The sequence below is a fragment of the Thunnus albacares genome, chromosome 19, assembly GCF_914725855.1.
Source record: "Thunnus albacares chromosome 19, fThuAlb1.1, whole genome shotgun sequence".
Taxonomy (NCBI): Eukaryota; Metazoa; Chordata; class Actinopteri; order Scombriformes; family Scombridae; genus Thunnus; species Thunnus albacares.
Genome location: NC_058124.1, coordinates 6,408,181 through 6,531,770, shown reverse-complemented (window position 1 = coordinate 6,531,770; position 123,590 = coordinate 6,408,181). Strand labels below are relative to the sequence as shown.

The 123,590-nt window shown below is 39.9% G+C and overlaps 5 protein-coding genes across 15 annotated transcripts; 3 read left to right on the top strand and 2 right to left on the bottom strand.

Annotated features, from left to right (window-relative positions):
* Positions 1-20,968: 20,968 nt before the first annotated feature.
* Positions 20,969-38,379, bottom strand: zgc:91944 (uncharacterized protein LOC436941 homolog). 7 transcript variants are annotated; one of them, XM_044335682.1, is made up of 12 exons: positions 38,152-38,379; positions 36,546-36,725; positions 34,783-35,212; positions 34,414-34,499; positions 31,051-31,161; positions 30,498-30,557; positions 29,476-29,700; positions 28,304-28,460; positions 25,733-25,815; positions 24,387-24,482; positions 24,139-24,257; positions 20,969-22,928 (listed from the first exon to the last, which is right to left on the bottom strand). In XM_044335682.1, the coding sequence occupies exons 2-12, from the start codon at positions 36,625-36,627 to the stop codon at positions 22,782-22,784; spliced, it is 1,596 nt and encodes a 531-aa protein (XP_044191617.1). In that variant the 5' UTR covers positions 36,628-36,725; positions 38,152-38,379; the 3' UTR covers positions 20,969-22,781. The 7 variants fall into 7 exon arrangements, with proteins under 7 accessions (XP_044191617.1, XP_044191616.1, XP_044191619.1 ...); XM_044335681.1 differs by having other exon boundaries at positions 36,546-36,657; XM_044335684.1 differs by lacking the exon at positions 38,152-38,379 and adding an exon at positions 35,943-36,460 and having other exon boundaries at positions 36,546-36,636.
* Positions 38,380-38,598: 219 nt separating this feature from the next.
* LOC122969737 (gap junction beta-4 protein-like) lies at positions 38,599-42,289 on the top strand. The gene is made up of 2 exons (XM_044335688.1): positions 38,599-41,374; positions 41,583-42,289. Exons 1-2 carry the CDS (start codon positions 40,836-40,838, stop codon positions 41,875-41,877), a joined length of 834 nt encoding a protein of 277 aa, XP_044191623.1. The 5' UTR covers positions 38,599-40,835; the 3' UTR covers positions 41,878-42,289.
* A 1,133-nt stretch (positions 42,290-43,422) lies between these two features.
* Positions 43,423-45,221, top strand: LOC122969897 (gap junction beta-3 protein-like). The gene is made up of 2 exons (XM_044335920.1): positions 43,423-43,541; positions 44,084-45,221. Exon 2 carries the CDS (start codon positions 44,173-44,175, stop codon positions 44,893-44,895), a length of 723 nt encoding a protein of 240 aa, XP_044191855.1. The 5' UTR covers positions 43,423-43,541; positions 44,084-44,172; the 3' UTR covers positions 44,896-45,221.
* Positions 45,222-46,115: 894 nt separating this feature from the next.
* On the top strand, positions 46,116-54,847 carry tmem54b (transmembrane protein 54b). 2 transcript variants are annotated; one of them, XM_044335710.1, is made up of 6 exons: positions 46,121-46,253; positions 47,590-47,786; positions 48,772-48,831; positions 51,166-51,357; positions 53,467-53,613; positions 53,769-54,847. In XM_044335710.1, exons 1-6 carry the CDS (start codon positions 46,241-46,243, stop codon positions 54,117-54,119), a joined length of 960 nt encoding a protein of 319 aa, XP_044191645.1. In that variant the 5' UTR covers positions 46,121-46,240; the 3' UTR covers positions 54,120-54,847. The 2 variants fall into 2 exon arrangements, with proteins under 2 accessions (XP_044191646.1, XP_044191645.1); XM_044335711.1 differs by lacking the exons at positions 53,467-53,613; positions 53,769-54,847 and adding an exon at positions 51,541-53,460 and having other exon boundaries at positions 46,116-46,253.
* A 335-nt stretch (positions 54,848-55,182) lies between these two features.
* On the bottom strand, positions 55,183-100,616 carry LOC122969750 (hippocalcin-like protein 1). 4 transcript variants are annotated; one of them, XM_044335712.1, is made up of 5 exons: positions 100,163-100,616; positions 67,437-67,605; positions 63,733-64,014; positions 59,975-60,080; positions 55,183-58,725 (listed from the first exon to the last, which is right to left on the bottom strand). In XM_044335712.1, the coding sequence occupies exons 2-5, from the start codon at positions 67,530-67,532 to the stop codon at positions 58,628-58,630; spliced, it is 582 nt and encodes a 193-aa protein (XP_044191647.1). In that variant the 5' UTR covers positions 67,533-67,605; positions 100,163-100,616; the 3' UTR covers positions 55,183-58,627. The 4 variants fall into 4 exon arrangements, with proteins under 4 accessions (XP_044191647.1, XP_044191649.1, XP_044191648.1 ...); XM_044335714.1 differs by lacking the exon at positions 100,163-100,616 and adding an exon at positions 75,888-75,930; XM_044335713.1 differs by lacking the exon at positions 100,163-100,616 and adding an exon at positions 67,981-69,569.
* Positions 100,617-123,590: the final 22,974 nt, after the last annotated feature.

Below are 123,590 nucleotides of genomic sequence, written 5' to 3'. Positions count from 1 at the left end.
AAACCTAAAAGCCAGCAAGCGAACGTAAAAAATATAGTGTTTACAATAGAGCATTGCATTATTCTTCTGGAACATAGAGACTTTTATGTGTATTGCAAGAGTTTTGTTCTACTTGGAGACAGGAGTTCTAGGAAAAGCCATTAGTGAGGGAAGGGAACTTACATATTCTGCTGGTACTGAAAAAAACTGGCAGAGACCCAGCAGCCAAAAACTTTAATTTACCCTCTTAACAAACCAGAGGGTGAAAAAACATGGCAGGTGAAATCACAACGTCTTTTGCTTCAATAAATAAGTAATGTGACATTTCAGGTTGTGTTATTTCTGACAGAGCTGAGAGGGATTGGGGAAATTACTCCAATTTTTCCATTTAAAAGTAATGCCTGATTTTAGTGTAACAAAATGGTTGAATATTTTATGCCCCAATAACTCTACTCTGGTTATAGTAAGGCTTGCTGAAATGTAGAAACCATAATTCCAGCCCTCTGTGAATACTCTTTTGAAATATAGAACAAAGTATTGTACGACCAGTATAAATATACACTTGGAACTGACAAAATCCAATAACCTTGTAAGTCAGAGGAATATAGACACCTGAATTATCTTATCTTTTCTATTTGCTCATGTTCCCCATGCAAACACTTAAACCATAGTAAAAGAATAGCATTATTCTGTAATATGAAATATATCTTTCATTAATATGTCTTTAAAATGGCATTATGCTTGGTGAAGAAAGTCTCTGTTAGCATTCTGGCAAGCTTCAAGTCGGCAGAATAAACCAGAACTATTGACTTACATTTGTCATGAAGCCAGGAAACAAAGGGGTGATAATGTTGCTCTGTGTCTGCTAGATGTGTAACTAGGAAATCTGTCTCTTGCCAACCTAATACTTTTGTTTTATTTGTTCTGGTATTGAGATACTCTTCTAGGGACTATTTATTTGATAGGAAAGAGGTACACAGAAAAACAATTCATAGTGGATTTGGATTAATTTGAGTACCCAGAACATTGCTTCTGGAAATACACGTTGCTGTTGAATCTTTTAGATGTAATTTATCAGTGTTGCGAGAACTACGAAGAAATTTTCTTTCACTTTCATTTCATTGGGGTAAATAAAAACAATACTATCATTTTGTGTGTGTGTGTGTGTGTGTGTGTGTATGTGTGTGTGTGCTTTAGGTGAACTGAGTCTTTAACACTGAATCAAACAAGAATTGCAGTGACAGAAACATCTCTGCAGCTCCATTGAGCTTATCAGATGCTTTTTGCCCATTGTTTTGGCCTTATGTCCTATAATGTTACTGCACTGTTCAATCTCACTGCTCTTATTAACACTGTTTCCAGCAGCAGGCAGTTTCCAGCAAAAATCTCTCAAACCCCATTGCACATATGGTACCTGCGCAGCACGAAACGGCAGTCAAAGTTAGCGAGCTATCTAGCTGGTGAAGAAAATCTACGTTAGCATCTAGCAAATTAGAGATATCCAGATATTTTTCTCAGAAGTTGATATTAGATCAAACCAGACTTAAAAGACTTTACTTGGACTTAAATTTGTTAGGTGAAAATACAACTCCAACTAGATATTAATGTTGCTCTGTGTGTGTGTCTGTGTTTATGCTATCATTTGCTAACATATTAGCCGTACAAACTTCATCTTACTTTACGTCAGGCTGTGTCTGGTGTTTTGACGCTCTTATGCCTCCTACAGTAGCCAACAATTAATACAGCTTTAAGTAATACAAGTTTTTAGTGGTTTTATCATATTTTCTGTCAGTTATTGGTATAAAATATAATATCAATAAAGAAATATCACTGACACAGCCAGGAACTACCACAGCTGAGCATCATACTCATCTGTTGCACCATGGATTTTCAGTCCTTGCCAACAACAACAGTCAGTGCATGCGCATGAAAGCCAGTGATCTGCCACATCTCTTGGTGTTTACTGTGTGTTACATCTAATGGCTGACCACCTGGAGTCTCCCAAACACTTACTTTCTACCTTGAATTATATCATCCGATATGACTGAGTGTGATTTGTGCTGAGAGTAAGTAGGCCACTTCTGAGCCCAGGGGGCAGAGGTACGGTCGGGTCTTACTCACTGAAGGATTTCATTTGATATTTTCATTGATGTTCCGATTTCTCTGTGATTGCTGTTATTATTGTTTTGCCTGTCTGTGTGTGTGTGTGATTTATGTAGAACATGTTTTAAACTAAGGGGCTTTTTCTCTCTCCTTCACATTTTGATGTAAATGCTCTTCACTTGAATGATATACCTTCAGAATTGATTGATGATACCCAGCCACATTCATTGGACCCAAATGAAAAGCCAATAAGGTGTTTATGGACACATATATATCTTCACATAATGCCTATTTGCTCGTTAAGTTTTTATATCCAGTGTTACCTCTGGGAGATCGCTAAGGTAACAGTTTGCATTCAACCCTGGTTGTGTGTCATCAGTAAGCAAATAGTAAAGTGGCAGTGGGGGATATTTAAGCTTTCCGGCAGGGCTGTTGTCCCATAAATAGTGTCACTGTATTGAAGACTAATTTTAATGTGAAGCATGGTTGACTCATCTCCATCTCCTTGTGTTTCTTCCATTAATTATGGCATTAATAATGGAGGATCATTGCAGAACTTAAAGCAGCTATAATCAATATTTCTAAAATAACAATGGGTCAAATGACTATCTGTAATGTGATAGGTGTCGGTTGTAGTGACACAAACCCAACTAACACTCGACTTTGCTGTTCCCCTCAGCTCTATTGAGTTTTATAGCTTCTTTCATCTCATTGTTTTGGTTTTCTAGCCTGCCCAGCACCAGTTCATTAATTGGCCAGGAACACATGTAAATGCTAATGTTGCTCCGTATCAGCTGGATGTGTAAATAGGAAACTGTTTGCTAACAAGTACGCCATAACAAACAAAAAGGTGATGATATATCAATGTCGTGTTCCCATCTTATTTCTGCTCCCCCAAGTGGCTAAAAAGTAGGTTACTGCAGGTTTAAAGCCCTTATGTGAAGATTTGTTTATGCAATTGTATTGGTGACTGTCCTCTTTGATGCGACCACTAGGAGTTGCCAAAGTCTGACATTTTTAAACCCTACATGGGGGCTTTAACAGAACTGATGTGGAGGGTACATGACAGTAGAGCCCAACCAATAGTTGTTTTTTTTTAAATAATGGTATTGAGAGTTTTTAAAATGCCATAATATTAATTATTTTACATAAACATTAATTTGGAAGTTGATGAAACTAGCTAGTCTGTGTGCGGTCCTACTCTTTTCTTTACTGAATTGTTACATATTGGCCAACATACTGTATATGTAAACACATTACATGTGCAATGAGCAAATATTGGCCCTGAAATATGGTCCCGATGATGTATTTTAAGGGTTAATTTTCAAAATGAAAATGAAAAACAGAAAAATAAGTATGTTTCATGCTATTTTTATGTGTCCAACACAGGTGCACTGTCACAGCTAAAACTCAGAACCTGCGCTGGTGGTTCAGTGACACAGCAACATCAAAGAGGGCTCACAGCCCATTTGATATGTCAGACCATGGTCTCATACCTCCCTCTGCTAAATAGTGTCTACAAAGCACAGATACTAAAAATAATCTCTGAAACCAATAGAGGATTTAGCACTTGGTTTTTGCCTCTAGTAATTAGAAATGCATTTAGGCCTTCAAAGGCTGGCTGCAGATGGAGATCAGAGGCCTTTCTTAGGCGTTAAACCTCTGTAAAGACGTCATGAGTGGTGAGATTTTCCCTCTCCCTTCACCTGCTTTCTACCTTCAGGACATTTATAAAAAAAAATACAGCCGTAACTCATCCCACATACAGTTTTTAATGACTGTAAATGGTATACCTCTCTTTATAGTGCTTCTTCAAAGCTGCTATTCTTTTAAGGTAAAAAGAAGGGTAATGGAGAGGAGAGAAATCCTGCCTTTGAGCTTCTTTTCAGGCTTCCCTTTGATCGAGCTCCATGTGCGTGTGTGGCTGTGTGCATGCAGACGCGTACACGGGTGTGTGTACGAGAGCATGTGTTCATGTAAACAGTAAACAAAAACACCATGTTCCCATGAGTCAAAGATGTGTGATCAAATACAACCCTCTGAGGTATATGAGAGAGTGTGTGTGTGTGTGTGTGCGTGCATGTGTGGAAATGAGAGGGTTTGGCTCCTCATTGCTAATGACAGACGCCCCAGACGGAACTTTGAATGCAAACAAGAAAAAGGAAAGTGCCACCGCCGCAGAAGTCACGCAACTTTCCCTGCATCATTACCCCTTGCTTTGAATGCTTCATGCACGCAACAAATGCAGAGAAATGCAATTTATCATCTCTTCGCTCCACATATCACTAAAAATTATTCATGGGAATTCATAATTATGCGGGGGAGACCTTTTATTGTTCATTCCCCAAGAACAATATCCTTGATCTGACTCAGCTTTCTGCAGCTGTCTACAGTAAAGAAGCACATCCGTGACATTTGGCTCATTCTGTAGACATTAGCATTTCGCATTGTCCTTGCTCCACAGCTATGTAATGTTCTGTTTATCTTTACACTGCTGCGTGGTAAGGGTAAAGCTGTGCAACTGTATGTTAGCTGTATGTCTAATATGTACATGCTGTTTTGCATTCAGCCCACCATCCGATCAGTCTTACGGTGGAAAATCTTGTCACACCTGCTAATTTAAAACGCAATGTTTTGTTTCTCACCCCGGTGCTCGGCTCAGTAGGCATGCATAAACAAAACATACACCGTATGAATTTTTTTTTGGATGGGAATAGCTTACAGTCTGGTCAGCAGAGAAGAAAGACGCTATCAATCAAAGCCTCTGGGAAGTTTTTTGTCTTCTCACATATAAGGAAATCCACCTCTTTCCTGTCGTTTTGGGTAATCCGATTGGTTGTCAGGTGTAACCCCTCTCCTCATGTCGAGGTTACGGGGTTCTTTTTGAGTGTCGAGTCAGATTTGTCTGGTTTGGCCTTTAAGTAAAAGCATGCACACACACACAAACAATGCACACACATGCTCAGGAAAGAAATACAGCCACGGGCAAAGCGCAGGGTGAGGCCTCTCGACTCAGACAACACCTGGATCCAGACAGCTGCCCTGATGAGGTCTGATGTGGCCTCAGGCATCTGAAACTCTACATTCTTAATAGACCCGCTCAACTACCTGCAGTGTTTCCTATAGTACCGGGGTCAGGCAGACCATCCAACTTCAGCTGCCAAGGGCGTACCTTAGATGAATTTTAAAGAAACCTTTTTTGCTCTCACAATGTTCTGTGCATTAAATACCCTCACCTCCATCCAGGAATGGCAGTTCAGTAAAGCTTACATCACTGGCAAAGTCTCAAATAAAAAGAAAAATTTCCACACCTAAACTTTCTTCATTCTTGTTGAGAAATGGGAACAATAACAGATGACTGACACAATAGTTTTACTTGGTCAGTATAATAAATGAATAGATATATTCCGCATCACCAAATCATCAGTTGAGAGAGAACATTGGTCCCAGATGCTCCTTTGATGTGATTCAGCTACGTCAAGTGACATTTCAAATGCTTTCATCTTTCAGTCTTCAACTGATGCTCCGGCACTTTCAGTTTCTATATTTCAACAAAACATTTAACTCCCTTCAGCACTTGCATACCGAGTGATTCTTCAGTTCCCTTCAGCAACTCGTCAGCTGACATTTCAACTGCTTTCAACTGTTATACCTCAATTGAAAGTTTAGCCTATTATGTTGACTGACCCTATGACCGCTGTCATTGCTTACACTTCACCTGGCATGACGATGGCTTTCAGTGCTTACTCCTCAACTGACATTAGCTGCTTTCAGAGCTTATGCTTCACCTAACACTTTAACTGCTTTCATTGTTTTTACTTCATCTGAAACTTCAGCTCATATAAATGCTTACACCTGAACACTTCAACGTCTTTCAGCATTTACATACCAACTGAAACTTTAAGTGCTTACACTTCAAATGACGGTTCCGCTGCTTTCAATGATTATACTTCAACTACTCAGCACTTTAACTGATACCTTAACTCTCCCTAATGCTTACACTTCAACTGGCACTTTTAATCCTTTCAGTGAGTCAACTTCTACTGACACTTCAGCCCCTTTGTTTCAACTACAACTTCAATTCCCAAACACTTCACATGCAAAGAATAGTCACACTGAGCCTGATAGCATCCTGCTACACAATACAAGAACCACAGACTCTCAACAACAATCCACATTAGCTTCCCTGCTAGAATCTATTTCTTATCTAACTTAACTAACATCAGTTATCAGGATAGTTCAACTCAGCTGTAGCACATTAAAAATGTCACTTCAGTCCTATTAGATGCTGGTTTGGTCATTGCTCTTCATAATCCCTGCTAGCAACACATCGTCTGTCCATAACTTGTAGCCACAGCAATTTGTTTACTTTGTCTCCGTTCCTGCATGCTAATGTCACTCAATGAAGCCTCAAACATGCTCCTCGTAATGCTGAGACAAAAGGGAACATGTCTAATATTAGAATAGGCATGGAATATTACAACTACAAATGGCTATATTTTCCTTATATGATTTGGGCTGCAAAATTTTCTGGACATTTTCTGCTCTATCTTCACTCTCATATAAACTACAAGATCTAGTTTGGCCTCACTTATAGTTTAAGATATGGCAACTGCACACACTTCGCCATACCCAATTGACCTCCATGCATATACCTGTCAGAAACACAGCACACTCAATCAAACGATTCAGTGATTCAGTCACCTCTAAACTTAAAGTACTTTTTTCCCCTCTACTATCAGGCTCAACCCTGCAAGTCAAAGCTGTGTGAATTCCATTAAGATATTCCACCCCCACCACTCTCTTCTCGTGGTTTTGATTATGATATGAGCTGAGGAGTTAATAAGCGTATTAATTACCTGTGTAGGAGACAAACCAGCTCCCAGAGCGAGCCCACAAACCCCCTCCCCTCCTCCCACACACCAACCAAGGACCATCACTGTTGTGTTTAAATGAGCCATCATCGCCTGACTGTCTCCAAGGTCAGCCAAGGCTCTGCTGTTAGCGCACTACCTGCTGTAAATCTCTAAAGTCACACAGTAATGAGAAGAATTAGAATAATACAAGGTCAAGCAGGACGACAGAGAAAACGACAGAGGGATATGGAAAGAGAGGGGGAATGGAGAACAGAATAAAGTAGAGAATGAGGAAATTGTAATCCTCCTGGAGACTGGATGAAATCACAGCTAGATACTTAAGTTTCTAATTATCACTCTTTGTCAGAACATAAAGTTTTCTGTTAGGCATAAGCCCACATCCACACACACATTAACAGACGGCACACACAGCATGACAAGTCCGGACGTTTCTGAAAAAAAAGAGTCAAATCTCATAGATTCGCTTGATATGACTGTACAGTATGTCCGTCGCTCTCACCCACATCATCGAACACACTCCACAATAACGCGATATCTTCTGCGAATTTCAATGTGGATGCGTCTGGCGCTTTGGGCATGCCAGGGCATAGGTGCCTTTTCACAGTAAGCTCCAGTGGAAAGAGCCAAAAGCAGAGCCAGAGAAGAAGAGCATCAGCTCAGCGTGTACAGCATGTACAGCCAGAGGTCAGTACAGGTCAGCACACTGGAGTTGCCCACAGCCCAAATAACAAGCAGAACAAACAGCAGGATTTCATTTCTCAGCTGCAGAGTTTCTCCTCTGAATGCTTATAGGATTTGGTATACACCAGTGCTGTCGGGATAGCAGAATTGTAACTTTCATAAGTTGCAACAGTCAATGTTTAACCTTTTTTGTCTATAAAAAGAGAAGTACATCCATTATATTGTGGTTAAATTAACCTACAACACACAGTAGATTCCCTTCACTTCTCAGTCTGTGCTGAGACAGTTGGTCGACAGAAAAATGTCAGTTTTGATACATGATTAATCATTTAAGTCATTTAGCGAGCAACAATGCCAAATATTCTATGTTTACAGCTCTCAAAAGCTGAAAAGATTTGCTGCTTTTTATTTGCTTTTGACCATTATAAACTGAAAATCTTTAAGATTTGTACTGTTGGTCAGATAAAACAAGCAACTTGGAGAGGCCTTTTCTATTTGTTGATTAGTCAATTATGAAAATGATCATTAGATGCGTCCAGTTGTCGCAGTTTAAACATAAGAATGTAATCTTTTCATGTCTGACCAGACTGAAAATATGTTTTCTTGTGATTTGAATTTATATCTGTCTTGGGTAGAAAGACTGGACATCATTTGCATTTCTTGCCAGCACATCTGCGCGTCTTATTGGATGACTGGATTTTTCAACAAGGTGAACTTTCTGAACAGTCGCAGGTGATGGTACAAACAGCCAATGTCATCTCTGAATCCCTCAACCTCTACTTTACATTTCATTCACCTTCCATCCACATCCATATTCACATATCCGGTGTATTTTTCTCTAAAAGTTGGGTGGTGAAGAGCTTAAATGTTTTTAATTTTATAAAAACTTGTAGGCCCCAGATGCAATCAGATTACAGGGTTAGGGTTAGCTCATGTTTACATTTCTAATGCTCCTCATCTTTTTTAATAGCTGTTGCATTCACTCTCTTTCAGCTGTAGAAAAGAGCTGTAGGTAATCTCCATCTGACTCTTCAGAGGAGAATCTGTATCATCAATAACATGGTGCTTTGGCTCTGAAACATCATCCATCTACATTGTTGTAATACAGAATTAAACACAATGTTTACTGCCTGATGTCTCCTTTTCCCCAAATGCTTCATACAGACTCCTGTGGACCACTGCAGGGACAACTACACCTGCATCTCAATCTTCACAGATTTTTTTTTTTTTTTTTTCACATACAGAGAATCACACGTCTGCCAACAGGTACAGACATCTCCCAAGAGGTAATGTCAGTCTGAGTTGTCATACACCCACTTAGATGAGAATTTAACCTGATTCTGACCCACTATTTACACTTCACTTTCACCTGACACCTGGTGTATACTCACAGGCATTCAATATGTATAAAACCAATCAATACAAGTCTACAGGTCAAAATGACCCTTAACAGCATCTAAACATGCACAATCTGCACTGTGTCAAAAGGTTACTTATAAGTACAGGGCACCAAACAAGGAAAAGTCATTACATTTCAAGACGTAAAGATGAAGGTAAAAATGTGTTTGTTCAACTCAAAAAGCTCAAATAGGTCAAACTAACCTTCAAAACAATAGGTTTGTTAAAGGAATGGTTAGAAATTTGGGGAAATACACTTATTCACTTTCTTGCCGCGAGTTACATGAAAAGATTGATACCGCTATCATTTCTGTGCACTGAATATAAAGCTACAATCAGTCGCCGGGTAGCTTAGCTTAGCATAAAACAGCTAAATTAAAAAAAACAACATATAATGTATCAGTCAGTGAGCTTTAGAGGTTCTGATAGGCAGTTTCTTGAATCCTTTGAACATAGTGAGGCTAGCTATTTCCCCCTGCTTCTAGTCTTTAATGCTAAGCTAAGCTAACCGGCTGCTGCCTATAGCTTTGTACTTATATGAGATACTTATCTTCATACAGATATGAGAGCAGTATCAATTTTCTTGTCTAAGTCTTGGCAAGGAAGCTAATAAGCATAAATACACTTATCTTGTAAACCTAAATCACACAGTGAATTAATTTCTGGTGGTCACTGGGTGGGTGCTGCCAAGCTGGATTGTGGCTAAGACGAGTGTGAAGTGTTCTGATAAATACTTTCAAGTAATTACCGGGAAACTAAGTTTTTCAACCCTTTGAAAACACAGATTGCCCAAAACTAGTTATCACTCAAGTGCAAATTTGCCAAAAACTCTATAAGATAAACATCGTTTTGCACAGGGAATTTGATGTCAGTTGGGTTTTAATATTCCTCACCCCTGTGAGCAAAATACCTCCAGATTCCAGCCTCCTCTCCAGTTTAGTCCATCAGTTTTATTTGGACTGGGATTCAGCTGAGGACATGCTGGACTGTTTGGTGCTGAGTTTATGTTTTCAGTTGTTTGACCCTGACTGCTGCAGTCCTCTGTCAACATCCAGAATGCAGCTCTGTGTATTCCAATCCTCTTCCTCTTCTTTTCCAATTGATCCGTTTATGGCCTCCTGTGACGATGTGGAATTTGCTGCTTGCAGAAAACATTCAGTGCAAACACAGAGAAGCCGATTCAATCCCTTACAACAGCCCAGAACTGCTGAACTACTGTTTTATTTCAACTTCATCAAGCAAACAATAATGTAAGTGTGGAATTAGCGGCGGAAATAAGAATCAGCTCATGTACACCGGCTTTAGCACAGACAGCTACGAGCTCTTATCCTCAGGTTGTTGGTTTTTCGTGCGTCTGCTGTGTGTCTGGATGCTCTCAGTCTCATTTGCATTCATATGACAGAGCAGCGGCCATAAAAGTGACATAGGCGGGAGCGTAATGTAATGGCCTTTTTTAAAGTAATAATGTACTGAGTGGGTATATTTATATGAATGTCACACAAGTGTGTGATGGTAAAAGGGCAGGAATTACAGTGCAAGTGGTGTGTGTGTGTGTGTGTGTGTGTGTATGTGAGGGGAGGTTTACTTTCCTGCTTCATGTGGTTGCTGCACATCATCAGTGAAGTGAAAGACAGCATTCTGGCATCTTTTACACTCCAATACACAAGAGAATAAATTCCCTCACAAGACCACCCTTCCCTTCTCACACACAGACGCACACACACACACACACACACACACGCACGCACACACACACAGGCATCGCATCCTTCTAAAAAAAGCATAAACATTAGGCACGAGGAAGTTGCTGAGAAGTGAAAAGCCTTCTAAGCTGTTGATCCTGTTTGCTGCTTTGAAATTTTCCAGGAAATCTTCCTTTTCAATCTTTTTCACTGAGGGATGAGCGCATGGCGTAGGAGGCTGGCGGAGACGGAGTCTTATCTATCGCGGGGCAGAGCAGCACTCTCTGAAGCTCAGCACACTCAGGTGCTTCATCTCGTGTGTCCTCTGCCAGTAAGCCTAAACCCTTATGAAACAGCGGGACGGCTTGAACAGGAGATCATATGGGGAAGTGGTGTCTGGTAAGCCAGTATCCATGGGCAACACACTAACACAATATAAAGTGTCTAAATGGTAAGAGATGTCCAGCGAGTCCTCCAAACCTAAAGGACAAAATAGTAGACAAAATGACCCATGACTGTTACAAAAATTATGAGTGATCATATGAGTGTTTTCTGATCTGGTTTGGCAACTTAAACTACTTGGTCAGGTTTAGGGAAGACTGCTGACTGCAGGTAGGAGACGAAATATGAAAAGCGACCTCCAGTGTCAGAGTCAGTCAAGCAGAAACCATCGTGTTATATTGTGTTATTTTCCTTTATTTCACTGCTAGTGTGTTTTCACAAAGAATCATGTTACCAGAGTGCTAAATGGATTTGCCTTAATACATACTAGAGAAAACACAGTAATTGCTGAGTGGATTATGTCCACTGGCACAATTTTCCAGTCCTACTCCTTCTGTACAATCGCTGAAAATAGTCCCCAACAAATACACTATTTACTCCTGTTTGAGTAATGTTTGCTAAAAACTACAGTGCTCAGCTGTTTTAGGACATTGTTTAGCCTTGTATATTGCATGAGCCATTTTTGAAGATTCACTGCTTCAGTAGGAATTGCTTACAATAACCAAATTAAAGGATTTTTCCAGCCTTTTCCTTTAACCAAGTGATTTGCCTAAACATAAACATAAAAATGTTAATCATGCGTTAGTTGCCATAAGCAGATATTGTAGTAAAACAAATGGAATACATTATCAGTGAATGTTTTGCTGAGAATGGACGTTCAGTATTAACATTTTATGACTTTACCCCTTCGTTAATTTAAAATATAATCCAGGCTGCTGCAAATTTTAGGAAACAGGGTTTGGTTTTTCTGTCCGACTTTATTTGATGCAAACAGTTCTGTTACTTTCCTTTCCTTTTCCCTTTTGTCTTTGTAATTTTATAAAGTCATACAGCCTCCGGATAAAAGCAGATTTTTAGTGCAAACACATTTTTGCCTCCGTTCATGATGTCTTTGTAGAGATTTTGCATGTAATTACACTGACTCTAAAATTCACTTCATTGTCAGTCTGAACACACCTTAAGAGATTTTTGCAGCGTAAGAATGTTGCACCTTCACCACTTTTCACCTTTTGTTTCTCAAAGACAGCAGTAATTCCGCACAGCCGCAGGAAAACGCTTGTCATCACAACTTAAAACTACTGTACATTACATGTTTGAACAGATGACGGCCCGGTCCCAGGTCCCCTTAGTCCCTGACTGAATTAGAACATTTGGTTTAGGAAAGTGAATGAATAAAAAAAGTCCTGAGGCAAGGTATACCCTGCAGTGGATCTGTTCAGCGGCCAGCAGCTAGTGAAATGAGGATCCCGCTGTGAATATGTGTGACTTTGTGAAAATGAAACAGGGAATTGTTCGCAAAGAGCACACACGCTCAGCAAAAACCCCTTCCCTTGATAAAATAAAGAAGGTTAAAAATATATGTGCAACCGTCGCTTGTGTCTTATGAACATTTGATGGCTGATGGTTCGGTATTTCAGTAACCAGAGGTTGGGTTTCTTTCAACATGAAAAGCTTTTTTTTTTTTTTTTGCAGTCTGCAGCCCTTCTGAGCGGGGATGACGATGGGAAAAGCAAAGTAAAGAGAAAAAGTTAAGGAGGCCAGAGAGAAGAGAGAGGGGGGTAGAGAGAATGAGAAAGAAAACACATATCTAGCTCAGAGGAGAAGCCTCTGAGGAGAGACGAGTTTTGCTCATTTTATTTGAACTTGTTCGTGTTCATTTGAGAAGTTGCTGCTGCTGAGAGATGCTCTGAATTAAGGGAAGAATAAGTTGGCAAGGGGTAAAAAAAAAAAAAAAAAAAAAAAGCATGGTGAGATTGCGACAAGTCCTTTGTGGAAATGCTTATCTGACTAAAGGAAGGGGGACGAAGGCCCTGACAGATTCAGGGCAAAGCCTGTATGTGTGTGTGTGTGCGTGTGTGTGTGTGTGTGTGTGTGTGTGTGTGTGTGTGTTTCTTCCTCTTATTTGTCCTGCGAAATAGGACATGGTAAAAAGGTTCCTGCTCATCTACTCTCGTGTCATTCTTTCAAGGGCAAACAACCTATGTGGCTGGTTCTGATGTCTTATTAAAACACAAATAAAAACACACACACACACACACACTGACAGTGTACGTACACATTCTGTAAGAGGAATCAGAGCAAGGGAATAGATGGAATTTTCTCTCGCGCTCGCAGAAAATCCCCAGTATGCTGCCAGTCTGAAGGTAACCTTTCCCTTCCTCCCTTTATCTTCGTCTGTGTAACACCCTCTCCTCACTTCGTTTCTCACCTCCTTTCTCTCATCGCACAAAAGGACACCTCGCTTAAAGGTGAGCCTGCGATGAGATGAAATTTAATCAGACAAGAGGGCACATTCAATAGATCGCCAAAGGGGAGAAATAAACACTTTCTCTGCTTTTAAAAAACAGTCCAAGAGACAGCCAGCTCGACAGAAAATGCCCGTAATCAAAACATAACTGTAACTGCCCTCGCTACAAAGTAATAACCACTGACAAATTGAATTGCATACTTTTCATGCCACTTGTGTCATCAAGTGTTTTGTGAGGCAACGAAAATAGCTGGGAAATCGTTTACCAAGGCAGCGGATGGCCTGTGCAGTCAGCAAAAAAGGTGACGGGTCATGAATTCTGTTTTCCACAGGGAAAAAGAGGATGAAAAACACTTCTGAGGGAATGAATGATAGAAGAGCCACGTTGGTCTCAAAGCCTGACGCTGCCAAAACACACCGCTGCGTGCTTGTGTGCAGGTGTGTGTGTGCGCGAGCAAAGTGCACAGCGCTGCCTCTATGTGTATGTAGGTGTTTGAGTCTGTATGTTTGCGTGCCTGAAAAGGGACTGAATTCATGTTTGTGTGTGTGAACATGTTAAGGTTTGAATGTCAGTTTGTGGGTACTGTGTGTGTGTGTGTGTGTGTGTGTGTGTGTGTGTTTGAAAGGTCATGGAGCCATTAAATAAAAGAAATATATTCAAAAGTCATACCTTAAAAGAATAGTTAAGCTTTTGTTTCTCAAGAGTTAAAAGAGAAGATTAATAGAGTTGAACAGTGTGAAGGGCCGCTGGTTCCAGATGTGTTTTTTGTGGGTCTGTATCCCATTTCAAAATGTTCCTAGATGTTTCTTAACATAGAAGCTCAGAACTCTCCCAGATAAAAAATGATCCTATAGGATTATGTTATGACCACCGGTTTCAATGAGAAATCATGTTTTGTCTGTCATTTTGGCATGTCGGACGGCTAAAAATATTATAAATCCCCTGGTCACTCAGCCACCGTTGCTATGGAGAAGAAACCAGTCAGGCACGAATCAGAGCGGTAATGAATTCAAAACGCTTCGACGTTGCAGCTGTAAACAAAACGCGGCGCCATAGTTACTGAAATTACTCAGAGGTGACCCAGAAATAAAAAGGGAACTGATTTGCACTGGGGATTGTAAAAAAATGTTTTCTCACCACTGTGATCTTTAGCTTCCACTCACAGTTAGCAGTGTATGTCACAGAAATTTTAAGCTTGGCAATTGGCTGTTTACACTTTGGGAGTTATAGTTAACTTCTACCCTGAAATTGTTATGTACAGTCTTTAGAGTCTTGCAAATTAAAAGGGATGATTACTTCTGGAACCAGGGGTACCCAGAATAGTTCCTCTCACTTCCCAACTCTGTTCCCCTCTCACATGTTTCTGTGCAGAGCTGGAGCAGGGTGGTAATAATAATAACTTTATTTGTATAGCACATAAATGAAAATACAATACATAGAATGCATACTTCAGTGGTGGTAATTTGAGACTTAATCAGCAAAAAACTCTAAGCCACTATCATCCCTGTACCTAAAAAGTCTGCGTCTGTGTCTAGTCTAAACGACTACCGCCCTGTGGCACTCACTCCCATTCTGATGAAGTGCTTTGAAAAACTAGTTCTCAAGCACATCAAAGACAACATCCCAGACAGGCTGGACCCTCACCAGTTTGCATACAGAACCAACAGATCAACAGACGATGCCATCTCCACTGTCTTCCACTCAGTCTTCACACAGATTGAAAATAATGACATCTATATCAGAATGCTGTTTGTTGATTTCAGCTCAGCATTCAATACAGTCTCCCCCATGAAACTTTGTACTCTGGGCTTGAGTACCACACTCTGCAACTGGATATTGGACTTCCTCACAAACAGACCCCAGACAGTTCGGATTGGTGGTCACACTTCCTCCACTCTAGTGTTAAACACTGGAGCCCCCCAGGGTTGTGTGCTCAGCCCCCTCCTATTCACGCTGTACACCCATGACTGCAACCCCCGACATGGAGAAGACTCTGTTGTGAAGTTTGTGGACAACGCCCTCATCATCGTCTGGATTTCAAACAACGAGAGTTCATATCGGGAGGAAATCAACAATCTTGCAGAATGGAGTACAGAGAACAACCTACTGCTCAATGTCAACAAAACCAAGGAGCTGATTGTTGATTTTAGAAAAAAGGAGGTTAAGACACACACCCTTGTACACATCAGTGGAGCTGAGGTGGAGCAGGTGACCAGTTTTAAGTTCCTGGGTATCAGCATCACAGAGAACCTGTCATGGACATCACACATCTCCACCCTAGTAAAAAAAAAAAAAAAAAAGCTCAGAAACGACTGTACTTCTTAAGGATACTTAAAAAGGAAAAATTCCCATCCCAACTTCTTGTTAACTTTTACAGAGGAGCAATAGAAAGCATTCTGACTGGAAAACATCACAAATTGGCATGAGATGTGCACGGCCCAAGACAGGAAGGCCCTGCAGCCGGTAATTAAAACCGCCCAGAACATCATCAGTACCCATTTACCAAGCATCAGTGATATCGGTGAGGTGAGGTGTCTGCAACAACACAACACCTACCCCAGCCACAGCCTGTTCACCCTGCTGCCGTCTGGCAAGAGATACAGAAGTATCTGCTGTTGTACCACCAGACTACAGAGCAGCTTCTCTCTTCAGGCTGTGAGACTCCTCAATTCATCCTCTGCACTCCAATCTAAAAAATAGTTTTATTTTTATGACTTATTATTTATTAATCCATTTATATAATTTCTGGGTCAACAAACTACATTTCATTATACAATCTTGTGTTGTAGAATAATAATAAATCAATCTTGAATCTGTAAATCGGCACCTAGGTCTCTGAAGCCATAAGCAAACAGAACCTTCCTTTTCTCAACAGACAGACTCACCACCGGCCTTGAAAAACCAAAATAAGCCTCTTTCAGCTTACCCCAGAACATCTTCCCACAGGTTGAACCTCACTGTGGGTCTTATCTGTGTCAGGCACAACCTAAAGCTGCCCCGGAAAGAAACCAACCTCAGTGATGCTTTGGGAGTTAAAAATACACATCACAGTCTTTTCTCAAACTTACCAACCACTGACCTCAGCACCTATGTAACATAAGATGTAAAATGAAACCCACTTGGTAATAATAATAAAAATAAAATAAAATAAAGTGAAAATACAATACATAGAATGTGTACTTCAGTGGTGGTAGTTTGAAACTCAAAGTATTTCGCCACGTGTACACAATCTGTAAATCGGCGCCTAGGTCTCTGAAGCCATAAGCATAACAGAACCTCCCTTTTCCCAACAGACACACACTCACCACTGGTCCTGACTGGTAGTTAGCCCAGCTCGGCTAGCTAGCATAAGACTGGAGGTAGGAGGAAACAGCTAGCCCTCGACATCTCCAAAGTTCAAAAATACACCTGCCAGCACCTTTAAAGCCGTTAATTAGCAACCCACTGTGACCCACTGCTTTTGTTTGTGTGCAAATTGTTTCAGCACGTTAACTCCACTTAAAACCCCAAATTGTTGTTGTACATTTCTATTTGTGTACAGACATACAATGTGTTTGTAACTTTATGATGGTAAGTTACATTTCTCACTTTTTCCATAACCAGGCTCATTGTTTTCCCATTTCCATGCTACGCTAGGCTAATTGCCTCTTGGCTCCAGCTCTGTCCTTAAACGCACAGACATGTTCTCCCCTAACTCTAAGAAATAAAGTGAATGAGAGTAGTTCCATAAATGTTAAAACTATTAATTTTAACAAAATCAGTTAGTTGACTTCTGTCATAAATTGAGAATTAGACTGATTTCATTTGCTTTCAGTTATTACACTTCTCAGTTCTAACATTACAATTGATACCTCAACTACCTTCAACTGCTGTAACTGTTTCAGTTTGAATTGCAACTCCCATACAATATTTCCCAAGGAAAAATACCAACATTTGAGGATATCTTAACTTCTTCCGAGTTTCAAATAAACTCTGGAATCAGAACTTATCAAGCCCCACATAGATCTTTACACAAGGCATGACAAGGCAGATCACAACTAATGACAGCTTTAAACCCTCTTGGCCCAACAACAATCAAATTCAAATAAACTTGAGAATCTGGATTTATAGTATGCAGGATGTACTCCCTTTTATCATCAAACTACGCTGTTAAAATTTGGATTCATCTCCCTGCACTGATAAACCGGCTTTCTAATTTAAATGAGATCTTACACAATAATGACACCAAAAAACAAGCTGACATCAACATTTTTACACTACAGAAATTAGCAACCAAAAGCACATTCAAATGCAGTTGGTCTTTAGGATACCAAGTTTGCTTTAGGCTATTAAATGTACCAGATGGTTGGGGTTTTACTGCAACACAGTGATTCATGGAATGCCAGACAACAAGACAAACACAGTGCTGTCCTAATTTGACTTGCAAATATGTGATTGCTGACACCCATCATATTGTCTTATCCAGTAAAGCAGTCCATGTAGAAAAGAAATGAGGACTTCTCTGTAAAAACATTGTCATTGTAGTTTTGTCTTCCTGTGTCAGTTTAAGACATTTGAGAACATAAGCGATGTCAGGTTTTCTTTACAAAATGTGTCTAACAAAGTGAGATTAAAATTAGGAGCATCAGTTCAACACTTTATTTCCAACTAGACACAGCAGGAAGGACTCCACCTGATTCCAATGCTTAACAGTAAACAATGACTCCCTCTTGTGGTTTAGGGAAGGACTAACAAGTGAAGAGAAATACTATATTTCACCCATGTATTTTGCATTCCATAGGGATTCAACCTGTAAAGGGCATGATTAAGCCTGCAAGCATGCACACATATGAACACACACCCATCTCTGCTTAGACACACGCAGACAATCTCACACACTGATAAACTCATTTAATTAATGGATTAAAAACATTTGGAGTAGCTCAAGACTTCAGCCTCAAGGCCAAACTTTCATCACATAACAGCTTTCTGAGGGATTTGGGGCAAATTGTTATCCTGTTGATATTACATTACATCAGTCAATGTGTCTATGGGCAATAAAGCACCAATGTTTTTCTAAATGCCAATTTCCAGACAAGTTAATTTCACCATTTTACATTCTGCCAAGTCCTTTGCTCCATGCACACAGCTCAAATGGAAATCAATTAACAAGTTGGAAAACATGAATATAAGAGTATATAATCATTTTCTGAGTCCATTTCAGTGAATCTTCTCTGTGGGTGTGAGAAATGCTTATGTTACACACTGCATGTATAATACATTAACAAAGGTTATGAAAATTTCACTGTTCAAGCCGTGATCAGAATGTTGTAAAGCTCCTTTTTAAAAATCTGGCATCACACAGATATGAAGTCTAAATTGCCAAACTCCATTAAAATGAATCTCGCTATCTTCTATCACTGTAAGAAATTTACTTTAAAAATTGTCTTAGATAAACATCATTCAGGTTTCATTTTGCAGGAACATCTCTCTAATGGCTTCAGTCTTGATTGATGGGGACAACTTCCTTTATTTCATCTGATGGCTAATGGTTATACAACATAGCCTGGCGGAGAGTCAGCTCTTAACATGTCCTTACTTAACCTGCAGACTACACTTTTAGAGCACGAGGCAAACAATTTAGTGGCTGACATGCCCGTGAATAGCCCACAAACATCTCACAGGAGGAAATGTGGAGAAGAGCCTAAGACACATAAATCAACATACAGTATTATGTTGAAACATTCTGGTTTGTGATGTGGGGGGAGGGGAGGGGGTGGGGGAAAGTTTCTTCCAGAGAAACAATTCTGATATATATTAATCTTTATTTTCTCATGTTCACATGAAACATATTGAAATAAGCTGAAATGACACAAAAGCTTTATTTGATAGAGTGACATGCCCCTTGACTATCCTGCATTTTGTGGTGTTGCACCCTAAATTAACGTTGAAGTAATTCAGGATACTGTATCTAAATGAAAACATATTAATTCCTTTAAATGACTTCAACTTGTCAAATTAGTCATCCACATGACAGCGTGTGTCAGAAGAGAAACTCTACCATGAAGTCCAGGGAACTGTATAATGAATTCAGTGACAGTTGTGAGGGTCCGGGAATATTTATAACAGTTTCTATAGTCATCAGTCACTGGGAAACAAAATGTCTACCAGCTGTGCCTACAGTGTTAAACCACGCTGGATGCCTGTAAGAAAAACCTTAGTCAGAGAGACACCTGGAACCAAACAAACACTGGCACAACTATAGAGGTCATTGGATATACAGCGTGGTGGTGGAAACCGGGAACAGTTTAGCACTCATCTTACACCACATCACTCAATAAGAGGGGTCAAGCGTCATGTTGGGAGTTACTTTTTGGCAGTAGAAAATGTAAAAAGTGAATACATTTTGAATTCAGGCAGCAACACCAAAGAGGTCAAGGGCTGAATAGTTCCCAGAAGGTACTATTCTTTTCAGGAACATTTCAATTATTTCTATACTTGGTAGTTTTTTAAAGAATATATATATACATTTCTGCCTTCAGCAAAGCATCTTTTTAAAATTCAGCCTGGAACACTGCAGGCCTGAATATTACAGTACCTTCTATACACTCGTAGTCAAACAAGCTGAATTCACAGCCTCCATTATAACTTCAGATTTTCAGACTGCATTACCTTATCCTTGCCTTAGCAACCGCATTACTTTGATTTATAGACGAGCAACAATGGTGCCATCTTGTGGTGAGAAGTAGGATACTACCACTTAGTGAAAATACAGAACTTTAGTTTCAATATGGCCAAAAATCAATTTTATCCCCTGATTTATGCAATTTTACATATCTTTGATGTTCAAAGACAATTTGCTACAAGTGTAAATGAGTAGAAGCTATGATAGAAAAAAGTAATAGAAAGAGCATATACAGTATAATAAAATAAGACATGACAACATATATATCACATCAGGTAGAAATTAATTACAATGTTCCCTATAAACTGATGGTATTGTGATTAATATCCAATATAACACACACCAATATTGTATTAGTCACTTCACTTTTTATACAGTCTTTTAGTCTTTAAAAACAGTTTCAATATGTCAAATTGATTTTAGCTGGAGAAATGTTCCCATACTTCAAAGTTACTGATCTGTTCACTCTGTTGTTTATTTACCTCACAGTTTGCTGCCAGTACCATCATCAGTGACCCTGAGCTTCAGCTCTACCAGATATGATCACAACACACTGGCACTATTCCCAAGATCAGAAGTGAATGCATTAGTAAACACAAAATTTTTCACTACTAAATAATTATGACAAGGTAATTTAGTATAGCATTAAAATAAATAGGTTCTGATTAATCTTTCAGAAATAATGAAATAACTGAATAATTTAAGTAGTTCTTATTAACATTTGCTGAAAGGGCAAGGCACTGACTTTCATCTTTCAAGCAAGTTTCTTCTTGATACTAGATGAGTGTTCCTATCCCAAACCTTAAAAACACAATAAATGGAGACATATCACAGTCATTGTTAACAATTTTATTGTTATTGTTTTCTCGTTGTCAGATAAAAGCAGATAGGGAGGAGCATAATAATCAGAAACAGCGTGCAGCTTTGGGGTTCCTGTCCAAAGCCGGACGAGAGAACTGTCTGAGGTGAGTATACATTAACAACACAGGGCAAACCCCACTGTCATAAATGCTACATAACACTGTCCGCATCATTAACAGTCACAACAACGGCTGCTGTCAGTTTATATGACAGTTAGCTTGTGACACATTGATGACACAGAGTTATTCTGAGGTAAGCTAGAGTTGGCTAGTGTTGTACTGAGCAAATAAAACATCTATACATACTGTATATCTATAGTGTTGTGACTGAGTCATGTCCTGTCCTGTAAGCACAGTTTAGTCTGTAGCTCATCTCTACCTTGGCATAGCTTTGGCATTAGGAGGTAACATGGTAGCGCCCTGTTAGGGGCCATTTGAAAACAAGCGTCGTTGTTCATTTTATGAACATTTAGGGAGTATTTCCCGAGGCCTTGGGCCAGTGAATATAGGGGACTAACTAATACAGAGTTTAAGTCAGCTATTCATATTTCAAGTTTGACAAATAACAGTTTTTTTATATACTGCTAGTGTAATTTGAAGAAAAGCACCCATAGATGTGTATATTTTCTGGGTTATGTACATGTCTAGGCCCAAACGCAGGTACGCTCCCCTCTTTCAATTATAGTGAGATCCACTTTGAAGTGCAGCTTTGCAGTCGTACAAACTTACATGAGCTAAAGCTTTAGCTTATTCCAATACGAGAGAAGGTGCTTGTAGCATGTAGGCCGACGCATTATGGTTTTTCCATCACATTTTGTTTTAGCGTTTTTTCAAACGTTAAAAAAAAAAAAAAAAGAAAACTGAGTAGACTTATTCACTAGTCTAGCTTCACAGGCTGAGTTCAGGTTTGAGACAGACTTTGAAATGAGGGTAGACTACAAAAATGACCAAACAGCAGCATTCAGTTTAACAAAGAAGACGAATGACAAAGATAATTATGATATATTGTCCTAGGCTTGTTCTGCTAATATAAAAAGGTATAAATAACACGTCCTGTTTTGGTTAAACACAGTTAAGATGAAGAAAGTCATTTGAAGATAAAGCAAAAAAAATATATATCAATTCTTCACCGTCTTTATCCACCATTTTTGGGATTACCTGAGATTCCAGTTGTCCCTCAGGGCTTTACGGATTTAATAGCAACAGCACTCGTTGATTGATCGACTGATTTGATCAATCGACTGATTGAGGTTAGAGTCTTACAAACCAGATTGGGTCAAAGACATTCAAGCAAGCAGAGGGCACTCGTATCACCACAAACTAGACCCTTGATACCACACTTTATCCCCACACCAAACTCTCGTTACCCAAAACACACCTGACCTGCAGGCTCAGCACATTCATGTCACCAAGGTCCGTCAAATGACCACTCTGAGAAAGCTAAAAGGCGGCATGTAGCGAAGAAAAGAAGGCTTAGCTTAAAATGGGTGAGGTATCCTTTACATAATTCTCCCTCTAAGGAATTTAGGCTTTTTAATACCATCTTGGAATGCACTATATATTTATATATATTCATATATATACTGTATATTGCCGTTAATATAAGCAGGATAACTTTCGATAAATACAGTTGCCTCCTTACCATCAGAGGCACCTCAGCGAGCTTCAGCACCCTTTCTCCCTTTGATTTATGGGTGTCTTAGGCCCTACATGGGTGCAGGAGACACTTCTTGTTTTTCCTATTTCATCTGATTCAAATATGATATTCCGAACTCCACCGGCTTTGGTCACTCTTCATCCACAGTCTCCGTTTTTGAATCCTCCTCTTTCTGTTCTAGGACCTGCGGGGTGGGACTCGGCAGGGCCGTGACCTCAGAAGCAGCCAATGCAGAGGGGTCTTGTTGGTCAACAATCCTCTGGGTAGATGACTCTTCCTGTGGAAAAGCGTGGATGTGTGAACACAACATTTGGATTAGCATTTAGATGCACTTGATTAGATGCACCTTTTTTGGTATCCACCTTATTCCTGCTCCATGAATTCATGCAAAAATCGACCTGTCCAACCCTGGTCATAAAGAGAGTTGGCTGACACGGATTGGCCCATACAGATAGACCTCCGCGTCACTGTGTCAGTCTAAATGGGGTATAAGTGATGTGGTTCTATGTCTGCTTTGAGATGACAAGTTTCTCTTCCACCTCTTTAAACAAAACAGACCCGACTTTATTACTACGGAAGTACTGATGAGCCTCAGAGCTTTTCAGATTGTTTACTGCTGCAGGCTACTGGTCGCATCAGAATCAATAACTGGTTGTTATACATGGCCACTCCTTCACGTCCTCCTATCGCTCAATAGTAGAAGGTGGGGGTATGATCATATTATTCCGTTTAAGGCTGTGTTCCCACATGATGCATTTTCCTCAGAAAGAAAATAAAAGACATCTGTAGCATACTGCTAACTCTCAGACACAGCTTCAATGAAAGGAATAACCGGAAGTCACACCCATTATTTTACGCAAGGTATCATGGGACTAGTAGTAAGGTGAATAAAGTTGGCCCCTTCTTGGATGCTTTGAGGTCTCAGAGGGCTCCCTTCAGTCTTTGTAGTCCACACGAGCAGTTTCTGGCCAGTTCTGCTTGTTTAAGTTTAATCTGCTGTGACCAAATATTGACCATCCCTGTAATATCTCAAAATGTACTCTGGCTCTTACAACCACCTACCTCTGACTTGACTGCAACATAATGTGTGTAGAGAGGCTATGATGCCAGTAACATGTTTGGCAAACAGTTTTCAGTTTTCAGTGTTGCTGCTAACAGAGCTTTCCCATGGTAGACATTCCCACCTATTGAACACAAGCCTAATTAAATTCGTCATGGCTGTGTTCCACTTAGGTTTGCCAGTACTGTGCATGCTGTGTGCATGGCACAGCTACATGGAATTGAGCCATCGTTATTATACCTGTGCTTTTCCTGCAATGACAAATCAAAATTATATTTATGTTTGAATTCTAGACACTGGACAAATTGCAGGAGAAGAGTGGTTTCTGAGATGCCAAAGCCATCTAAAAGTATATAAACTGAATTAGCTACAACCATCATGAGCCATGAGTCTTATTGATAGTGGTCTGTTTAGAATACTGACTTACTTGCTCTGAGAATCGATGATTCACCTGATCAGCAAACTCTTGCATCTCTCCCTCCTCACCATTTGAATGGCAGCTTGGACTTGGCACCTCAATACCATGGCTTTCCAAAATGGCAGCTTCTGGTTGTGTCAGACATGAAAGCGGAGGTTGTAGAGATATAAATGTGCATGTACTGCACACAGAGACAAAAGCCTCCTCCTGTAATTTCTATAATTACAGATATGAAAAGTTACGCATCATGTTCTTACCTATATTTGCTCTTCTCTTCATCTCCTTCCGACGGTTGGCGAACCAGTTGTACACCTTCAATGCCGTCACACGCTCAAACTCAGACAGCTTACAACCTGAGTGGTGAAACAACAAAACCTTGTGTTTGTCATTAAGCCGAAAAAACTAATTAAATTTTACATGGACCTCTGTTAGAAATTTTGCATTATGATTTACACACATTTTACTGCTGCCTGTCACAGTGTCTTTGTGATACGACCACTGGAAACACTGAATATTTCAGATTCTACACATGGTGACTTTAAGATAAGACAATTCAGATAAAATCAAAACAGGACACACAGTACATACACCACTCACTCTACTTAACAAGAATTATGGCTCATGAGCTCCTCTGTAGTGCTTACATTTTTTAATTAATGCAATTCCAAAAAAAAAAAAAACAATCATTCAACAATCAATCATTTTTATGTTTTTGTGTTAAACCTGCTGCACTGGAAATCTGTGACCCCTAAACTACAGTAGTGTACTACTGAGATATATATATATGTGTGTGTTTGTGTGTGTGTGTATATTCAATTGTGATCACACTAAATCTCAATAATATTTATATATTAGGGCTTCTAAAACAGCCTGTTTCAGACAGAGGCCAATTAAAGAGCCAGTATAAGATGTACATACATATATACAGTACCAGTCAAAAGTTTCCCATTCACTTGAATCAGACAGTGTGTCCAAACTTTTGCCTGGTACTGTATATTCATTTTGACATGTAAATCACACAAAGATATTCCAGCAGAGCCCCAGAATAAAAAAAAAAATATAGACCTGGAAATGTGCATGATATGTCCTCTTTAAACTTCTCTGTGTTCTACATGATAGTAAACTGTATATCTTTGGATTTTGGACTGTTGATCAGATAAAAGTAGACTTTTGAATATATTTCATTGGGTCGTGGGGAATCATGACAGCCATTTTTTTTTAAACAATTATCTGACATTTCATACACTAAACAATTAATCAAGAAAATAATTAGCAGATTAATCCATAATGAAAATAATCGTTAGTTGTCGCCCTAAAGTAAAGAAAAGCAGTGAAAAATGTAATTTATATGCTGGAAACGGCAAATGTTTTGTATTATCACTTGATAAATGACTGAAATTATTCATCAATTATCAAAACAGTTATACATTAATCATCAATTAATCAAAGTATTTCTCACTGAGCTCATTTTGATCGAGCACGCAGAATGCCTCTTTCATTTAAAGAGGGATGACAGGCTTTATCTGAGCTATTCTGAACAGTTGCCTGAGGACAGTTTTAACAAGAACAGGCCTCAGTTCAGTTGGTAACTGTCTGGTAGTACCTGGTTTCTGGATAACTGAGTTGCAGGTGTTGGCAATCTCCTCCCGCTTTGCCTCATCTGGGTACTGGTTCTCCATGAAGAAACTGTGAGAGATAAAAAAAAAAAAACATCCACAGTGTTTGAAAACAGTTAAATTATATTGCTCTGCATTCTTCAGGAGGATGGCAGCGGTCTGAGCAGCGCTGGTTACGCCCTCATTTTACACCTCATCGGCTTTTAGTCTCAGGAAAATATTTATACAGTTAAAGAGCATCTTGACGGCTCCTCGCTGTAAAAGAACAGATTAATGGATGCATTAAGTGGATTCATTTCTGCAATTAAAAGCTTAAATCTCTTCCTAGGCATAGAAAACATTCTTGAGTAAAAGGGAAAAATATGTCCAGGTAAAGATCAACCATTTTTCTCTCCTTACTTTCCCAGTTTTCCTTACTCATGTCTTGGCTTTTTTATATCCTAAGGCTGGAAAAGAATCTCACATTTCAAAACACGTAGGGATCAATTTCTTCTAGCCCTCTCATCCTCTCACCCTCCCGGTTTGCCCTATCCTGTCCACTCTGTCACACACACACACACACACACACACACACACACACTCCACATCATCTTAACCTCTACTGTATCGTCCTTGGGTCTAAACTAGCTCATAAGGATCAGCACTGCGGTAGTATTGCGTAATCCGGGGCCCACTGCTGGTGAGTGTTGTCTGAGGGCCTGTGTGGTCTTATTACTGTGAGTGCCCTGACTGCACCCTATACTTACAGCAAGCGTGTAAAGAGAGAAATCAATGGCACACAGTGGGTTGGGACTGTAGAGGGATGCCTACTCTTCTTTCTCAGCATCCTTCTGAGAAAGACTGTCTGGGACAAATGTGTTACAGAGAAGCAGAGACACAATACCCCTAATAAAAAAACTGCTTAATACACTGAATGGTAATGCCAAGAGCCAAAAGCAGGATGTCAACGGTGAGCCAGTAAAGGACATTCACCCTGGGAAGGTTATTAAATTCCACATTTATCTCGAGCAATGCTGCATTCACATCATGTGGGAATAACGGTACATGACTTGATTGCTGAACTTGCGAGTACTGATCTGAAGCCATCAAATACAAAGAGATGTCTTCTGCAGACTTAAGTTGTTCATGATTAGCTTTTCATCAGTAAACCAAACACAGAGATGCAAAATTAAAAACAAATAAAATCTTGTAATTACAATTTTATCACAAAACGACTCTTTATTTAACATAAAATCTTCACTTGATGTTTAATTAATGATGATGCTTGAATAAAGAAAGGCAAACCTTGAGTTCCTGAGTAGTGTTTATTACCCCTTCAAATTCGAGTGAGATGGTATTTTCAAGGAAACTCCCATCATTCCTACATGAGATGAACGCAGCTCATACTCCTTTTACATCACGTAAGACCGGTCTAGCACAGAGGGAGTCTTCCTTTCTACTAATCGTGCTTCATCCCGTCCTCGCTCCTACGTCCTCTAGCCCATGACCCGGAAGACTGCTGTCATCCAGGATGCCTAAATCCCTTAAATGTGTCTTGGAAGTGACGAGGAAGGAGGAGGCTGATTAACTGATCTAATGGGTCACTGTGGCTCAGCAGGTGGAGCGGTTCGTGCGCTAATCGGAAGATCGGTGGTTCGGTCCCCGGCTCCTCCAGTCCTCGTGTCAAAGTGTCCTTGGGCAAGATACTGAACCCCGAATTGCTCGTGAAGGCTGTACCATCAGTGTGTGAGTGTGTGAATATCCTGATGAGGAGGTTGGCAGCTTGCATGGCAGCTTCTGCCATCAGTATATGAATGTGTGAGTGTTGACATGCAGTGTAAAGCCATATGAGTGATTGGGAGACTAGGAAGGCGCTATATAAATGCAGTCCATTTACTATAAATGAAATTGACATAAATGAAACGGACGGGCTGCTGTGGAATTATTGCATGAATGTAATCCTGTAAATTAAGCAAATGACCCATGGAAACAGCAACAGCAGCTTTAATGTTATTTATGTTTATTCATAAAGTAAACATTTGTAGATGTGTGTATAATCTGAGTCACAATATTTTCTTCCTTCAGTCCAAATGCTTTTCTTTTTCTTATGATGTGCATCTTAACTCAACAGAAAAAAGGAGGTCCGAATATTATTCCTATACAGCTGCACAATAGTGATTATCACTAGTCCTATGATATCCAGTCTGAGTCTGAACAGCCTTCAGCCTTTGATAAACAACTTACAGACTGTATTTTGAGCGTTTATATCAGATTTTATTGCTCCTGCATGTCCACTCTGTTCTTTCAGTAATAAATTTATTTATTTTTTAGTGTTACTATCAGTGTTCACACACAGTTATTACTATGAGGCCCTGGTGCTACAGATCAGTATTAGTATTAATAGTTAAAACTGCTACTTGATTTGTTGAGATGCTGCGCTTTATGAGTAATTACCATCATCTCTAAATGATGCAGGAATGAGTTTCCCATGAGGTACATACAATCCCACCATCTTTGCATCTTTATTCTCGCATCTCTCTAGCTCGTCCCTGTTGGGAGGAGCTGAGACGTTCACTCACCTCTCCATGATTGATTGGCACTCCTTCCTCCAGGTGAACCTGCTTCCTCTACGCAACCTCAGAGGCCCGCTCACTATCCCCGCCCTGTCGCCAGCCATGATCCCCGTCCTCCAGTCAGGTTCCTCCTTCACCAAAGAACGCATTGATAAGGTGGCACCTGAGGAAGAGAGCACATGTGACGATTTAACTGTGGAGAAGTTACATGAAAAGAGAGGACTCCAGCTGCCTGTTGCACCACCTGTATGGAAGTTTGATTAGGATAGCTGAATCACATATAAACATGGTCGTTAATAATAAAACATTAACGAAAGTCTCTGAAAAACTCCCTTCTTGGCAAAAAGTCTACTAAAGTAAACACATCAACGGTTGTAATCCCCATCTCCAGTGAACAGTAACTGTACAACACAATACAGAGTGTTAATGTGTGTACATTTTAAGTTATATCTCAAAGGGAAACTTCTGTATTTTTCAACCTGGACCCTATTTCCCAAATTGGTCCAGTAATAAGAGAGCACTTCAACCGGCGACCGCTAAATGGTCTGCAGTGTAATCTGACGGAGCAACAGCACCCCGTCAATGTATGTCCACTAAAAGTACTTGTTTGCCACTGACAGGCTCAGATTATTATTATTATTATTATTATTATTATAGGTGTCTGACAACATTATGGACAGGACCATACAGAGAAATAAAATGTTTTCTTTTACCTTTCGCTTGATCCGGTCTGATGCCAGCTGAAGCGCTCTCGCTCAATACTGGACCAGTTAAAAAACTGTTGTCCCCATTAATCACTTAGACGCAAAAAGATGGGAAAGTAGGGTCCAGGTTGAAAAATACTGAAGTTTCCCTTTAATTATACGTAGAACTAACTTGACTTACAACGAAGACTTAACTCCATGGCAACGCCAAGTAGCTCAGTTACTAGTTTCAACACATAGGTAGTGCAACAGCCTGCTGGTAGTTTGGCAAAGTCAAGAGAATTTCAATAGTATGGAGCTGCTGCATTATTAGCATTAGGGGTACAATCTGATCATTTATCTCTGCCAAGCAAAGAAAAGCGATTTGAGACAGCTGAAACGCTTCCCCAGACAGCAGAGTGGCTAAGGGGTGAGTGGCATGCAGGCGTCTCCTGTGGCGAGCTGCTGAGGCCAGGGCAGGGAGGACGTGGTTACCTGGCTGGGCTTGGGCGGCTGTGGCGGCAGCAGTGTACCACGGCAGCAAATGCATCAGCAGCTCTCTCTGCCTGCTCCACACTGGGTTGGGGTTGAGGTTGGTGTTGGGGTTGGGGAGGATGTTGGGGAGGCTGCCACTTGCCCCTGCTAGCGTGCCGTCTCTGTCCCCTCCCCTGGCCCTGGGCATGGGACTCACGCTGTGCTGGCTTTCACTCCACCTCAGCCCTTCAGTCGGGACAAAACCAATGGTCAGGCAGGCCGAGGCCTTAGATTAAGATTAGAGACACCAGTTTGGGCAAACGTAATTGGAGAGTGAGAGTTTCAGTATTGATTATGACACTCGTGTGGACCTGCCTGGCAGTTTTCAGTCGTTGTCAATTGAAAAATAAATATCTGCCAATTAGAAGTCAATGTGACTGATGACATCGCTTCTTTTGCGACTCAAGATTGGCAGGTCAATAGAAGCCTAAATCAGAAGCAAAGCATTGTGGCCACTTTGGATTGGAACCATTGCAGAGAGAAGTAGTTCTTGTTAGTTTGTTAGCCATGTAGGAATGAAAACCAGCACCAGAGTACCTCCAGCATCAGGGCTGAGAACTACACAGGAGCTACGGCAAAGCTTGGGTGGGTGGGGGGGAGTAGAAATAAAAAATTCAAAAAAACAGAAAGATTAAGATGAAGGGGGGCAGCAGATGGTCCGTCAGAGGCTTTGTTCATAACATAGAACTGTTCATGTAAAAAATGTGACTTTTTGACATGATGTATTGCATGCTACCTGAAACAAACCAATAAAAAGCCGTGAGCATCTTTAGCCGTACGTATGCTGTCGCCGTTTAAAAATCATACGGATTTTTTTTTCCCCCAAGTAGCCCCCATTCCTGTATCCTAGGACATGGAGAGGTCAGCGCCGACCCAAGCTGTTACTCTACCCTGTACAGACAAACCACATTCACCCACTACTGTTTCATTTCCAAACCAGAAGCCTTAACAGTATTGATTAGCATCTCTTGTGACAGGACTACCTTTATCATTTGTCTTTCCTCTGAAATTATAGATTTGTCTCGTGTCCTTCCGGGGCCTCGCTGCCCTCGAGGACCAGGATGGAGTTAGTGATGTGGGGGTTTACCATGCAGGAGGATAAGGGGAGGGGTGGGGTGGGGTTGGGGTGGAGGTAGATGGAAGGGGAGGGTTAGCAGGCAGCAGCTCACACAACACAAAAAATAAGATCCCTTTTTCATAGAAGCCTTAATTCCATCCATAAGTAACACAATGACAGAATGTTTTGGTCATGGGTTTCATGCACTTTCTGTAATAAAACATCTAAAAGCAAAAATATTATCAGATGGGGGAACCTGGGACAAAATCTATTCAAATGAGGGTCTAATTTGTGTCAGTTTAGGGGTCCTTGATGTGAAAAAGTTGAAGAACAACTGATCTAATCTATTATCATTAACGTTCAGCCGTAGGACCACGATCTGCGCTCAATCTCATAATTAGCCTTTGTGTGCCTGACATCCATCATCCCTGTGATGATCTATAATCCCGTCCTCTGCTCCGTAACAGTCCAACCCTCACCTGGGTTATTCCTCTCCAGCAGGTACCAGCGGTAGAAAGCTCTGCGCTTAGAGTCGCTCATCTCCAGGCCTTGCTGCAGCAACCACTGGGAGATGTAACTCTGGCTGATGCCTGTGTGAGAGAAGTAATGTAATGTTGTCTTAACACATAAAAAGACATTTGTTTTATCTCGCGGTGTGCCCGTAGCATCTGTAGTATCTAGAGCTCTGAAATGCTCCTGTTATGAAGCCGTCCTAATATCAATACTTTCATTAAGAACTTGTGATTGGTGCAATACTTTTCCAGAGGAGGATGGGAAACTTATGTGAACATGCTGCAGCTTGTGATTGCAGCATTAACCTACTGCATTATTCTCAATCTATTAACATACTAAGTAACCCATTTTCAAAAGTCCATTAAAGGCTGTACTACGACTGTAGTCAGCGAAATTCACGTCATTTTTGTTGAAAATATTCAACTTGAGCGAAAAATGTGTGTATGGCGGAGCTGGACCAGGGGATTCAGCTGCGGCTTGCTGACAGACAGCTGTTGAGGGCCGGCCAGCTCTGGAGGAAAGAACCGGGGAGCACGTTGGTGCTGCTGATGATTTCAGGAGGAATAAACACACACCAGACCACCACACCAGTCACACTGGATTCTGCTCTAATCTGGAGGCATTTAGCAGCAGCAGGAGTTTATTTTTTAAACTTTTGGGATAAAAAAAAATTGATTTATCTTCACTTTCACTTCTAACTTAGTCAGAACTAACACCAGAGTCACACCCCCCCCCTCTCAGCTGCTGTCATCAGTTTATGTTTTAAAGTGATGCTGTATTTAGATATCAACATGTATTAACATGTCGCTGGCGTATTCATGCTGTTATGTTGAGTGTAGACGGAGCAGCTGATGTTTACAGCTCTGATCGATCTGAACTCCACTCAGAAAACAAGCATTTTAAAATTTGTTTGCTGGTTGTCTTGCAGACAGACGGTCGGCATCATAATGTCGTTATTTTGGCATCTTTTTGATTCATTTATTGCAATTAAATCACAGCAAAAATCTGAGTTTATTTTGGGCTCGTAGCACTTAAAGGTCTGTAGTTGTTGTCTGGGAAGTGCAGTAAATCAACAGAGTTTTGGGGGGAGTGTTGTGAGACAGGTTAAAACAGTCTATCACAGCAGAACAAACAGAGAGGAGCTGATAATGTATCTCTCAGTGTTTACACATATGTGTCGGTATGACTGTTGTTAGCAGGAAGCCATCATGATGGGAGGGAGGCTGAGATTCAGTAACATCACCGTGATGGCACCTCATTGTCCGGGTGGGGACTGGTCGGTTCCTGCAGATGCTTGCTGGTTTTTTTGGGGCGAATAAACACAAATGATCCCGCGGTCAAACTCACGTGAGTAACTGCAAGGTGAAAATTCGGCGGCGCAACATGCAAAAGGGCTGAGTGAAGGTGGATATAGATCAGCGGGTGTGGTGATTATTAACATCACTGCATCTCATAGCTGTGAAAACAGTTAGGCTAAACGTGATAACGACAGCTCAACAAATGGAAAGCTTTTCTTTCGCAGCCAAAAGTCACATGGAGCAGTTTTTACTATAATGATGATCATAAATAATAAAGAAATTGATTTGGTGAAGCTGTTTATATCATTATATGGGATCAAAGCTATTTCAGCAATAATTCTAATTTATCTCATCTTGTACAAAGTCACATAATTTAGTAATTAATGTTACACAACAGCGTTTACAATGCAATGTGTTTCAAGGATAAAACACTACTTTTGCTAAAAAAGAAAGTTGGAGAAGAAGCCGACATCTTCATAAAAAGCAGAATATGGAGTAATAACCAACCAGTGTGATGTGTGTAGAGGTGTGTGTGTGTGTGGTTATACTGTAGCAGCCTGGTGTCATTCAGGTGATTTAATGAAGGTAAACACACACACACACAGGTTGAACAGTCGTGCGTAACGGCACTGCGCTCTGGCGCGGCGCTTCTCAGAGGCTGAGGGGTTTATCAATACATCAGTCCTGCTGCATTCAGACGCTGCAGGGATTTAATGAAGTGAAAGAGAAGTTTTTCATACAGTATAAACAGCAGTGGACAACAGATACTGTACTGAGCATTCATTTATAGATCAATGCAGACTGACTTTCCTGCTTTGACCACACTAAACTTCTGTGCTGAGTGTTTAATTGAAACTAATTATATTTCAAGCATTAATCTGTTGTTGCAGAGCGTCTGCGGTGAGTATATAGTTTGAGACACGGGTGGCTGAGATTTTATAAGGATGTTGTATGACTGCAGTGTTCTGCTACAGTCATACATCATAGTTCTGTTTTAGCAACAGCTTTAACAACAACAACAGCAGCTTTGTCAAAAAATATTTGCTGAACAGTACGGCTGATCAAAATTGTCCGGAAACAACTCAGAAAAAATATGAAACATCTTAAAAATGCCAAAATACACCAGAGGGGATTTAAAGGAGTCTGGTGACGTGTAGCTTACTGCTCTGTATCATAGAGCCTCATTGTTGTCCAAATGTTATTTAAAAAACCCCATCAATGAGCCCCACTGTCACACTGACATGTTCCTTCATAATGATCAACATGGGTACTGTAGTTTATTTCAAGTTGATCCAACGTTCATCGTCATGGAGCCATAAATATTTGTTAGACCAGCATAGCCGCGGTTGAAAACAGTCCTCCACAAACGCACGACTTATTCCTGTTTAAGTAACATTTGCCAGAACTACAGCGCCCGGCTGTTTTAGGAAATTATTTAACCTTTTAAAAAAAGAAGAAGAAGAAGAGAGTGTACATTTGTGAGCCATTTTTGAAGATTTACATTTTCAGTAGGTACCGATGGGTTTAATGTCACAGACAGGAGAGGAAAATGCAGAGTAGTTCAAGGGATTTATTGACAATATGAAAAATATGAATTATAACCGACCTTTATCCTATTATTATTATTATTATTATTATTATTATTGTTATTACCATCATTATTATGTAATATTATAATTACTGTGTATTTTATATCACATTTTTTCTATTTAATTAATAAAGGATTGCTGTACCATCTATAATGTCATAATTTACGCTAAAACTACACCTAATAATTATCTTCATTATCAGTCAATCTACTCATTATTTGCTGAGTCTGATGTGAGCCAACAAACCGCAGAATTTTACAAGTTACAATAATCAAATCCTCACATTTGAGAAGGTGGAACCAGTGAATGTTTGTCTATCTAATAACTAATCTGTTAATCTACTAGTCATGTCAGTGCTAGTTGTAACTAGCCACTAGAGATATTTCACATGTATCCTTGTATCTGTCCAGTAAGGTGTTCAGACTTTGTAAAAGCAGAGTACCTGTGACTTGTCCTACGATTGCCTGAGAGATCCTGCGATTGTTGAGGAAAGTTTTGATCTCTTCTTTCACCAGGTTGCTGTCTCTCCTGTAAAAAGCAACAAAAATCCCATCATTACACGGTGGTTAAAAACACCAGCCTTTGCTCTGACTAACCTTATTCACTGAAGCCTCTCTTTTTTCAGCTATCCCCAAACACCTGACCTGAATTAACTCAACTAAATTCTGGAGAAGAAGCCTGCAGCTCCAGGGACAGTAGCTGTCATTATCTGATGTTATAACAGTCTCTCTTTGTCTGTACTATTCTTTTAGTCTTTCCAACTCGTCCTCACCCAGCACTAATTCATCTCTAGCTCTCTCTCCCCGCTCACCTCATGTACTCCTCCACCTTCTCCTCCAGGTCCCACTCCTCTTCTCCCATCATGTCGTAGCTGAACGACCGCTGGACAGCCACGCTGGGAGGGTAGAGGGGAGGAGGGGAGGCCTCGTAGCTATGGCTGGGGGACAGCGCGGCGCCGTCCAGGCCGGAGGTCTGCGTGGTGGCAGAGGCGAGGGACAGCGAGGAGGAGGAGGATGAAGAAGATGAGGACGGGGCCGGGGCGGCTGTGGTGGGCGTGTTGTTGGATGGGGCCGGGTGAGAGTCACAGTGCGACGGGCGGTGGTCCGGGTCCAGCCTCTCCAGGGACTCCAGAGCGTGGATGATCTGAGGTTTGGTCATACCTGATAGGCGCAGGCGCTGCAGGAGGTCGATCTGTTCGATGGTGTAGCGTGGCTCCACCTCATAACACTCCATTCTGGCATCTGCAAACATAATGTGGGGGGGGGGGGAGGTGTAAGTTTTGTCAAAGTGAATATGAGACTGGCCTTTTGAGTGCTGATTAGAATGAAATACAACACCAATTTTGTAAGTGAATATGAACCAACTGTAGCCCTATTAATACACCAAAGGTTCTGATTGGCTGAGTTGATTTCTCACCAGATAAACAGCACGCCAAGACTTCACAAAGTGTTACCAAGACATATACTGCTATATTTATCTCTATTCAGCTCCTTTTATAGACCTGGAATTTGGATAATACAGTATTTTGACTTTTTCAGAACCCGCACACACACACTGATAAATGATGAAAGGATTATTAATAGATTAAGAAACGCAAATAAAAAAGGACATGTAAGGCTGAATTCAAACACTACACTTCCTTTGTCAGGGTGAATACACATTGAATGCAATGTGACAACCGTTTTTGATTGTATCATTACAATAAAAAAAAAACAACTTCAGAGCTATGCACGTACCAGAGTGGTTAATAAAACTGAACTTAGGACAAAAACAGACTGCATTCTCTCCTCTCAAGAACCCTTGGGTCATTCAAAATTTTGGCACCCTTTCAAACACTTGGCACAGACTCTTGGGGCTAACCTTGCTCCATTTGTCCAGGGTGGAATTAAAGTAAGATCACCTTGGCATACATAACCTAACTTCAAGTCCAGTCGGCCTAGTCATATCCATCCATCCATCCATTTTCTGTACCTGTCTACCCTGTGCAGGGTTGCGGGGGGGGTCAGCCATAATATTCTCTGTTTGTTTTACTGAGAGATCATTCAGAAAAATCTGGCAATTCCACACGACCTTGCTTACTTGAAAAGGTACACATCTGGAACAACATAACTTAATATATTTTACAAATGTGTTGAAACCGGTCTTCAGCTCAGCATAGTGTGATTTCATGTTTTTACACACTCACATGTCCACTAAAACAAAGAGCGGTGAGCTACAACAACAGATTCAACTGTCTTTAAAAAGTTGATCTTGTTTTGAGGATGTATGCCGGATTTACCAGAATGATACAAGGATTTAAAAGATGCTTCAGATCCAGTACTGTCACATGTGTATCTTTGTTAATAAGCAAGAAAAAGTTAACTTGCCAGATTTTTTTTTTTATAAAGATCTCAGTTTCACCTTTTGTGTGTTTACAGGTCATATCTTGGCACCTATCAGGGATAACTTGAAGAAACAGTCAGACAGTTTAATCACATTGAGAGTTCTTTCTGTGCAATAAACAAAAAGATTAAGCAACTAAGCAGCAAGCTGGCTTTGACTTAAAAAAAGTAAACCGGTGTCCCGTCACCTTACCTGATGGAGGGGGCGACACGGACAGGCACCCCGGGAGTGGTTCAGTGCGTGGGGTCGCAGCGGGGACACACCACTGTCGCATGGCTCAGCGGAGCTCGGCTCGGCTGGACCTCTACGGAGACAGGAGACCTGCTGCAGTGGGTTGCGGTTTAAGCTGCCTCTATCAGCATGCTGGCAAACCTACAACAGCAGATGACTCGCTAGCAGGCTATCTTGGCTAAGCTATCACAGTCAACTCTGGTTGGTTCCCCTGAGCACCAGCCTGGATAGCTGCTGGCTGCCATAACGTTGTGTCAAGTCAGACAGTACTACACACACGGAAACAACCTTTATATTCAGAATAAAAGCACGTTTGTGGCATCTTTGTGTAAGCAAGTTTTTGAAAGTTTCTTGAAAGTTTACCAGAAAAACATAATTAACTAGAACAACTATTTCCCTCAAATTATATTCTCAGGAGTTTTCACTTAAAACAAAGAATAAGTAATAAATAAATACATTACCAGTCAAAAGTCTGGCCAAACTTTCCCATTCACCTGAATGACAAAGTCTGTCCTGGCACTGTCAGTTAACATATATAAAAGCTATAGGAGCACAAAAAACTATTGTTTTCATTACTTTTTACCCTATTGTTTGTCTAATCACTCTATCTTTACTGTGTAAAATGGATAAAAGTGCAATATCCCATTCAGAAGTTCACAGCATCCCAGGAGGTGCTGTTAAATTGCTTACACCAACTACATGACAATTGAAGGACCAGTGTGTAGGATTTAGTAGCATCTAGCAGTGAGGTTGCAGATTGCAACCAACTGACTAACCCTCCTCTCACCCTCCCCTTCCAAGTGTGTAGGAGAACCTACAATGGCAGAGAAACTTGGGAAAAATGTGACAGGCCCTCTCTAGAGCCAGTGTTTGGTTTGTCCATTCTAGGCTACTGTAGAAACGTGGTGCAACATGGCGGGCTCCATGGAAGAGCGCCCGCTCCCTTTGTAGATATAAAGGGCTCATTTTAAAGTAACAAAAACAAAATGATTCTTGTTTTTAGGTGATTATACAATAGTTAAAACATACTTATGAATATTGTATTGAATTTCTGCCAATATATCCCCCTAAATCTTACACACTGATCCTTTACCAGTCCACATCCTAAGATGATACAGAACAAAGAAAAGCAGCTTTCACATTTGTCCTTGGTGAATGATTTCAATAGTGAATTATTAAAATTGTAGAAAATGTTTCTATCAATTGACTCATCAGTTATTGGCCATTAAATATGATCAATGAACGAAATGTTTGGGGACAGAAATGACACACTTATTTTGAAGGACACAGGAAGCTCTGCCGTTCAGTCTGACTACGTTTACGCTGTCTATCTTGTATCAGCTAACAACTTAACTAAAACTTGCACCTTGGAGGCTACAGTGACAGTACTTCAAATTGGCCACTATGTACGAAACATATACGGTTATACGTGACTGCAGTTAAACATTATGGATATTTCGTCGAGAAGGTGGGTTACAGCCAGCTGCTTGAGAGTTAGCTCGCTAGCTAGCTTCGTTAGCTGATAGCTAGCAGCGGAGTGTCCCACCGCGGAGCAGCTCTCTCTTACCTCCCGTAGCCGTGGAGAGACAGCTGCAGCCGGCTGGACGGAGAGGAGGGGACCGTAAAAGAACTGTAAAGAAAGTGGGTGTCCGCCAAATCCCGCTACGGAAAGTAACTCCTCGGTCCGGGGCTGGATGCTCACTAACGAGCAAAGGGGGGACGGTGCAGGGTCATATTGTCTTTCAGCTATGCAGTGGGGAAACAGTGTATGCAAATGTGAGGAGTCTGTCTCAATTTATGACCCCTCACCGACACCACTGTCAAGGCGGCAAGAATTATGTTCATGACTTCCGGTTGTGATCCAGCTACTGAAACATTTTTGTCCACCACATGGTGCCAGAATAAAAGAAAAGGCTACATTTTAGTGACATGATTTCGAAATAATAAAAGAATGAAAACAATGCGCATACAGTACATTTACAGTAAGCAGACTATTCAGTAGCGTTTTTCTACTTTTCAACAGTTACATTTACCCTTTTATTTTGGCTGTTGCTAAAGGAAACATGTGCACTAAATCTGATTGTCTTGACGCAGCACCACCCAACACATATAAACTGGTTTTCTCATCTGCAAGCATTGATTGAGCAAGTAGTTATATGAAAGGGAGGTAAACAACTTCAGTAATATAATAATAATAATAATGTTCATAACAATAATAATAATAATGCATGATAATGATGATAATAACAATATGCCAAAATTCAGTTTAGTCCTAACAACTTTCCAAATCCCATACACACTGGTAAGGATTTATAGGCTATTGCTCAAGGTTTCCTTGCACTTGTCACAAGGAAAAAACATTGAACCTGTCCTGTAATGGATTCAGTCGCTATTTGTATGTAACATAGCCTTCTTCCTACATCATCACTGATGAAGCCAAGTGAAGGTAACTGTCTAAAACCAGAAATTCTCATCATAAATCATTGAAATATTAGCGGCTGATACCTTGCAGTGTGGAAAGGTTGTTAGTACTGCTAAGAATCAACATTAACAGCTCTGTATTGCTTTCAGCTGCTTTGAACATATTGTTTGGTTCACTTGTCCCATCATACCTTTCCTCGGGGTGAATTTTGCTGATGTAGCTCACACAAACTGGTTTATACTACCTGTGCAGAGCCAATTTGAAGGTTGATGGTGAAGTAGTCAAGTAGCTACACTTTCAAAAAAAGACACAAGAATTGTACATTTTGGAGAAAAACAGCTCACAGCCATTCTTGGCAAGGTTTTTATTTGTACCTTTACCATTTGAACCAAAAGTGCATCTGTGCAACCCAACTTAATCATTTATATTCACCTTTAAACAAAACATTCCTCTTATAACACAGTGCTGCAGTGCACATAGACAGAATTGTGTTTAATAGAGCTGAGCTGAATGCTGCTGGGGCTTTGATCCCAGTTACCTCCAATTATTGTAGGGTGTTTTCAAGCAAGGGGTCAGACTGACAGTGCATTTTAGCATTGTGATAATTTGAATTCCAAACAAAAAAGTTTCTGCACTATTATGTACCAGCCCTGAATATTAAGCTCCTGCATTCTGATATCAAGCTGGACAATATCACGGTTGTTTAACCCTCCCTGTTAGCCCTTCAAGGTGAAATAAATTGATTTTGCCACTGAAGTCTTCAGTGAGATAGGCATTCAGCCTCTTTCTAAAAGGTGGGTTCAGTGGTCAACCTGAACTTGTGTTTGCAGCCTTGTGTTTCTGCTAAGTAATGTGGTAGTGCTTGGCTACCACTCCCCTCAGCCCTAGATATGAAGGGGCCTCAGCTGCATCCTTGCATTTTTATACCTTGCTGACAGCCTACGTATTTGCTGGAAAGACTGAATATGAACTGATGAGTAATCTAATAATATATGCTAAATAGTAAATGGACTGCACTTATATAGCGCTTTTCTACCTTAATGGACAAAGTGCTTTACAGTTTTTGCCTCTCATTCATCCATTCAAACACACACTCACACACTGATGGTGGCAGAGCTGCCATGCAAGGCGCTGGCCTGACCACTGGCAGCAACTTCTTGCTCAAAGACACTCCGACACATGGACAGGAAGAGCCAGGGATCAAACCTGCCCGGAAGCTTGAAGATAATGTAATGGTGTTCTGCTTCACCCCATCTTGAAAATGTATTTTCTGATTGCAAAAGCTCTTTTAAATGATTATATTTAACTACTAGTGCATTTTCTGTCCCTTAGGAATTTTCATATTATGAAGCAGTTATTGGTTTTCTTATTAGTTTTTTTTTTTTGGAGATAATTGTATTTGAAGTGGCATTACAACACCCTTAAATGTCTATTTTAATCCTTAAATAACCTGTAGTACCCTGAACAGCAATGGACTTGTGAATTAGTGTTTATAGCAATCTCTCTGACTCCCTCCCTCCCTCTCGCTCTCTCTCTCTCTCTCTCTCTCTCTCTCTCCAGCCTGTTAGTCAAGGCGTTTGCTATCATCAAGTCCAACAGTGACTGTAGCAGAAGAATGAGTCTATGTTTGCTTTTCCTGATATTCTTCCCTCCCCTTCAGCCTGTGCCAAAACAGCAGTAGTAATAAGCACTATATTAAAGAACCTTTGTGCTTGACGTGCTCAGTTCACTTTGTGTCCAAGCCATCTGTATTCGAGCACTCAGCAGATTGTGTGCCACATCTTTGGGGTGTTTGGTGCTTGTTTTTTTGCATCCTCTGAAACAGCACCATGAACTGGGCCTTCCTTGAGGGCCTCCTGAATGGGGTGAACAAGTACTCCACAGCGTTTGGTCGCATCTGGCTCGCCATCGTTTTCATTTTCAGGCTCCTGGTCTTCCTGGTGGCCTGTGAGAAGGTCTGGGGTGACGAGCAGAAGAACTTTGACTGCGACACCCGCCAGCCCGGTTGTCAAAATGTCTGCTATGACCACTACTTCCCCATCGCCTACACCCGACTCTGGGCTCTCCAGCTGATCTTTGTCACCTGCCCGTCCCTTCTTGTGACACTCCATGTGGGCTACCGAGAAGAACGGGAGCGCAAACACCAGCTGAAGTACGGCAAGGGTTGCACCCCTCTCTACGATGGAAACACTGGAAAGAAGCGAGGGGGGCTTTGGTGGACCTACTTCCTTAGCTTGATTTTCAAGATAACGGTGGACGCTGTGTTTGTCTTCCTTCTTTTCTACATTTATGAGGCCACCTTCTTCCCACCTTTGGTGAAATGCAGCGAGCTGCCATGTCCCAATGTGGTGAACTGCTACATTGCTAGGTAAGGGTAGCTCTTAGTCTTAAATGAAATCTATCTATCTATCTGTCAAAAAACATGTGTCCTCAAGTAAGACTCTAATTTACTTGAGGTCCTGGAATCTCAATGGCTAAACTTGGCCTCTGGCCTGCACTAGCAAACCACATTTTCTAAAGGAATCAATAAATCTTAATAAGGTACTATCTCTCATCTTTGATTATGTGTTCCTCAGGCCCACAGAGAAGAAACTATTCACCATCTTCATGGTGGTGACCAGCTTCGTGTGCATCTTCCTCACCTTCTGCGAGATCGTCTATCTGTGCGGGAAGAGGTTCGTGGAGTGCTGTGGAGGAGGACCCCGTTCCGTGAGAGAAAATTCCTTCATGATGACCAGAACTCCTCTGACTGGGAAGGAGAATTCAGCATACAAGGAGCCTGTCCCGGAGAAGGCCAAGATGATGGACAACAGCAATGGAGACACAGGCAAAGACGGTCCAGCCCCAGTGTACAGCATAGCAGTTTCCTGAGAGACATGAGAGAACAAAATAAACTCTTTGGTAGCTTTTCTACTGTCAGCCAGAATTATCTGTAAAAGGTTAGCAGTTTAAAGGAAATTTTGTTTACAAAGGTCATTTTTAAAAACAATTTTACATTAAAACCATGTAATGTTTTTATCCCTTAATTTTGTTAAGCTGAACATGTATGTAATGCTTTTTGTAAGCTTCTGATCTGACATGCAATGCCTGATGTGCAGAAGATTATTTGCTGTACTTTGACTATTTATGTGATTATTTGTTACATTTTTTGTTGCCTGTTTCTTGAATATCATAGCCACAAAACAAAATTGTTCGATTTGTGTGAACATAAATCAGACTGGAATTTATGCAGAGCTGTATATGAGCACATATAATGTCCTGAACCTGTCCCATTATCAAAGAGAGATGGAAATTATATTTTCTAAAAGAAAAATAAAACATCCTGTCAAATGTACTTTTGTACATATCTTTCTTTTATTTCCGTAGGAAACATTTTGGAAACCTTACTTATTAATTGATAACCTTTGCATCATTCAGGTCATTTTTCAAATCTGTAAAATGTCTTTTCTGGAACCTGTAGTGACTCTGCAACATGCGGGGCAGATAAAATGGTTGCAAAGGAAATTGAACCAATAGAGATCCAGATTGTGGATTAAAACATGTGCAAAAGAAATCTGAAAAATCACAATGTGATTTAAGAAAACTTGATTAGATTATGATCTACATGTGGTTGGTGATGGGAGGAGCATTATTGACAAAAGTTGATAAAACCACCACTCCTAAGTTTCAGACCACTTCTTTGACAATTAACCACATCCTTCATTCCTCCATAACAAAACAACAGACAGAGAGTACACATGTGTAGGACGGTATCGTAAAACTGAGTGTACTAATAAGGCAGAGACTGTGGTACATTATCGCCTGAGAAAATGAACAAGCAAACGTTGGCTATATCTGGTTTTGCGATATTGGCTCTCCATATCTCAGGTGTATGTGAGTGCCTGTTCTTCCAGAGTGCTTGCTCAAACAAATGTTAGGTGGTGGCCCTTTTTAATCATGCTTAATCAAAAGCTACAAAAGGCATATCTTCAAATTCCAGTTGCCTAATGGAACTGATACCAAATCACCTGTTAAGAAACGTGGGGATCAGTCACCATTAGAGTACAGTGACACACCTAAATGGGTTTTACTAAGGTCTGTTTGTTGTCTATTATATGGTATCACCTTAAGTAATTTGCACAAAATCACACTCTGCAACCAAAGTCATAGTTCGGTCAAACCACTGATGTGTACATTTTGCTGTTTTCTTTGACCAATTTCGGTAAAGGTACCCTGTCCCCAGTGAGTTTAAGGTTCATTGTTCTTGGAGCTCTTGTCTTACCTGAAAGTCAGTTAAATTGATAAATTGATGCTGATGAGGAGCAGGAAAGGGGTACGTCATGAGTTGGATTTTTAAAGGGATGTTCTGGGTGGATGCCAAAAGTGGCCACACCTCCAAACTATGGCCAAGAGTTGATTCTTCAACCCAGTCAATATCAGAGACCCACTGTAGGAGGGAGGTTGCACAAAGCTACCTGTTGAACTTATTACTATAGTCGGTCTATCTCTCAGACAGGGGAACACTATGGACTGTGTAGACAACCTGTACTCTTAAGGTAAGCTATATGAAATTTTAGTATTTATTTTGTAACTGGATATTTTGAGTCAGTTGTATTCAGTTTTAAGACTCATTGCAAAACAAAATACATGAGATTTAAGGGTAGAATTCAGTGTGGACTAATTTATTCAGAGACAGTGTAAGAGAATTCTACCATCGAGCTTCAGCCTAAACTTTCCTATACGTATACAAATATTCCTCTACACTGTGGAGGGTTTTATGTGTTGAACAACCAAGTATTTCATTAATTATTCAAGGAACATTTCTTCAAAGTGCTAAACTTTGTGAGTGAAAGCACTTTTAACTGTGAGAAATGGGAGATGGGATTCAGCTGTCAGAGCTACCAAAAAAAGGTTTGATCAGAAAAGGGAACATTTGTCTAAAATAGGCAATGAAATATTTGGAACAGATAACAGAGTTACAGTATGATATTTTGGCAAATCAAAGATTGATTTTATCTCATTTTGCTCCTTAAGTTTCTTGTAATTCTCTGGATAATTGCGTAACTACCTTTGTGTTTGTCTTTTTATCGTGTTCTAGCTCTCTCTTGAAAAAGTTTACTTTCTGCAACATTCGAAGCAGACTTCTAAAGAGACACAAGTCAAAAGAAGTGAATCAAAGCTGAACTCATGGATTGGAAGTTTCTCGAGAGTCTTCTTAGTGGAGTCAACAAGTACTCCACTGCCTTCGGACGCATTTGGCTGTCAGTGGTTTTCGTCTTCAGGGTGTTGGTCTATGTGGTGGCCGCTGAGCGCGTCTGGAGCGATGACCAGGGACACTTTGACTGCAACATCCGCCAACCAGGTTGCACCAACATCTGCTATGATTACTTTTTCCCAATTTCCCACATTCGCTTGTGGGCTCTCCAGCTTATCTTCGTCACTTGCCCTTCCTTCATGGTGGTGCTGCACGTGGCCTACCGAGAAGAGCGGGAACGCAAGTACCGAGCAAAGCACGGTGAGAACGCTCGGCTGTATGACAACCCAGGCCAAAAGCATGGCGGTCTGTGGTGGACTTATCTGATAAGCCTCTTCATGAAGACCGCCACTGAGATCACGTTCCTCTACTTGCTCCACTACATCTATGACAGCTTCAAGCTGCCCAGGAAGGTCCAATGTGATATCTCGCCCTGTCCCAATTTAGTGGACTGCTATGTATCCCGGCCCACTGAGAAGACCATTTTCACCTACTTCATGGTGGGGGCATCCCTCATGTGTGTGGTGCTCAACCTCTGCGAGATTTTCTATCTAATCGCTGCCCGGGTGGTTAATCTCAAACACAGAGGCACCGTTCACACCTCGTCCAGAATGGTCCATGCTGACATGGATAGCCGCAAGTCTCTTACATCATAGATGGAGCTGTTCAACTATAGGGCCATATTTTTTCTTCATTGAGGGTATTTTAATTTTCAAAGTAATTTTATATACAATTTTATATGATATATGATATATATGATATATAATGATATCATAGTGTAATAAATATTTCTTCACTAGAAGAGATTTGAATGATTTAGTCTACTGTACATCATGAACCAATTGATAAATGTTAAATGAAGGACTAAAGGAATGTTCATATTTTGGACCATTGTCATTGATGACAATGACATTATTTGTTTATTGTATTCTCTTACAAAGTTTATCAAAGCACTGAGAATAAAGTTTCTTGAACTTGGAAACCAGAGAAAATGCACATTCATGGGAAAGATCTGTTTTCTTCTTCTTTCATAGCACCATTTCTCCACCTGGTGGCACTAAAGGCCTACTACATTATCATGTGAGGGCTGTGAAGCCTTCAGAAAACAAAATCCCATAGATCAATTGTTTTGTATATAAGTTGCTAAAAAGGCAACTTTGCAATTTCGACAAGACTCATACACTATAGCTTCTGTGGTACTCTTTAGTAACTTAATTAAAAGGAATCTTAATATTCTAAAATGTATCACAGAATAATCAAATGGTAAGGCCATTTGTCATGTTTTTCCAGGCTTTGATCCAGGTGTTGACATCAGAACTAGCATTGAAGGTTAACGCACCACATTTAACCAAAGTGCACTTTAGTGTAAAAAAAAATTGTTGAATAAAGTAAGTTAACTTTAGTGTAGTGTTTTGTTTTTTTTTTACCTATAACAAAATAAAGAGGGAGGTGCTAATAGGTGCACCTGCGCTCGTTTGCAATAGGTCTATCTGCGGACTCACTATCTACATGTCATGCCAACTTTGGCTTCAAAATAAAAGCATAAAATGCAACCCGTAAAGGACAATTGAAAGCTGGAGTGAAGGAACATTTTGAAAGATAAAAACGTGTTTAAAGTATTAATTTACCGCAAATTATGTCTTAAACATAACCTTCACATTAGTTAATTTCATTCACTTGCTTAAAAAAATTAAATTGGGCTATATAGTTTTGACTTTTTCGTGTCATTTTCTAACTTTCACACCAAAGCTGCATAAAATATTATTTGTTAGCATATCAAATTCAATCTTCAAAAATCATGCCATGCTCATCACGCTTCATACATACATTCTGAGGTCAAATTTTATTTTGAAATGATTTAGCAGAAGCGTCACTGTCTGCGTGCTTTGCTGAGTGACACTTTGATGTGTGGTGTTTAATTTGAAGAGGGGAAGAGGACAAGCTGGTAACATCAACACACGAGACTCACCGTCAATTTTAAGGAATGGTGACCAGGCCGAGATGGCCGGTTCAGGTAAAACATCACCTGTGAAGATGATTTAAATATATGTAAGGTGCAGACTGTGTTTGTTAAAAAAGTTTCGGTGTTTGTTTGGGTGCGGTAGTGGCGTGACACACCAGTCTGGAGATGATGAACTCTGCAGTGTCTCGTGGAAAAAACCTTTGAAATTGTACTATCATACTAATATATTTTATAATTTGTCTAAACCACTTCTAAGAATCTTTTATGTGTATGATTTCAGCAAATTGAAACAATTTTAACAACAATGCTTGCATCAAATAGTGTTGATAATCCTGATATTAACACTAGAAATATAACACCCCTTATACCAAAATGTCATAAAAAACTGTTTTGAGCCCACATCCTTTGACGTGTTTTAATGTCAGAGGTTGAACAGTCTTCATGTGAAAAGCAAATAGACTCATATGCAGGTGGGTTGTCTCAAACAGTGCAGGGATGTATTTTGTGGAGAAATGGACTTATCTTGTCAAAATAGGAGTTATGATGGCAATATCCAATGTTACACACACACAAACAAATAAATATAGAGGTGTAGGACAACCAAAAATTGTCTTTTTTATTAAGTCTAACTCTAACGGAGCACTTAATATTTGATGTCTGAAGTGAGGCAGTTTTCATTATTCCATATGGAATATTAATCACCTGCAACATTATATGAAAGCATCACCAAATGTAGAATGGGCTGTTGGATGACATGCAAAACTTACAGATCAACTTCATGAACCAAATTTAACAAATTGTTCGGATTTATCACGCATCAGGATAAAAAATGCATCATTTTGTCCCCCTTCAGTTTGTTTCTTTTCAGAAGGAAATGGCTTGGTTTCTATGACTCCAAAAAGTTAGGTTTAGAATCAGTTTAAAATTTGATATTTTCACTCCATGAACAAGCACAGTGTGTCCAACGTTGCTTTTCATGTGCGCTGTATAAGATTTATTTGCTATATTTTCATCTTCACTCCAGCTCTGACTTTTTTCAGTTACTGTAAATGTAATTTTCTTCTTCTTTTTTACTTTTCAGTCCACTCTAATACCCTTGTTAGGGACATGTCAGTCTGTACTGCCTGTACTGTAGTTATGTGCTCAGCAGCTAATCATTAATACAAGTGACATCCCTGCTGTGGTTTTGACCTGGCATTTGTCTCTGATCAATACAACAGGGATTATAGCACTGGGACATTGAACCTGGGCAACATGGATGATGTAACATTATCTAAAACCACTGCAACTCTCTCTGTTTTGTATCACGCGTCTTTGTATTTCACTGCCTGGAGCGTCTCTCCTCTCCTCTTATCCCCCGTCCTCCTTCCTTCCTTCCTCTCTTCAGGAGTGTGTTGTGCCAGCTTGGAGCAGCCTCAGGCCCTGATGAAGATGGGGTTGAGCATGGTCCTAATTGGTCATGTTAACTTCTTGCTGGGAGCGCTGGTTCACGGTGTGGTGCTCAGACACATCAACCTCCACCAGCAGGCCAGGGCCATGGAGTACGCCATCTCTAATGTGGTGGCTCTCACATCTGGCCTGGTGGTGAGTGCTTATACACAATATCAAGGAGTGAATTAATCTCTGCGGGCATTATGGAGTATAAGGGAACTTGTTTTACACGTTTCCATTTTATTAAAAAAATGCCAACAAACCATATCAGGGCAGTATTTTCAGTTCAGGGCTCACTGCTGAGACTTTGTTATTAAGAGCCATGGGCTTTGCCATTAGTGCCTCCCTACAACAGTTACAAATGTGCCTACTCCTTCAAGAAATGTACTAGAATTAATCATAATATACTGTAGAGACCTTCTTAATAAAAAGTTCTTTGGGCTTGTACCATAGAGGATCTTTTTTTGCTGCTATAAGGAACCATTTGGTAAAAGTAACCCGAGTGTTTGTTAAAATAGCTTCACATAACTCTTTTAAAATAATGTAGGAAAGTGTTAAATTCTGCAAATGATTTGGATTCTCAGTCAAACAAATCATTGGATCCTTTGATCAGTCATTAGGGTTACTTGTAAAACTACCTCTCTAAACAAAGACCCCTTGAAAAAGCTTCATTTTTTTATGCACATATTCTTATAATAAATTTAATTTATACTAAAAAATGCAGAAAGTAGTTGTTTAAAACAGTGGCTGCATTGGTCTTATATGGTTATATGTGACAATTCTAATTGATGAACTGAATTTGATGCTAATTGTCTTTTTTTTTTTCGGCCCAACAAAAACAACTCTCAAAACCCACATAGGCACTTAAACACACAGAAGTGCTGAGGTGGTGACAGAAATGACGGTTTGACTTTCCTCATGTTGCTAACTTCAGTAAACAGAGACTGGGATATACTTCCAAATACACTTACATATGTATCTGGAAGTATATCAAAGGAAATCATTTCCTTTTTAGCTCTATGGTAATTTTGGATATCATCCATCGTTGCTGTTCCCTGTCAAAAATGAGTAGTAGCAGAAGATGTTAATTTAAACAAAACGGACATTTTCTTAGATCTTTTCTCTCTTCTCACTGCAGGGGATTGTTGTTGGCATTCTGGCTATTGTCCTGTCCAAAAACAAGAAGAGCAGAAGCCTGGTTAGTATCACTTTTAGTTTCTAATTCAGTTTTTGTTTTATTTAAATGCTCTTGAAAAAAAGATAAACCCATTAAAAATGCAGACAGGAAACTATCTACTGTGCATTCTGGCAATGCTGCTGTCAATCATGACCCCTGATGTTAAGTGATGATTTCTTTCCAGCTTTCTTTTCATTGATCCCTCCTACCACATCAGTATTTTCATGGCGCACTATGTACCAATTTTGATCTCCGTCTCACTGCTCTGCACGTACACTTGCTTTCACTTTTATATTCTCCTGTTTTCTCATACTTTATTCTCAGCTCTTGTCTCTGTCTAGTCAGGAGGACATAAAAAAAAAACCCCTTTTGAGCTCCTACATGCTGCATGTTGCTTCAGGTGTTAAGATCCAGCCCTGCAGAGCTAGCAGACTTTCTGTTCTCCACCTCTGCCTCCAGTCGTGCACAACGGTTTCTCTCTGTTTATTCAATCAGCTGTCGGGCTGCTCAGACGAGACCGACGAGGCAGTGAGTTGAACAGAATGAGTAAACATGGGCAAACCTGCCGTGATAAACCACTCCCAGCTTCCTTTGTTAGTCGATGTAACCGTGAACTGGGCAAGGCAGCGCTGACGAGCAGCAGCTCAACTCATCTTATCTTATTCAGTCATCCAGGCATCATAAAGCATGAGTAACATGTAATCTCAACACTCCCTCTTTTCATGTTAACACAGTCCTTTAGTCACATTTTCTGGCTACTGCAACTTCTAATCTCCTGATGAACTGCACTATTTTCTAATGTTCTTATCAAGTTTTGACTGAACAACTCATGTCGTCTTCACAAAGTGATATAAAGTCTAGAGACTTTCTGTACCTACTGTATGGCGCACCTTCTGTAAACTTATTTAAGGTTAGGCCCACTGTTTTAGTATTCAGAACATCATTTATTATCGTGTGTAACTGATAGATTTAGTTTCTAATGCTGCAGCTTCTTACTGGGATTAAAAGATAAGGCCTAGCATTGTTCTATATCTTTCTTATCATCAAGAAATCACTTAGAAACCAGCATAGTGTTTCTCAGTACGTACAACAACCCTACCCTGTCTGTGGCACTGTGTGACCCCAAGCCTGCTGGTTACTTCTGAAGACAAAAATCTTTTAAGACGGGTCACAAAACAGCTGGATACTGTAGTTTCTTGCAAAGTTATGTGAAAAGGGGGTCAATTGTGGATTTGTTGGGGGCTATTTTCAACGGCAAATGTGGTACCAGGACAGTTAATGTAGATTGACTCAAAATTAGACGAGTTGTGAACATTTCACCCAGTGCAACAGTGAGGCTCATTCACATGTCTTTGATAGTTTTTGTGGAGCTCTATGGTGCAGAGGAATAAGATAAATGGGTGCAATGGAAATACTTGTTAGTATGATCAATACATTGTTGATTTGGGTCTTTTCTTTGGATTTGTCGACAATTAGGAAACCATAGACTATCACCAGGTTTATCTTTTCAACACAGTATGGGTTAATTGTTTAGCCCTTCAAAAGCCATGAAAAATTCTTCAAAAAACTGCAAAGCTCACAGTAAATTCTGACATTTTTAAATATTCCAAAAAATTGTCCCCAAGCATTTTTTTTTACATTTTATTTTGCCTAAATTCTTGGATCCTGTTTGGGTGTAGTCGATAAAATATTCTAACTTTAACCTATAGAAATGTCTACTTCTATATACTGTGTATAATGTTTCGAAGTTCTGACTTTAGACGCTGGCTTTCACACAGACTGTGAACTATGAGTTTTTACAGTCTGACTTACAACACATAGGAAGGCCTATGTTAAAAAGGGAAGGTTTTCCCTTAAAAACTTTGAGTCTTAAGCCTAAAACCAATATAACCTTTTTCAAACTTTTGAAAGCACCCCTCAGAGCCACAGAAGACATTATACAACAATTTTCACAGGCTGAATAGTCCTCCTTGTGATGAGCAAACTAAAATTCATCTATAAAATCAGTGGAGTGCCCAGTGAGAAGCTGTTAAATGTTAAAGCCCAGTGAGAAGCTGCAGAAGAGGAGTGAGTTCCTCAATAGTGAAGCTTTTGGGGAAGTTATGCGATTATATGATAAATGACAGGAAACAAAATAATGAAGTCTGGACTGATAAACAGTGAACTTAAGGACAAATCAAAATCATGCTCCAAATAAATACTTCTTGCCTTAAATCTGCTGCATTTGCTCTCTTTTTATGAATGTTTATTCTTTGCTCTGCTCCGCTAAATGCATTAAAGCTTTATTTAATCTTATCAATCATCAAGTTTTTCTTTCCTAATTATATGACTTGTGTGCTTCTGTCCTTTCCCCAGACTTTGGCACTTTTCTCTGTCAGTTTGGTTTCAGCACTCATGGCAGCAGCTTCAGCCATCGGACTCCTTGTATCTGTGGTGAGGGCCATCATTCACGGTGGGCGGAGCCTCCTGACTCACTGCCGCTTCCCTGATGCCATTGGCTACTCCAGCATCACCAACGAGTGTCCTTTTGACCCCACACGCATCTATGTGAGTGTATTAGTGTGTACGACAAACGCTTACATCAAAGCATGAACTCTGACTTTTTCTGCAGCAGCTGGCTCTTTGAACAGCTGCCCATTGTCACTGCGGCACAAACAGAACAGAGCAGTGAGGCTGCGCATCATGGTTACTGTGTCCCTTTTGTGTGTGTGTGTGTGTGTATGTGTGTAGGGTGTTGGATGCTGGGTGTCTTTTCTGTCACTCAGTCAGTCACACTCTGGAGCCGCTGGGCTGGTGGCAGAAATGCTGACCTGACCCTGTCGGTCCACTTCAGGCTCCAGTCCTGTTCCAGTGTCTTACAGATGGCCTGTCAGGCCTGCTCAGCCTCACAGCTGCATCCACACATCAGTACGACCTGGGCACTTTAGCAAACCCAGTAGTCTACAACTTGTCAGTTAAGTGACCTTTCTCTTGATGTAACTGAATTGTTCAGTTGCACATATTGTCCACTACAGCGGGCAAAAGTACAGTGAACCCCAAGTTGCTTGTAGTGACCTCAGAGTTATAAAATACACATCTGTGCATAACACGCAGCTGATGTAGCTTGGGTTTCTAGGTTAAAGGTACCTTGTAGTTTTTGACCACTAGCAACGCTATGGAGCTAGTGGGTCCCAGTTTGGTTTGTACCCAAATGCACATATGCAAGCATGCAAGTGGCATTATTCACATCCTGGCGTTGTTTTTTGCACTATTCTACTCATTGACAGCTGATGCCAACAAAGGCAGTGAAAAAGAAGACCGCTAGCAAGCCAACGTAAATGTAAACAATGCATGATTTGAAATATTTTTAAAAATTGTCAAAGTTTCAAATAACTTTTGTTTGTCTATAAGAAAACTCCACAGGGCTACTTTAAATTTCACTGTAGCAAAAGTGTACAAAAACATTATGTTACAGTTTACTCCAGTTAAAGGTGCAGTGTGTAGGATTTAGTGGCATCTAGCGATGAGGTTGCAGATTGCAACCAATTGAATACTTAAGATCTGGGGACGTGGGGACATCACTAAAAAAAAAAAGGGAGAAAGAAACACGACCAGTCAGACAAGCAAAAAGCTTTTAAACAAACCCCCAGGTTAGCCGCTATAAGCTAACAAACTATTATAGAAGAAAGAATGAAGGTGAATGGTTAAATTATTACCCACACTGTTGTTAACATCCATCAGTTTATAGATTTTGTGGTTCAACTTCAATTTACCGTAGTTGTACATGCACAGAATGTTCCTGTGCAATTAGGGGCAGACATTTCGGAGGCGCTCACATTTGATTTTTATCTCCAAATAAAAGTTGTTTAGATAATCTGGCTAAATTGTTGATTAAACTTGATTAAAACTCATCTTATCATCTAGCTGCTTGTTTCTTCCCCTGCTGGACTGTAATGAAGTGGTGTTGCTGTGTTTTCAGATCTCATTAGTTGATCTGATGAGTACAATCTTATCATAACCAATGAGATAAAAGTTGTAATAAACCAAATTTATCCCGTAGTCAGAAACTAAGTTTCAACTCTAAATCAGCAGAGAAGTAACCCCCTTCGTTGTTGTCTACTGAGACTGCAAACTGTGGTGTTCAGTCAGAGTTGTCTAATGGCTAGGGACCTCCAGTATGGCTGCCAGAGGGTGCATTACATCACCTGATGTAATGTGTTTTGAACTTCTGGTTCTGATAGACATCACTTAGAGGCAGTAATGATGGTTATATGCAAGGTTTATTTTTTTGTGCTTTGTGCGTATTTTATCCTGAATTTCAAAGAAATCTCCAAACTTTAAACTTTTATTCTCTTTGTAGTCTGCAAGTCAGCATGCAAAAGGCAGCTCTTTTTCTTTGAATTCCCCCTACACTTTTACTTTGATACATTCTGCTCTGCATATTTTATTCACAATGCTGACTCTCCTGTGCGAACATAAACTCCCAGACTTGCTGCTGTTGTGTTGCAGCGCTCCGCAGCTGCCTGAGAGAAACTGAGTTCTGTACCACATCATTATCCATTATACACTGTATCCCCATTTATGTGAAGGTGCTCTTGCCTAAAATTGTGCTCCGTATGGTCCAGCTGGTGGTTGCCACTAACAGCTGACTGCTCTCCCTTCTCCATCCCTCCCCAGAGTACAACTCTGATCCTGTGGATGCCTCTGATCGTAACTTGTGTTATCCAGCTGGTGTTTTCCTCCCGATGCTTTTCTGTCTGCATTTCATTCCTTGGTCTGCCTTGCTGCCCTCACAGGAAGAGACCCAGAGACTATGGCAGAGCGGTGAGATTTGGACTAAGACACTATAAGCTCAGTTATTCATTGTGCTGTTTCCAAAATTGAATCCTTTAGATGGTGCATAAGACCATTTTCAATTGAGTAGTATTTTAAAATCAAATTTACAAACCGTCATTAATCAATTCTCTGCATTTGTGTAGATCAATGTGGTAAGGCCAATGGAGGAAGCTGCTCCGTCTCGCTATACTGAACCTCCAAGAAGATACACTGAAACTCCAACACGCTATTCTGAAGCCTCAAGAAGCTCCAGTGAACCTTTGAGACAAAACACTGAACCTCCGAGACAGCAGCGCCGACCTCCTCCTCCACAGCGTCTTCCCAGTCAGCATGGAAGTCTTCCTCACTCGGAGAGGCAGCCTCTTCGCCAGCCACACAGAGAAAGGTCAGACCGAGAAAGGCCGGTATCGAGGGTTGGCAGCCAGCAAAGGGCACCAGAGCAACACCAACTGCTGGAGAGAGGTACGCTGGAAAGATCCAGCTTCTGGATTTAACTGCTGCATTTGAGATGCTGGAGCTGCTTGATGAATGAAAACAAGGTGCCGTGAAGGTATATGCTGTAGTTCTAGCTGTAATATTTTAGATTTGAACATCATACTCACAAACCTCTTTTCCTGTCAGTGTTTCAAAATTGTGGGCTCAGAGGCTGGAGATGTTTTTTAGCAATGGACTTGAGCTAAAACCTGATGTGAATTTCCTACAGTTCCCAGACTGTTTTCATAGTGTGCAGAATGCCAGTTACTGTACAGTATGTGTGTCTGTTCTTGTATTTTTATACTTATGAGGGCAAAATTATTCATGACAGGATAGAAAGATGAGGCAATCTCCAAAGTATGATGCCACTCTTGTAGGAGGAATTAGTTCAGAATTCAAGAAATAGTTCAACATTTTGGAAAATAGGCTTATTCACTCTTGGCTAGAAAGTGAAATGAACAAATTTCTCAAAGTGTCTAACTATTCCTTTCATTTTTGTGTTACACATAGTGGAGGCAGGTACAGTACAGGGAAGTAATCTGGTGTACAGAGAGTGCGTGGGTGTGCCTTCAGTCTTCTACCTGTTTTTGTTGAGAATGAAGTCCTTGGTATTTGTTGCCTGTTTGAGTAATTTGGAATCAGGTGTGTGTGAATTTTTTCTGCTGTTAGGTCAAGAGAAACCGGTTACATGTGAAACTAGTTCTTCAAGTTTTTGTATTTATTAAGAAAATAAAGTTTTTATTCATAATTTTGCAGCTAGTTTGTGTGTTTTGTGCTTTGTGTCTCTCTAACGGAAAACAATTCATTTTAAATAACTGGTAATGCCAGCAGCTAGTGGTCTGACAGGAATGACTGGTTATAGTCAGACACACATGTAGACATCCTGACAGGCTGGTACAAACACATCCACCATTCACATGTGTCAGGGGTGTGTTAATAAGGACCTATGGAGAACATTGACAGGCTGCAACAGTCACAGTAGTTCAGCTGTCATGACCATACATTAGCCTTGTGAAATACGCTTCTCTTTAATGCATTCCTCACATATCCTAAATAACCAGAAATGAAGAAACAGCCCACACATGCAGCTTTGAAACACATAGGTATATTTCGATTTCAGGCCCAACAGAACAAACATGACATCCTCATGTGAGGTTTTCATGCAACATAAAATTGGGAGGAAGGAAAGGGGGGTTAAGGAGGAAGAAAGAAGGGGGTGTATTTATCCAACACAAGGTACCAGATCATCAGAGGCAGTGAGAATAGAAAAGGATTAAACTGTAGTTCGGGGTCTAGCAACTGTTGTTCCTTATCCTACCAGCAGATGGCAGTGACACTATAGGATCCCAAAGCAGAGGTGCGGCTGGTTAGGAAGCTCCTGTGCAAATGTTTTGTACAAGTTAAATCGGACCTGATGTCATCTGGCTACAGCTGGACCAGCACAGCTCTTATTAGGCTCTCGCTGCTAGTTCACTCTGCCACCATTACACAAAGAAATTCAGTTTGTGAGGTAGTGAAATGTCTGATACACTGGGCCTGTATCGGGCTTTTAAAAAATCTGACATATCTGGTATGATTGAGTTTCTTCTCTGACCAGCTACAGCAAAGTTATTTTTATCTCACATGGCAGACAGAGCAATCATCCAAGTGTGATATAAGTGTTCCTCAACTCCCACAGTGTGTAAAGTGAAGCCTGCATGAACCTGCTTTATGGAGCTGCTAACCCACCTGAAGTAATTACATTAGTCTGGGTTTCAATGGAGTGTTTCAAAAGGCCTTTTTAACATCATAAATTTATGGAATAATTATATAATAAAGATCACGAATCCTCATTCCTTTTCACTGAGCAGGGGTAAGATAAGAGCACAGAATGTTGAATATCAGCTTTGCTAAACGTGGTGGAAGAAGTACAGAAACTATTTACTTTGGTAAAAGTAGCAATATCATAATATGAATATACTCCATCACAAATAAAGGTGCTGGATTCAAAATTTTACTTAAAATACAGAAGTATTGGCAGCAAAATGTACTTAAAGAATCAAAAGTAGTAGTGCTCATTATTGCAGAATGGCCCAGCTGATGTATTATGGTAATACTGGATGAGTATTAATGCATTAACATATAAGCAGCACTTATATGCAGCAAGTTTTAGTGGAGCTACATTTTAACTGCTTTATATACTTAGGGGTAGTTTTATCTATAAAAAATGATCATATACTATAAATTGAAGATATGTTTTGCATGTAAAATCTTAACCTGAAAAGTAACTTGTAACTACAGCTGTTAAATAAATGTAGTGGAGTAAATAGTACAACATTTTCAAAGTATAAAGTAGCTTAAAATGAAAATACTTTGGTACAAGTACCCTGAAATTGTTACATTCCACCACTGCTAGATACCAAAAACACAACACCAAAGAAATGCGAGCATAACAATAATAATTTAATGAGAACACAGAGATCCTTAAATGCTTTAAACTTATTAAACTGAAAACTGTGTTTTTGTCCCAGACTGTGTCTCCAGTGAGAACACTGAAGAAACGGTTGCTCTCTTGGATGAAGATGCATCTGAGTGTCTGCTTGTTTTTTCCAGTCCGCCCGATGCTTAGCTACTTCACAAACTGAATTTGCTGTGTATTTAACCTGCAGGATGGCAGTAGTGATCTGGCAATGAGGGCCTCCAATGGTTGCATGAGAGTGGTGCTACAACAAGTTGCTATGTTTACATGTGCACAGTATTGCAGATAGAGGCTTGTATTCTGGAGCGTGTTTTATTTAGTGTTTAAAACTCCAATAGCACACAGACTATAAATAGTTTAAAATCTTATATTTCATTTTATTTCAGAGGCTAATTTGATGCTTCGTCTCAAAACGATTCACTTTCTCGGTGTTACAATAATAAATCGCATCAATTAGAATAAATATATGAATTAAGATTTACACCACTGTACATGTAAACACAGCCACTGATTTCTGTCAGGTTACTACATACTGTATGTCCGGAAACCCTAAGAATTCAAATCAGACCAAGTATCTAAACTCGTTCCTTTTCTCATGAGACATATCCCTTCATCTAACTGCTCAGTAAGCAGACTAATCCAGGAGGTTATAAAAGCATTCAGCTAGAGTGATGAACAAGCCCTTAGTGAGTTCTCTGTCTGTCAGAGGAAAAGAGAGAAGGGAGGGTTTGTCCCAAAGCAAGACAAATGTTCAATCATGTCGACGTGTTTCTGGTACAGTGCTGAGGAGGCTGCAGAGCTACAAAAAGATACCGATGTGCGTTACTGTTTTTGTGGATTTTGTCGTTTTTGTTTTTTTTTACGCTGTCTGGTCGGTAGGATCATGCAGTATAGTGACAGGTTACGACTATCTTAAGTTTACTGCTCGTTGATAAAATACTTACAAATTAAGAAACAACACAACATGATAATACTGTAAAAGTCAGCCTCGAGCATACAGTGCATATTCACATGCACACACACATACACACACGCATTCAGATCAAATGCACAGCCATACTTTATAAACACATGGCGGCTCAAACGATATGTGCTACTGGTGTCATTGATCAAATGCATTATGGGATTTCCTTATACTTATCAACAATACAATTTGATATTCTCCTACGTTAACAAATCCCAAAGAGATCAACTTTAACTCACATTTTCTCTTTCTCTCTCTCTCTCTCTTTCTGTCACTGTAAACTAGATTATGGTCATCTTAAACATATCAAAGTGAAAGCACGATAATAAGAATAAAAATGAATAAATAAAACAACATGAAGGAGGAAAACAATATTATGTACAAATGAAACCATTTAAAATGTAAAAATCAACAAAATGCCAGTAGATATCAATAAAAATCCAATGGGATCTTAGGCCTTCTTTTTCTCAGCGAAAGATCATATAGCAGTAAAATCCCAATAATCCCCCAAAACCCGACCCCCACCCACGTCCACCCCAACCCACTTATTCTGATCAGACCAGGAGGCTACGCTACATAATACTGCCTTTCAATGCCAGAGAGTGTGCACCATACATGAAGACAAATGTACTTCATCTTATGATATACATAGACATACAGTATATACATGATATACAAGTGTGGTGGAGGAGAAACTGAGCGAGACGCTTCTCAAGATCATCACATCCTGCAAAAAAAAAAAAAAAACAAAAAAAACAACAAACATTCACACTTTGTCACCAGCTCCCTGGAAATCCGATGTTCCAGAGAGAGAGAGATATTCAGGAACATTAGCGGACCCCTCTGTCGACTGATCATTAAATGTATGCGTGTCCCTTCGTTTTTCCAAAATATAAAAATGAAAGTAAAATGAAAGTGATGACTCTTCTTAATCCTCCTTAAAATACCTCCATCCTCGCACAAACACACACACAGACACAAAAAAATGAAGATGATATGAGAGACGAGAACCATCATGCATTGATTTGAGTGACTGTTTCGATAGCAACGGAGAGGGTGAGGAAGAAGCAGTCGCGGCGGGGGGGCGGGGAGGGGGGGCGGTGGGTTCAGAACTGGGAGGCCGAGCTGGGGTCGCACTGGAGTAGCCGAACAATGGAGGGGTCGCTTTTGGCACCTTTGATAAACTCCTCCAGGGATAATTTGCCTGCAAGGTAGATGGAGAGAGAAAACAAGAAAAGAAGCTATTAGTTCGAAGGACGGTGCATGAAATGTTCTTCCCTTGTTACAGAAATGGGATTTTTTTTTCAGTGATGAGTAGCATAGAGGATTATAATTTGAAATTTTGTAATTACATTACAGTATAACACACGCTAGCTGTTGATGGTCAGTAAATACCTACAAAATGAAGATGCAGCTTGTTGAACCAAAACATTAAAGCAGTAGCAGCAGCAAAACAGTAAAGTGATGCAATTACCTTTATTTATGTAACAAATAACATATATGTATATTTAAAGTAACATTCCTAGCTCAGTTATTGAAATGGCTAGTTGATATGAAAGAAAGCAGGCTAACCAGAAAGATATTTATTCAGGATAAACAACCCACATATTCTATATATATAAATATATATTTTATATATATATAAAAAGAGTGAAAAGGTTAACATTTATTTATTAAGATCCCTTCCAGATGTGTGTTTTAAGACATATAGAAATACTCTGCTTTGAATAGTAATTAGTGTCTGATATGGTTGTTCCACAAAAAAGTTCAATTACCTCATTACAAAATTCTCCCTCATTGAAAAATCCAGAATCTATCAATATCAATATACTGGACACAAGATGTCTACTACCTCACTATTAAGTCAATTCTCAGTGTTTGTGCACTGGAGGCTTCACTGGAGTTTCCACATCACACTTGTGCACACAAGTTGCATACTGGTCCATGACTGGCTCAAAACTAGTTGTGATGTCACAAATCCTGCTCTTAGGTACACGCCTAAAACTCAGATTTAAGGTGAGCACAGAGAAACTTTCCTCCTTCAGCAGATGAAGGTGAAAACAGTCTTCTAGTGTCAAACTCTGCACAGTGAAGCTCAAACATCACAGTGAAGTAACAATAAGATAAACATATTTTTGGACTTAAGGGGGACTTATGTTGTAAATGATGTTTTCTTTTCTTTTGATTGTGTATATGTGCGACTGGATCATGTGTTTTGATGTTAGATATATAACAGTGTCTTTTCTCTACAGTAAGTGTGATGTGTCAAATGTTTGACCTGACACGGGAATAAAAACTAACATATTCTTTCAAGAAATCTCGTTTCCAACACAAAATGAGCACATTTCAAAGATCATCTTCTATAAACTGTCATATTCATCATCCATTCTTCATCCTCCCCTCCCCTCTCCACAGCGTATTCATCATGCCATTTTACCATTTCCTCCCCTCACCATCATTATTGAGGTCCATTTGTCTGAAGATCTTATCTGTCCTCTTCTCCGGCGTGGATTCATCCTCTGGCATCTTCATCACAGATGACACCATCTTGTAGATGGCCTGAGAGACAGAGCGTGAGAGAGGGAGAGAAAGAAGGAGAGAGACAGGGTTGGTGTTTGGGTGGGGGTTGGGGTGGGAAGGGGGGGGAGAAAGACAAGTGAATTCACGCCAGCACTGGGACCCATTAAGACGACTCAGCAGGAGAGAACTAAACCACAACTGAACTGAAAAATAAAGTCACTGTAGCTTTCAAGATGCTGATAAACACGCTTTCTAAAGTCCACTTGATTCACTCACATTTGTTACTCCCCGATGCCAAGAGCTGCTCCTTGGGCAGCTTTCCCACAAATACCCACGCAGGATCTGTACGGCTGTAGCAGGCCAAACCACCATACTGTACCACAGAGACAGCTTGCATGTGCCAGCAGGGCAGGGGGGCTTACAAGTATAGCTTACTGTATTGATCTGATACATCTTTATCTGTTGACTGATACGACTGCCTCCTGTCCCCCTGATAGCATTAAACTAATTTCTGAGCATGGAAAAGCTTGGCGTATCAGCCAGCCTCAGGTACAGATCTACAATTAGCTGGGGTGCCCAATAAATCCTCTCCATAGGGAATATAGGGTGTAAAACAGACTGTACATCAGTGTCACAGCAGCAACCTCAGAAGGGAAGGTAGCTCGTACGAAATAAGCCCGCTGTGTTTTTCGGTACATCGGAGCAGCTTTAAAATTTTATTTCTTGGACTATAAAAGCGAGAGTTAATATTTTCCTCCATAAAAGGGTGATAACTGGATGTACAGTGAAAAATTCTGCCTTTCACATTTTCTGGACTTTTTTCCATTTCCGTTTGCATGCGGATTGAACAAACTGAGATACAACATGCTCACTTGAAATCTTGAGTGAACCAGGATAGCTGTTTCCCCATGCAGCCAGTCTTTATGCTAAGCTAGGCTAACCACTTTCTGATTTCAGGTTTGCGTCATGGATGTATTAAGAGAACTGTATAAAGCATCAGAGGCGAACCCCCGGAGGTTGCTCAGTGGCGCATGAAGACAAAATGCCACTTCCTGCTGTAAAGAAATTACCCGGATGAAAACATACTCTGCTCCTTTTCCCATTATTGTGTGCGGGAAAAATGGGCACCCACAGTTTTGCCACTATGTCAAATTGGCTTCAAAGCCCGGTGCTCTTCTGAGGGGCTTGGACTGCATACATGACATACAGACGTGAGATTGAATCTTCTTCCTTGTCAAAACCTGGTGCCTATATTACCCACAATGCAACACGACCACCAACAGTTCCATAAGAGATTCAGGTGTGTTGTGCTAGTAGCGGCTAATGTAGCTTTGAGCAGCTAACCTCAAACAGACATGAGGAGCTATAGATATCTGGTATCCTCACTTCTTTCTAACTCCACAGCCCCCAGATTTTTTGTTTTTTTCATTTTCAAATTTGTAGTCCTCAGCCCCAACCGATGCTGACTCAAGCCTCATCACTTGCAGCAATTTATTAGACTTGCTGCAGCTCCCTCTGGAACCACAAAAGGCTTTATACTACTGTTTTACATTTGCAGTAGTACTCCCCAAGACCTGTAAACAGACTTTGATATGTAAAATCCTGTGAATGTGTAAAAAGATATTTTTTTATCAAAGAACACATTTAATTTGAATATCTAACAGTGGGGTATCTTATTGCTCCAATGATTTTGTTATTCATATATATATTTATTAAACATGGCTGGAGTAATTCTGCAGCCCTGTCTTACACCTCTGTTTTGGGCCAAATCTCTCAATATTGCCAGTATTTACAGAACATGACAACATATGATTTTACAGATTATTTAATTATGTCATACATTTCTCTCTCCCTCAACCATTTTAATTTTTTAAAGAACAGACATATGCCAGATTAAGTAAAAAAACATCTCAAGAATCTACAAAGCAGATAGAAGTTATATATCTACTGATCAGGGTGTGAAGGGTGAAGATGGTCTGTTGTTCGATAATTTGGTTTAAAACAAATCTGACTTCCTCTATCATGACAATCTCTCTCTCTCTCTGTCTCTCTCTCAGTATACAATGACACAATGGGCCCCTCCTCTCATCCAGTGGTGCGTAACCTCAATGAGCTTGAGGATAATCCCAGTATTCTGCACACTCAGGGATAAACTCTGGTTAAATTTAACTCGCTAATCCATGACAACCCAGAGGCGCACACACCACACACACACACACACACACACACAAACACGCAGAATATACTGCGCTATCCCCAGCCCAATATCTCAGCATATGAGCATCTATATTTTCTTCTCTTCAATAGTGAAAGGATTACAAGCAGCACTAATGTAGTGCTGTACTTAACAGTGTCCATACAAACTGTTGCCTGTGCCAATATTAAGTATGTCTATTAAAGTCTTTACATATTAGCTCAAGCCTCCCTGTATGCAGTTAAAGAAATATATTAAGTTTGAAGAGAGCAATTATCATATCATATCTCTCTGTCTATGCAAAAGTCTATATGATTGGCTGGTGCAAGTGAAATGTACAGCAGTGGAATTCTGGTAAATTTGAAGGTGTAATAACAAAGAGATTTATGACATTATTTTGGGGTCTTCTGTCATCACATATGATTCATGTTCAGTCCCCATGTGACTAAAATTTTGGGTTGCTAAAAAACAGAAGGTCTGCATTACAGACTGGGGGCATAGAGTTTGAAAGGCATGAGTAATTACTGTAGAAAGAGAGGCTGACAAACAGATGCTATTAGTTGCATTATGGGAAGTGTAGGATCCAGCATTTTTGGAGCTTGATCAATACTAGACACTAAAAGTCAGTTAACAACTCTTTTATTGGCCACACTAGTGCTGTGGTTCTAGGGAGTGCATTATCATTTGACTGTTCCTAGCACCACCATGACGTTAACAATTTTGGATTTTGGTAAAATGTTTCAACATCTACTGGATGGATTGGCACAAAATTTTGTACTGACACTCAATGGTTCCTAGGAAATAAATCCTGTGGTGATCCCCTGACTTTTCCTGTAGTGCCACCATGAGGTTGACATTTCTCACTAACAAATGGGTGTAGTAACATCGGTGATCCCTTAACTTTTCATCTGGCGCCATCATCAGGTCAGAGTGCAATACTTTGGTCTATGACTAAATACCTGTAAAAGTAATGACATTCTCTCACATTATGTTTAGTGCTAATTAACAAGTGATAGCATGCTAACACGCTAAACTAAGATGGTGACCATGGTAAACATTATAACTACTCAATATTATTAGGATTGGCACTGTGTGGAAGTTAGCATGCTAATGTTAGCATTTAGGTCAAAGCACCACCGGGCCAAAATACAACCTCACAAAGGTGCTAGCATAGCTGTATACTGTGGTCTTGTTTAAAATCTGTTCCCCACTTTTATGATGGTAGATTACTAAATTGCTGGAGTACATCAATAAAATGTTTCCTAAATGTTTCCATTCAGTAAATGTTTCCACTGCTGTTCCAATGTGAAACAGCTGGTATGGAGTAATTTACAGCACTATATAACAGTACTAAATAACACCTGAGGCCTGAGGATGGCCAGCTACTACAAACAAACAACAAAAAGAAGATTATTTTCAAAATTAAAAACATCACAATTTATATTCCTGCATCCATTGCCCCCAACCAAACTTCACTACCCAGTGTCCTTTGCTCACCTGTACAATCTCCAGCATCTCCTCACGGCTGATGTACCCGTTTCCGTCCAGGTCATACATGCTGAAGGCCCATTTCAGCTTCTGCTCCAGCTTGCCCCGTGATGTCACACTCAAGGCGATGATGAACTCCCGAAAGTCTATCGTCCCGTCACCGTTGGTGTCAAACGTTCGGAAGACGTGCTCAGCGAACTTGGAGGCGTCACCATAGGGGAAGAAATTGGCGTAGATCTTCTTGAATTCCTCCACATTCAGGGTTCCACTGGGGCAATCCTTCAAGAAACCCTGGAGAAGAGAAAAAAGACGTCATGAGATAAGATGAGACAAGGGTGGAGTCCTTTTCACTCTCTCTTTCTTGTCTCCAGGACAATATGATACATGTCTATGATACATATTGATACATATCATTTTAAGTTACACCCTGTGATACATCCTGTCATAATTGACCCAAATCAAACCTTTTTAAAATCACTTCAGAACAACCAGGAATTGGATCTCTGTAACAAAACTTATACCAGTAAATGTTTCATTCATGCAACACTTTATTCTGGACAGAATGAAGAAGTACTTTCTGCCTGGACCAGCCACGGACCAGCCCTATAATCAATCAGTGAATGTCTGTCACTGATTGACTGACTGACTGACTCACTGAGTGAAGAAGTTACAACATTGGTCGGCCGGTCCAGTGTTTCCCATTAGACAGTTTCAATTACATCCTCATGGGGCATTTACAGCAAAGACCCTGAGTGAGTGAGTGCAGCCCTGAAATAAGTTTAAGTTTACACATTACTGACCGAAGCGTCTCACACGGAGGCTCCAACACTGACAGGAGCCCCAACCCGCAGATACAATGAGACGCGACAGATCCATGTTACCAGCCTGCACGACGGCTAGCAGCTAGTGAGCATGGCTAGCATTGTTAGCATAGCTGTGCCGTGCTGTGTGTAGCCTATAGACTGTATAAAAATAAGGTGTAGCCGTGGTGTTTCTGGTTTAACAGCACCGTGTTGGGCAGATGACAGGTGTGTTTACGGTGTTTGTGTGCACTGAAAGATGTCACGGCGCAGAGCAGATATAAAGTCACACAGCTGACAGACTGTTAGCCTAGCATGCTAATCCTACGATGCTTAACCATGTCAGGTAATATGATACTTCAGCACACTTTAACAACAAATATTACTACGACCACTACAGAAAATTGCAGATGAATGCATTTAATATCCAGGAATTCACATTATAGAAACTATCACTGATTGCTCTATAACAAATTGACCACAATTATGCACATTTACCATACACAGTCCAGCCATATAGTCTTGTGGAAGAGAAATTTAGTCTTGGATGGTTGAAGGCAGTTCTATCTACTTTTCAGGGAGTCACAATTGATAAAGCCGCATTGTGCTTGAGAAGAAAAGGTAGGTAAAAGTCATGTCAGTCTTGGTCTTTGTTCAGCAGAAATAAAGCTCTTTTTTTACAAAGGCCTTAAGATAGGGGCAGCGAGGTGGCGAAGTCATTGTTCTGAGTTGAAGGCTGGAATTACTTTTTGATCATCTTATCAAATATTCTCATAAGTGAAGGTGGAAAGTGAACATGGCCCTGCCCCTAATAAAATTTCATTGCCAGTGTCTGACATTTTCTGTGAGAGTGCGTCACTTTTAGAAGAGGCTTGCTGACTCAAAGAAACAGATTTATTGCTGAAAAATACCCCCAAAAAAGTGCTGGATAAATTCAAAGAGACTGCATTCTGTGGAATATAATAACAGTTTATATGACATCTCCAGCATCCAGGAGCTGTTAATCTGCTGAGAGTGAACACCATCATGACCAATGTCAGTGTGAGGGAACCCAGGGTCAGTGAGGCTTAAGTCACAGGTCAGGGAGGTGGCAGTTTAACATGAATAGCTCTTATTCAGGACAGCTCACACAGCTGTTCCATAGGTCTAATCCACACATAAAGCCATATAGCCATTACACAAACACACATTCATGCACACAAGATGAGATAATTCCTGCGGTCAGGTCACTGCGGCACTTCATCATGCCCAGATCTAATCTGGTCTCCCCAGTGGATTAACAGACTGATGGCGGATGGTGCTCGGCCTCGGATGGAGACAAATAGTCAGATTGCAGGCTGCTGTCAGTGTTACTCATTACTGTTGAAACATGACTGTACAGAAGAAGGAAGTATTCTGAAAGATTCATTTTTGAATAGGAGCACTGAACTAAGCTTATTGCTCAAATATGTAATTTCAACTGTTCTAATTGATCTATTGTACTTGGTGTTCATCTGTGTTGACAAGTGCTAACAAGTGTTATTTGTCCTTGTTTGGCAGTGACTGAAGTGTTAAAATACCTCTAATGGATGTACAAGTTAAACAACACTATTATACTGTACTGGTGACCTTTAAACTCAGAGTTAACACACACACTTTGACATTATCCTCTAAACAACAGTTTCCTGTCCTGTGAGTGATCAGTGGAATGCAATAGAGCAGATTTTCACCTTAATACAATCAAAGGATTGAGACTTTTCCCCCTGACATCTCTTAAATAAACCTGAGCAGTGAAGGAAGATAATGACAATTTATTCAGACATTCTGGTTTGGGAGGACTGATGTAATTAAAGTTTTGAAAAAACTCAAATTCGATATGATACTTTCAGAAGGTGAAGATAAAAGGAAAAAATTTAATTGCTGCATTTAATTTCAATTCATGCAGTGCTGTAATAGGTATTCAGATCCCCTTTTTTTACTTAACTAAAAGTAGCAATCCAACAATATAAAAGTAGTCAAGTACAATTAAAAGTCCCGTGTTCAGAATTGTACTTAAACCTTTTTTTTGGTCACTTGGGGGTAGCAGAAACAAGCTGTGAACACAACATTAGCTAGCATTAATGTTAGCTAATATTTGCTTATTTACACATCCACAGAGCATTCCCATTACCATTCATTTGGAGTCATGCTTTTTGGCCACCTGATAAATCTAAGTCCAATATTCACTCTGTTTTAACTCTGTTTGGTCTCCACCAACTCCTGAGGGAAATATCTGACACTAGCTTCTAAATGCTCCACAATGTTCACCAGCTAAGTTTGCTAACTGCTATCTGCAGACACAATACAATCACTACTGCGTTTCATTCACTCAAGTGCAATTCTAAGTATTTCATTTTTTATTACAACTTCTTTGTCTCCAACCTTTATAGTTACTATGCTATCATGCTTCATTGGTAAATGATAGATGTTCATAATGTATACAGTATTCTATTTTAGTTACATAACTATAATATGCATCTGTTCTTGTACTTCTGATGCTGTGACACTTGAATTTCCCTGTGTTGTATTAATAAAGTTTATCTTATTAAAATGTAAGCAGCATTTTTATGTTGTAGCTGTTCGATTTGAACTACTTTATAGACTTCTTGGTATTCATAACAGTTCATGTATACATACATGGGATGATTGCATATTTTGTATGTATAATCTTAATATGCAAAGTGACTGTTAACTATAGCTGTCAAATAAATGTAGTGAAGTAAATAGTTCAATATTTCCATCTGAAATATTGGGATATGAGGTAGCATAAAAGGGGAAAGACTCAAGTAAAGTACACTACTTAATTCCTTTCCATTTCTGAATTTGTAGTACAAGTGGTTTGTACAACAAATTCAAACAAAGTCTGGAAACTCTGTTTGCAGTGTGTCTGTCTACCTTGTACCACTCCTGCAGCTCGTGGTCAGAAAACTCTGTATTCTCCCGGAGGTCCTGCAGCATCTCTGGCCGCAGCTTGCTGTTTTGTTTCCCCATGGCAACGGGACAGGGCTCTGGGTTTCCTTGACAACAGCAGTGACTATAGCACTAGCCAGGCCGCTTTTCACACCTGTCAATCAGAGATAAAGAAACAGAAGGTCAGCAACAATTCAACTGAGAACAGGTTTCATACACTTTTTCTAATAATCCAATTCAAGCACTTTTCAAGCATTTTCAAGGTGCATTTTCAAGATTTTCCAACACCTTACGGCTGTGGTAAAATGATTATTTCACTTCCTTATCACATTAAATCAGATGTTATTGTGCTATAAACAACCAAAATTATATTTAGTGAGAACATTCTACAGAAGAGAGACGAATTAATAAGGAAAACACAGTTTTAAGTTTCAAAACGTGACACCGGCCCAGTGATTTATTATGAAATTGCAATTACAATTTCAAGCAGTGTCAAGCTCTTTATTCAAAATCCAAGCACTTTTCATACCTTGAAAATATCACATTAAAATTCAAGCATTTTCAAGGATTTCCAGCACCTGTACGAACCCTGAGAGAAGAGAATGAACTCTGGTGACAAACGAGAATCAAAAAGGTTTTGGTAAGCAAACACTGGCACGTCCCTAGAGTCACACTACAATAGAAAAAAACAATTGGAGGGTAGAAATCATAAAGCAACACTAGGCACAACTGACTGTCAGCCACAGTTGGAAGTAGAAGAAAAAGCACTTAAAAACCGAGTTGGTTAAATAGATGGTACCATTACCAGACAGCTGCAATAGACAGAAATTGAGTTTGTGCAAATCTAATCACCAAGCAAACAATAGATAAGTAACATAAAGCAGTTTCCTGCAAGACGTTGACAAATTGATCACATGACTTTGAGCAGTCACACAATGACTTTCTGCATTTTCAAATAAAATCAAAGTGAGCCTTGTATTACATACTGTCACAGTATTGTGTCCCAATCCCCTTGACACGGGATGTTATGCAACACAGCAAGTCTTTAAACTGCTGCATCACATTCGCAAAACATTAAATAATCCTGAACGCACCCCTGTGACGTCTAGCCCACTGATCACATTTATGGGTTTATCTGGCCAGCTGTGTGTTTGTGTGTCAAATCAGCTGTGTGGTGTGTGTGTCTGTGTACGTGTGTGTCTGTGTGTGTTCAGATCTCCTAATCTTCATCTCAACTCCACATGCCTACAGTAACAAAACACGATTTCAGTGATGCAACCATGTAGTGCAACCATCATTATGAAACAGAATCCCTTAAGTTATTACTTTAAAATCCTATTCATTTACCCATTACTAATGATGTAATTAGGGTATTTGTGATGGGGTTTAAGGGTATAATTAATGAATGAATTAATGGATTATAATATACTCAGGTATTTTATTGATTCTAGACTTGGTTTACCTTTTTAAATGGACAAAAATCATAAAAGTGTTCCTTTATTTGCATTTATTTGTACTTGAAAAAGTTTCTAATTTTTCAATCAAGGTGAAAATCAGAAATGGTTTTTCTTGAGTTTTGGGGCCAATTTTTAAAATGTTTTTTTTTTTTTTATCCCCCTTAAAACCCTTAAATAGTGCATATAATCCATTAAAAAATCTTAATATGTACTCATCCACTTATGATTTCCATGTTTGGTGACCCATGAAGTTGCACCTGAATTGAGAAATTAAGGTCTTTTAAAAGGTGCAAATTAAGTAGTACATGTAATGTTATTTTGTATATTTTAAAGGGTTTTTATCCTTTAAAAAATGGTGAAGTTTTACTTTTATGATAAAACCAGTGAAATGTTCATCTGTTACATGCCAAATTGTAGTGTAACAAGCAGCAAGAGCGCAACCACAAGTAAAGTTTTGATTCAAAAAGTCCACAAACTGACTCATTAATGTTAGTTACACAATAAAATCTAGTTTAAGTTTGCTAACATTAGCTAACATTAGCCACCATAAGCTACTGGTCATACCAGACCAAGTAAGGCTGTAACAGCAAAACCCAAGTGTACTGAATGGAGTAAGAGTGTTTTATTGCCTTATGACTCAACTTTTACTTTGCAAGAGAAAGAATGTTTGTGTCATTTGTTTTTTTCCAAAATGATATACTCACTTTAATCTGTGCATATACTGTTTCGAATACAATCCCCTTAAAATATCATAATTTACATTTGAAAACACTTCAGGCCTTTGTGTAAATTATTTAGGTCTTTGGTGTGTTTTCAGGGTAAATTCAGGATAAATTCTTGGTATTCATAGTGCATGTAGAGAAAACTTGTGCCCTCATTTATTAATTAATGTTACTACTGATATGACACTGTTAATATTCTGTGCAAAAAAAAAGCAACAAACTTGTGCTTGTTAGTTTTCTACCATATACTAGACAATTAATTAGCTTGTGTTCATCCACCATCAAAGTGGTTGCTTGAGTGTAAGTGTGTGTGAATGGTGATATAAATTACAGTATCACCAGGGCTTGAACACATCTGATGTGTCTTGGCCGACCTTTCCGAACTCCAACCTCTCCTCAGTCATGCTGGGTAATTACACCAACAACTTTATGCATGTGTGTGAGAAAGTGAGAAGAAGCACTGTTTGTGTTGTATGAACTTGAGAAAGTCATACTGTATGTGTGATACACATAAGATGGACGGTGTTGGTGTTGCAGGTCTTTATCTCTGCCTGGCAAAACAAAACCCACATACCTGATTGTCTCTTAACTCAGCTAATACAATTAGACTTATATTAAGTCCCTTATCCTGAAGGCATTAGAGTAAATGCTTGTACACTGACAGCAATGTTTGCAGCCAATTCCCGAGCTACTGAAGGGAGAACTATAGCCATCAATTATGATTTCCTTCTCTCTGCTTGGTGAGTAGTGAATACTGCACACTCTGAGGATTAGGAAACCTGGCATAAAAAAAGCTTAGACCTAGACTGTGTCTAGGTATGATTTGCTGAACTGCATTGTTGTTAAAATGCTCAATTGTTCACATCTTTCCAAAAAACACATCAAAAGAAGAACATCTTTCTTTATATTTCTGTCCTATTAAACTGACAGCACACATCTCATTTCATTTGTTGAGTAATTTCATGATCCACATTTGACAGATACAGTGTGTCCTTTTTGTGATTTTTTTCCTTTCTTCTCTAGTGTCTACATGTGAAATGGTGACATATTATCCTAACATTTACAGTTAATGTCACTAATAAGTGGTTTAAGTGAACACATTTTCTCCTTTTTTGCTCTACTGCGCAGCACAGGTCAGTAAGTCCTTAGCCCAATACACAGTCTAAGGACAAAGGCAGCCACAAATGACTTTCTCCTCAAGGAGTAACTGAGTTGTGTCTGCAGCACTGAAAGCTGCGCATATGTGAAATCAGTGGGTCTCACCATAAACCTGTAAATTGTGCGTTTTTGTTGAGCGGGCATAAAAAGGACTGAGAGCACCGAGTGTTTGGAAAACGCACACCTGTCATACACGCATTGACGCACACACTTTTTAGTACCTGCAGAAATTAATAATAGCCGCCTACGTGGTCCAATTGTCATCTAGAGAACACAAGCCACAAAACAAACAGTCTGCGCCTTTGTGTGTATGTGTGTGTGGGTGTGTTGGCAGCGTGTTGGGGTAGGAGGGGTTGCATCAAGAGAAAAGCATGGAAGAGAAGAATGCAATTTAATTGGAGAGACAAAGATTCTCCACACCCTCATTACAGCTAGTAATGCTTCCTGATGACACCCAGAGCAAACATTCAGCCTAATTGGCTTGTAGAAAAAGTGAATGAAGTAAGTGAATAAAGATGTAAGTATTGAGTATTTCAACTATGGCCAACGCCATCATAGCAGATTTTACTATTCACAGTATGATTCAGTATGTTCTGACGCAATTCTAAGATATATGGTGAGTGCAATGCAGAGCAATGAAATTGTTTAGTAATGTATATTATTTCCATATCATTGTATTGTAACATTACTATAACTATTGGTTTTGGGTTTGTTAACTAGCCCAGCAGGCTAATTTGGCTGACTAACCACTTTTGATGTGAACTAACAACCATTAAAACTTAATTAGCCTGTAGCTACTTAGCCACACACATGCTGTGTCCCAGTTCCATCCTACATACTGTGCTAATTATGTATGTATATGTATGTTATGTACAGTATACTGTACTAATCTTAATAATGTAGTGTTTTTGTTAGTATACTTTAAATCAACAACAGAATGTACAGAAAACTATTCAATACTTGCACTGCAGTTTTACAATGCAATGACCAATTAAAGTTACAGCAAAATGTTCTTTTTCATTAAGTTATTTTTTGTTTTCTGAAACACAATTATTTTTTTTTTTTCCTTTGTGAAATGCATTGTGGTAAAATAGTGTCCATTGACAGCATACTTACACATCAAGGGTTTTTTAGTATGCATACCAACTGCTTTGAGTGTACTCAATTTTTTCATACACTACATACTAAAACCATGCTTTAAATTAGCATGTAGTACAGATCTAGGACACATCCGGTGTTTAGCATGATTAAGACACAAAATTGTTTAGATAAGATCTAGAAAATTCATCAACCCTTGTTCAGTATCACAGAAATTAACCATGCCTGTTAAGTTGAAAGTGCTGTTATTAGAAACACAATTTTGCTTCTTTATCCTATGGGCATCCAACATGGTGGCCACAGTTGTTCGATCATCTGACAGCCCTCTACAGGTTTGAAAAATCCCTTGGAGACCAAATTACAGAAAGTGGCTGAGTGTAAACTGACAGGAAGGCTGTCAGCACTCTTTAACCACACAACAAATCCTATTCTAACACAATGACCTTTTCACTACACTCACTACTCTCTCCCCATCCCTGTAGTTTTTTTTTTCATTCTGTAACCTAGCTGTGACCTGTAAAAGCTCACTGTACGCCTCCCTGTTGGTCTGAGAATTGCAGAATAGTACAATTGCCATGTTTCCATCCTTACCAGCCTCAGTAGTTTTAATCCCCCCGCCGCCCCCAAAACCCAAACCCTACTTGCAATCCGTTCGTACTATCCTTTTATTGTTCATCCCTCCATCCTGAGGCAAAAAGCACTAATCCATCTCTCCAGTCTAAGTGCCCAGTGCTTGTTAGTTGTTGTTCAGCCTCATCTGTGTGTGTGTGAGTCTGAGTCGACGCACACACACACACATACGCAGTCTCTGCCCCTTGAACAGCTGTTCCAGAACTACTAAGCGGGTCACCAACCTCTGCGCTGATGATCCTTGCACAGTGGGGGAAGGAGAGAAAGACGGAGAAAGGAGAGAGACAATGCATGCAGAAAAATGATGCAAGACCAGGATCAGAAAGAGAAAGGGAGTCGAGGTGAAAGAAAATCAGGTCCAAGGACAAGAGGTACTGCAAGGCAAAAAGGGTGTTATCAGGTGGTAGAAAGTCTATCAAAGAAAGTAAAGCCAAGACTTTTATATGAGGAACATCTTTGCCTGATAACTTGGCCCAGTTTTTGCCTCTCATGTATTATCATTAAATGACACAGCTACTGTAAGTAATCATTTTTATAAAAGAGAAATCCCTGGCAATTTTTCATAAACCCAGGTCATTAACAACACTTTTTAAATATATTTTTGGGGAATTTTATGCCCTTATTACAGGGACAGTGTAGATATGACATGAAATGAAGGGAGAGAGAGATGGGAGGTGACATGCAACAAGGGTCCGCTGCCGGATTCGAGCTGCGGACGTTGCGGTTATGTGGCATGCCAGTAACAACACTTTTTTAAAGACCTGTTTCCAAAGTGGCAACTATAACGCAGCGTGTAAGGCATTAGAATTTGAAATTCAGTAATTATATCAGTTTCTAACTGCAAGAACGCTACGTTACTACTTCACGATTGGCAACTGTTTGCTGTATTACTGGCAGTTTGATGAAGAGTGATATCAATTCCGTCTCTCTGCGTTCAGTAGATAGACTGGTCCAGTATGTATTAGCTTTGAGAAGTTAACCTCTACAGAAAGAGGAGAAATGCCACTCCCAGTAACTCCAGATTTGTCTCATTTACATGTTGTGTGCTCTTAGCTGCCTTGCTAACATTAGCCTTATGCATTCAGGATTCAACCTGTTTTGTTTGATATTGGAAAGTGCAGTAAAACGGGGCTAAAGTTAAGCTAACGTTAAAGTATAAGTAACATGACTAATTTTATACTAATTCTGTTGTTAAGAAATTAGTAGAGTAATTATTCTTTCAGTGATGACATTTTTAACAACACTGGCTAGCATAACTTTGCTTTTTATATGACATGAGAAATATACTAGCATGTTTAGATTAAGAAATAGTCAAATTATATTTTTATTGTCATGCAGCAGAAGGAATATTTTCTCCTCCAGATGGACTCTTCGATGGTTAGAGAATATGACATCTTCAAAAATGGGGTAAAAGTTATCTTTCAGAGACGAATACTTAGGTCTGTGACTTGAATGTAACGGTAATACATAAGAGGCACAAACTGGAGCTAAACTGAAAATATAAAGATAAAGCATTTGAAGCAGATTCTGATGTTTATTTTATCGAAGCTGCCAACAGCTGATGAGCCTGTGCCAACAGCATAATTGGATTTTTTTTTTAATATGGCAATTTTATTGACCAGAACCCCTCAGCAGCACCATATAGCACATCAGTGGACACTAAAACTAATTTAATTCCTTGAGTTGGGTTAGCTGCTCCTTAAGGAGGACTGAAGGGGGTTTCATTGCAGGTTTTACAGACTGTTGAGTAAAATCCTCCCACGCCAGACTGAAATGATTTCTCTGGGCAGCCATGTGAAATAAAAAATATTAAAAGCATATTGACTAGCTGTGGTCAGGGAAAAAACCATCATCATCACAGAAGTAGATGGCACTGGCTGGCCAATATCAGGTTTTCAATAAAGGGGCTGTTACAATGCGTCAGCCTAACTTCAGCTCCGATAAATAGAAGGAGAAAGTGAGCAGTGGAGAGCAGATTGAGATGGAGAGAGGGAAACGGGAGGAGAGGCAGGAGGAATGTGAACTAGAAAAAGAGAAAGTAAGAGAGAGTTAGAGAAGAGATAAGTCCAAAGTCCAATTTAACATTTTAGAGATCCAGTCTTTTTTCTCAACTGTTTAATGTGCTTTTAAGACGAGAAAATGCCGCCTTCATATCGCCTGCCAACAGCTCAGTCATTAGAGGAGAGGGATGGAGAGAGAGAGAGAGAGAAAAGAAAGCAAGAGGACTGGAGAGGGAAGGGAAAATAGACAACAAAGGGGTGGGGGGGTTGCTGAAGTGGTATGCAGCACTAGAATAAAGCAGACAGAGCTGGTGCCATGTGAGAAAAGCGACAGATCAAAAAAAACTGACAGGCACCATTGATTTTTTTTTTCTTCTTCACTTTTCTGCCTCCCGTCTCCCGTTGCTTCTTCTCAAAGCGCTGCAATCTGAGAGGCCACCTGAGACGGCGGGCAGCTTACACCTTTCATCCATATTTCTTTTCTTTCTGTTTCTCCCCCTCCTGCTTTTCATGTTTTTTTATCCCGCTCGCAATTTCCCATAATTTATGCCTAGTGATTTTGCTTTTCTTTTCATGGAACTTCCATCCTATCTTTTCTCTGTGTCATACTAGGGAGAGAAGTGATAGCCCTGCATTATCTGACTTTCTTTTCTCAAATGGTTCTCGCTGATGGCTCGTAGTCTTATTTCTTCCTCTTTTTGTCACTTTTGATGGTGACTATGAGTTGTAAATGCAGTGTGAGGTGTATTGTGTAGTCGACAAGTTAAAATATAGCAATGTGGTAAATGTGGCAATGATGTTCTGAGAAGTGATGGTTTTGAAAACTCATCTTTGTTGGTGTATTCAGGGACTAGCAGGAAACTCTGCCATTGTCAACTTGAGTGTCGGCTGAAGAGATCTTTTTAAGGATCGTTATTTGGTCCTCTTGTGTTCATCCTCTACATTCTTCCCTTCTGTGATATCATGGTCCCCCAACACGCACATCCACAGCCTTGGAGTAAAAACCTCTCATTCGAACCACAATACAAATCTCATTACCAAAACTGCCTCTTTCCACTTGAAAGTCACACTCTATCTTGTCTCCAGTCATGTGTCTTCTTCTCTGCTGCTGAAACTCCGATACACGCCTTCATCGCATCCAGAGTCGACTACTGCGATAGCGTTTTAACATCCTCCAAAGTCCTCCAACTCCTTCAACTCCAATACAAAACTCTACTGCTCGCCCGCTCATTCACACCCACTCCTGTGATCGCATCACTCCTAAAGGTCCTAAAGCACCTCCGCTGGCTCCCTGTCCCACGGATTCTATTCAAACTTCTTCTCTTTACCCACAAAGCCCTCCATAACCAGGTTCCCTCCTACCTCTCTCACCTTCTGCACCACCACACTTCTTACCGCAGCCTCCGTTACACCAACACCAACCTCTTCTCCCTACCATCCAGGAACCAGGAAAGTTGTTAAAAGTTTAAACTTAAAATCAACCTAAAACTCTGTTTAAAAGCTTGTAAAAGTGTGCTAAAACATGGTTTTAAGATCCCCTTCAGACATGTTTGAAGATGTATATAATATACTCTACATATAATCTAGTATAGTTTTTCTGCAAAAAAGGTCAATGATCTCAATTATTTCTATCGTTAAGATTATATCTCCTCCTTTTCCCTCATTAAAATTCATTAAAATGAATATGCAAATATAGTTCATTTCAAGTTTAACTGCTGACACAAGGTCTCTTCACGAAAAGTCCATTCTCAGTGTATGTGCACGGGAGGTTTCACATTTCCACATCACACTTGTATAAATTGAATACTGGCCCATGATTGGCTCCAAACTAGTTGTGATGTCACAAATCATGCTCATAAGTACACGCCTTAAACTCAGATTTTTGGTGAGCACAGAGAAACTTTACCCTTTAAGCAGATGAATGTGAAAACAGCCTTCAAGTGTTAAACTCCGCACATACATCATTCTGCACAGTGAAGCTCAAACATCCAAGTCAAGTAACAACAAGCAAAACGTACTTTTTGAGTGGAGGGGGACTTTAAACACTACTTTTCCCATAAATCGGATGCTTCCAGACTTCCTTTATAGCCACTGCTAATCTGATAAACACTGCTGATCAATTCATGTAATTGTGGTAAAAATGCTAATGTCTCATAATTCACGTTAACCGTGTTTCCATCTTAAGAGGCAACGAGAAGCACGGGGAGAGGAGGGAGGAGAGATAGAGGAAGGATGAGAACACAGGGAAGTTATTGAAGGAAAAGACGTTAATGGAGTGGTTAAAAATAAGAATGAGGACTGGTCCTCAGTGTGGAGCTCTCTCCTGCTGCACTCAGAGAGTTTTCAGAGCATGTCCAAATCCAGATAATAACTCTGTGTTAAAAAAGAGAGTACATGCATATACGTGCACTCACACATGTATGCACACACACACCTTATACTATAGCACGGAATGATCTCAAGTCTCGCTTCTTTTTTATTTTAGAGTCACTGCTGTATAAAACATATAGCCACTGATGATTTGGTGAGGGGTTAAGAGTGAGCAGGAAAGAGGAGCATATGATGAAGGTCAAAGGCAAAGGCTTAAAAAAAAGGCTTAACGTGGTATTCACTTTGGTGAGAGAGGACGGGAGACGGACAGAGAAACAGACAGACAGAGAGGGAGAGTTGGGGTAAATCAGGGATGTCTTTTTTTTTTTTTTTTGATGGGACTCATGGTGAAATAACTACTGATGGAAAAATCATATTCTGCAAAAAGGATTTACTCTCGTTAACCTGAGTATGAATTCTTCATGCTGAACACTGGATCCATGCACTCTAGTGTGACTCTTTACATGTTGGTCTCATTTATTTTAAGAGGAATGTGAGAAGTTGCAATGCAAGAGATAATTACTTTATATCTTGTAATAAAATGAGGCCGAAACAAAGAGGAGAATCCCATTCCCACCAGTTAAGACTGCAAAGACTTGCACTATTTGTCCACATAAAATAATCTGATTTGGGGTTTGGTTTTGGGTATAAATGTGAAGAATGAATATCAAGACCAAGATACAGTTTGTCTCACGGGAAGCAGCAAGCACTCCGTGTTGAGAAAACTGGAATATTCCATCATAGCTGAACATCTTTGCTACCTCCACCCACCAGCCAGACATTTAACTCACCAACGTAAAGGTTCACAATTTTTCAAGTCTGTCTTAAAACAAATGGACATTGAAATAGGTTTTTCTTGCCATAATCATTCCTGTTCATACTGGCCATTGGAACGGCCTTCGTAATGCACTTACAATGTAAGTGATTGGGGCCAAAATCCACAGTCCACAGTGCAAAAATGTATTTACAAGTTTATATGAAGCTTAGTGAAAGTTCAGGCAGGAAGACTATCTTTTGCACGCTCGGGTCGTTAGTATTATTTCTCAAACCATCTGTCATTCGCATCCCTAACGCACGCTCACTTATAATTTCCTTGCTGTCATTCCACTGAGTGTCAATTAAAACATCAGCTGTTCACATCAGCTGATCACATCTAACTAACAGCATGGTGACACACCGTCATTTGTCAGCCTATCATAATGCGGCTGTCTTTTTAAATACGTTTTTCCTTCTCTGTTTTTCCGCCATTTTGCACACCCCGCCACCTCCCCATCATCGCCCAGTCTTCATCAACCTCATCAGCCTCAGCAGAAGTCATCAGCCACCACCACCACCAGTGTCTGGACTCCATGGGGGGATCTATCTTGCTGCTGCAAGTGCCAAAGACTTTTGTCAACACTTAATCTAAAATATCATTTGTATAATAAACAACTCCTGATTGAACTGAAGCTAATATGAAGCTTCAGTCGTCCAAATGAGTCAAACCAAGTAGTGCCGAACTCCCTCTTTTTGTTACTATACTTCTATCGTATTTCAACAGGGAAACACTGTCTGAGGAAACACGAAGAGGGAATCTGATGCTAAAAAGACTAAATGTGGCAGATATCCACTTGATATGACTAACTCAGACTGCTGAAGCCTCATATAAGCTCCAGATAAAGTTTTAAATGCATTTTTGCACAAAATGCTTTTGGTCCCCATCACAAGCACATTTGAATGGGATCTTTTAATAGCCAGTATCAACAGGAGGAATGACTTCAGTGAGGAAAACCTCTTTCAGTGTTCATATACACCTGACACCTGACTGTTGTTTTAAGACAGACTTGAATAATTGTGAAGGAAGGAAAGAGTCAGTTTACACCATCTGCTGGTTGCTTTCAAATGATGAATGTGAAAAAATTATTAAATTTCCCTTACATAGGGGATTTTTAATGTCATAGAAATCACTAAAAGCATTACCTTTCAGACATATTTTGCAACACTGGACTGTATATTTGCCACTCTATGGGATTTCAAGCATGTGTAATGTCTTAATGTCGCTTTAACAAACACTTCATCGTGGAGAAGAAGGAGGGTACACAGTACTAGACCTCTTTTTTTCTTCTCAAGAACTCCATCTTGGAGGAGACTGACCCCATTTATATCATGTCCATTGGAGGGCAATGCTATTTCCATCTGGGTCACAAAGACAAGAAATAATGTCCTCCATCAAGAAGTAACAATCTCGATTACGTGACCGAAAACTTCAAGCAGCAGAGTGCCACCACGTATCCCAAGCAAGTAAATACAGATCAATTCTCTGCCATGAAATCTGGGACTATTTAAGGGCCCTTAAGTCACGTAGGTAAATCTATTCCCAGAAACACCTCAGTGGAGAATAAGGCAGTTTGTGATAATAGCTTTCTTGGCACCGGACAGGGATTTCATTTCCCCGAGACAGAAGCACCTTCATTCCTGTTCCTGTTAAACAAGGAGCCATGTTTCTTTCTTGCCCAACTGGTAGCTTTAAATCACGAGACATCTCACTTTATCGCTGTTTTCCAATCATCCCCAGCAAACAACTTTCCTCTGAGTGTCTTTTTCTATTGATATCCTTCACCACAAAAATCCACTTTGGCTGCTTAATTTTTAATCAGAAAGAAAAAAAAAAAATTCAAATATGCACATGAACAAATATGTCAGCATACTGGAATGTACACACAAATATTCTTTACTCTTTTCTTGCAGGGTCAACATATCAACCAGCTGATAACAAGAGGAACAAGAGATATTTTTATATTCCATTTATATAATATTTTTCAAGGAGCGGGACTCGTAGAGAGCCTCCTCTCAGCCGTTCCTTATGAAATATTTACACTGGGAAGCTCATCTCCACAGTCGGTATCACAAAATTCACCGTGTAGCCGGAACACATTTATTAACCAGTTCAGTCTTGTATCTGCTACACTGTTCCCTCTCTACATGTAAGAGACAGTATTGCATATAAATGCTGAATTATACCGGACATTTGCATATAATAAGCAAATGCACACCATGATATGAATGAAATTTGTCCCGCTGAGTCACAGACAAAAGCAATATTCATTCAAGACTTTGTGCTGTAACTATGCAATTTTAATTTTGTACCCTCTTGGGAGGTGAACAATAAACAGAAGCACGCACACACACTGCACAAGCAATCCTTCAAATGCACTTTCTTCTGTTTGCGCCATCAATTTCATGCATGCAAATGATTAAAGTACACAATAATAGAGCAAGGTGAGCATTCACAAAGAGAAAAGTGTGGGCAGTTATTATAGTCTTATTGTTTTGTTTACAACAGCTTTATGTGTTAAAACACACGGGAAATCAAGCATTTGGTTCGGCGCTGTAAACACTCTGAGCTGTTGCTTTGAGAAAGACTCGTGTTCACCAGCATACGGCTTAGGTCAGCGCTGCATCTGTCTATGCTCGAGCTAGCTTCCTGACTGTAGCGAGCCATGTGTTTGTGGGAATGGGCAGGTTCGGGGAGAAGGCGAGCCGAGTGCCTGCACAGTTGGGACATCAAAGGGAGTCGAGCTTTTGCATTTGTTGATTACACATTATGTAAGACTATAATTCGGGGTATGGGTGTAGTGTATTTAGTAGAGGTGGAGGACTGTGCGAAGTGAGCGTGGAGATAAAGACAGAAAGGAAAAGGAGAGCAGATCAAAATGAAAAGATTAAAGAAGACAAGAGGAACACTGATGGATAATTAATGCCTCTTTTTCTCTTCCTCCCCCCTCTCCCTCTGTTTTTGTCTCGCTATCTGCTCCATGCAGCGCTTTGACCTTTAACGAGTATGTAATTCTAGCATGGAGCCTAAGCATAATAATATATGAAAATCCATAGAGTCTGCAGCACACTGAGTGAAGTGAAGACTGGAGGCTCGGCTGCTGACAGGCCAAATCGTGGCCCTCCACCCAGACAGCCTATTATTTCAGCAGCAGCCTCGCTCCCGTGGGGCGAGATGCGGCCACAAGTTAGCTCGTCTTCCTCTTGGAAACAACTTGACCTCATCAGTTGAGCTAGTCACACTTCAGGAGACATGGGTACAGTACTTCAAGTGCACACTGATATTTTTAGATGCAATCTAAGACACCTCTACTGTTCTCTCCTCCAAGTTAATCCTACGCATTGTCAGGAATCTTTGGCAGATATTCATGCTTTAATACAAACTAACTTAAAAATCCATGAATCCAGTCAAAGGAGGAAGCTTTTAAAGATAAATGCCTTCCAAAAAGCACTGAAACCTTTAATTATCTTTGTCATTGGACTGTAGTGAGGAACTAAAGATTGATCACATTGCTTTTCAAAAAAGAACATGTACAAATTGTTGTGCAAAATGCATTGAACAAAGCAAGGACTTCTTCAAAATCTGCCTCTTAAATAAGTACATTTCCAATAGTAAACAATCACACTAAACACACATCTGTCCTTCATTCGAGCCAAACCATTATCTGAACCCTAATGCAAGTTAATTTAGTCTCATGCTAACATCCGTGCTAAGGTATAGCAACAACACATTACAGCTATCAGGGTAATCCTGTGGATAAACTAAGGATTATAGGCAGATTATTGGAGCAGTTCTCACCAATGATATGCATGCACAGACTTTATGCACAAGCACCTTCTGGATATGAAATAGAGGTGGAAATTATGAACCACTTTGCTGGTTCGAATAGGTTTGCTCAGTTAAAAGATTAACAGTCACTGACCATGCAGTTTGTTTTTTCTCATGTTAAGTGATTGTATCATCGTAAGCAACTTGTAAATTCTGTTTGTAAGGTGACAAAACAGACTGAACCATTTGTATGTTCAGTCTGTTCATTCAGCTCAGTCAAAAGGCCAATTTAAGCTTTGTTTATAACGTTTATAGCTCAGTAATCAAATATCTTCAACAGAGTTATCACATTACGATTGTTTCTGTGAATCTTAAAACTCTTTCAATAGCCAGGAAGAGCTGACGGTAGTGTTTTCTGTCAGCTGTGAGGTAGGCTTCGGTGCTAAATACTACTAAATTGGTAAGTGATACTGATGTGTCAGCAGACTCTTCAGGATTTGACGTTAAAGATTTGGTGATTCACGTACTGAACACCTTTAACATGAAGTAACAGAGGCCAGAAACTCAAAAATCTCAGAATCAACCTCACAATAGTTTATATTTCTACAACAAAGTCAATGGGGGGCAATTCCTAATTTGACAAATATCCACTTAGTGTATTCCTAGACCAAAATAATATTCCAAGATTCCCATCGAAGATATAATTGACACTGTCTGTGAAACTGACCCCTACACAAATCTATAGCATCCACACATTCCCCTCAGGGGTCAGAAGTGTAGCTATTCCTGCTGTTGAGGTGAAGGAGAATCCTGATATAGTTCTATCCTTAGCTGCAATCGATCTGCTGACATACAACACTCGTCTTCCCTATCCTCTCATTTAGTCTCTCCTTTTTCTTTTCCTCCCTACTCCATCCATTTCCCTTCTCCTCTAAACCGTCTCCAATGTCAGTTTGTCGTTTCTTAACAGCCCCTGATCGTTGCTAAATGCCTTGGGCCTAGCTTGCTGCTGCCTGAGCTCCCCTGGTATCGTTGCTCTAGATCTTTCTGTCCTGATCCTGCCAACGCAAACTGGCAAGAGGACCGCTAGAACCCAGCCCTCTGGCCTTTCTCCTCCTTACTAGACTACCGAAAATTGGGTTCAGATGCGCTGTATTGTGCTAGGATTCATTAGCGCTGTCGCAGTGTCCTGGTTTAGCTGCCTGGCTGCTTGGAAAAGACACTAGAGGAGTCATGGAGGCTGAGAACAGTCAGACACTAAACCTTGTACACCTGACCAGCACTCAGGTTTAATGAGATGGCTCGGTTCTCTGCATGCATGCCCATTCACCACTATGCAATTATTCAAAAAGTTTGTGTAAGTACAAACCTGCATGCATCAGGAGAGAGACTGTATTCTTCTCATGTCCGTCCAGCATACTGAAGCTTGCGGTTAGTTGTAGCTCCAGTGTAAATGATATTGTAAGGGCAAACAGGACACTGAATCAAACCTCTCTCCTTTCAACTTGCCAACAGTATCACGTTGCCTGGGAAGTGAATTGTCCCACATGCAAAAGCCCTTAAAGGGTTACTGCGCTGCTTTTTGAGCTCTCTACAGGCTCTGAAAAAGGGGACATCCCTCACTGTGAGAGGCCTCTAGGGTGAAGGGCTTTCGAGGCACCGCAGTGTATTTTAGCTCATGTCCCAGAGCAGCATGCTGCACCGGCACAGCAGCAATAGAGCCCAAAAGACACACTTACGGCCACATGCAGGAATCACATGCACTCGTCTGTCACAAAAAGACACACACTGCAGGGACACACACTTCCCCAGATGAAGATGGTAATTATTCTCCCAGCATCAACTTCCTTCCTTTGTAGCTGGAGGCAATTATTCACTTATTCAGGTCAAGGATTGCTCCGGCGTTGAGAAATGAGTAATAAAAAAGATACACCCACTGTTACATGGGCATCAGTTGGGTTTGGCAAGATGTGGCACTTCCCATGGTTTAGCTTAATTGAGTCCAATTTGATTTCTGTTCATTACAATCAAAAGCATTTGCAGAAACTGTTGGAAATCTGGACCTCGGAGGAACATTGAGGGTGGTTGCACAAGCTGTTTGGAAGTTCACACTTAGCCCAGAGATAATGTGAGTGTTTACTTCAGGAGAATAGGCATCACTAAATTAAACTGGGTTACACTACATAAACTAGTTTTTACAAACTGCCAGGTGTAACTGTTGTGTAGCTAACTGAACTAACAAAACTAACGTTAGCCAGTTAGCTTGAAGAGTAAAAGGGGTAACATGAAATGTGGAAAAACATTGGGAAGTACTGAGAAGATTTTAAGTTACATTTAAGAAAAATAACACAATATATCTCAAATTCCAAAAGTTGTGCCAATACTTTCTATTAAATGATTGAATAACGTTGGTTAGCTTAGCATAACCAGATTTCCCATGTAGTCCATCTAACACTTGAAACACACATGTATCTGTTTACATAGTTGATTTCTTTTGATTGGACAGCTCTACAGTTTGTTTCATAGCCACAATGTACATATTATGAAAGTAATTTTAAATAGTGCAACACAATTCCGTAAATCAATAGTTAAAAGCTATACTTGTTACTAAAGACCTAAGAAGGACTTTAAACACAAACTTGTGATGGATTTAAGAATTGACGGTGTGATCCAATCCAGGATGAGTGTACCCTCTAAGCTGTGGTGACGTAGGTTTGATATTTCATCAGACATAGACCAAATCATATCTCATCATTCATTCCTCTACATTGTTCCAAGAAATTTAGTCAGTGTAAGTGGATTTGGACGATTTTACAGTAAATGTAATTACATGCAGGGACTTTGCCAGAGCTTAATGATCTGACACTGGACAAGTGTCAGATCATTTGGGGTTTTTGAGGCACAACACGAGCCCAGAGAGTGTCAGTAGTGAGGGGGAGCAATGCATAAAACAAGGTGGAAACAGAGACACAAAGAAGGTGAGTTTATGGTGGAAAAAAGAGGAAGCTCTGATCATGTGGAGTTGAGGAGAGGCGGGAGTGAGAAAGGCAGATGGGGGAGGCAGGAGCATCAGTCTTTTCCAGCTGCTTGCTGGCACACATACTGACGACAAGGTTGTGACCCCTCTGGCTTTCACTTTTTGTCTTCCACTTCATCTTCTAACACCTTCTCTCTCTTTATCTTACTCTTTCCACTTATCACATCTCTCCTAGCGCAGGCACATCTAATGTATGACATTTTCTAATCACCCAGTGAAAGACACCAGCACAGGCCGTTGTCGATCCCATCCCCCCCCAATTACTCCTCGGCTGACATTCCCCCTCGCATCCGACACATGCTGATCACATATCGCTGGAAACGTATGACTCATATCATACACGGAATGAATTAATCTATAAAAATAACTACAATTTTGTTTGTGTTTACAGACTGTGTGTGTCTATATATATACATATATATGTGTGTGTGTGTGTATGTATAGATGAACTGTGAGTGTTTGCCATATTGCTTCATCTTCACACAGCCACAGAGTAATGAATGTTGAATGAAGATATCTGCTGTTCATGGCGTGTCTTGTGCTGCTCTTCGCGCTCTCTATATCTTATCTTTACATAATGCAAAGTTCTCCAGAGTAGATCTGCAAATGTTACGAAGACAAAATCCCCTTGGTGTGCTACACTTGGCGATTACGTTGATTGGGGCTCTGAAGTGTCTCCCTCTAGTAAGGAGTGGGGGGGGGGGGGGGGGGGGCTGGAAGCTCTTGCCTAAAAGTCATCACATTAATATAAGGCAAAGGACATCGCTCTCTAATATACTTACATAAAGAGGATTTAGCCTCCACTTCTCGTTCTCACAACCATAATCTAACTCTTACTCAGTCTTGTTTATTTCATGCTCTTCACCAACTTCTCTTTATCCAATGATGATTTGATCAAATATAGTTGATTACACATTTCCGCATATGCAGCAGGTTTTTTTTCAAAAAGCAAAATCAAATGCCTTGATAGTATTTTAACAGTGCTAGGCGAATAATACATCAGCAAACTCAATGTCTAGAGCACACATATGTGACTCAAAACACCCAAACAAGGCAGAGGTATGCAGTGTATGATATGCAGGGAGGTGGAGAAAGCTAACCTAAATCTGATGCTGCAGTGTGAGGGGGGACGACGCCATACCACCTCTCCACATTATAACAGTCTCACTTTACCATTTCCTGCGCTGGTGACAACGAGAGAAAAGGTATCTAAAAATACCAGCAAGCCCCTTCTTTTGTCAGGAAGGCAAACAGCCAACTCAGCGAGAATTTCCCCTTCACAAGAGATCATGTCACACTGATAGAGGCCCGCAAGCTGCGTGATGGAGATATCCCACAATGCAGTGCCGTGACTTGTACAGTACTGGTGTGCAGGGCTCGCTGTGGGCTCAGATGGAAAGATCACACGTTCAGACAACTCCTTGTCTTGCTTGCAGACTCTCTTATGCTGCCGCTCTAGATCCTCCCTCCTCATCTCCCGCAGGCTTGACTGTGAAGTTCACACATCACTCTGCTACTACCGAGAAAAGAATCACATCTAATTCTCATTCTGATTTTTTACCACTCAAGTGTTGATTACAACTGCTGGAAGTGTGGCTCTTTACTACACCTGAGTGATAAGAAAACCTGTCATCACGTGATGAAAATCAACACTGCTCCTTAAATTAGCGCTGCATATTGAACCTGAAAATGTGTATCAAATCACGCACAAGACATAAAGAGTGTTGGATTCATAAAAACAAGGTGTCATTCAGTTATAATATTTCATAAAGGTAAGCATCATAAATTTCATCTATGTGTTATTGTGCATCACACACTTTATACAGCGTAGTTTAGGTTTAGGCTACCTGGATTGTGTTCTAATAAATTTGAATATGTATGCATTTTAGTTTTAGTTGTTTGAACTTTTTCTAACAATGACTCAATAACTCTTAAACTGTTTTTACAAAGGAAATTTTATCCTGGCCTTTGATGATAATGCATGGTAAATTAATCAAATGAGCTCAAAGTCTTTAGGGCATTACTTATGGGATGTGAAAGAGATCGCATCTGTCATCACTTTTTTCAGTTTTATTGTGTTTTTCCGTGGACGGGGCTATCCTTGAGTAAACACCGTTTGGCTTTTTAAAAACACATACACCCCAGAAAATGACTATAAATCAAACTCTCGTCCACTTTCAGCCAGAAATGACTAACATGCTTTCTCTCAACCTCTAGTCTAAATGATAAGTTCAGGACCAGACTATACAGCTGGAAGCTAATCTAGATCATTGATGGCTGGGTTACAATAGTCCAGCTGTGACAAAACCAAAGATTGAACAACCTGCTTTAATGTGCTTGGGATAGAAATGAGTAACACAACAGTGTAAAGTATATCACAGTATAAAAACAGTTTAAATATATACTATACAGTGAGGCATTTTTTTAAATTTAATATTAAATCCAATATTAAAATATTAAAAACAAAAAAATAATTATTTACATTTTTACAAAAATTTTACCTTTGACAACATCACATGACAAGACAACTTTCTTGCACTTCTTTGTATATTTGACTACATTTACAGCTGAGATATTGCAAAGTACAGCTACTGTAAATGACATGAAATAGGATACTTGTAGACCAAAAGTCTATAAGAACCAAGCTGTATAAGCAATCAATAAGCCCAACATTACTGTATTTTCCACAGAAGAGATCAATGACAGTTATTACTTCAATCTGAGGATATGCATATTCTGTATTTCCAGCTGTAGCTCTCTCACCTACTCTCTCCTTCACTCTCTCCCTCTTTCTCACTTTCTTTTCTTTTTGACACTTTTTCTTCTCCCATCCCCCTTTACATCAAACATATGCCAGCATAGGTTGAAAGGGGGTACAATGTTTATAAAGTTTTACATATCTGAACAATTCAACCTGAAAATATGTATAAAAAGAAATCAAAACAAATTGAAATAATAATAATAACAATACTGAGAATAACTAACATAAATAATACAAACTTCTCAAAGTAAAACTAAACATGGGTTATATATAAGTTCACTTTACACAGACATACATATTCAGTCCAATATACACAGGAAAATATCCATATTATTTATCAATAAATAGAAAATAAAATTTTCTATTTAAGTCATATTAGACTACTTCAGGGTACCACCTGCAGTCCAATTCCTTATGATCATTCAATTATCAATCCCCATGTTCCCTTGTGACCTCCATTAGTGGTGTCCATCTTTCTATGAAAAAATCCCTCTGTAATCTTAGCATATATGTGATTTTTCCCATTGTATAAATACCTCTTAGGATTGTTAACCACTCAGCATTAAGCCATCTTATTGTAATTGCTTCCTTTGCTGCTATTAATAATATTTGTAAGAGATACATCCTTTTCCTACTGTCAATTATATCTGGATTCATCCCAAGAATTGCTATCAGAGGGTCTCTTGCCAATTCAACATCTAATACTTTGTTCACAGTGATAAAAATTGATTTCCAAAAGTTATGTAACAATGGGCATTGCCAAAATATATGCAAATGGAAACCATGGTCTCTCTATGTCCCTCCTTAACTGGTTTGGGTTCATCTTTGCCACAACTTGCAGTGTTCTGAATAATCTGTTATCTATTATCTTCCATTGAAATTCTCTCCACAAATTGGCGTAAGTGACTGTATGGGCCTGAGCACAGATCTTCAGCTAATCTCCCTCCCTTACTTCCTGTTGTAGCTCTCTGTACCACTTTTCTTTCACATGATAAGTATTGTTCTTTGTCATTAAAGCTAGGATTCTATATTAGTAAGTTATTGGCTTATCCCCATGTTTTCCATCCTGAATTTTCAATAAATACTGTTCTAAGAGGGAGGGTTCTATTAATACGTTCTAGTTTGGGTGTTTGAATGTAGTTTCTTAACTGTAGATATCTTAAAAACAATGTTCTTGATCAATTGAAATCTGCTCTTAATTATTCAAATGATTAGAAGTTGTTATTACTGAATAACCGATGTACACAACACAGATTCAAGTGTGTCCAATTTTTAAATCCTGCATCAAGTTTTAAAGGCAAAAAGTCTTTAATATTAATAATTGAGCTCAAGATAGAGAGATCACATAGCAACTTAAACATTTGCTGTTCTCAAGCTCAATATGTGGTCTTTGACCATTCTCCCAGGAGATTTCTGATTGAGGAGACTGATTTAATCCCAGTAAAGGAGACCACCCCTCGGCATATTAGTACTATAAGTTTTTTCCATATTGAGCCATCTTCTACTTGTATCATCTGATAACCATATCATCATTGCTCATATTTGCGACGCTAACCAGTAATGTTTCAGGCTTTGCCAGTTGTTTTACTTTGTATTACTTTGTAATACTTTGTATCTGAGCCTGGGCCTTTTACCCTGCCATATAAATCTTGAGATGAGACTATAAGTCTATAAGGGCAAACATAGATTTAAGAGGGGCAATTAGTAAAGTCTGTAAAAGAAAAAGAGGTCTTGGGAGTATATTCATTCTATTAGCCTCTACCCTGCCTATTAAAGTAAGGGGAAGTGCAGGACAGTGACTTAAATGTCTCTTCTTTTTTTTTTCTTTTTTTTTTTTACCAATTTTGTATAATTGGTCTGATACAGACTGAGGTCAGGGGCTATATTTCCCAAATACCTGTTGCCTTCCCTGGGCTATTAGAATAAGGATTTCAAATGAGGGGAGATCAAACTGTTTATGGGGAGTGCTTCTGTTTTGGTCACATTTATTTTGTAACCTGAGTAAAGTCCAAAAGTCTCAAGACACTTCATTAAATTTGGGATAGACTTTGCAGGGTCAGAGATATATACAATTACATCACCTGCATATAGCCACAACTTGTGCTTCTCTCCATTCACCTCAATAACAATTACATCTGTGTTACCCCTTATTAGCTGTGTGACCAGTTCTATACTGAGGGCAAATAGAGGAGACCAAAGAGGATCTCCTTGACTACAACCCCTCCCCAGATGGAACTTCTGCAAGAAACATTTGCCCATTTGCCCTCACTAACATCTGTGGAGATGAGCATAAAAGCTGAACCGTTTAACAAAGCCATTCCCTAGACCATATCTCCTCTATACTTTAAAAAGAAAAGGCCTGGAGACACTGTCAAATGACTTTTCGGTGTCCAAAGCCAGCGCCATACATGCTATTGGCATTGATTTGGCATGAGACATAAAATTTACTATCCTGCAAATATTATCAGACAGCTGGTGACCAACAGTGAAGCCTGCCTGATCTGGATCTACAAGAGTTGTGATAACTGATTTAAGTTTCTTTGCAAGTATGGTGGTCAATATTTACAGTCAGAATTTTGGAGTACAATGGGTCTATAACAGCTACACTCCGTAGGGTCTTTACCCTCCTTATGTATCACTGAGGTAATCATCTCTATCTATAAAAACCTTATAGAATTCATTAGAATACCCATCAGAAACCATTTTTCAACCCCTTAATTTCCTCCACTATTTCCTCTCTTGTTATGAGACCATCTATAGCTTGTGATGCCTCATCAGACAACTTTGGTAGTTTTATATTTTCTATATAGGCATCTCATTTTTCAGAGCCTGTGCACGCATCAGTATTTGAGTACAGCTTTTTTATGAAAAACAGCAAAAAGTTCCAATACCTCGTCTGGTCTATAGAGAAAGGGCTTCTAATAATTTTAATAATAAACAGCCTATAAAATAATAAAAAATTGATTTTTTTTTTTGTAAAAGTATAATATTAAATAAAAAAGGCCTCTCATTAACCAAGCAAAATATTAATAGCTTACCTCCATAGTCAAGTAGTGAGCCATTAGTTATCATTTGCATTCTCTCTCTCTTTCTGGGAGAGAAGAGAGGAACAAACAAAAAATGGGCCATTCATAGCATTGAGAAATGAAAGTAAAGAGGGGCAATGTTCAGAGCGTACAGTTGTCTATTACCGTCAAATATCCACCATTTCCTCTCTACGCCTCTTCTCCCAGACCAGCGATATACTGGTTAACTGCTGCTGGTGTGTTGAAAGTGTGAGTGCAGTCTCTGTGAGTCATGAGTAGCTTTGCTGGGAAAAGAATACAGTTTTTGACGATCCTCTTCTCCCGTAGTTTTTGTTGTGCTGCATAGAATTCTCATTATTGTTTGTACGTTTCAGCCGATAGGTCCAGATGGAACCTGATTTTGTTGTTTTTTGTAGAACAGCTGGCCTTTTGCTCTTAATACTTTCCACAAACGTTCCTTGTCTTGATAGTTTAAAAATTTCACAATGAAAGTTCGCGGAGAGGGAGAATTGCGCATTTGTCCAGTGATACAATGTGCTCTCTCCAGTACCACTGGGGGTTGCACATTAAGGGTTTCTATAACCATTTTTACATAAAAATACAAGGATCCCCTCTTCCTTCTCTGGTATGTCCATTATTCTCATGTCGTAGCGTCAGCTTCTGAAATCTTCTGTCTTGGTTGCAAAGAACTCTACCTTTCCATCCAGCACATCAACTTGTGATCGTAGACCGCTGATTGCGTCCTCAGTGGTGAATACATGATCTTCAGCCTGTGCGATGCGACCATTGCATTCACTTATGTTAGCTTGAATTTCCTTGATAGCTGTTAGTACGCCACTAATTTCTGTATGAAAATCCTGCATAAGTCCTTTCTCACTTTCTTGACTTTGTTTCCTTCCTTCCTTCATTTCTCCATCCTTCTTTTTCTCTCCATCTGTTTTTTCTCTTTCTCTGGTTGAGCAACGACACATCTCACATCTCCACCGCAGAGAGTCACAGCTTGTACAGCAGCACAGCACCCCAATCAGTGACAGCCTGGTAAGTTGCGAGGCACTGTACATATTCTGCTATATGTATTAAATAGACAGACATGGTTCTATTTATAACTGACAGCCAACCTGCTTATCCCTGCTCTGAGAAACATGAAAACATATTTGGGATCCTCTGAAAATGTATAATGCATAATTATGACATATGCAAACATGTTATCCTATTAAATGCTGGCTTTTGTGGTCTGCGTGAGGGTGGTTTTACATTTTATCATGGTTATTTGGTCCAGAAACCATGTGTTGTCAAAGTCCTCCCACACCAGGGGGAAGAATGAAATTGAACTGTATTCTCTGACTGCAATCATGAAAGAAAGTATTATTTGAAACTGAGTGCATGATAAAAAAGACTTGGAATGTCATTTTATTTGAAAGGTCTTTAGACATTGGAGCAAAGTATAAAAAACCCACACGCAGCTAGGATCCAGATTTTTCTGTGCTCTTTTAAGTAGCTTACTTCTTTAAATTCATTCATACATGTAATATGAGAATTCTTATTTGTTTAATCATAGTTACATAGAGACCAGGGGTCTGATTCACCAAATTTGTAACACGCAAGTTGTGATTTGCAACATGAGATTACTTCCTCTTGCATTTATTTTCAGCCCGGTCGCCAGAGAAATGTTGATAAAATGTTGGCATGGTACATTTCTGCAAACCACGGATACGCTGAATCTCTGTTTCAATATGTTTAATGCGTAGCATAACATTTCTATAATACGCATCAAAGGGAGAGTAATGTAGTTCAGATGACATCTATATGAGCTGATGTTCATGTTAGGAGGAGGCGAGTTGGGTGGCTGGCTAGGAGGTTGGTTGCATGGCACAAAGTTGCAAAAGCATCAATACAGCAGAGATCACTGCTTGCTTCCTGTTTAAACTGACATAACCAGGTATTTTTAGCGAGATGTCGGGACATTTGCAGCCATTTTTCTGGGGACAAAACCGTGAATTTTAACCCAAACCACAATCTTTACCTGACTCTAACCAAGTGGTTTTTGTGCCTAAACCTAACCAGACCTTAACCACAACGTTGTCACAACATAAAAAATAATTATTCAACTGATAAAGGCCATTTAATGTGATTTTAAAAGACACACATGAAACGTAGAGATTAAACATATCTGTGGTGTGCAGAAACATACAATGCCAATGTTTTATTCTGGTGATTGGGTTGTTATTTTAGTTTTGGACCAAAATCATTTCAGTAAGAGAAAGTTCAACTTTGGTGGACTTTGACATATAAATTTGTGTCATTGACCAATTTGTAAATTGTCTCGACAGTGCTGACCTTTGAGGGAATGGACTTTTAAAATAGAAGAAACAATCGTATTAGTTGTGTTTTACCATCCAATTTTTATAAAACCCTGCTTTGCCGAAGTAATCGTCTTGACAGGAAAGATGCAGAATGGTTTTGCAGTAAGTCTTCCAATTTTTGTTTATATTGCTGGTTGGTTGTCATTTAAAGTATTTGATCCTTTGAACCCTGGGGTGTTTTTGCTCATTTTCAATTTCCTTCATTTATAGGCAAAGTCATTATATATGTCACTCAGGACAAGTCCGACTAGTTAGAAATGCCATCATTTAGCATGTGAGTAGCACTATACAGTTCTAGGAGACTTTTTATGGAAAAAAGCTAAAAATGTAAACTGTGTCTCCTATGTCCAGAAGATTCAACACAAATATACATATATGAATAGATAGAGGAGATTTTCAAGGTGGGTATGAATACGTTTTGTGATATCATTGTAATTGAATTGACATCAAGTTGTGATGTCACGTTTTTGGGAAAGAAAACAGTCTTTTTCTTTTTTTTACATTATGGTTAATCTACTCCACGGCTACACAGGAATAATTGACTGGGTTACTTTGACTGGAATTAAATTAATTCAATTGTGCGGTTCTTCTAGACTTGCCAAATGTTATAAGACTGAATGGATCCAATTCTGATAGTCTTTTTGGGCCAGTGTGCATCACGTGATGGACACGGAAGTTGTAATTACACAGTTTGGCCACTGTGACAAATTGGCTTAAAAGCCTGGCGCTGTTCATGGGGGCTTGGTGAGACTGCTTCATCACTACCATCGTAAGTTCTGCTAGAAATTACAGTCCTCCCTAAAACAGGAATGCTTATATTCAGGGTCAAGCCTTGCCTCCCCTAAATCAGTCAGTCTAATCACTCGTGATTGATTGAAGATGGCAGATGGCAATAGAGCTGTATGCAAATTAAATTTGACACTTTATACAAAATAAATGAAAGTATCTTCATAAACAAAGAACTGCTTGTCAAATAAGACAAAAGGGAGAAAACAGCATTATAGGATCTTATATGTTAAGAGTATCATGCTGCGTCCTGAGAGGCAGACAGCATATTTAATTGAACAGAGTCAACAGAATAATGCTGCTCTTTTGCTCACAGCTCCGCAGAAAAAGGTTGCTATGTGATTGCACCAGCAGCTGGAGAAATGAGTCTGCAGTCATTATGGCTGCTTGTAAATGCATCCAAGCCAGCCGGCGCCAGATCGATTTTTCTATTTCTGATTGGCCCTCTGTTATTGCCCAGAGAGTCCTGCGAGAGGCAGGCGGGTGAAAACGCTGAGTTTAATTGATGCTGTCACGGTATGAAACAGGTTATAATTTTTCAACCAGAACATTGTAATTCACTCTACTCACTGTGGCACTACTGTTCTCCTCTCATAAAAAAAAAAAAAAAAAATACAGACACAACATCTACCACTCTGTTTATATTTTATATTGTGAAGGTGGAGACACAGCTGGTGATAATTCTTCCATAAAATTCCTGACATTCTGCTCAGGCGTAAAGGAGGCATCTAAATCGAGAGAGAAACCCTCGAGGAGTCAAGAGTCAGGGGAGAGCCACGAGAACAGAAAATATTTTTTTCATTATGCCTACTGTAGAGCTTTTCAGTGTGAAGGGACTAATTAAACTATTTTTGTTTTTCTCAGGGAGCCTTTTGAAATGGACAGAACTTCAAAAAAAAATGTACTGAAAGAAGATGAAAGGCAAAACATGGAAAATTAAACCGGGACTAGAGGAGATCTAATGATTAAGTGGGAGAGATGGAGGGAAGAATCGCATCCAAAAACGCAAGGGAGGGAGAGAAATAGTGCTGTGGTCAGGAAGAGAAGTGATGGATGGCAGAAGAGGCAGATAGATAGAGGGAAAGAGGAAGAGGCTGCGTTGAGATATCATCTCAACAGAGGTATTGGAGTGTGCGGCGAGTGTGTGTTCTCCACCACGCCTTATCAGTTGAGAGCTGTTGGCCCTTTTATGCTAAGGAACACACACACACACATACTGTACACACTCCCACACTTTTCTCCCTCCCCTGACTTCATTAGCCTAACCACATGCCGAGCTCTGGGAGTAATTGGCTGCCCTTTCAGCCTCCTAATGGCTAGAGGAGAGAACAGGAGGTGAAATAGTAGAATTGCTGTCATTTATTAAAAATCTCCGCTCGAAAACTTATTTTCACAATTGCTTAAATGTGATTTCTTTTATCCTTCATGTGAGCTGCTCTGTTGTTTTAAACCACTGCTTGTATTCCTGCTTGCTCTTTTGTAGCATCTTCTTGTACTTCCCTAATTTGTTTTCATGCTTTTATTAGAAGAGAAGAGGAGGAATCACATACCAGTTCTGTCAAATTATTCCACACAGTGTCTTTTGATTGGATTCACTCGTGGCTGAGCAGCTAGACCTTCTTATAACAAGGGATTTGTGCTCAAGCTTCATGTCTGATTTGCTCATACTACATAGGTGCAGTTAGTCCGGTCCATTCATAAAAGAGAAGCAACAGATCCAAACAATAATAACCACAATTCCCAGGTTAAACCACACACGAAGGACGCCTTAACGTTTACTACAGACTCTGAGCTCTAAGCTATATCCAGTGCCACCCTGGAGCAATTGGAAAATCTTTGGTTTAGGGCCGCACTGTGTTTTCCTTCAAGCCCTTTGCCTCCAGCAGAGCAGCTGCTCTCTCAGTCTCGTTGCAGGCTTTATCAGACTGGATGTCTGACGGGCAGGAGATGCCCCTCCCAGTAGGATCAGAGCAGATTATAGGGCCGGCAGCGCGCATGGGAAACACAGACCTCATGTCAACCCATGCAGGCCACATCCCACTCATCCCATTCCCCTACATATGAAAACAGTCACCCAGAGAGGAATTACAAAGCATGAAAACATGACTCTTCACTTCAGTGGAAGATGTAGCATGCAGCTACTAGCAAACCTTCTCAGGAGGTGTACTGGAGTGCATTATATTGAATGGTGTTCCTAATATTTAGTCCACTCCATTAACATACATGAGGGACGCAAAATATTAGCAACACATTTCAATATAATGCACCTCAGTACACCACCACCACACACTATGACCTCAATAATAAACATAAAGTAGAATTATCATCTTACTGACAATGTCAACAAAAACTGAAAATGTACAAGCTTCGTAAAAGTAGAATTTATGGCAGAGCTGTTGTATTGGATGCGCGTGCATGCGCAAGTTTAATTTTCTTTCTTCTGCACCGCTTCCCAAGTACAATGAATTATGGTTACTGTAGTTCGTTAAAGGAGCACTGCACTGAACATGAAGTTCAGTATATTCGTCATGAGGAGCACTACTCAGCATGTGAAAACAGTTGTGTAATATCCTCTGCAGCTCTGGAGGAGCTCTGCCAAGCTTTAGCAATAACCCTGATGATGTCATAGTGATGTCATCGGGGTTATCTTTGCTTGGTCTTGAGATATAACATTTTTAACAGAAAGCCTGTGTTAAAAACTAGATGTGGGGTTTGAAAGAAGTGGGCATTTAGGAAGCAGGGAGGGTCTAATGAAAGATGCTTTTCAGTTGCATTATGGGAATTGTATGAGTCAGCATTTAAGGGGTTTGACATGTACTAAGGATTAAAAGATAGAATATCTTGGCCTCTGCTGCCTCAATTTTGACCATTCTTTTTTTAATCTGTCACTTGTGAGTCCCCCAACTTTCTGGAAGTGCAATACAAAATCAATTGAGTACCCCTTTAATATGTTTTCAGTTCTTTCCAGTTTCTTGAAAACACTATTAGTCAGGCAGCTTCAAACATTGGTGTAATGCATGGTGTTCAAAATAAATAAAACTACCACTTACACAGGTGGCTGTTGTTTTAGTTGGGCAGAATATAATAATTACATAGGAAATAGTGAAGTAAGTCCATTGAGCATATGAGTGTTTTCTGATCTACCACCTCTATCATTAAGTTTAGACAAGTAAAACTATTTAGTTCAGGTCAGGAAAAGAACCTATTCATGGTTAAAGGCCCTGAAAACCTATTTTCTCAACCAGCCTCCAACAATTAAGGGTCCTACATGAACACAAAACTGTCTGCCAAAGTTTGAACGATTTGTGTGCAGAATATAATGGACAGAATATAAAGATGACATAGGAAACAGTGGAGTAAGTACATTTAAATCAAAAAAGCATAGACACCCATACCTGCTTGCACTGTAACAAGTCATCACTCCTAAATGATTAAATTGGTTGTCATTGCCTTCCTAAACAAAACATACTATATGTCCGTTACAAAAAACAAAGTGTGTGTTTTCTGATCTGTCGCCTCTCTTGTTATATTTAGGCTACTAAAATGACTTTGTAACATTCAGGGAAAGTTCATGTTCATGGATAAAAACCCTGACAACCTGGTTTTCTCAATTAACTGCCTACAAACGAGCAATGGGTTCCTTCATGGGTACAAAACTGTCTGCCACAGTTTTTGTTATTTCACATGAGATTTTCCTGTATTTGTGTCTTTAACCTCGCTCGTCTCACTGGTTTGAAGTGGGTGGGGCTCATTTGAAAAAAGGTTATGTCATGCATTTTATCAACATTTAAACCAACATCTGATGGAAGTTGTGGGCCTAATATACAGATTAATTGAGTTTTTTAATGCTTTAGCTCTTTAACTTTAATTATTGATTATTTTTCCATGAAATACTTAATATTTAAACAATAAAACCATAGTCTCTATTGTCAAAATCAGAAACTTTCAGCAAAATATCAACATTACACTACTTCCACCTTGGCTTCTGAGTGAGGACTGTCATCTTTTGCGCAACTACAGGTTGCATGTCATAAAAATGTTAAAAAAAAAAAGGTTATACGTTCAAACAAATGGCCAATGCTGTTGTATTTGTGTTGAGGACAGTCTTTTGTATTGAGTGCCTCAAAACCTAATGGTACTCAACATCATTACAGTAATGGTGATACTGCTGCAAAGTGGCAGCTCAGTACTTGCTAATTACTAAAAAACACTAAAGACAAAATGTAACATAACTCAGAAAAGGATAAACAGGACCATTTCCTCCCCATTACTGTGCTATACCACCAGACCACAGAGCCATTCTACATGGAGCCTTTATGTCCACCTCATTAAATATTCTCTAAATGATTATGCTCTCTTTTTTTCCATAAAGCCCTTACAGTTGTCCTCCGAGATAATTCCATTGGCCTTCCACATCCATCATGTTGCTGGAAGATGTACAAACAGCAGGCCTCTGTGGGGGGAGTTAAGCTGACCCGCAGCTCAACCAAGGTCTTGGAGCATCAGATTGAAAGCTCTCGCTTGTCTCCTTGGAAGAAAGAGCAACAAGCCACAGAGCTGAGTGTTTGTATCTCATGATCCACTCCTGACCCGCCTTCATGTGATGAGACAGAAACGTTAACTCAAAGTGACTTTCAGGCCTTGTGCTTATGTATTCCATGCATACAAGCAGTCAGGGGCATCTTGTAAAATATTTCTAGCAGCGTCATACAGTATGAAACCAAGGTGACCTACAATATATGAGCAACACTGGATTGTTCCTGTTCCTGTGAAAGCCTGCAGTCTAGAATATAGAAAGAAATGCATTGTACACAGAGGAGGCATGCATGAAATAGCCATTAAAGTAAGAGTGAGAGAAGATATGGAAACCTTTTGCAAAAAGTCCTTCTTCCTTTACCTCTTTCTCTGCACTGCGAATCACCTGCCTCATTGCAAAACACCTTGACTACAACATCCATCATTTGCTAGCTATTGCCTGAGGGTTAAAGCCTCTGCTGATGTGTATATATACAAGTTATGAGCGTGTGTGTGTGTGTGTGTATGCGGGTGTGTTTATGAGCCTGAGTGACTGAGAGAGTAGTGCTCCAGGACACATTTATCTTCTTATGTAACAACTAGACTAGCATTAGCACATGCAAGCTAAGCGCTGCCTCTACCCAAACACACATTAGCAGCAGGCGGGACTCTGCCCATTTCACGACCTAAGCAGATAGAGGTGAGCGGGTTTCCTTAGGGCATGATCCCCAAATACAAATCAATTTGTTAGGGTCGTGCCTCCACTGTGCACCACATTCCTATTAACCTGAGGTCACACCCAATAACAGCCAAATTATCGTACCTCTCATCATTCTTTTCATTATAGGGTCCCTAAATGACAACTAGAGAATGTCTTTCCACCCTATAACTGCCACTCATGTGCGAACGACTCTTTTGAATATTCCTAAATGGATGACAGGTGACTTCCTGCACAAATTCCACATCTTTGTGCCTAATGCCAAGCCTGACAGGAACCAGTTAATTCTGAAAGGATTAGACTGAAGGAATAAAACAACTGGGTGGCATTTAGGAGGAAATGTGGAGGCAAGTGGATCATATCAGTGCATGGCACAGCAAGACCTGAACTCTGGGGAAAGCAGGTGGAAAAGAGGAGCAGAGATCCTAAATATCTATGTGACAGATGATAATTAAAGATGACATATTCAATACCCTGAGGGCCACTGGGCCCCTGTCTCTCATTTCATTTATTTAGTCCCTAACCACTGTCAATCTGCGAGACAGCTTCAATTTTCTATGTCCAATATGGATAAAATGATAAAATTTCCATGATTAGATGCAGAAATCACCACTTTCACAGGGTGTAGGCTGACTGAGCAGCTCGTAAACTGCTTTATAACCGCACTGGCTGTTATCATCCTGTTACAAAGAAGTGAGACAGCCTCATTTGCAAAGTCCCCAACCTCAGTCTTACTGAAAAGAAGCTTACACTTTTGATCATTTAACTTATGTTACAGTTATACATTATTTACATTCTAAATTATACAGAAAACCCTGTGTAACAAGATAGAGATATTTAATAAAATCACCATAAACTTACTACTGAAACACAATAGACACAATTCAAACGTCTATAGGAATATTACCATAACAATGTTACTGCGCTGTGTAATTAATTGTGTCACACAATAAGCCGCAACGGGAATATTACAAGTAATTATAAACTGTGTGGAAATTCGCCAGCAGAGAAGATGATGCATTCAGGGAGGTGAGTATGCAGCTCATTGAGGAGAAGAGGTGAGGATCCAGAGCACCACCACGCGCATCAGTCCTCCGCCTCTTGTCCCGCGTTGAGATCATTCATAAATATGGCAGGCCTATATCGCTATCATCCTATTGGCTGAACAAAGTACCCTTTTCATGATTATTGTAGTGAATAGCTCGAAGAACGTACAGTAATACAAAACATCTGTCTGAAAGGAACGAAACGAACTGCAGGGGGTTCACGGGAATGTTTTCAGCCCACACTGGCTATTCTGCTGAATACTCCGCGGTTTATTGTCACCACACATCCGAAATACGCACCGCTTCCACGGGTAAACAAAAGCGGCTGCGTCGCTTTTCCACGAACCTCATTGCAGTGATAACATTACTGCAAACATGCAGGTTTAATATATCTGGAAGACATGTGTAAGGTATACGAATGTCGACTAAATGTTGCCCTTACCCGATAAAGCCGAGGTAGTGTCGGTGGAGGAGGAGGGTGTCCCTGCTCCGATTCAGCGGGGCCGGTGTGCAGGACAGCCGGGGAGAGATGCAGGGATGCTCGGCTCGCTCTGGACGCTTCCCTCCGGAGCTCCTAATGAATAGCGTTGCAGGACCGATCGAGATCTCCGGCTGGTTACTACTACTGCTGCTCCTTTACTGTACACTCACACACATCCACACGCACCGAGTGGCTGAGTGATTGACTAAGTGGCCCTTGGCTAAAGCAGCCGAGCCCTGCAAACCATGTCACCGTGCAGGCGAGAGGCAGCAGTGACGGTGCTGCGGTGCGGCGCGGTGCTGCTGGCGTTTCCTCTCCTCCAGGGGCCGGGATGGGACGGGATAGCGGCGGAGGACAGTGTGTTTAAATGGTGTGCGCCGGTGGAGTGGATTTAAACGGGGGGATGGTGTCGTTGAGATTACGTGGCAGGGGTTTAATTAGATAGCGCTGCGCCTATTGGCACCGACGTTGCGCACAGCCCTCCTCCTACTTTCCTCCCCTCTCTATCACCTCCCTCTCTCTTCCAGTAAAACAGATGTGTGTCACAACATAGAATGATGGCGCGCCATGCTGCGTGTTTAATAATATAACTCACTGCGCCACATTTTTATGGTAGTGATTAGAGAAGCTGGGACAAGGTTTCCATAGGGGTCACATACATGCACGTGTACTAATAGCCTATATATCATATGTTGTGATATTTCATCCAATAGACTACATTGTCTTTGGTGAAAAATGATTCAGTTATCTTAATTATCTTCTGCCCTCACAAAAGCATTCATTCGCACGGAAGTGGAAAAACATATAGTTCAATAAGACATAAAAGTCTGCTTTTTTGTTTAAATGGAATGTATGCTCTTCATCTTACAGGGCAACCACACACACATACCTCAGAAAATAGAGGCTCCAGACATACATTAGACAGTCAGTGGATATCAGTGTTGATGGGACAGGCCGAACACCAGCCCTGAGGTCCACCATGTGAGCCAGACATCAGCCATACTTTGTCACACCTCACAGAACTTGAGAGAGCGGTGGGACGGTTTTTATTAACTCCAAAGGTTGGGGATGACTCACAGTTGGTGGTCTCTCCGGTCTTCGTTTGGCTGCTCATTGAAGGGACAGCTGGCCTGCGTATCCATTGCTACCCCAACAGAAAAAAATCAAAAACGACACTCTCCTAAAGGGAGCACCTAAGCGCTCGGAGCAGCACCAGTCAACAATTTCTTTCTGAGCCAGTCTATGCCAAGATGGATTTTAGATGAGGAAAGAGGCAGAGGGGTTTCAAGGATGGTCAGCTCCTTAATCACCTGCTGTAACGAGCGATGATCATGTCTCATTAGCCCTCAGTCATTTAGGCAACACATATTGACACGGCCCGTGTGCGCCCTCTCCGCTCACCACATTCACTTCTGCTGTGTGATGAATCCCTCTGGCAGTTAAGCCACAGATTCTTTCCAGTCATAGTTATCATTTCACAATGTGGATCAGAAAATCACAGTCAATTTTCCACCTCTTCAAAGAGTGCAAGAATGACACAAGCTGGAGGCTGCTGCAGATACAAAGTTATGTTTCTGATTAAAAGGAATAATTTATAGATGAATGTAATTGCTAAGATATAATACACACTGGCATATACATCAAGGATAGGAGAAGGAGTCGCAGCAGGGTTGGACAAATCAAATGCAGAATGAGATACAACTGGAGGATGGCAGGAGTGGAATTACAATTTCCGTGCGCAGCATGGGTTTCATAGCGTGCACAGAGGGGAGGTGTAGTCTCCTGCATTCAAACTCTCTGTTCAGATGTCTGTAGGATGATGTTATATTTATGCATGCAGGGGTGTCCAGTGAAAAGACACTGCTGCAAGTATAAATGAAAGACATGGAAAGGTTAAACTTTAGACTGAAACACACTGGAAGAGCATCCTTGAACCTTTTTTGTTTTTTTGCCACTTCTTGCTGACCTTATTTGTGAACAGGAGGTATTTGAAACCACTTTGAAACCTTCAGGTTTCAAGATAGAGTGCTAAAGTGAAACTGGAAATTCTGTGATCTGTTCCAAAATAAGTGAATCTCATTTAAAAATCACATTGACATTTGTAATAATGAAAATTATGAAAAATCCAGCCTGACCATAACTTTACCCATGCAGTTCACTTCCACAAAAACAAACCAGGCTGGCAGACCAAGGGTCAGTTGAGATAAGCTGAATGGTGAGGAGATGTTTTAAACAGCAGAGACTGCAGATAAAAAATTGAAAAGATAACATTAGAAGAGAAAATTGAATATCATGCATACGATAATAACAAACATAATATGCACACTGCCAAAAAGATGTCATGGGAGCTGTAGTTTTTTGACCGCTAACAAATTCATCATTCTTCAAATCATAAAGGGTTCAAAGTGTAACAGCAAGTGCTTCAGCAGATGCTCATTTATTTTTGCACATGTATAGTTAAGTGTTTTCATTTTTCAGAAAAAATGATTACAAAAGAAATTCCCCATTGAGTTACAGAAATAAGTGAAACAGAGGCTAGACTGGATGTGATGTGAGGACTTCTCTAAGTCTTCAAGAAAGTCTTTTCCATGACTTTCCATAAAGAAGCAGCAGGGTCTCCATTATGTAAATATGTTTTTCTTAAATATAATGAAGTATTTTATGTTTTCCCCAAGAATTTCTTAAATGTACTTGTTTTTCTGATGTATTCTGTTTGGAATATACCTCTCTAAATCACATGATTTGATATGACCGACATAAACCATCAGTATCAGATATGAATCTTCTGACTTGTTGTTTGTGTCTTGGTGAAATCTTAGTGGTGAGACTCCTCTGCATTTATATAAAGCAGCCCAGTATCCTTGGGAATTCTTATCAGATGAATCTGTAATGCATGATTTACATCTGTGTCAATGCAGGAAGTAGTGTTGCCCTTATGTAGCCAAGTGGAAAGTAAAGGTGTGAAGGTAATGTGTATGCCTTTCGTACATCCTCTCACAGACCTGCAGTCAGTGTTTGCTGTTTTTAACCACAACCACAATCATCCCCTAATCTTAACCATTACTGTACTGTATATATGCACAGATATTGCGTAAAGAAGTGTCATTAGACATGCAAAAGTGTTGTGGAATCATTAAATTCTTTCCGTGTTTGTGTTCTTTCTGACCATAGGGTTGATTTGAATCATCAGAGGTCTGTTTGGTGACCATCAGAGTCGCTGGAGGAGTCCAGAGGCCTCACACTGGAGATTAGAGTGGATGGGAAGAGGGATTAGGGTGGATGGGAAGTTACATGGCGGAATTTTTCTCTTGCTTGTACTCACGACCTTTTGACCTGAAGGAATGGAGGAGTTACTGTAGCATAGCGTGGGCTCTGTCCAGCTTTGCTCCTGGTGTTTCCTCCACCCACACTTTCACTGAAAGCGAGATGGGGACAAATATCTGACTCAGCTTTTGCTTATTTCATTAGTTGTTCATAACTCTCTCTCTCTGTCTCTCTGTCCTGTGAATGAGGACGCTGATGTGATTGAATTACCCCCTCCTCCTCTTGTTCCCTCTCTTTTCCCTCCCGCTCTCCTTTGTCTTTTGTGTACTGTTGGCACTTTCCCTCCTCTGAGCCAGGGTTCAATGCTGTTGTTGCACTTTCTCTGGTCTTGCGTAACCGTGCAGCGGTCGTGTTGCTTTGCATCCTCCATCTCTTCTTCCCCAGGCGGAATGGTCACTGTGGGAAACAGCGGCCCAGAAAGCTGACCTTCATTTCAGTATTCTAGAAAGACTTCCTTCCCTGCGCACTGAGCTCGCCTCCCCAAAGGAGAGCGTCATTAGACCTGTTTGACCTTAGTTGAAGTAGGATAAGGCATAGGGAGATGCTTTAGACAAAGACTCGCACTGTTAAATGACAGAAGACACAATTGGTTTATTTCATGATTTATTGATGGGAATGTTTCAGCTTTCTGCTGTTCTCAATGTCACTCACCACAAGGGACACACAGGTGTTTAAATACAGGTATTCCCATGCAGCATGTTCTCTGCAATTGAAGTAAAAATAAGGAACTCAAGAAAAATAACACAGTAGGGGTTTATTACAACATATAATTTGTAGGAAACAAAGTAAATGAAATGTTCTTTACTCATCAGTAATATGACTGGAACTGAATACATTATAATTTAACGACCTGTAATTTAAAGACCATCAAAAGTTATTTTAAAAAGAAGGAATGGACCATAGTGAATGGTTGTACAGTAAGATTTGTCAGAAAGGCTCTGCTGTTTTAAGGGGTTGTCAAAGAATCCGAGCAGCAACGCGGATTCTGCTGATAGAACAAATCGCTGCCTCAATAAAAACACATGAACATGAAATCTAAGTCAAGTCAACAATACCAAAAATACCACATTTGGAGGTGGTTGGGGGTGGGAGAGGGAGCTGCAGCAAACAGAGTTGGCACAGCAGCAGAGTGATAGTGAAAAGTGTTGGGCCACATTGTACACCTGCATTAATATGATTGGATGTTACTAGTCAGCTGAAAAAGTGTAGGGATCGTGAAGTTTGAATGAAACAGCTGATACCAGTGTGGCAGTCACCAATTCTTGGGACTTGCTGTCATATCCCTGTTCCGAATTTGTGTATATGAATGTTGAAATCCCCCTGAGTTGATTGGAGAGTTATTCGAATCAACTCAGACTTAACTTATTCTGCAGAGTGTGGGGATTGGCTCCCAAATAGTAATTGAAAGCAGCTGGGTACATTCCCCTCTTGGCCAATCAGGGTGTGACAACGCCCTTTGTCTGGGATTTAAAAGAAGAGAGGAACTGCACACCCAGGTCACTCTGATCTTTCCTTGACTTTCTGCAGCCCTCATTTGTTACAGATTGTCAGCCAGAACTCTGGTCTGTTCAGGCCATGTTGAGTCTTCTTTGCTGTCTTTTGCACTTCTGATCGAGGGTGACTTTGAGCATTCTGTAGCCCAGGTTGAGGGAATACTGAAAAAATAAACCTTTCAGCCAAGTTACCTGCATTAGGGTAGATCTAAGTTCTATTCATGCAAGAGGTTTTGCTTGCCTAACGATAGCCTAACGCCTGCAGGCTTTATTTTGTTATTTCGTTTATTGGTTATACATTAATATTGAAGAGGCATTTGTTTATTATCAGAGGCATTTGTTCATTATTATTGAAGGGGCATTTGTATATTAAGGGGACATGTTTCATTGTGCAGAAACTTGTGAGGTTGTTGAGCTCTGAGTAAATATTATTTTTGTATCTTTTAATGTGGTTAGGAACTGGTTCTCAGGCTTCTTTCTGATCAGCTGAGGTCTGGAGAATCAGTACCGCCACACCAGAAACATCAAATCTGCTGGTAAGATGACAGAGGTATTTTGCAAACAAAATAAGTCATTGAAGAAGGCAAGTCTATAGGACTTAACTAAAGGTAAAACTCAAAAGGTGCATTTTAATAATTTTTTTGCATTACCAATAACATGGGAAATTAAAGATAAGAGAGAAAGTAGCATAAATTTTCTAAGGACTGAAGGGTTAAGGTGGTTTTTCTTTGGGTGATATTTCATCACAGTTGATAAGACTGTCCATAACTGGAAATGGGATTGATCTGAATGTGGGCCATTAAGTGAGCCATTGTCATTTTTAATGGCTTCATTGCCAGTAGGAAGGTGTTTGTCAAACTGTTAAAGTGTGCATGAACTCTTGCTTTTCTTCACTTTTATCAGCCAATCTACAGTTCCTCCTGTCTCCTGGTTTCATTAATATTCTATAGGCATCTCCGTTTAGAGGTGACCTTTAAAAGTTTGACTGGAGCCAAAATACGAATAGTTATTTATTAATATCATTCACCATGTTATCACACGAGGTGAGCAGAGAGGATGAAACTAATTGGTGGGAGAAATTGCTGTAAGAGAAGCTGACCTGTCGGCGCCAAGACGTTAAATCAAATCATCCAGATCATGACTTGTGTAATTATGTCAGCATAAGGAACACCTTACCAAAGATTAAACATACAGTAAAGGTGCCACAGTCAGTTTGATTTAGTTGTAGTGTGTTTTGAGTGTTTTTATAAAGTTTATCTTTTATTTCATGGTTTTTCAAGAGTTTCCAAAAAAAATACCCAGATCTTTTTAAAAGGAGCAGATCAATTTAACTGCTTTCACACCTAACCTGCTTGTTGTGATTCAGTCAAGGAAGAAGGATCAAAGCAGTCAGTGACTTCTGGTGCAGTTTGTTTGCGGTGTGAATACAAAGTAGACCAACCACAGGATGCAGTAGATATGATTTTGAATCAGTTGAATGTGATTGTGTGAAGAAAGTGAAGTATGACAGCACTCTTAGAGCACGTAAGAGTTTAACCAGAGGTGTGTTAAGCTTGCGTCCTACTCTGTATGTAGCAGTTCTCCAATAGAATTCTTTGTGACACCAGAGAATATAAATAAACACATCAGGTTATGTTTAGTAAGTGACTTGCTATCAGTGTCTCTGAGATTTGATTTCCCCTCATGGATCTATGTAGCACTGATGATGCAGGGTGACATCACCAAAACTGATTAGTGAGTGAGTCCATGTGACTTAATATTTACTCATCTTGATTCATTTGCAAAGTAGAGTGGTCATGAACCAGACCAGAACTAAAAGGCAACAATGGATCATTCTTTCCCTCAAAAAAGGTCTGCACCAAATGAACCAACCATGCACCCAAAATTTGTTATGTAGTACACTACAGATCACCATAGTTCATAGTAAACAAAGTCCTTTTGTGGTTATGAAAATGGACAAGAAAGATGGTGAGAAATGTCACAGAAGATGCTTATTGGACAGAGTCCAAGTGAAGTAAGTAAAACAAGAGATGTTTGTGTTTTACATTTTTACCAGATTTTTGTATTACAGATTTTTTCCCCCCAATATCAAAAGTAAACAGATATAAACTGATGAATTTTACCAAGCCATTCTTACATCAAAATGTGTAATAGCTATGTCGGTCCACAGAACAAAATGTATCACCTTTTACAATCTCAGGTTATAAAACGCCTTTTCTTAACAGAAAACATCTTAACAGATAGTGGTGTTTGGATTCAGGTTGCAGCCAACCAGAAGCAATTTGAAATGGAATGAAGCCCGCCAATGGAAGAAACCCAAAACAATAGTCGAACGCGTCAAGTCTGCCCACAACATAATGCTCCTCCACTGTCAAAAACTGACAAGTAAACCTTATTTCTCAGAATCGAAGGACAAATAACTAAAAGTTATGGCCTTAACATTAATCTATCGTATTGTTGAGTTATCAAGGATACTTTCATGTTTTTGTGTTGAGAAATGTTAAAGAAATCATTAAAAAAAAACCTTAACATGGAGACAGTGAGGAAAATACTTCTGGGCGGGTACTCCAGTCAGCCAATCAAAAAGCTTCAAAATCTGAATTTCAAACTCAGTTCATGCCTGGGGCGCTCAAAAATCTAAGTTTTTATTGAAAGAACACCATCAAACAGTTACATAAAGTAACACAAATAACATAACAGCTCAGATAACTACACAACGCAAAGACACTGATTCAAACAACATGCAACTACGTGGTTTTAGCAGCATTCATAGCAACCACCATAGCAACAATAGAAAGCCTGCAAGAATCTCTGTAATAACTAACAAACTAAACATCATATACATTCACTGAATGAAGATTATGAAAATAAAATGCAAATTTCTCACTAGAAATGTTATCAAAATGCATTTTAATGCAAAACAATCTACTATAACTGTATTGCATTTTCTACAGAGAATAAAAGGAATGGCAGCCTTTTTTTTGTTGTTGTTGTTTTCACAGACAAACTTGAACAGTCACGTGATGTGGATGCAACAGAACAGGCCAAAAAAACCATAGGCATCTCACAATTTTAGAGCTGTTATTGTGAAAAGTTGGTTTTGCTGCCAAACAGAAAACCAAAGTAATGAGACCAGCAGTAGTCCTAATGAAATAAGTAGGTAGTCCAAGGTGAGGAGAAAAAGTAATGGACTGTCAAACTGTAGATGAGCCAGGAGCTAAGGCCACATAACAAAGGCAAAACAATAAAAACAAAACAAACAATAAAAAACTACCAGAAAGTAACATTTTTAATATGCTGAGGTGAGGTTTTGCCAACACAAGAGTCGTATTGCTTTAAACATTATGAGTTGCTTGCGGTGCCAATTCAGAAGATCTGCTAAATTAGCTGAAGGATGTTATTTCCACAAGAGGAGTGAATTTGAGTAATGTGTTGCTGCTTTCTACAGCTCCCTACACTCTCTGCATACATCGTAACAACACTTTAAACTGCAGGTTCATGTCTAGAAGAATTCTACATTTTGTCAAAACAAGATATTTCTCCTGTGAATTACAGCCAGGTTCTTAAGCATTTACATTTTCAGTCCTGCAGGCATCTATCAGAGTAAAGTTTTATTATCAAGCTGAAGTGCTCAGGGTCTGTTTTCCACTTCCCAGAGCGCTGCTGCAGTCAGTAAGCCAGTAAGTCAAATGCCAAACAAACACAGCTATGGTGCGTTTAAAGACCTGCAACCAGTTTACAGATGGTTGCACTGCAATTATGTTGCTAGTAAACAGTTTGGGTTCATGCTTATTCCTGCCAGCTATTCACACAGAAAAACAATGCAACCGGAAATAAACTTGGACCAATTTAGTTTGTTTGTGGTGCAAATTATGAACTTTTGATATCAAGATGACTTGGCAGCACCGCAACTATTCAAAGTCAAATTTATTTATAAAGCACATTTAAAAACAATAAACATTGACCAAAGTGCTGTACAAACCAGGGGTCTCATTTATAACTGTTGCATATGCACAAAACGGAGCCTGGATGAGACGAGATGTACGCTACACAAAAGTTGTGATCTATAAAAACAAATTTGATGGGAGAATGTGCACGCCTGTACATAAACTCTGACCCAAGCCTATGAATATTTTGGAGACAGCTGAAATTGGCTTAAGTAGTGAGCCATAACTGTTCCATAAGCACCTTTCAATTTGAAAAGATATAAGCCAAGTCAAATCTTCAATTGAAGTCCACTCAACATTTCATCAGTGCTGTCTCACCTGGAGTGCAGACGAGAGGGTCAGTTGAGGAGAAGCACAGCAGCAGCTGAAATGAATGATGTCAGGATGTGACAGGGCTCTGGAAACTCTGGCTTGCCTTTCCCCGATATTAAGCATGAATATACTGATTCCTTTTCACCTCAACCATGTTGACTAACTGATGAAAATATCATCATTGGTTGTAGAAATCCAAGATGACATCAAATAACTTAAACAAAAGTAACTTAAGCAGAACATTTAACGCTAATAGATTTTTAATAATATCTTCTAACACTGTGCATATATCACCAGGTATGATTTCAGTTTCCATATAGTTTATGTGTGTAAAATTGCTGCAGTGAACACAAATGGGCTGCCAGGTGTACAAAGTGCATTGGAGACACTGCAGTGGCTGCCACACACTCTGCCTTCTCCAATCACCTCACTGGCGCACCCTCACTAGCTAATCATATATAGACTGTGTTAACTAGAGAAACACCTGTATGCTGGGAGTAAATATAAATGAATATAATGTTTATTGTACTTTAGATATTGAGTGAGTGGTGTGAAAAGTACTCAAAACAGGTTGAGTGGGAAGTCGCCCACTGCAGGGTGTCTGGTAAGAACTTAACAAGAAATGTCTGATGTTACGATCCACAGAAATGTTTATTGATCCTCTGTAGCTGCCCCAGTACAAGTGACAAGTGAAAGGGCACCTACAGCTCTCGATACTGATTGGTCAGGCATCTAAAGACAGAGAGTCTGATTGGTATGGCGAAAGAAACACATGTACATAAATATTCATGAATACTTTTGCATCAACCATTTATGGTCGAATGTGGTCATGTAGAGGGCCGGATATGAGACAGGTCCATGTGTGCACATTTCCAGGTGGACTGTGATTTATAATGGGAAATATACGTGCATTTGTGTGTACGCATGGTTTGATAAATCTGATTATTTTTGGCACATGCCATTTTCAGCTTTTGTGCACACATACACTTTTAGTATGGATCCTAAGCACTGTTTTATAAATGAGACCCCAGAACAGATAGCTAAAATTACAAATACAAGAAACACCGACATTAACAACAAGGCACAAAGCTCATAGGCACACATGGGCATAGGCACAAGCCAAAAATCAGCCCCATCAGGAGGATTTAAAATTAGTGAATAAAAGTAAGTTTTGAGCCTGGACTTAAAAGAGTCGATGAAGGGTACAGATCTGATAGGGAGGGGAAAGCTGTTCCATAGTCTAGGGGTTGCAACTGCCAAGACTTTTGGTTAATCACTTTGACGCAGTCAGGGGGGCCAAACAGGAAAAAATTAGACTTGCCTTCATTCAGCTGTGCTGAGGTCAAGAAGAATTGGGATGGCACAGTCACTGAAGTTGATAGAGAGGAGCAGGTCATTGTACATTTTGAACAAGGCAGACTCTGTGCTATCATAAGCCTTAAAACCTGACTGAAATCTTTCCAAGATGTTTTGGTGTAGGTAGGGCAGCAATTGACTGAGAATAACCTTTTCGAGAACCTTTGACAGGAATGGAAATTTAGAAATAGTTCTGTAGTTACTATGCAAGGTAGGGTCTAAGTTGGGTTTTTCAGGAGGCGCTGGACCACTGCATGCTTCAAACAGGTTGGAATGGTACCAGTGGCCAGGGAGCTGTTGATAATAGAGGATGTCAAAGCTATGTCAAAGACATCCCTCAGGAGGGCAGTGGGGACAATGCCAAGGGGGCAAGTTGCAGGTTTCATGATAGAAACAGTCTTTGTAAGGGAGGGTGGCATGATGAGTTGGAAGCGGTCCAATTTAGAGGAACAGATCAGTGAGACAGCTAGGTCACAGGGGGCGGGGAATGTTCATTCTAATGTCCTCAACTTTGCTAATGAAAAATTTTAAAAATTCTTCCTACTTAGCAAAGGACACATCTAAACTGGTACTGGGGGCAAGGCAGATGTCAGAATTTATGGTACTGAATAAGACCTTGGGATTATAAGAGCTGTTGGAAATTAGGTCAGAAAAGTATTTTGCTCTCACGGTCTTAACTGCCTCTTGATATTTGTGAAGATTGTTTCTCAAAATTTCAAAGGAAATTTGAAGCTTATCACTATTCCACTTCCGTTCGGATATTCTGCACTCCCTCCTCAGGGCTCTGGTGGTGTCTTTAAGCCAAAGCAGGCATTTAGGCTTAGGCTTTTTCAATTTAAGGGGAGCAACAGTATTCAGAATAGAAGAGCAGGTGGTATTAAATAAGGAAGTGAGTTCCTCAGTGCTGAGATGGGGGGAAGAAGCCTCAATAGTGCAGTTATTGGGAGAAGCTATGAGAGCCTATTATCTCATGACAGGTGGTGATAGTAAAAAAATCATTAATGGTGCCTGTCAGTGTATTTTTTCCACTGCTTCATTCGACCCAAGCTCCATGACATGTGGAAAATCCATGAATAGAGCTGGACATGTAACTGGATATTTGTCTTTTCAGGATATACAATGGCAGCAGCATTGCCCTGAACCTCACATCTCCAGTGTAGATACTAGCTCTGCGGGGGAGCTCTGCCTCCAAGAATTAAGCATTCAACAAAGAGCAGATATCATTTCAAGAGAGAGATGGTTAGTCACAAATAGCCATACTTCTATGACCCTGTATGCGTTTCTTACTCACCCCGCCACCTGATCTGAACTTCAATCCTAAATCTGTGAATCAAACACTTGCTCAATGTGTTATACAGTAGCTTGACTGGACCAAATATGTTACAATAAGCCCTTCTTTTACATATTCATCATATGCGTGTTTACTCTTTTGGGTCACATATGATCCTTATTGGACCAGGATTGGCTTCAAAACTAGTTGTGATGTCACAAGTCATGATTGTAGGCCCACCCCTAAAATCTGATTTTCAATGGGCACAGAGAAAATTTCTATCTTCAGCAGACGAATGTTAACACAGCCTTCTAGTGTCAAAATCATACATCATTCTGCACAATGAAGCTCAAACACCCAACTATAGGAACAGGAAGAAAAGCACAATTTTGAGTAGACAGGGACTTTAGATATATTAAAACCAGCTACAAGGTTGTTCTGAGCAGTGTTTTGAGCACAATGCTAATGTCAACATGCTAGCATGCTCACAATGACAATGTTAACTTGCTGATGTTTACTATGTAATGTTTATGGTCACCATCTTAGTTTAGCACGTAAACATGCTAACATTTGGCACTAAAAACAAAGTACAGCTGAGGCTGATGGGAATGTCATTAGTTTTGGCGATATTTGTTCATAAACTTAAGTATTGAGCCTAGAGGAAAAGTCAAGGGATCACTAACATCCATCCTCTGGGGACCATGAATGTCTGTACAGAATTCCATGGCAATCCATCCTATAGCTGTCGAGATATTTCAGTCTGGATCAAGTGGTAGACCGACCAACTGACTGACCGACATTGCCATCTGTAGAGCCACATAGCTAGTGTGGCTAAAAAGCTTCCCTTTAGCATCTGAACTTGATGGGACTTTGGTTATCCTGCCTGTTCTGATGAAGCGGCACAAACTTGACTATATATCATGTTTGAGGTCTACAGAATATATTATGTGTTCAGATTTCAAGCAAAAGTTCCAAGGTTTCAAGGTGATCTGGTAAGAAATCACCTCTGCCAAGGTGTATTTCAGATGACACTTTGTTATAGCTGCAGTGTTAATTTAGATCTACAAGACCTTCTGCTGAAGCTCAACTTTGTCCAGTTGGTGTGTTACTTGAAATGTGTCTGGCTTGCTGTATGACACACTGATGCAACTGCAGAAATAAATCTGTGTGGTTCACTGGGGTTATGGGTGGAGATGTGCAGAGGAGGGTGTCCAGACTGATAGTATGCCAAGAATGAATCCACCTGAAGGTTACTGGCAATATAAATTTAACTCAACTGAAAAAATAGTTTCCTAAAACATACAAACCTGTCAGTACTTATTGTGAGTGGCAGCAGAAAGGTTTGGGGGGAAATAATTACACTAACACTGAAAAATGTAAGATATAAAAAAAACATTTGAATATATGGAATTACTTACATTTTTGGAAATGTAAAAGTGAACATTTACAATTCCATAATAACTCAACTTTTAAGCCAACATGGATAGGAAGACTTTAAAAGAAAAAGATGCAATTTGAACATCTACAATTGACCATTCACTAAGCCCAGCCCCCCTTAGTCATTGTTGCTATGTCTGTCAATTTTTTCATTCTTGAACATGCAGTTCATGATAGTGGTGGAAGATGTACGACTCAAAATTTGCAGACCTTTTAAAACAACAGGTCGATTTCACACAGAGGTAACCACAATCAGACCTCTCATTTCTGGCCAACAACTGTGGATTTTGTTGGCTGAAATGGCAGCTGTTGATAGCAGATTTTTTCAGCTGTAGCTGACTTGCTTACTTAAACTTAAACTTGAGGATGAAGAACAGTTCATTAATTTGGCATACACAATGCTACATAATTCAAGTTTAAGTTTGGCTGGAGTTGATGGAATATAAACTTTCCCTAAACAAATAAAGAGCATATTCTGCAATATTTTATTAGCTTTTAATATTTTATTTTCAAATTTAGTGGAACATGAACTGTATGTTAATATACTTGATCTTCCTATATTGAAAATACAGTTTTTTAAACACATTCAAGATTCCTAAGGTAGTTACAATAATTTGAACATGTGGAGACTAAGTTCAAGTTTGTGAGCTTTAGAGTGGTGGTTTCTTTTTAGTTTGTGTTTTTACCAAAGAATGTGGTTTTAGTAATGACAATGCTGATTTCAAAATTCATGGACCAGATTATTTATCAGGGGGGGAGCCAGGTTTCCTTCAACACCTGTCCACTGTGTGACAGTTAATCCTGCAGCAGCTGATATCACCTGTGCTCAGATAGAGGGATTATACCAGAGCTATTTCTGAGAGAGGAAGATGGACTTTCTTTTTGTAATCCCAGTGAAAATCATCCCTGGAAACTATTTCACACAACTTGTTTTAAACATGCAACTGTGTTCCATGTTTGAAACAACTTGTTTCAAACATGGAACACTTTACCGCTGTAAAAAGAAAAAAATAACATTACAACCAATTAAGAGAACCAGTGAGTGAGTCAGAATTGTAATCTGTTGCTGTTTCAGTGATGCATTATTCTTCTGGTTTCACAGACTTAAACACTCAGCCAGTCCAGCCAGACAGAGATGGCTAGTTTTAATGCACCTAGCAACTCTCACTAATGCTTTGACTGCACACTGTAATGCTTCCATTTAATCTCATTTGGCTGTGAGTAGAGGATGTTCTCACCTGTAAGATCAACGAAGGAGGACTTAATGAATGTGTAACAGAGGGGAGGGAGCTGTGATTGGACCGATTATGATGAATGACTGTTACAGCTACGCAGATATTAAATTTGTACCTCTAAACATTTGACAGACATGAGATAACTCCACTTCTAATAAACCATTTTGAGATATTTAACCTCAAGAACAGGAGTACATTATCTCAGTCGATTGTGGATCTCCCAGTCACATTTTACAGGTCAATATGCACTGTGCTGAATAAAACTGTGCATATTTTATATTCTGCAGGCTTATTTTCTTCATATTTTTCCAGGAGTTATATTCCTATAGAACAAAGCCACTCCATACACAAGTGTTTTCCATCCCCTCAGTACTCTGTGCATCATAACCTAATCATGAAATTGGCAGATGGTCCAAGGGCTTCTAGACCAAGGTGAAAAGATACTCTGTTTTTGCTTTCTGCTAATGAAGCAGAGAAGCAAAGACTTTGGTGCAGAGATGAAGAGTGTCATCTCTCAGATGAAGCCGAGTGACTATGCATAAAGCCGCAAATGAGATAGCAAGTGTTCATTTGCGAGAGCATCGTCCCCATCGTGATGAAAGTTTCCTGTTATAATGAGGCTTTTCACTGTGTATGTCTTTGGCATTCTGGCTTTGAAAGCACTCTCCTCATACTGTAGATGACAACACTTGGCTCATCGTTTCCAGTTCCTCTAGTTTTAATTTCAAATATGGATGACAATAACAGTGTTGAAATAATGAACATACACTGTCCTACTTCACCGTGCCTAAATACATGTATGATTTGATGACTACATTTTCAGATATGTATACATAGTGAACGCCCAGTGACACAGCTGAATATTCGGTTGGTTAAACCCTCTTTTAGCCTTTAATCTCCCATGCATTTCCATCCCCTCTCACAGCAATGGTAAGGGGTTGAAGGGCCAGAACAAACAGCATCGGGAAAAGAAGGCACCCTTGATTGATACCCCAATGGAAATGACAATAAAACTGGGGGATGCTTGCCTTTTCTGATAATTAAAGCATTATCCCCTGAATATAAACTTAAGGTACAACTAATAAATAAAAAAGGAGGAGAGTCATATATCGGTCCAGAATCTTAAACAGAAAGCTCCACTTCACCTTGTCAAAAGCCTTTTCAGCGTCCAAAGACAGAGCTATAGTAGAACAAGGGCAGACCATTTATAATGTATAATGGCAAACTGTGATGTGATGAGTAGCACTTGATACAACTGTTGCTCACCAGCAAGCTATGACAGTACCACCAATTGTATGAGAGGATTAGACTTGGCTAAATGCCCAGGGCTAGTTAATAGCATCTAGTGGAGAATACACCAAGGCTACACTGTGGTTATGTAACAAATACAGTACACACACGCGCCTATTTCTAAGCACACAAATTTGTCAAAAGTATTGCATTTGCTGGCTTTGTATCTAAAGAAAAAAAATCCCACAACCCATCGAATCAATACAAACTAGTTGAAGTGATCAATATTACAATAACATCTGACCATTGGACTGTAACTGTGAATAACTGTCATAACTGTCAAGGGGCAGCCTTGAAAAACAAGCCAAGGCCTGAAGCTTGACCTCTCGCCAATTCAAGGATGCATAATGCAGGATCGATGTCCAATAACACCCTAACTGTCAAAGCCAGAGGAGACCAATGAGGTGAGGCTGAGAGTGACCTTTGTGGTTTTTAGAGGAATAAATCCCACAGCACTGAGGATACTAATTAACAATACAGTACAATGCCAGCATGCACACTAATACTCCTGGTTAGAAATATAAAACTAAAAACATAAGTAATGCAGTTCTGCAATTCTGAAAAATAGATCACAATACATGTTTTCTGTGATCTTTTCAAGCTAAATCTTGCATTAAAATATCTCACATAACTGGCTTGCATGTGAGCACACTTTTTTTCACCAGGGATACGTAAGATTGGTACACTGAATCAATGACTCGACAGCAAGGTTTGATCTCCTGCAGCTCCCAGCTCATCACTATGCTCCCTCTAACCTCCTAGACTCTTCTCCGCAGACAGAGGTAAGGCAGGGAGTGAAAACTGAAAAATAAAAGTTAAATTAGTAATGCGGCCTGGGCCCGCTGGCATGAGGAGGGAGGGTTTTGTAATATTGATGAGTTGAGTGCAGCAGGAATGACTCATCTGGAGCTGGGGATGAAGGAGAGCATAAAACCAACAGTACAAGTCATGACTTTATTTTTTTTTTTACCCCAAATCTCCAAATCATTTCACAGACAAAACACTTTATAAATGTCTGTGGCTTGTCAGAACCTTTTTATACAATTTGCAGTACAGTGTTAAAAGAGTAATTTAACACCAGGCTGAAAAGCAGTGTTTTGCTGCCCTCTCTGGCTGAAAGAACACCCAACAGTGATGTTGTGGCGTCCTTGAGTACACCTGTACATCATTGCAGCAAGTTGATAAGTTAAACCACTTGACCTCAGTAGATACACCAAGAAAAAGACACAATTTTCAGGTGTTGCTAAATTACTCTTTAAAGTTGAACTAGAATTGGAATTCTCCTTGCTTTTTGTGTAAGGAAATATAAAATATGCTGTTGTGCATATTCCATTTTTCAAGATAAAACTCTGGGCTCTGGGTGGGTGTTACGCTTTGCAGTGGTTGACTGACATTTGACAGCCGGTGTGGTTAGTAGACATACTGTACATTCTGTGGAGCACTACTGACTGCAGACTGCATATCCTAGGAATTCTTATTCAAGCCCTCATGGTGTTGGTTTTGTACCGTCTGTCTCTTTACACAATTCACCACTTGGGAGGACCTGCTGTTAAGTTTGTTACCTGCTTAGAAAGCTAGGCTAGCTAGCTTTCACTTGGAAAATGCAAAGCTAGCCTAGCATGCTAAAAAGAGCACTGATTCCCACTAGATATTAATTTTCTTTCATGTTATTTCAACACTTGCTGAATCCTCGGCAGCTCTGACATTCAACCAGTTCCCACATACTCAGTGTTGTGCTTGTCCAACATAATACAAAGGAGGGGGGTCAAGCTAGGTTTAGCTTTCTTTCTTTAATGGGTCAAGTTGTAGTGAATGACCAGACTGTCAAAATCACAACATGAAATCCCAGCTGGTCAAAGCAACAGTTAACGTTGAAATATTATTTTACCAAACTAAGCTCAACACATGTCCGAGAGCACAAGATTCACAAAGCTATTAACACAATGGCGTGGTCATACACATCTAACAGATTGCAGAACTCATAACTCTTATGTACAATATAATGCATGTGTGCAAAATGAGTTTTTGATTATGTTCTTTGAAAATGAACTAGGAAATAGCAAGTTGATTCTTCATGTCCCTTAGAAGAAAACATATTTGCTGAAAAGGGGAAATCCTACTGGCAATAGTCCTCTGCAGAGATCAGGAGACTTAATGGGAAAACTGATGACCTTAAAATCATCATGTTTAAATTGCTTTTCCAGCAGCTGCAGGCCCTGTTTAACAGTCCTCACAAAAAGGATCAATATCTAAATCTCAAATGAAGATGACAAAAATGTTTGGAGGGTTAGGGTTTTGTGGATGTCAGAAATTAGCATCATACATACTGTATCACTGAGCTAATGAGACTGCCTGTGAGTCATGCTATAAATCTGCTACTGGAACTGTTTGTTAAACTGTCCAAGCCTGGGGAGTTACTAATAGAAAATACTATCACACATAGCTCCAAATTGAGCACTAAACACAAACTGTTGAAGATAATTAATGATGATGTTGCTGCCTTGATGACATGATTTTGGCCCCCGCTATGACCAGAGAAAAGACTCGATTGGACAGATGACGGGCATTATCTGCTCTGACGTAGTGGCCTCATCACTGTTCTAAATTAATACTCAGACTAATGGTTTCAGCTGTTACTAGGCTACAGCTTCTCCTACAGCATGTTGGAGTAGATAGAGCCAACACAAAGTTTATATTCAAAGGGTGTACTGACCCGAAATATGAAAAAAAATATTTTGATATAATGCAGAGTGGCTATCATAAAATGTTAAAAAGTAATGAACCTCTGTGTTGTGTATTATTTTTCAATAACCACACAGCACACTTAATGCCTATATGACTCACTTGTTTTTCCTGTCAACCCTATCTCCTAAAATATATTTATATACAGATATGTTTATATAATACAACTCTTACTTCTAATGAAACATTTTGGAGAACATGTAATTGCTTCCTGGACTATGTTCACTGTCAACTTTCTTTTTTCCAATTCAATTTCCAATTGCTTTGTGTTCTGTGTCCCACGTGTTGTCGGGTTTAGGCTAAAACACTTGGTTCAGGTTTGGGAAAGATTACGATCTTGGTTGAATACTGAAAATGCCAATGCTGACTTGATGACGGGTCATGATGACTTCAGTATTTAACCCAGACCACAATGTTCCCCTAACCTTATCAAACTGTGTTCAGTTGGCTAAGCAGGACCATAAAAAATGTATACTTCTACTTCCTCCCCGTGATAACGTCAGATTGTTTGTGCATGCCTATAAATGGCCATCTGTTCCGTAAGCCTATGTTGCGAAGGTTGTTCCATTGGTTGTTTGCGTTCCCATATTTCAGACTGGATTTGGACTCGAATATAGGCATGTATTTAAGAGGTTTCCGTTTCAAGTTAAAAAAAAAATTAATTTTACTAATATTGTCTGTTTATGTAGCCTCTTGGGCTGCCAGAAGTCTGCTTAGGGGCTGCTTCCTGAGAGCTGGCCAATCAGAACAGTGTGGGCTGGTATAAGATAAATAAAGAGTTTTTTGAACCATGCAAAGATATATCAGTAGAGCCCCATAATATATAAATACAGACCTGAAAATTTGCATATTTCCCTTTTAAAGATGGTGCAATAAAACATTTATTTTCCAAGTTCTATTTCTATGGTCAAGTGTCTATTGTTCAGTTATCTCTTATTGGTATGTCATTTATCCAATCAAATGTGATTTGTTGCGACTAGCTAACCCCGCCCCTTAGCACTTGCCCATTAGCTTGTGAGTTGTAGTAGTTAGCAAAGCAGTATGGCATTTTTAGTAAAAGTTTCAGTATTTGGCAAAAACATTGTTTACATTTCAAGGAATATGGTTAAAGGGAAACTTCAATACTTTTAAATCTGGACCCTATTTTCCCATCATTTTGGGTCTAAGTGACTAATGGGGACAAAAGATTTTGGAATTGTTCAGTACTGAGCAAGAGTGCTTCAGTTAGCAAACACGAAACAGACTGCCAAGTAATCTGATGGGGGCGATTGTGCCTGTCAAAGTAACTGATGGTTTTCTGACTGCTGGTTTTCATGCAGTCATTGCTGTCCTGAAGAGTGAGGAGGAAAGAGTGGGACCTGTTGATGCCAGAGTTGGATAATCTAGAAGTGTCCACAGATGAGTAATCCCAGCTGTGTAACTACTAAACATTGATTTACAGCATTTATCAAAATTGTTGTCCTGGAGACTGTTTCATCTCCACAAAATCAACTGGATGAAAAGAGTGAGGCCGGCTGGACCAAACATTCAGCCCCACACGGTAAGAAAAATGCGATTTCAACACGCAACTGTGTGAGGAATTACAATGCGTGAGTCACCCACATATTCATCTGCGCTCGCCGGTCAGTTTACCTTTATGAAGCTGACTTTCACTGTGGTTGGACTGTAAGGAAACTAAAAATTAGTCACAGTGCTGCTACAAGCGGCTAGTTCTCGTGTTTACATTAATTGTCAGACACTTATAATAACAATATGAGCCTGTCAGTGGCAAAAATAATCACTTTAAGTGGACGTACTTTGACGGGCAATTTCAAAAATTTTTGTCCCCATTAGTTACTTAGACCCAAAATGATGGGAAAATAAGGTCCAGGTTGAAAAATACACAAGTTTCCCTTTAAGGTCTAAGTCATTTGTATCTGATCCAACAATGTGGGTGTGGCTCTGTATTTGCTAAACCATACTCACTTTTGAGTGAAACAAAGAAATCTGAAGAATTTGATAAAATACCTAATGTAAACCCATATCTTTACTGAATTAACTATTCACATGTGCATATGTGTTAATCTTTGTATACTAGCCTACAATAAGTCTTCATATTCCGTCATTCTACACACATACCTCTCTTCGCAGCCCAAGTTAACGAACTGCAACCTCAGGAGGCCTCAACTATGGATCCTGAAATATTGGATTCTCACCTCATTAGCATGCTACAGCACAGCAGCCATTTTGTAACCCGCCCCAGGACATAAGTGCTGCATGAGAACCAACAGGAAATGACAGAAGACAAATGGATGTTGACAAGTTGGATGTGTGATGGTAATCATCCTAACAATTCTGATTTTATGGTTTGGGCTTTTTCTTCCTCGAGCTGTTTCACTACTTTGCATTAACTTCGTACTTGAAATAGACAGACATACTCTCATGAAGGTTACTGTAAGTACTTTGGGCACTAGTGCAAATAAATTAACAGAGAGTAGATGATATTTGAGTTCACTGAAGTAGATCATCCTGATACATTATGATGCATAGATATCACACTATGTGTACGTTTGTATAATTTATAGGAACCCCTTCACAGAAAGCGGGTAATGGTCCATTTGTTAAAGGTTTGCAGCACATAAGTCAATGTAGATTTTTTTAACCATGACCACAATTGTTCCCTAGCTGTGTCATCTTGTGCCACAATTAACTTAAGGCCACTTCATGCTTTCCGCGTCTGCATGGCCGCGAGGGTCTGCATTGGTCTGTGTGACGTAAATATAGTGATCTGCCCATATCTGCATGGACTCCTCTGCAAACGTCTGTGTGCAGCCCAAAATTTGTGTCTGCGCGGACTGTACACATTGCAAGTGACCAACACTTTTCATGCCCCTGCAGATGCACAAGGGCTTTCAACTACATCCAATGTAAACCCATTCGCGGCAATATTACATGCTCAGAGCAACTGGTGTGGTTTGGTTAGGTTTAGGCAGAAAAAACAATTGTTTGGTTTAGGGAAAGATCATGGTTTGGGTTAAAATCTCTTGATATGTCGTCATGGCAGCAGTAAACACCACAACAAAAATCTCCTGGATCGCGGTTGGGAATGTGACACTCACAGTTGGAAGTCCACTTTTTGCCATCTGACTATCTAGCCATCTGGTCTCATGGCATCTAATTATGGCACAGATGGGTTTACATTGGCGTCTCATACAGAGACGCTAAAGGATGCCTTGTGCGTCTGTATCACCGAGGGGCGTGACAAAGTTTGACACCCTGGGAATGTGAACGGGCTGAAGAAGAGGGTCAACAGTGTCGTCCAGCATCAACTTTTGTTTTCTGCATCATGTCCAGTATGTTCATACATCCATGAATCCATGGATTTTCTCACAGGCAGACCCCAGGCACTATGTGTGGGCAATCACAACTCATCCACCCCAACCATTAATATTGGCTACCCTCAAGGATGTGTCCTGAGTCCCCTGCTGTACTCTCTGTACACAAATACAGAGTCACAACTCCAACACCATATACAATAGCCTGCTCCTGAATGTCAGCAAGATAAAGGAGCTGACTGTAGACTTCACCAGGTAGCAGGACAGGATCTACCACCCCATTTGGATCAACAGTGACTCAGTGGAGAGGGTGAAAAGCTGTAAATACTTGCAGCTTCACATCACTGAGCACCTCACTTGCTGGACAACATATATTATTGACACCCCAGTTAAGAAGGCACGCCAGGGATTTGGTTTGGGAGCAGCACAGAGGGTGGTGCAGTCAGAGTGCACCATTGGTGGTGCATTACCCAAACACTGCAGGACGAAAACAAGGCAAATTGTTAGGGACACCAGCCACTCCAACAATGGTCTCTTCTCCTCGCTGCTATCAGGGTGGTGCTGACACAGCCTGAAGACCTGCACAAAGGGGTTTCTCTCTTAAACATGGACCTTGCTTGATGACTGAATGCTTAGCCAATAATATACCTAATATACCTAATATACCTACATCATATAACTAATATTTTGTAAATTGCTTTGTAGCATTTCACTACACATTGTTCTTGTATAACAACATATGTGACAAATAAAGACTGATTTGATTTAAATTCCTGTGTGATGGTACTCGATTTGAATCCCACACAGACTTTGTCACATACATAAAATTGTTACATAAAACTACTTCATAGAGAGGGGATTACAAAGCAAATAAACTGAATGACTGTAAAATGCTGAGTATAAATATAATCAAAAATGGGAAAATTGATATACTGCAAATCTTAAGGATTATGACTTTTAAATGTGAAGTGTGTGACCTGTGTGCAGGGGTTAAAAATAGGTAAACCGTGATCCTCAAGACCTAACAGCCACCCCTACCTGCCCTTTAGACATAATTCAACAAATACATTTATAGTTTGTTGGAATTTATAGAGGGTTTTCTGATTGGTAGTGGCAGTAGTTTACTACACATTTGACAAATTTGACAGGTTTTGACTTTGGGTGAGGTTGATTACTGTAGTGCTGATTATTCTACTAAATCATACCTGCCAGCCTAACTGTAATGGAAATAAGGAGAAGCGTGATGATGAAAGCCATGTGTAATCCATATGTGCATTTTGCCCAGTTCTTCATTAAAATGGATGGAGGGCGTTTCTTCAGCACAAGTTTGATCAAATACTGAGTGAGTGATGAATCCTTGGATTTCAGGGTGGGTGGTTCAAAAAACAGAATGCAGGCAAACCAACCAGAGGCAAGTGATTTTATTAGTGGATGGGCTCAATCCCATGCCCTCCACACACACATTTTTAGTACAGCCCTTATGAGAACCTCATATTGACCACATAATTTTCCAAACTCTAATCCTAACCTTCCCTACAACTGCAAAATAAACCTGATAGTATTTCTAATTCCAACCTTAAACCCAAACCAATTTTCTCACCTCACTGCCCTTGAGACGATATCAGGATCAGCACAAATACACACACACATTATACACAAACAGATACTC

Excerpts from the sequence above, each read along its gene's own strand:
- zgc:91944 (XM_044335682.1), bottom strand. The coding sequence starts at position 36,627 with ATGCGACAGTGGTGTGTCCCCGCTGCGACCCCACGCACTGAACCACTC. Across the intron at positions 31,162-34,413 it reads AATCGTAGGACAAGTCACAG|GCATCAGCCAGAGTTACATC; the intron begins GTACTCTGCTTT and ends TCTCTCACACAG. Across the intron at positions 30,558-31,050 it reads GCTGGAGAGGAATAACCCAG|CGAGGCCCCGGAAGGACACG; the intron begins GTGAGGGTTGGA and ends CCTCGAGGGCAG.
- LOC122969750 (XM_044335712.1), bottom strand. The coding sequence starts at position 67,532 with ATGGGGAAACAAAACAGCAAGCTGCGGCCAGAGATGCTGCAGGACCTC. Across the intron at positions 60,081-63,732 it reads AGATGCTGGAGATTGTACAG|GCCATCTACAAGATGGTGTC; the intron begins GTGAGCAAAGGA and ends TCTGTCTCTCAG. Across the intron at positions 58,726-59,974 it reads AATGGACCTCAATAATGATG|GCAAATTATCCCTGGAGGAG; the intron begins GTGAGGGGAGGA and ends TCTACCTTGCAG.
- LOC122969897 (XM_044335920.1), top strand. The coding sequence starts at position 44,173 with ATGGATTGGAAGTTTCTCGAGAGTCTTCTTAGTGGAGTCAACAAGTAC.
- LOC122969737 (XM_044335688.1), top strand. The coding sequence starts at position 40,836 with ATGAACTGGGCCTTCCTTGAGGGCCTCCTGAATGGGGTGAACAAGTAC. Across the intron at positions 41,375-41,582 it reads GTGAACTGCTACATTGCTAG|GCCCACAGAGAAGAAACTAT; the intron begins GTAAGGGTAGCT and ends TGTGTTCCTCAG.
- tmem54b (XM_044335710.1), top strand. Across the intron at positions 48,832-51,165 it reads ACAAGAAGAGCAGAAGCCTG|ACTTTGGCACTTTTCTCTGT; the intron begins GTTAGTATCACT and ends TCCTTTCCCCAG. Across the intron at positions 51,358-53,466 it reads TTGACCCCACACGCATCTAT|AGTACAACTCTGATCCTGTG; the intron begins GTGAGTGTATTA and ends ATCCCTCCCCAG.